The sequence below is a fragment of the Budorcas taxicolor genome, chromosome 5 (assembly GCF_023091745.1).
Source record: "Budorcas taxicolor isolate Tak-1 chromosome 5, Takin1.1, whole genome shotgun sequence".
NCBI lineage: Eukaryota > Metazoa > Chordata > Mammalia > Artiodactyla > Bovidae > Budorcas > Budorcas taxicolor.
This window is the reverse complement of record NC_068914.1, coordinates 19,163,579-19,293,238: the sequence shown is the minus strand read 5'-3', so window position 1 is coordinate 19,293,238 and position 129,660 is coordinate 19,163,579. Positions and strand designations below refer to the sequence as shown.

Genomic DNA, 129,660 nt, shown 5'->3' with positions numbered 1-129,660 from the left:
TGCCCTGGACTTGGGTGGCAAAAGAGATGAGTGATTACAGAGCTGTGTTCAATGTAGATTCAGTGGAATTGATCACTGGCTGGACAGAGTGGAAGATGAGCAAGATGGATCTGAGGATAATTTCTAGGTTTCTGGCTACAATAACTGGTTGAATGGTGTGTCATTTACTGAGATAGTTTGGTTAGGATGGAGGGTAAGAAAAATGATGACTTTAGTTTTGAATATTATAGGAAACACTGCTAGTTGCTGCCCAATAACCATATCACCTTCTCTTTTCTAAAAGAATCCTAAATTTGTTCAGGAATCTAATCCTCTATGCATACCTTTGCTTCAGGGCAGCCAACACTTCCACTGTCTTCAGGAATGCATTTTATTTTTATTTTTTTTAAATAAAGTATAGTAGATTTACAACATAGTATTAGTTTCAGGTGTACAGCAAAGTGATTCAGCCACACACATATATCTATCCATATTTTTTCAGATTGTTTCCTCTTACGCGTGCCTGTGTGGTCAATTACTTCAGTCATGTCTGAGTCTTTGGACTGTCGCCCGCCAGGCTCCTCTGTCCATGGAATTCTCCAGGCAAGAATACTGAAGCGGGTTGCCATGCCCTCCTCCAGGGGATCTTCCTGACCCAAGGATCAAATCTGAGTCTTCTGCATTGCAGGCAGATTTTTTACGGCTGAGCCACCAGGAAAGGCCTTTATCCTTATAGATTATTGCAAAATATTGAGTATAATTCCCTGGCTATACAGTAAATCTTGTTGCTTATCTGTTTTATATATATAGTAGTGTGTATATATTAATCCCAAACTCCTAATTTATCCTTCTTTCCCTACGCCCACAAAGAAATGCATTTTAAGTAAGCTAAAACAATCAAGGTTGTCAGTATTTGTTTCAGGCACGCGCATGTGATACAATTCTTCCCAATGGGATAAACGGAAGGCTTCCCAGGGTGTTTTCTGGAAAGGTTTTATCTTAAAAGGAGAGTATACTTCTGAATACTTGTTGTTTGAAGCCACAGAAATTTTAAAAGTTGTTGTAACATCATAATCTGGGCTTCCCAGTGGCTCAGTGGTAAAGAATCAACCTGCCAATGCAGGAGACACAGGTCTGATCCCTGGATTGGGCCAATCCCCTGGAGGAAGAAATGGCAATCCACTCCAGTATTCTTGCCTGGAAAATTCCATGGACAGATGAGCCTGATGGGCTATAGTCCATGGGGCAGCAAAGAGTTGAACATGACTGAGCAACTGAGCATGCATGCATGCATGCATGCATAGCATCATAATCTAGCCAAAAGTGACCAATACAAATAACTAAAACTGTGTAGCCCTCTTATGAGGCATCAAACATCAAGAGAGTTTGCCTGAGAACCAAGCTGACATGCAGAGATCAGCAAATCAAATGATGGAAAGAACTTGAGTTCTTAAGATGTCTTTGAGTTACTGACTTAACTAAGCCTGGAATTAGTTTGCCTCTGAATCTCTTACTGCATTAGATAATAAACTTCTTAGAGTTTAAACCTGCTAAATTGGGGATTTCTGTTACTTGAAGTCAAAACATCTTGGCTTAAATAGACAAATAGCCTGAAAAAGGAATGAAATCCTAACTCAAGCTACAACATGTTCTACCCTCCCTGAATAAAGCAAGACAGAGGGCAACGGGGAGTAATTACTGCTCAGACAGAGAATGATTTAACACCACCATTGGCTATGTGACAGATAAACTAATTCGCTCAAATCACCAAGCTTGGCTTTTTCCACCCACACTTATTTGGTTGCTTACACATGACAATAGCTGCATTTGTTGGTGTTGGGATTCAAAGGCCTGGGCATTGCAGTTAGCAAGAGAACACAAATAACTCAAGGTGGGACTGACAGCCAGTTCAGCAGCTTTCATCTCATCAATGACCCCAGAGCAAAGGAGTCGAGAGGATAATTTCTTTCAGCCCATGGCTGCCATGAAGGCTTGACATGGTACTGAATCAGACTAAATGAACATCATTTACTTAAACTGCTGGTATTTCTTCCATCTCAAATCTGTGGAAGCCACTGAACGTGATGAAAATATGGTCTTCTGGCCAAAACAGCAGTCTGGAACCTGGCTGGTTTTATTTTTTAGGATTAAAGGGGACTTCCATCAAGCCTCTTTCTTTCATTTTGAACCTGTTTCCCAAATACAGGAAGGAGAATTCACAGCAGCTTGAGAGAGTAGCAAAAATCTGGGCTTCCTGGTCAGATGCATCAAGATTTGAGTCTCAGCTTCAGTACCATCTAGTTATGTGACCTTCAGTAAGTTACGTAACTTCTTTGAGACTTACTTTTTCCATCTATAATATGGGAACAATTTTAAAATACCTGTTTATGTAATTATTTCATTAATTCAACATATTTATTGAGTGCCTCCTATGTCCCAGGCAGTATCCTAGATCTGAGTCCACAAAAGTGAGTGAAATAGACAATAGCTCCTGTCCTTATGGAGCTTATGCACTGTTGTGAGAGATAAATAACAGTCATAAAGCATTCCGGACAAGGCAATGGCACCCCACTCCAGTACTCTTGCCGGGAAAATCCCATGGACGGAGGAGCCTGGTAGGCTGCAATCCATGGGGTCGCTCAGAGTCAGACTGAGCGACTTCACTTTCACTTTTCACTTTCATGCATTGGAGAAGGAAATGGCAACCCACTCCAGTGTTCTTGCCTGGAGAATCCCAGGGACGCGGGAGCCTGGTGGGCTGCCGTCCATGGGGTCGCACAGAGTCGGACACGGCTGAAGCGACTTAGCACCAGCAGCAGCAGCAGCAGCAGCATAAAGCATTCAGTACAGTGCCTGGTTTTTAACAGTTCTCAGTAAACGGTTTGAGTTGACCAGAAATGTAATTGTTGACATTCAGTACCGTTTTGATATGCATTAATTCCTTCCGTGTTGATTCCTCTCCTATCTCAGGGCCTTTGCACATGATATTCTCTGGTTGGGTTGTTCTTTCCTCAGCTATTCCAATGGCTCTATCTCTCACTTGATTCATATCTATATTCAAATCTCAATCCTTAGAGAAGCCATTTCTAATAACCTATTAAATTAGCCCTCCAACCCTAAACACCTTCTGTCCAGAGGATCCTTTCAAAGGATCTGTCTTGTTTTAGAGGATGAGATGGTTAGATAGCATCACTGACTCAATGGACATGAATTTGAGCAAACGCCAGGAGACAGTGAAGGACAGGGGAGCCTGGTGTGCTGCTATCCATGGGGTCACGAAGAGTTGGACGTGACTTAGCGACTGGACAACAGCAAATCTTGCTTTAGACCCATTCTTGATAGATTTTAAAACCTTCTATTTAGTAATAAATTCCTCTTAGATTCAGGGCAAGATTTTGTACTAAAGTCTCTATGATATAATCATATTGTATAATTACATTTCAACATAATCATATTTTTAAAGATATATTTGAAGACACTGTAAATAAAAGATATAGGAATGACCAATAAGCATATGGAAAGATCCCTAGTCATCAGGAAAATTTTCTTTTCTTTTTTTTTTTTTTAGGAAAATTTTCTAAACACTGATCCTACTCAGTGTTGGCAAGAACAACTAGAGTGCTTGTCTACTGCTGATGGGAATGCAAAATGGCACAGCAACTTTGGAAACTACTTTGGCAGTTTCTTGCATAGTAAAACTAGACACTTACTCTCAACCCAACCCACTCCTAGGTTACTCAATAGAACTGAAAACATGTATACATATAAGGACTTATGTGTGTTCATAGCAGCATTATTCATAATTCATAAATTCATAAAAAGTGTTAACAACTCAAATATCTATCCACTGATGAATAGACAAGTAAAATATCATAGAGCCATACAATGGAATCCTACTCAGGTACAGACAGGAACAAACTGCTGATTCATGCTTCAACATGAATGAATCTCAAAAGCATTATTCTAAGTGAAATAAGCCAGATCAAAAAGCTACACAAGTAGGTGACCTTCCAAAATCAAAGAGTGGTTATCTGGGGCCAGGAGGAGCCGAGAGGGTTGACTACAAATTGGCACAAGGGAATTTGGGGGAGATTCTGGAAATATCTTGAGTGTAGTGGTGGTTACACAACTGTATACAATTAGCTAGAACTCATCAAAATGTACAGTTAAGATGGCTGCATTTTACTGCATGTAAAGTATGCCTCAATAAAGCTGTTATAAATTTTTAAAACATATATACACATAGAAAATAATTCCACAATTATCTCTTGTGGCTAGATTTGGGTGCTTTTTATTTTCTTCTCTTTGTTGATCTAAACCTTGTAAAATTTCCACAATGGAGTGTTTGTGTAGAGAGAGAAAAAGAGAAACAATAAAATGTCATAAACATTAATAATTGGGTTATTCAACAAGGAATCCATTGTTGATTCAACATTGTTTGCTCGCAGTGAAGCCCATTCGGGTCACCTCCTTCCCATTTGTCTTTCCTCAGTGGCACTTCAGAGGGGTGAGCTGAGGAAATATGCAAAAAGGCACAGAGCTTAATAGCAATGCTTTGTCTATCCAGCTCTCGGCTTGGCTCTCACCTGGATTTCTGGATGAATACACAGTAGACTAATGATAGGGGGGCTCTCATCCGACTTTGCCAACTCTGCCCTCCATTCCAACCCAAATCATGCATCCCCTGCGCCCCAAGAGAAAGTCCTCGGCCTACGGCCGGCAGACTGTGGTGTGCGGGGCCCAGGCTGGGCATCCGCCTCCAGCTCCCGTTGGCCTGTTGAGTGCTGCGTGGTGAAGTCAAGAGGCCATTCATCAGTGAAGACCCATGATTAGAATGACTGCTCGTGCTGCAAATGGCAGGACAGGACATGGAGTCCCTCCAAGAGTTCCTCTGGGGTGGGGATGCTCAGTGTCCACAGGCCCTTGGCCCTTTCCCCCATCACACATCCAATTCATTTCCAAACTTGCTGCCTGTGAAAGGGCAGTCACCTTAGGAGACCCAGCCAACCTGTAGGCAAATGGAAGCACATGGGCAGAAGTCCACGTTGCTTACCCTTGTGTACCCTGGGGTAACTGGACAAGGCCCCTGAGAGGGCCCAGGTGTTGGGTCATAGGATACCAGCCAGAATAATAAAGCTATATTTAGAAAAATATCCTCATAAAATAGCATTTCATGGAGGGAACATACAATTTTCTGGCCACTCTGGTCAAGAAGTAAAACCCAGCTCAGAGTAGCGGGGGTGGGCTAGGAGCATAAGACAGATCACAGCGTTCCTTGAACCACTGCTACATCACCCATACATGCCAAGTCAGAAGAGATCCTGGGTCCCAACCTGGGGCCTCTGTTCTCAGGGCTCACACAGACACTATTTTCAGGGACTTTGTCTAGCATCTGAAACCTCCACACGTTATTCACAATAGTTAAAATGAGGAAGCAACCCAAATGTCCATCGGTGGATGAATGGGTAATGACTGGTATATCCATACAATGGACTATTACTCAGCCTTTGAAAGGAAGAAAAGGACACCTTCTACAAAAGGGACGAACCTTGAAAACATTATACTCAGTGAAATAAGCCAATCACAAAAGGACAAATCCTGTGTGATTTCACCCATACGAGGTACCTAGAGTGATTGAATTCATTGAGACAGAAAGTAGAATGGCAGTTACCAGAGGCAGGAAGAAACAGAGAGTTATTGTTTAATGGGTACAGAGTTGCAGTTTGGGATGTTAAAAAAAAGTTCTGCAAATGGATAGTGATGGTTATACAGCAGTGTGAAGACCCTCAATGCCACTGAACTGTACACAAAAATAGTTACAGGATAAATTTGATGTGGTATATGTGTTTTGCCACGTACACAAGAAACTAAACACTCCACAGATACCCACAAGGCCTCACCTCTCATGAAAGCATCAGGTCATGCCTGAATCAAATCAAATTTGAACAAGCAGACACAGCCTTTGATGGATTTTTTTAGAAAAGAAATTAAAAAACCAACAAACATATGAATTATGGCCTAGTGCAATTTTTTTTTTCTTTTGGCCAACCCAGTCTTTCAAAGCATGGCATCTTTGGGGAAAAGTGAAACAAAGGGGCCTTGATAGAAGGCTGGCTTGGGTGAGTGCCCTGGTCTCCCCCTAGGCTGTGATTCTGTGGTTGGGGAGGCCATGCTAAGGGAAAAACACACACCAGAGAAAAGACCAGACAGTGTCTCCCAACAGATCCCCCCAGCCACAGGGACAAGCCTTTGGATTTAAGATGGCCCTTTCTCTGGTCTGGTTTTAGAGGCTGGCGTCAGAGTTCTTTAAGGCAAGCAGCCGGGACTTCTCCAGCCTATACTCTAGTGACACAGAACACTGATGGAGGACCAGAAGTGGGTCCCAGACACGTACTAGCGAATGAGGGACAGGATGGCACTCCCTTTCCTGAGACCCTCGTCCATCATTCCTAGACACCTTGACCGGGGTGGGGTCATGATGGATCTTGGCAGCCTGCTCCATTCACAGGTTATAGATAGCATACACAGAACAGCTCAAGCCGGATATTTCAAGAGTAAACACAATAGACTCTCATTTCCCAGACCAAGAGCTTGGGGTGGGAGGATGCGATTGCTGGTTCTGTGAGCATTCTGCCTCATCATCAGGTAAACAGCATTTGCGGGAATTTCCACCTCTCCTCCCCAATCCACCTTCCTTGAGAGGCAGGAAGGGCATGGGAAGAAACCATCAGAAGACAAATTCTAACTCAAACCCTGCCCCACCCCACCCCACACCGTGGCCCTTCCCCTCTTGGTCCTTTTGAGCCTCACTTTGAGGATAGCAACATCTCTTTCAGCCCATTTGCATGGATCAAACATGTCTGGGGACATGCTTGCAGAAAACACTGTACAATGGCTTAGGAGTTTTCTTCTGCCCCTACATCTAGTACTTAAAGTGGAGTCAACAGGGTTAAGTCATCATGTGTCAATTAAGAAAACTGGTGGGGCCTCAGAGACACATTCTCTGCCCTGGAAATGTTTCTTTTTTATTCACTAAAATTCTGGCAACAGTGTGTGTTCTATAGAGATAAGGAGGAAGTATCCAGTTAACTACAGATGACTGGGGCCATGCAAGGATCACAGGGTAATCCCAATTCCTCCCACCTCCTGGAGAGAAGCCTCTCTCTTTAAGGTGATGCAGGCATGCTGGGTGAGAACCAGAGCAAACAAGGAGTGGATCCCATCCTTTTTTAGGGCACATGAGTTATCCATGCTGGGAGAGCTTTAGTGTTTGTCATCCCAGAAGCCTCAGGGGACACCGTAGCTTTGGTTGGCCAACTTCTCCCCCACAATCCCCTGGAGGGAGCAGGGAAAGGGCCTTGGGAATGCTGTGTACTTGCAGCTCTCGTGAGCAGATGTATTTTGGAAGGCTGAAAGTGGGTGTTCTGCCCTCCTTTCCTCCTGTCTGTGAATAAATAAACTGATGCTTCTTGTGACCCTGAAGCTGACTGTCACATTGTGAGCTTTGACCTGGGTCTGGGTGATGTTGGTGGATCCTATGAGAGAGGAGGGAGGGCAGACACCCCCTTCTCTGGGCTCAGACCCAGAGTATCTGTGACTGACACAGGCTTCCCAGGGATTGTTCTGCAACTGCTCAGGCATCAGTTCAGCTCAGTTCAGTCGCTCAGTCGTGTCCAACTCTTTGTGACCCCATGGACTGCAGCACGAGGCCTCTCTGTCCATCACCAACTCCTGGAGCTTGCTCACTCATGTCCATTGAGTCAGTGATGCCATCCAACCAACTCATCCTCTGTTATCCCCTTCTCCTCCTGCCCTCAATCTTTCCCAGCATTAGGGTCTTTTCCAATGAGTCAGTTCTTTGCATCAGGTGGCCAAAATATTGGAGTTTCAGCTTCAGCATCAGTCCTTTCAATGAATATTCAGGACTGATTTCGTTTAGGATGGACGGGTTTGATCTCCTTGCAGTCCAAGGGACTCTCAAGAGTTTTCTCCAACACCACAGTTCAAAAGCATCAATACTTCGGTGCTCAGCTTTCTTTATAGAGCTCATGCTCAGGCATGACGTCCTGTTAATGGTACTTTGGGGAGAAGAGAATGGCCCTGGACACTTCTTGAAACAAACAAGACAAACCTACACAGAACACACTGTGTTCTCTTGGGGAGGGATCAGGGGAGTGGCTTCAATCATACACAGGAGACTCCAGGACATGGACACCAAGCATCAGATGGACAGGCCAGCCTTGCTTTTCACTTCTTCCCAGATGTTTAATTAGGATTCACATTTTTCACTGTGCTTCGCCCTAAGGGGCCCTTCTGGAGGCAGCTGGAGATGGTCAAAACCAGACAGGCAGGCACTGGAGTCATGCAGGCTCTAGTTGAGAGACAGACTAGTCTCATCTCCTCTTCCAGCCTCAGTTTTGCACCCGTAGAGGGGGTATGTTATTGTTTAGTTGCTAAGTTGTGTCCGACTCTTTTGTGACCCCATGGACTGTAGCCCGCCAGGCCCCTCTGTCCGTGGGATTTCTCAGGCAAGAATACTGGAGTGGGTTGCCATTTCCTTCTCCAGGGATATTCCCAACCCAGGGATTCAACAGGCATCTCCTACTTGGCAAGCAGATTCTTTACCAGTGAGCCACCAGGGAAGTCCCAGAAGGGGGATAAGAAACCCTGTTCCCAAAGTGTGAGAACTCAGTGAGATGATGCCTAATGATGCCTGTGGCTTCTGCTGCAGAGGGTTTCAGGGAAACAGCTCCGCTCTCTTTCCCCTCCTCTGCCTCTATCTGAGGGGGAAAGTGACAGAGAAGACTCCACTAACAACTGCTCACTGCCTTGTGTTTGAGAGGGAGACATATGGCAGCCTCTCCTAACACCACACCAGACGCTGCCATGCCTGGGTGTCACATGTGCGGTCGTGGCCCTCGGGTTCAGAGGCCTGTGCTCCGCGTCCCCCTCAAATGTCCCAGGCTGGGATGGTGAGGGGCAGATGGGAGCAGCCGGGACCCTCGGCGGCCAAGCCATGGTGGGCCACGCGACCATTGCGCAGCGGGAGACGCCCGGGTCTGGGGGCCCCGCTGCTCGGGCCCGACTCGGAGGGCAGGCCTGAGTCGCTGGGCTGCACCTCCACGAACGCCCTCGTGCGCAGGAGCCGGCTGGCCCGCTGGGAGTAGGCCTCCCTGTGGCTCCCCCACGGTGGCGCGCAGAGCTGGGTGCGGAAGGCGGCCTGGAAGCCTCGGCGGAAGTTCTCGTTGAAGTAGCCGTAGATGATGGGGTTGGCGCTGCTGTTGAAGAAGGCCAGCCAGTGGGCGAAGGGGAAGGCGTAGGCGGTGACCAGGTGTAGCTGCGGCTCGCTCAGCTGCCCGTAGTCTATGAGGAGCAGCAGCGCCCAGAGCGGCAGCCAGGACAGCGTGAAGAACAGCGCCACCATGACTAGCATGTGCACCACTCGCGCCCTGCGCCGCGCGCCTCGCCCGCCCTCCCCCGCCGCCTCCTCGCCGCCGGTGCACGCGGGCCCCGGGGCCTGGCACAGCTTGCGGGCGATGCGCGCGTACATGACCACGATCAGCGCCAGCGGCGCCAGGTAGATATGCGAGAAGAGCACGGCCGTGTAGACCTTGCGCATGCCCTTCTCGGGCCAGGCCTCCCAGCACGAGTAGAGCGGGTAGGAGCGGTTGCGGGCGTCCACCATGAAGTGATGCTCCTCGCGCGTGACGGTCAGCGTGACGGCCGAGGGGCACATGATGAGCAGGGCCAGCGCCCAGATAACCGCGATGGTGACCAGCGCCTTCCGCAGGGTCAGCTTCTCGCGGAAGGGGTGCACGATGCAGCGGAACCTGCGGTGATGGAGGAAAGAAAAGCAGGGGGTCTGGGAGGGTCCCAGGGATGAGCACCAACCCCTGGAGGGCAGAGGGCTGGGGGCTGGCGGGGTTGGGGCACTTCACCCCCACCATTGCACCTTAGGTGGTGTCAAAGAAGGCTCGGGTGTTAATTATGTTCGTTGACAAGCAAATTGGTTTCTCACCTGTAGGGCAATCAGCTCCAAGGCTGGGCGGCCGTGGAACAAGACAAAAGGGCAGGTCTCTCAAGAACTGAATCCTGTTCGCGCATTTTGGAGGATAAACTGAGTAGCTGGCAGCTAGCAGTGACTTAGCTGGCAGATTCTGTCCCTGAGTAGGCCGATTGGGTACGTGTATGAAAGAAAACAAATTTTAGCTGTTTATGGCTTCTCCAGAAAACCTTGGGAGTTCAGGCGTGGAGTCTATGTGGCAGGTTCTCCCTATATCATCTTAGCCAGCATCCTTCCAACAGTGCCTCCATAGTATCAAGACAGTTCTGCACCATTTCCTCCTTAGGATGTCTCAGCTGTGATTATTATTACACCCTTACTTTACATATGGGATTCAGAGGTGTTAAGTAACTGGCTCAGGGTCACACAGCTAGCTAGTACCAAGGACCAAGCTTGAATACAGATTTGTCTTGCACCACTGTGCCATATAAACTGGCAGCTGTAAACTTTCACTGTGCATTAGAATCTCCTGAAGCGTTTTTAAAAATACCTATGCCCAGTTCTCCTGCTCAAAGATGCCCATCTAGCTTAGGAAAGTCATGGGGCAATTTAAGGGCTAAACCTGAGCTAGAACACAGGCCTAGAGCTGACTCCCAGGCAACGGCTCTTTCCTCTTCACCAAACTGTCCTGCTCTCCTCCCTTCTATCCTTTTCCCCATCTGACAGCACTTTACCCTTCTCCCACAGCTTGTCTCAAGCCTTATTTTCTCAACCTACCTGACTTTGACCTCCTGGTTTCATAACATCAAATAAGGAGCTGCCAGAAAACAAATAATTCTTAAAGCACATAGTACTGGCTCTAAGTGCAATAGCCCTTAATGAATGGAGAACGATCCTAGGACAGACCAGGAAGAGTTCTCAAGGAGACAGGAACTTGAAGAATACCCAGACACCACTGGGAGATGTCATCGTTAACAATGACAACAAAAGGAAGACCAGTGAAGGAGGACTTCCCCCAATTACCCAGCTAATTAGCGGCCTTGCAGATGGGGACCCAGTTCTATCTCACCAGCTGCCTTCTTCACTGGGTCACAAAAAGACGATTTGATGAGGGCAGAAGTGGAGGGACGCTGAGGACACTAGATTCTAGGAAGGGTGGAGTTTGTAGTGCCTGAGTTTGGAACAAGACAAGGAGGAGGGTGTGGGTGTAAAGATGAAATAGAATGCTATTAACTGCTGACATATGGTCTCCATACCAGATAGTATGTATCAGCTTTACAAACAGAAGTTCACTGAAGCCCCCCAGCCAGCCAGTAGGGTATGGACTATTTGACAGGTGATAAAACGGAGGCTCAATGTAGTTAAATGACCTACCCAAGGTCATCCAGCTAGGCAGCCCTCCAACTTACCTGCCTGCATCCCTTGCTCTGGGATAAGCACCCTTATTGAAAGGGCTTTCGGAGAGGGAGGAGGACCCCCTTGCAACTGAGTCAGTTGTGTTGCAAGCTGCTTGGTCCCTGGCTCCATTCTATTTAGCAGACCCATGCTTATCAGAGATTCAGATGGAATCTGAGGCTGAAAGACCAGAAGCAGCAGAAGATGGTGGAGTTGGGGAGTCAGGGACCAGCAAGGAGGTCTACCACTCAGGAGACAAGGACTATCCCCAAGCTCCTCTTAGGGCCCAGGAATACCTTTTAAACCTCCTCAGGAGCTGCATCCAGGTCTTCCAGAAAGAGGTAGCAGTATCCTCTACAGTCCCCCAATTCTAGAGGGCAAGCAGCCCCACCACCCTTCCCTCTGTGGCTCAGGACCACAGACCACAGAGCGGTCTAGCTAGTCTTCCTTCTAGCAGGCGCAGCAGTGGAAACAGCAGCTAGTCCTCATGCTGTGCCCCAGTCAGCCCAGGATAACCCAGCCAGGAACCCTCTCACCTTTCCACAGCAATGGCCACCAGCGTGAAAACGGAAGCAGACACAGACATGCCCTGCACCAAGCCGCTCATCTTGCACGTGGCGTTGTCGAAGGGCCACCCTGCAATGACAGAGGCCACCACAAAGTGAGAGATGCCTCATCCACAAAGAGCCAGAGGCCTGCAGCCATCTGGGCCAGTCCCCTCTGTGGCTTGTATCTTCCCTCCAGTCGAGCTAGGCTGTCATTCTACCTCTGCTTACGCACTTCCAGGAGTGAGGAGCTGACCAGCCGGTACCTCCGTGGACAGTCCTACTAGAGACAGCCTTTATACTGACCAGCAATTTTTCTCCATGAGCTTTAGATCCATCCAGCCCTGCCTGGATTACTGCTCCCATAGCCCAGCTCCAAGTTTTAGGCCAGCAGTTCTCACCTGGCTGCTCACTAGAATCAACTGAGAGTTTGGAAAAGGATCAGTGCCCAGGACCATGCCAGACTAATTACAAACAGAATCTCTAAGGGTGGGACTCAGAACACCCTATTTTCCAAATTGACCCAGGAGATTTAAGTGGCAGCCGAAGTGGAGACCCACTAGGACAGATCCATCCCGACTCACAAGTTGGGGGAGGTTATGAGCCCCTCTAGCCCATCCTACCTGATGTCCTCACTCTGACCCCTGAGCTTCTGCTTTCTCATGAGACCTGGGTCCCACCTGCTTTCAGGACTGGTAGCCAGGTTCACCTCTTGGCTGCCTGAGGCCCTGTGTTGGTAACTACCTGGTGTTTCCAGCCCTCTAGGCCTGGGATGGTGGGGGGGAGGGCAGCTTGTTCTTGTCTGTTGTGCCTGTGGACAGGAGTCATCTCCCAAGACTGGGGTCTTCTTTCACCAACAGCCTCTGCCATGTTGATTTTCTGTCTGCACCCGTACGAGGTACCAGGCACTGGCCTGCTCAGTCCTCACCCCAGCCCCATTACTGTCTCCTTTTTACAGATGTGAAAATGAAGGGGGAGATTAATTTACAATCTCTTTGTCTCTAAATCACTATGGATCAGTGCTGAGAGTCTGATCTGGGTGCCAGGGAGTTTAAATGTCATGGAAAGTCAATATTGCTGTAGAGAGCAGATGGAAAAACACGAAAAAATGTTCAAACCTCATTCATAATTAGAAAAACGCAAATGATACTTGCTGTGGAGAAATAGGAGCTCTCAGACATCACTGGTGGGAATGCAAGTCATTACGGTCCTTCTGGAGGGGAACTAGGCAATGCCTAATTTATGCACTTGTCTTTTGATCTAACAATCTCACTGTATTCTGAATATACACCTCTGATGACACAAAATACATATGCACAGGGCTATTCATTGTAGCACTGTTGTAACTGCAAAATATCAGAGAAACTTTAGATGCCCACATTAAGAAGTTGTTGAATAAATAACGGTTTGTACAGATAAAAAAAGGACTGGCAGACACTACTGTAACCAACTAGTGACCTCATCACACTATTGTTAACTGGTGAGTGAGCATGCGTGTGTGCACACCTTTATGTGTATTCACATGTGCAGGTGTGTGTGTCTGCATATGTTTGTGTGTGTTTTGGGAAGAAGGATGCTCGGCCTCTGTTTAGCATCCCTGAAAGAACCTGTGATTCAGCTGTGATTAAAGATCCCACCAGGCTTAGCCAGAGGACAGCCAAGGGGAAGGTGACAGCCCTGGCTTCACTTTCTGGCTTTGTGAGTCCCCCAGCCTCACATCGGCTGTGGCGTGTGGTAGTCCGTGCTCAGCCATGTCCGACTCTTTGTGATCCCATGGACTGTAGCCTGCCAGGCTCCACTGTCCATGGGATTCTCCAGGCAATAATACTGGAGTGGGGTGTCATTTCCTCCTCCAGGGGAGCTTCCCAACCCCAGGGATAGAATCTGCCTCCCCTGTATCTCCTGCATTCCACGCAGATGCTTTATTCCTGAGCCACCTGGGAATCCCAAATGGCATAAGGGGGAGCATCCTTGTGTGGGCTCGAACCACTAGCCTTTCAGTTAACAGTCCAACGTGCTAACCAGCTATACTACAGAGACACCAAAGTCACTCCAAATGGGGCTGTCCAGGCTCTGAATCCTGTTTCTTGGAGCTCTGAGCTCAGAAGCTGCAGGCACAGACCTCTAGGGGTCTCCCCAGCTCTGGAAACTAGTCCTTCCCACCTAGACTCTGTGGCGCCTTACTCTGAAACAAGAAAAGTGAATCTTGGGAGAAGGTAGATGATAGTGGGATCCTTCTTAACGTTTTTAGATACTGGGCGGGAATTTAGAAGTCAAGTGGCCTAGTTCTGCTTGAATCCCTCTACCAGATCCCTGCTAAACAGTCAGCCAGTCCCCACTTAGACACTCCCAGTGACAGGGAGCACAATACCTGTAGGCAGGAACCCTTTTTTGGTGGAGAACATCTCAAATTAGTTTTCAGGGCCCTATTCAGAGGAAACCTGCCTCCTTACCACTTCTTCCTGCTGGTTCTAGTTCTGCCCAGAACTAGATGGGAGCTACCCGGGAGAGTAGGACTGAACGGTGCAGTGGTTAGAAATACAGATGTAAGAATGTGGGACTTGACACTTAGTTGTCTAAACTACAGAACCACCCCTTAATCACTCCGAGCCTCAGTTTCCTCATCCATCAATTGGGGGTAACAATAATGCATACTTCATTGGATTGTTGTGAGGATTAGTTAAAATAATTCAGGAAGAATAAGTCACACAAAGCCTGGAACAAAGCAAATGATTAATTCATTGTATCTATTATTTCTAGTCTAATCCTCTCAGCCATAAGACTGGGGAGTTTGAGACAATGGCACCTTGGCCAGGAGACCAGGCCAGCCATGATTTCAGGGGGGAGCTGCCTACTCACCAGTGATGAGGTTGTCCACAAGGGTGGTGGGCATGCAGAAGATGCCCACCAGCAGGTCGCTGATGGCCAGGTTGAGGATGAACATGTTGGTGACGGTGCGCATGTGCCGGTTCTTGAGCACGATGAAGCAGACCAGGGTATTGCCCACCATGCAGAGGAGGAAGATGAGTACGTAGGCCACAATGAACATGGCAGCCACCGGGGAGGAGTGCTGGTAGTAGGAGGAGAAGGTGAGGTTTGCAGCCGGGGTGGCCTCAGCATCACTCCCATTCTCACTTGGGGGCCAGCTGCTGTTGGAAGGCTGGGAGGGCTCCCCTAGGTGCAAAGGAGCACATGGGTCAGGATCTTAGGTGAAGAAGAGATAACTGACTTCTCACCACTGGGAGATCCTTCTGTGCTCCAGACCCTGACCATGCCCAGCACCTGGGCATGAGCTCAACCCCAATTGCAACTGGATTCACCGATCCAAGACTTTCAACCTCACAGCCACTCAAACCCTGATCTCACACCTCCCAACCCGCTTGTCCACCTCTCCTTTCATTTCCCAATGTTGGTCCCTCCCCATCTGCACACAGTTCCAACTGTGCTGGATCCAGGCTCCATACTTCTCAGCCCTGCTCTCTGCCCCAGAGGCTGACCTCTCAGGAACCTATGTCAGCCAGGTTCCCTTGCTCTCTGGGTCTTTTTTTTTTTTTTTTTGGAGTACAGTTCATTTACAGTGTTGAGTTTCTGCTGTACAGCAAAAGTGAGTCAGTTATACATATATAAATATATGGGCTTCCCTGGTGGCTCAGAGGTTAAAGCGTCTGCCTACAATGCAGGAGACCCAGGTTCGATCCCTGGGTCGGGAAGATCCCCTGGAGAAGGAAATGGCAACCCACTCCAGTATTCTTGCCTGGAGAACCTCATGGAGAGAGGAGCCTGGTAGGCTACAGTCAAAGGGGTTGCAAAGAGTCGGACACGACTGAGCTACTTCACTTTCATATATATATATCCACTCTTTCTTAGATTCTATTCCCTGCCTTCTGGTTTTTTAACTGGGTTTCAGCCAATGGGAGGCACTGAAGGAGACTGAAGGAGTGGAGGAGAGAGAGGTCAGGGCATTCATCTCCTGAGTCCCTCCCTGCCTGGACAGGTCTGCCCGTGGGGCTGTCTTTACGGGTGCAGCTCCGGCTGGGTAGCTCCTCTCCCACAGCTCCAGTTCCTGCAGGGCTGCAATGACAAGGTTCCCCCTCTGCAGCAACACCTTCCTGTGGTTGCCGGTCCCTGTGCGCGTCACTGACCCATGCTGGTTCTCTTGCCCTCCTCTCCCCGCTGTCAAGTCCCTCTACCAAACTCTCTTCAGTTAAACCCTTCCTGAGTGCACCATCTGTTTTCCCCTGCCATCCCGTTACACCCTCAGTATCTTTGACGTCCCTGCTCATCATCGCCACAGACTTTAGTTGTGGAAGAAAAGAAGGCGGTAGAGGGAGGAAGTCTAAAAGGGGACTCTGAACCAGGGCTGAGGATCAAAGGCACACGTTCAATTCTTCAGACCATCCAAAGCCAAGGCCACCACCCATCCTTCACCTTCTCCCATCGTGGTATCAGCTACTTCATTTGCACAGCTTTTAGCCAAGAGTTTCCTTATCTACTGGGCTTCCCTGGTGGCTCAGATGGTAAAGAATCTGCCTGCAATGTAGGAGACTCAGGTGCAATCCCTGGGTTGGGAAGCTCCCCTGAAGGCAACCCACTCCAATATTCTTGCTGGGAGAATCCCATGGACAGAGGAGCCTGGCAGGATATAGGGGTTGCCAAGAGTCGGACATGACTGAGCAACTAACATTTTCACTTTTCCATGTCTGTTATCTGATCCAATCCTTCCTGCTATCTCGTGAGGTAAATAGGTTAGGTATTAACCCCATTTGAAATGGCAGGACTATGATCAGAGAGGTTCCCAGACTCGCTCAAGAGAACACTAGTCTCTGCAGCTGAGTTGGCGTGCTTCTGTGTCTCTAACGTGTCTCAAGCTTCAGTGTGTGTTTCTCCAGGCACCTTTGGAAGGAGTGGCTGAGTGTCCAACCACAGCTCTTCTGGGAAGTCATTAGTTGTGGTGACTCATGATATTGTCTTGTAAACTCTCCTCCTGCTTTCCTCTGGGACTGAATGGGGCCTGTTCTGGAGATGAGGCATCACTGGGGAGTCTTCTGTTGCATACAGAGCTCAGCCACTGGCCTGGAGGCCCACAGGAGGCCTGGGACCAGAGATTAGAAAGACCCTGGGGTCTTTCTAGACTAGACCTCCCCTGGCATGGTGGGGCCACAGGGACCAGCAGGTGCAAGGGTGAACTCGGGTCACAGGCGAAGGGTCTGCCAGTGAAGGAGGAGACGCTGGAAGTGTTGGGTGCACAGTGAGAGAAGGAAATGATACTACTCTGTTTAGGCCCTTCAGGGGCATCCAATTGTACCGAAACATCTTTATTTTAATATGACAAACCTGTACGAGAGAGAATGTAAGAACATATATGAGTATATAGTTTAATGAACCATGACAAGAGGGAAGCATATGAAGAAGCTCCAGCGGACATTATTCACCTTCAACAATTACCATCTCAAGGCCAATCTTGCTTCATCCATACCCACACCTCTCCTTGGATGACTTTGAAGCACAATCTTCTCTTTTGTTCATAAATATTTCAGATTGTGTTTCTAAAATATAGGACTCAAAAAATCCATAACCCAGTGTCAAAATTAACCATTGTGTCACAATATTATCAATTATCCAGCATTCAAAATTCCCTCATTGTTAGATATCTTAACTAATTTATTTTTTTACCGAAGGATTTACAGAATTTTTAAAATAACTGGTTTGTCTGAGTGAGGATCCAAATGAGATTTCCATTTCTATTATGTATCATTATGTGCCAAACCACCCCAAAATCTAGTGACATGACACTGTGGTTTAGCCATCTGAGTGGCCCTTGGAATCATATAAATGTCTGGGTCATTTGTCTGTAGAATTTATCGCAGACTGGATTTTGCTGATTGCCCCCTCTTGATGTCATTTTACACATTCTGCTGTCTGTCTGCTGTATTTCCTGTAAATTACAATTAGATCTAGAGGCTTGATCTGATTATGTCTGGTGGACTCTCTCTCTCTTTTTTTTTTTTTTGGCAGCAGCTTGCAGAATCCTGGGCTGCAGTAGTGAAAACCTGGAATCTTAACCACTAGGCTACCAGGGAACTCCCTGGTGGTCTCTTTCTTAATGCTAAGGTTGAACAGTGGGCTTAAGTGATGTCAGCTTGATCCCTCCTCTATCAAGTTTCCCACTAGCTTTTCACCAATGTTTTCAGCAGGAGCCACTAACTGTTGCCTAGACTCCTTGCTGCTGCTGCTGCTGCTAAGTCGCTTCAGTCGTGTCCGACTCTGTGCAACCCCATAAACGGCAGCCCACCAGGCTCCCCCATCCATGGGATTCTCCAGGCAAGAACACTGGAGTGGGTTGCCATTTCCTTGCATCTCATACACAACCCAAACTCCTTACTGCATGGTCTAATTCCTGTTGCCATCGATCTGGCCTCATCCCCCTGCTACCCTCCACTTTGTCCTTTGTGCTCTGGTCCCCTCGTGATGCCTCCAACGCACTCTTGCTCTTTCCAATCTCGACGCCTTTATCTCTTCCTAATCCCTCTGCCTTTCCCCCTCCTTTAGCGTTCAGCTTAAATACTGTCTTCTTGGAGAAGCATGACCTGATTATTTTATTTAGGTGCCCACTATTATCTCTCATGGCATCTTGCTTATTTTCTTCCATCTGCCAATATTTTCTTTGCTCCCAGGTTTATTGGATTTTTTTTCTCCAACTTTGAAAATCAGCTCCTGGAGAGGAAGGATCTTTTCTTTCTCATTGATGGGAAGATATCCTCAGCATCTCATCAGGGCCTGATCATTGTGTTAATAAATGGTTTACTAAATGGTTGTTAGGAGGATAAATACGTGTATGAAGAGAAAAAAGAAGGAAAGGCGGATCCTGATGTCGGGTGACAGGGTCCTGCTGAAGGCTGGCATTGCTAGTGTTGAGACGCCTTTTCCAGGGTCCTCTGGAAAGAACCCCCACCACAGTCTGTTGGAAGCCTCCTTAGCTAGCTCATTCTTGCTGAGTCTCAAAATCAACCTGAATAACTTGGGGAAATCTGTGGGTGTGGATGAGTAGAGGAAATTGTCAAAACCTGCCCAACTAAATTCTAGCCTGTGTGTTTGCCCCACTGCCTTTCACTTGGATTCAAGGGACTGCTTAGTGAGCTCATATTCCAAAGGCTGGCCCTGAGAAGTGTCTGGGAGCAACCTTGCCCATCCCTGGATCCTTGACTGAGCCTGAGCATCAGTCTCTACACTTAGGACAGTTTCCAGCACTGTAGACTGATTTATTCTCAATTTAGTTAAACTCCTTTCTATTCCTGGCAATTCCCCTGGCTGGTGGTGAGATGGGTTGGAGGCAGGCAGGCTTCCCACCCCATCTGGACCCGATACCTGAAGCTGGAGACCTCATTAACACCTGGACTTGTCCTTCTGGGGATCTGCCTGGTGCCCTTGTGGATACATTACAGCCTGTGAAAATTTCATCCACTGGACCCAATTATGCCATTCCCCTTTCCTCCAGGGCATTCTGATGATCTCAGAGATTAAGCTCTGAGCCACTGAAAAAGTCTGGGGCCAGAGAAGATGAAGAAGCCCTGGTTCTCAGTGTGTAGTCCCTGACCAGCAGCATCAGCATCACTTGGGACTTGCTAGACACGCAGATTCTCAGGAATCACCCCTGATCTAAGGAACCAGAAACCCAGGTATGTCTGTTTTAATGTATCTTCCCCATGATTCCAATGGACACTCCAGTCTGGGAACCACAGAGCTGAAGGTCTTAGCCCAAAGACCTTGGAGGTAGGGGATGCATATGGACTGGTAAGTCCCAGCTCTCTTTTCTCCTGACTTCAGGCAATAGACAGAATATTTGTGTCTCCTCAAAATTCATACTCAGTGTGATGGTATTTGGAAGTAGGGGCTTCAGGAGGCATAGCTGACCCTTGAAAAATGCATGGGGTGGTTCGGGGCTCTGACTCCTGTGCAATCAAAAATCCAAATATGACTTTAAATTCAGCTCTGAATATAAATTTACAGTCAGCCCTGCGAATCCATGGATCCGGATTCAACAAGCCTCAGATCGTGTAGTACAGTTCAGTTCAGTCGCTCAGTCGTGTCCGACTCTTTGCGACCCCATCAATTGCAGCACACCAGGCCTCCCTGTCCATCACCATCTCCCGGAGTTCACTCAGACTCACGTCCATTGAGTCCATGATGCCATCCAGCCATCTCATCCTCAGTCGTCCCCTTCTCCTCCTGCCCCCAATCCCTCCCAGCATCAGAGTCTTTTCCAATGAGTCAACTCTTCGCATGAGGTGGCCAAAGTACTGGAGTTTCAGCTTCAGCATCATTCCTTCCAAAGAAATCCCAGGGCTGATCTCCTTCAGAATGGACTAGTTGGATCTCCTTGCAGTCCAAGGGACTCTCACATCCATACATGACCACAGGAAAAACCATAGCCTTGACTAGACGGACCTTAGTCAGCAAAGTAATGTCTCTGCTTTTCAATATGCTATCTAGGTTGGTCATAACTTTTCTTCCAAGGAGTAAGCGTCTTTTAATTTCATGGCTGCAGTCACCATCTGCAGTGATTTTGGAGCCCCCCAAAATAAAGTCTGACACTGTTTCTACTGTTTCCCCATCTATTTCCCATGAAGTGATGGGACCAGATGACATGATCTTCGTCTTCTGAATGTTGAGCTTTAAGCCAACTTTTTCACTCTCCTCTTTCACTTTCATCAAGAGGCTTTCGGCTCCTCTTCACTTTCTGCCATAAGGGTGGTGTCATCTGCATATCTGAGGTTATTGATATTTCTCCTGGCAATCTTGATTCCAGCTTGTGTTTCTTCCAGTCCAGCATTTCTCATGATGTACTCTGCATATAAGTTAAACAAGCAGGGTGACAATATACAGCGTTGGCGTACTCCTTTTCCTATTTGGAACCAGTCTGTTGTTCCATGTCCAGTGTAGTACAGTAGTACAGTAGTATGCATCTATTGGAAAAAAACTGTATAAATGAAGCAGTGCAGTTTAGACCCATGTTGTTCAAGGATCAATTCTAATTAGGTCACAAGAACAAGCTCTCTTGAATGGGATTAGTGCCTTTATTTTAAAAAGACCTCAGAGAGCTCCCTTGTCCCTTCCACCACATAAGGACACAGGAAGCTGTGTATAAACCAACAAGAGGATCCTCATCAGACACTGGATCTGTACCTTGATCTTGGACTTTGCAGTCTCCAGATCTGTAACAAGTCAATTTCTGCTGTTTAAAAGCCACAAGGTGGCGCAGTGGTAAAGAATCTGCCTGCCAAGGCAGGAGACAGCAAGAGATGGCGGTTTGATCCGAGTCTGGGAGATCCCCTGGAGTAGGAAATGGTAACCTGCTCCAGTATTCTTGCCGGAAAATTTCATGGACAAGAGGGGCCTGGCGGGCTACAGTCCATGAGATCGCAAAGAGTTGGACACAACAGAGCGACAGAGCACGCGCACGGGCATAAAAGCCACCCTGCTGCTTGCTGCTGCTGCTAAGTCGCTTCAGTCGCGTCCGACTCTGTGCGACCCCATGGACGGCAGCCCACCAGGCTCCCCCGTCCATGGGATTCTCCAGGCAAGAACACTGGAGTGGGGTGCCGTCGCCTTCTCCAAAGCATGAAAGTGAAAAGTGAAAGTGAAGTCGCTCAGTCGTGTCCGACTCTTCGCGACCCCATGGACTATACAGTCCGTGAAATTCTCTACGCCAGAATACTGGAGTGGGTAGCCTTTCTTCTCCCCAGGGAATCTTCCCAACCTAGGGATCAAACCCAGGTCTCCTGCATTGCAGGCGGATTCTTTACCAGCTGAGCCACAAGGGAAGCCCCAAATGGAGATAAGCTCACACTTACTGAATGAGATAATACGTGAAGAAAACTTGACACAATGCGGGACACACCACACTCAGTATGTGTTAACTCAGCAGCAGCTGGGCTGGTGGTATTAAACTGCACAATGGGCCCGAGGGTAATATTTTATAGTACTCTTGTTGTGGGCCTCCCTGAAAAGCCTGGAAGATGTGTGAGAGAGAAAGCAACACCAAAATGAAGGTCCAGAGCACGGAATCCAGCTGGGTACTCCACCAAGTTCTAATGACTGCATCGTTAGCGCCACCTACTGGTCTGCCCTGGTACCACACAGAACTCAGCTCTAGATTGAGTTCGTTCAGTTCAGTCGCTCAGTCGTGTCTGACTTCGTGACTCCATGAATCACAGCACGTCAGGCCTCCCTGTCCATCACCATCTCGTGGAGTTCACTCAAACTCCCGTCCATCGAGTCGGTGATGCCATCCGGCCATCTCATCCTCTGTCTTCCCCTTCTCCTCCTGCCTCCAATCCCTCCCAGCATCAGTCTTTTCCAACGAGTCAACTCTTCACATGAGGTGGCCAAAGTATTGGAGTTTCAGCTTTAGCATCATTCCTTCCAAAGAACACCCAGGGCTGATCTCCTTTAGAATGGACTCGTTGCATCTCCTTGCAGTCCAAGGGACTCTCAAAAGTCTTCTCCAACACCACAGTTGAGAAGCATCAATTCTTTGGCGCTCAGCCTCCTTCACAGTCCAACTCTCACATCCATACATGACTACTGGAAAAACCATAGCCTTGACTAGATGGACCTTTGTTGGCAAAGTAATGTCTCTGCTTTTGAATATGCCCTAGATTAGAGACCCAGTTATACCATTATGACCAACCTAGAGCCTCGTAGGCTGCAGTCCATGGGGTCGCTAAGAGTCAGACATGACTTCGCTTTCACTTTTCACTTACATGCATTGGAGAAGGAAATGGCAACCCACTACAGTGGTCTTGCCTGGAGAATCCCAGGGATGGTGGAGCCTGGTGGGCTGCTGTCTGTGGGGTCGCACAGAGTCAGACTGAAGTGACTTAGCAGCAGCAGCAGCAGACAGCATATTAAAAAGCAGAGACATTACTTTGCCAACAAAGGTCCATCTAGTCAAAGCTACGGTTTTTCCAGTGGTCATGTATGGATGTGAGAGTTGGACTATAAAGAAAGCTGAGCGCCAAAGAACTGATGCTTTTGAACTGTGGTGTTGGAGAAGAGTCTTGAGGGTCCCTTGGGCTGCAAGGAAATCCAACCAGTCCATCCTAAAGATCAGTCTGAATGTTCATTGGAAGGACTGATGCTGAAGTTGAAACTCCAATATTTTGGCCACATGATGCGAAGAACTGACTCATTAGAAAAGACCCTGATGCTGGGAAAGATTGAAGGCAGGAGGAGAAAGGGATGATAGAGAATGAGATGGTTGGATGGCACCACCGACTCGATGGACATGAGTTTGAGTAAGCTCTGGGAGTTGGTGATGGACAGGGAAGCCTGGCATGCTGCAGTCCATGGGGCCGCAAAGAGTTGGACACAACTGAGTGACTGAACTGAACTATACCATTCAGTGCCCACTTCCTGAGAGCCTCAGGGTGAACACAGCCTGACCTGCTGAAGAACACAACAGAACACAGTACAAATGGCTAATAAACACATGAGACGAAAAGTTCATTTGTAATCAAAGAAATGCAATTTTAAAAGAACACTGGGTAAGCATGCCATCAATCAGACTGGCAGAGAGGAAAAGCGCTTGGTGACACCAGAGGGTGGCTGTGCACTGTGGGGTTGGAAGGACACACATCAGCTCAGCCTTTGCAAATGGGTCGCATCCATCCAGCACCCCAATCCAAGACCCACTCCCAGAGCCAGCCAGTCCACTTTTAGGGATTTACTTAATAGAACAAGTTCTAGTGGTGGGAGGAAATGCTGACCAAGGTGGCAATAGTTATAAAATAGTAGGTAGAAGCATTATAAACTGTGTTCCATACAAAAGTGTGTGTGTGTGTGTGTGTGTGCGTGTGTGTGTGAATAAATGACCAAAAAACCCAGAACAAACAAAAGACATTAACAGTGTGTAACAGAGTGTGTTTTAAGTAATTTCTTTTTCCTTTGCACTAACTTGAGATCTAACCTTTCTAATCAGAAGGAAGCTCTGATACATATGATTAAAATATTCATGACAGCAGTGGTTCTCAACTCTGACAGCGCCACTGGCAGCATTTTTGGGGGCATGGAAAGCAGAGCCCACCTGGATTGCCAAGAAATTTCTGTGTCCTGCACTGGAAGGAAACCAGCTAGCTTGCTCCTCTCTCTGGCAACCTTCGCCTGCATGGGCCACTTGCCCACAGGTCTCCCACCACCAGGCAGTGTGAGCAGACATCCTCCCCGCATCTGGCCTCCCTCAGCCACGGAGCTCCCAGGCTGGGCAGGCAGCTCTGGAGGCTGCCAGAGGCTCTGAGGGAGCGGCTAGACTGGGGCTGGGCTGGGAGCGGGGTGGGAATCGTGCCCTCTGATGCCTCACTGCACAGCATACCATGCAGCCAAGGCCCAGTGGGGAAGGCCTGAGAGGGACTACTGCCCGGCTGATCCAGCAACTCTGCAGGAGGACGGACAGACTGCAGTGTCTGTCTGCAGGCCCTCAGAGATCCTCCAGGCCCTATTTTTGGTCCAGCCACCCAAGAATACCTCCTTCTGCCCTCCAGTCAGTATCCAACCAGTCAGTGACCCTTGCTTAGTTCGACCTGGCAAGGACACAGCTTCTAGGCCAACTCTGAGTGCCAGAAATTTCTTCCTATTGTTGAGTTGTCTTCCTGCAACTTGTCCCTACCTGTTCCAGTTCTGCTCCTTGAACAAGAATGGGCCCCTGTCCCCAAGGTCATCCCCCTCTCCCCGCCTTTTTTCCCCCACTCTGAACATCTCAGGGTCTTTTCAGTAAGTGGGAGTTTTGGACCCATATCCGTCAGTCAGTTTGTTTTTATCTCCCCAGAAAATTTCCTCAAGATTACAAGCAAGATCTTCTCTCTTTGAAATGCACACAATTGATTTTTTTTGGACCTAAATTCAGGTCTTTGCAATTCACTTTACATTTCATTTTCTTGGGTTTGATCCAGTGTTCCAGAATGTTAAGATATCCTCATTTAAATTTTGAACCTGTTGCTATGTGGGTGTTATGGCTCTTATCCACAGATTAGAGGAGCATGCCTTTTATTTTTCCCTCTCAATTATTTAACATCAATGTCAAGGTCAAAGTCTGAGGGAACGCTAAGCTGTATTAGAGTTAATACAAAGTCTTGTCACCAGTCCTCCAGCCCCGTTGCCACTGCTCAGTTCCCAGGGCTCTCATAAGAGGTCTTAGCCGGGTCCTGCTGAAATCTCGTAATTCATCTTTCTACCTCTTAGAAACCCAGTGTGAAAGAGGAAACGTGGGAGGTTTAGCCTGAGTTGTTTTTAGCACTAATATTGGCCCCTAATGACTACTACATCACTACATTTTTTTCTTTCTTTTTGAAAAAAAAATCTTGTTTTTATAAAAAAAAGCAATATGTTTACTATAAAGCAGTCTGAGCACTACAAAAGAAAAGAGTGAAATAAACACCCCTGCAATTTCACACCAAGAGATGCCCCCATGGCCATTGCCTTTGTCATGCTCCCAGCCACACCCCAAAGGTTCTGGCCAAGTCGACTGACTGTACCCTGCATTTCCAGCATCTCATCAAGCTGACACCAGGGCTCTCTGTTTTGCTTTCTTTGAAGCCACTTCTAGGATCAGCCTAGACGTGTGGGAGTGGAGCAACCTTCAACTGGTGAAGAGGAACAGACAGCTGTCAGCCACCCATCGCTGTGGGAAAATCTCGGGTGCCTTCTGCACTTTTCTCAGAAGGCGTCCAGAGAGATAGAACCCTAGTGACCCACCACTAAGCCCAGTTCATCCACTCAGTTCTGTTCTTGCCTTTTCTCCTTTTCCCATCTCAGGCTCTTGACCTCTGCTTTCAGGCATCAGCTCCTTCTCTTAGGGTATACTTTCAGAAGCAGGAGGACCCAAAGATGTTAGTGACCATCTCTTTGGATGTACTTTACATAGACATTTAATAATGCTGCTGCTGCTGCTAAGTCGCTTCAGTCATGTCCGACTCTGTGCGACCCCAGAGACGACAGCCCACCAGCATAAAGGGGATCATACTACATGTGTGTTCTAAAGACTGCTTTTTAAAAAGTTACTCACAGTAGGTAGTAAATATATTTTCATACCAGTAAATAAAATCCTAAACACAACCCATGTAGCATGCTGTGGCAAGTGCTCTCATCATTTAATTTACTTAATTTAGTGACATTAGATGATTTCTAATTTTGCACTGTGATGAAAATGCTTGTGCACATATCTTTGCAAGTGTACAGGATGCCTCCTTTGAAAAAATTCTGTGATGTCTGATCAGTTTATTGTCTTCTAAATCAGCAAAAACAAGACCTGGAGCTGACTGTGGCTCAGATCATCAGCTCCCTATTGCAGAATTCAGACTTAAATTGAAGAAGGTAGGGAAAACCACTAGGCCATTCAGGTATGACCTAAATCAAATCCTTTATGATTATACAGCAGAAGTGACAAATAGATTGAAGGATTAGATCTTGTAGACAGAGTGCCTGAAGAAAGATGGACAGAGGTTTATAACAATGTACAGGAGACAGTGACCAAAACCATCCCCAAGAAAAAGAAATGCAACAAGTCAAAATGGTTGTCTGAGGAGGCCTTACAAACAGCTGAGGAAAGAAGAGAAGCAAAAGGCAAAGGAGAAAGGGAAAGATATACCCAACTGAATGCAGAGTGCAAAGACTATCAAGGAGAGATTAGAAAGCCTTCTTAAGTGAACAATGCAAAGAAATAGAGGAAAACAATAGAATGGGAAAGGCTAGCAATCTCAAGAGAATTAGAGATACAAAGGGAATGTCTTATGCAAAGATGGACACAATAAAGGACAGAAACAGTGAGGACCGAACAGAAACAAGAGATTAAGAGGTGGCAAGAATACACAGAAAAACTGTACAAAAAAGATCTTAATGAACCGGATAACCACGATGGTGTGATCACTCCCCTAAAGCCAGACATCCTGGAGTGTGAAATCAAGTGGGCCTTAGGAAGCATTACTACAAACAAAGCTAGTAGAGGTGATGGAATTCCAGCTGAGCTATTTCAAATCCTAAAAGATGATGCTATGAAAATGCTATACTCAATACACCAGCAAATTTGGAAAACTCAGCAATGGCCATAGGACTACAAAAAGTCAGTTTTCATTCCAATCCCAAAGAAGGCCAATGCCAAAGAATGTTCAGACTACCAGATAAATTGTGCTCATTTCACATGCTAGCAAGGTAATCTTTCAAATCCTTCAACAATACGTGAGCTGAGAACTTCCAGGTTTACAAGATGAATTATAGAAAAGGCAGAGGAACCAGAGATCAAATTGCCAACATCTGTTGTATCATAGAAAAAAGCAAGAGAATTCCAGATAAACATCTCCTTCTGCTTCAGTGACTATGCTAAAGCCTTTGACTATGTGGGTCACAACAAACTGTGGAGAATTCTGAAAGAGATGGGAATACCAGACCACCTTATCTGCCTCCTGAGAAATCTGTATGCAGATTGAGAAGCAACAGTTAGTATGGAACGTGGAACAATGGGACTGGTTCCAAATGGGGAAAGGAGTATGTCAAGGCTGTATATTGTCACCCTGCTTATTTAACTTATGCAGAGTACATCAAGCAAAATGCTGGGCTGGATGAATCACAAGCTGAAATCAAGACTGCTGGGAGAAATATCAACAACCTCAGATATACAGATGACCCCACCCTTATGGCAGAAAGCAAAGAGGAACTAAAGAGCCTCTTGATCGAGGTGAAAGAGGAGAGTGAAAAAGCTGGCTTAAAACTCAACATTCAAAAAACAAAGATCATGGCATCCAGTCCCATCACATCATGGCAAATAGATGGGGAAACAACGGACACAGTTACAGACTTCATTTTCTTGGGTTCCAAAATCATTGCAGATGGTGACTGCAGCCATGAAATTAAAGACACATGCTCCTTGGAAGAAACGCTATGACAAAACCAGACAGCATATTAAAAAGCAGAGACATTACTTTGCCAACTTAGGTCTGTATAGTGAAAGCTATGGTTTTTCCAGTAGTCATGTACAGATATGAGAGTTGGACCATAAAGAAGGCTGAGGGCCAAAGAACTGATGCTTTAGAACTGTGGTGCTAGAGAACTCTTGAGAGTCCCTTGGACAACGAGGAGATCAAACAAGTCAATCCTAAAGGGAATCAACCCTGGATATTCATTGGAAGGGCTGATGCTGAAGCTGAAGTTCCAATACTTTGGCCACCTGATGCAAAGAACTGACTCATTGGAAAAGACTCTGATGCTGGGAGTGATTGAGGGCAGGAAGAGAAGGAGATGACAGAGGATGAGATGGTTTGATGTCATCATTGACTCGATGGACATGAGTTTGAGCAAACTCCGGGAGAGAGTGAAGGACAGGGAAGCCTGGCATGCTGCAGTCCACGGGGTCACAGAGAGTCAGACATGACTTAGTGACTGAACAACAAGTGTTCACTAAGTGTTTGATATTTATTCTGAAATTTTAAATACAGGTCAATATTTTCTTGGCAGTTTAGGGCTTGTTTTTGAGCTACCTTTTCTTCCTTTCTGAAAATCAGGACACTTGCCCATCTTCAGTCTTCTGGCACTTCATTCTCTGTCATTTCCTCTGAGGCAAAGATTACATCGGAGAATGCCTCCAGGTCCCTGGGATGTTATTTGTCTGAGCTTAGATTATATGTGGCTTGACGACTTATCCAATCACTTACCTTGGGCTTCAATCTCCCCCTTATGTCCCTCATTTCACCATTTGAAGTAAAATTGCCTGTGCGGCCTGCTAGGCTGCCCTCCCTTGTGTGTTAAGGTTACACGCACCACAAGCCCAAGCCCTCTGCTATCCTTACACAAACTTTGAAAGCACTTTGCATCTGTCTCGACCAGTTTTCCTTGGCTTCTGTTCACTGAGGCTTCGGTGCTCTGCTGACACTATCCTTCCAGATCCCACCAATTTCTAGCTGCATCTTGAGTTCTGCATTTCTCATTGCATCTTGTGTGCTTGCACTTTTCAACCCTAGCTCACTGGAAAGCAACAAGTGCAGCTGCACACAACATTCTGTAAAACTCCCTTTTCTTTCTTGCCAGCCATGTTTGCAATTGTACTGGCTTGGAATTTCCGGGTTTTATTACCTCCTGGAGCAGCCTTCTTTTACGGTATGATTTTATTCAACACATCTTGTCTTAGTTTACCATCACAGCCACACTGTGAATCCAGCTGAATGTAAGTTTCTCCATTCAAGAGACAGGTAACCAGTCGCACAAAGTGTGTGCGTGATAAGTCACTTCAGTCGTGTCTGACTCTTTGCGACCCCATGGACTGTAGCCCACAAGGCCCCTCTGTCCATGGGATTTTCCAGGCAAGAATACTGGAGTGGGTTGCCATGCCCTCCACCAGGGGCTCGTCCCAACCCAGGGACCGAACTCACGTCTCTTATGTCTCCTGCACTGGTAGGCAGGTTCTTTACCACTAGCACCACCTCGCACAGAGAGATTTAGGCAAAACCCCAAAGACACCCAGCAAGCCAGTGGACCAGCCCTGGATGCTCCAGTTTCTTAGCTGAAAGATGGTTTCCTTTGCCCACACCAGCTGAGACAGGGGTCTGGCCCCCCACCTGGTAGGGTTGGAGCAAACAGCTTTATGGAAGACAATTTTTCCACAGACCAGGATGGGGGTGGGGGGGTAGGGGGGTAAGGGGGTAAGGAGGGGTGGGAGGGCGGGATGCTTTGGGGATGATTCAAATGCATTACATTTATTGTGCACTTTTATTTCTATTATTATTGCATCAGCTCCACTTCAGGTCACCAGGCATTAGATCCCAGAGGTTGGGACCCCTGCCTTAAAGTTCTGGAGGTCAGGTCCATAGTTCCCTCTCATTTCTCCCAGGGAGGGAAATTTTGCATGGAGGAGACCTTGTCTAGAATTCCATCTCTCCAACTTTGCTGCCTGAAAGGAATGACAATTCCTTTAACGCCAATAGGCAAGCTGTCCTCACCTGGTTTCAAAGGAGCCCCCTCTCAGGCAGGAGGGAGGGTGCTAGGCACTCGGGGCATAGAGGCTTCCGGGTCTTTCCTCTACCTCTCTCTCAGTCTCACACACACATATTCAGGCACACACTCTACGAAGCACTCTAGGTCTTTCTCCCTCTCTCAGTGTGTGTCTGACTGTCTCACACACACACACACACGCACGCACACTCAGAGTCACAGTGTTGGGCTCTGGACAGCCCTCTGCGATCAGAACACCCCTCTCCCCTCCCCTCTCTCTTGGCTAACAGCTCCTCAGTACGCATCCACTCGCCCCTAGCCTCAGCCCCGGGGTCACTCACCATCCATCCTGTCCACCTTGCCCTGCTCCAGGACGGTCCCCGACGGAGGGAGGCAGCGGGACCCTGCGAACCGGCAAAGAACAGGGGGTCTCCGGTGCTGGGTTGCTGGCGCGCCCTTGCCTCACAGTCCGGCGCTCGCAGGCCCTAGCCCAGAGCGGGGTCTTCCCCTCGCCGCGCGGGCAGCGGCCGGGATGGAAGGCTCCCAAGCCGCGCAGCTGCCCGCCCGGCTCTGGGCTCTACCGCCCGCTGCCGGCTGTCCGCTGCTCGCGCTCCCAGGCCAGGGGGAGGGGGCTCGCGCCGCGCCGTGCGGTCGCCATGGCACCCGGCACACCTGTGTCGCCGCAGCGCCCCTCGCCCGCGCGCCCGGCCCCCGGCCTCTTCCCAGATGTGGCTCCCTCCGCAGGGACGTAGCACCCCTGAAAAGTAGAGGACAACCCACTGACCACTGCAGCCTCGGCTGCGACATAACTCTTTGTGTCCCTCTCCCTGTGACTCCCATCCCAGCGCCGGTCCCCTACTCCTTGTCCGCGCCGTAGAGGAGCCTGACCCCCAGCCAACCACCCTGGTGGACAGGCCCCTGAGGCCCTCCTGAGAAGGGGATGGGAGGCAGCTGTCACACACCATAAGGCGAGGAGAGCAAGGGACAGTGTGTCCGCAGACAGTTAATTCCACAACTTGAATTAACTGGCCAGGCGCTCACCAGATGTCTACTCCTGGGAAAGTGTCTTACCTGCAGCTGAGCCTCAGTTTCTGCGTTTGTGAAATTGTTTTGAGGGAAGTAAATGAGATGATGTCAAAGTTTCTGCCCAGCACGTAGTAGATGCCCAATAAGTGGTCCCTTGGGCTGGATGGGAGGACACCTCCCTCCCACCATTCCAGCCCTGGTCAGGCACCACCATAGACTTTTGTCATTTGAATGAAGATCCCAGGTTCCAGGCCGGAGAAGGCAATGGCATTCCATTCCAGTACTCTTGCCTGGAAAATCCCATGGGCAGAGGAGCCTGGTAGGCTGCAATCCACGGGGTTGCTAAGAGTCAGACACGACTGAGCGACTTCACTTTCACTTTTCACTTTCCTGCATTGGAGAAAGAAATGGCAACCCACTCCAGTGTTCTTGCCTGGAGAATCCCAGGGACGGGGGAGCCTGGTGGGCTGCTGTCTATGGGGTCGCACAGAGTCGGGCAGGACTGAAGTGACTTAGCAGTAGCAGTAGCAGGTTTCAGGCAGATGGAAGAGAGTGAATGGCCCTTTCTTCCCTTCCCTGGGGTTTATCCTGGAGGGACTCTGGGGAAACGATTCCCACCAGGCCACTTCCTAGCCTCCCTTATTCCTCTAGTCCATTCTCTGACCCAGTGGCTGGTGGAGTCTCGGGACTGGAGGGGCCTTAGAGGACACTGAGTATAACCCTGACCTGGGCAAGCATCTTGATCCTAATGGCCAGCAGTGGGTATTTCTGTCTTCCATTCGCTCTGTCTTCCCCAGGACAGCCCTTCAGAGAGCCTGTAGGAGGGAGGGCGCCCCCTCAGGTCTGCCCTTCTGCAGGTGAAACATCTGAGTTTCTTTGGACTTTTGGCTTCCTGTGACTTGCCTCAGTTTCGTCTGTAAATGGGGATGATAGCCTATCTCCTAGAGTTGTGAAGATGAAAGAAGTTCCTCTATGTAAAGCTCTTGGACTAGCACTTGACAAAAGAGATCAATATAAGTTGGTTATATCATTACTATCTTGAGTCTACCTTCCTGAGGAAGTGCTCAAAGTTTCCTTGGCAGTCAGGACCCGGGACTGGGACAGGTCTTATCGGGCTCTTTTGAGCAATGCAGAGTTCAGGAAACGGCTATAAAATCTGCACACTCCAGCCCTGCCGTTTATTTTATGTGTGACTTTGGAAAAGTTATATAACCTCATTGTGCCTCAGTTTCTCTTCATTTACAAAATAGGGATGATAATAGTACCTGGTGATGCTAAGTCATGTCCAACTCTTGCAACCCCACCAGACCCCTCTGTCCATGGGATTTCCCAGGCAAGTATACTGGAGTGGGTTGCATTTCCTTCTCCACAGGATCTTCCTGACCCAGGGATGGAACCCACATCTCCGGCACTGCAGGCAGTTTTCTGTATTGCAGGCAGATTCTTAACCGCTGAGCCTAATATATAGTAAGGCACTTAAAACAGTGCCTGGCATAGTAGGTGCTAAATAAACGTGAGCTATATTTATTATGTGGGCTTTTAATAGTTCAGGAGGAGACCAGGGACCAAAGCGTCCCAGTTGCGGCCGCTGGGTCTGGTCCATTGGCAGGCAAGCTGGCCCCTGAGTACCCCAAGTGGTCAGGATGTCAATCTCAGCGAAGAAGAGTCCCCACCAGAGTCGCCATTTGTTGCAGGAAGGCGGACCCCTTCCAGGGCCCGAAACTGGACTCTTGTCTAACACTCGGAAATGAATTGTCTGAGGAGACACACGTGCTGACAAAGCAAGAGATTTTATTGGGAAAGGGCACCCGGGTGGAGAGCTGGCCAGAGTGCCCAGACCGGTAAGGAACAAGAGACTTTATTGACCTTTCTCCCCTTCCCTCTCTCTTTCCTCTCCTTAACCCTTCCTATCTTTCCCTGTTTTTCTAGTCCCCCGGTCCTGGACCCAGGAATCTGTTCGAAGGGCCCTCAGCCTGAGCTGAGGTTTGGAGACTGATCACCTCCTCTTGGCAGAGAACTCGAATTCTGGTTCTGGTCTGGTATGATTTCGAGTAGGGCCGAGTTCCAGTCCTCCCTTCTCTGGAGGTCCAGAGAAAAGTCCCATAACACCTGGGCATCTGTAGGTGGCAGCAGACGTCTGTAAGGCCACCCCTTTCGCCCCCTCTCTCCCGCCTCCTCCCGCTTCTTCTTTCAACCTGGCTTCCTTTCCTCCCTTGAAATCTTTGATGTTAGTACTTGGATTCTTATATTTAAGGGTTTCCCTGGTGGTGCAGAGGTTAAAACGTCTGCCTGCAATGTGGGAGACCTGGGTTCAATCCCTGGGTCAGCAAGATCCCCTGGAGAAGGAAATGGCAACCCACTCCAGTACTCTTTCTTGGAGAATCCCCATGGACGGAGGAGCTTGGTGGGCTACAGTCCACGGGCCGCAAGGAGTCGGACACGACTGAGCGACTTCACTTTCACTTTAATAGTTCAGTTTCACCTTTTTTGGTTCCCCCTTTTCCTGAGCGACTTCACTTTCACTTTAATAGTTCAGTTTCACCTTTTTTGGTTCCCCCTTTTCCCCCTCCCTTTCTTCTTTCTTTAGCAGCCACATCATTTTAGTGCATTAACGTAAGCTCGTGATCAGTTCCTCCAACTCACCCTCTTTTTTATTTGAATGGTTCTGAATCAGAGCCACTTTCCCGACCTTCTCTCTCCTCTTTTACAGACTTCTTTCCTTCACCATCAGAATCTTTGTGCCATGCCCAAGGACAAGTGGTACCATTCAAAACAAACCCAGCAGTTCAGCCCTTGAGGACCAGGCAGGGCAGTGCCATGGACAGAAAGACATGGGTGTGAAATCAGTTTTCACCATTTATTACCCATGCAGCCCTGCGTAAGTCGTTTAGGCCCTTTAACCTCCTTTTCCACATCTTTAAAGAGGAATTTATCATCTTCTTCTCAAGACTGCTGTGAGGATTAAAAGTCAAGGACCACAGACCCAGTGTCCTTCCTTCTCCCCAAAGTTATGGGTGGAGGCGGAACAGATAGCTTGAGTAAAAGCCTTTCCAGGCAAATTTTAAAAGTGTCGCCTTTCACTCCCCTCCCTACTCCAAAGAACCTCCCAGGAGACCTGCCCGCCACTGCTCTGTTTGAGATCATGCCTCCTCCTAGGGTCACCTGACTGTCAGTCTAGGGTACTGCCAGCCTTGAACCTTCAGCCAAGCAAAGCATCATTGCTCTTATTTAATAAGTGAAACCACTGAGGTTAATGCCTTGCCCAATGTGACACAGCTGGGCAGTAGAGGCAAGAGCACTCCTGGGGACTTCTAGGGAATTGGCTCTGTTGCCCTTCACCCTAGCCTCCCTTCAACGTTCTTGGCCGTTTGAGAGCATCTGAGAAATTATGAGTGTGGTCAGCCAAGGCTAAGAAGCAACCCAGGGCTTCCCATTCTACCCATTCTGGTCAAGCCCTTCATTTCAGAGGCGCTGCTCCCCACCCCACCCCACCCCCAATAGCTGTAGCTGGACCCCTGTGTTGTGTCCCCGGGAGTGTTCTAACCATCAGTTCCACCTTCCTGGAAACTGATTTTCATCTGAGGAGCTGGATGCAGGAGGTGGCAGGGGGCCATGGGATTAAGAAGGCCCTTGAAGGGAGAAGAGCTTCCTGTGTTGACTGGAACCTGTGTGTAAAAGCGTCTGAAGGGAAGGGGGAGGAGATAGAAAGAGACCTGAAATCAAGCTTTCCCTTTGACTTCTGAGGGAAGTCAAAGAGGCAAAAGCCTGAGCAAAGCAGTAGCCGTCAGCCACGGGAGGGAGGGTTTAGTGGGCGGTGGTGAATGTGGGGGAGCTGAGGCCCAGCCAGCAACCTGGCTGAGGTTCAGGCTGACAGTGCGCCACGTGTTAGCTTGCGTGATGCTGTGTCTGGGCATCAGGAGCCTCCGGTTCTAGAGCAAGCTCTACTTGCTGTGTGACCTCAAGCAAGTGGTTCCACCTCTCTGGGCATCAGTGTGAAGAGGGAGACGGATTGGAAGCAAATCATTTGGTGATCGCTAATCTCGTCTCCCAGTCCTCGAATTCCTAGCTCCCAGTGAACACAAGACAGGAGAGTTCTGCCTTTTTCCAGATTGGCTCATCATCCCTCCCGTCCCCTGCTGCCTGTTCCTCCTGCTCTGCTGTCCTCCCAGGGAAAGACCCCCCCCCCCCCCATGTGCACAGCCTGCACACTCGCCAGGTGACAGACTCAGGGCCCACGGGGGCTGGACAGGGGAGGCCAGCGCATAAATGAATGCGGCCGGGCACGGCCACAGGGGCAGTCCTGCCTGGCTTCTGCCACCCAGCTCCTGGAGATCGCTGCCATCAGAATGTAGGCTCAGGGTTGCCAGCTTTTCTGATTTTTTCAGAAGCTAGAAGCCCAGATATTTTTCATGAATTTCAGCTCTCAATTTTAAATGGTTGGGCAGCGAACTCAAAATTACTTTTAAACCTTGTGCAGGCCAAACAAAACACATCTGTGGACTGAATTCAGCTCAAGGCCCTTTTGCAAGTTCTTGAAGCTCTACAGGCCACTGGTTCTCAACCTTGGCTGCACATTAGAATCCTATACAGAAACTTAAAAAAAAAAAAAAGTCACCAGTCCTGGGACCATAGTGCAGACCAATTAAATCAAGTTTCTGGCAGGCAGGGCCCTAGGAATCAGTACTTTTTCAAAACTTTCTGAGTGATTCTAATACGTGGGCAAGGCAGAGACCCACTGCAAGCCCCTTCTTGGCTTTTCCCCTTCCACAAAGGTCCTGGTCTCATGGAGCTCACCATCAGCTATGGGGAGAAATGAATGAGTGAGTGAGTGAGTGATCCCCTTGTCTGTGGTTCACCCCCATACAATTCCCAAATCATGAATCTAATTGTGTCCCTTCTGTGGACGTACAGGTACCTCCCAGAGTAAACTTAAATTCCTCCAGGGACTTCCCTAGGGGCCCAGGGGTTAGGACTCTCTGCTTCCACTGCAGGGTTCAATCCCTAGTTAGAGAATACTGATTTCTGCATACTGCGAGGTCAAGAGACAAAACAAAACCTCCTCCATATGCCATACAACCCCCTCACAACCTGCAGCCTCGAGTCCTACTGTTTCTCCCTTGATCACCCAGACTTCCCTCGGTGAGCATCCCTGCTCTTCCTGTTGAAGAGCTCCATGCCTTTGCTGTCCTGTTCCCACTGCCTGGCTGCCTCCTGATATACCACTCCTTATCTCTCCTTACCTGCCCATCAGCCAGTCCCTTGTCCCATCCTCTCTGCTCCCACATCTCTAGAGCAGCTACTAGACCAACATTTCCCTGTTAGTCTCTCCTTGGAGATTTTAAGCCCCACCCACTCCATGCTGAGGCCAATTACATCACCAGATAATAGTTTTTAAAGATCCCCAGGTGATTCTACTGTACAGCAAAGTTTGAGAATCACTGTCTTGATATTGAAGTACTATTTCCCTTCCCACATCTGTCTCTCTAACTAGCCTATAACCACTCCTTCTCTGTCCCAACCGGGAGCAGAGATCCTTGGTTGTTTGCCACCATACCCTAGCATCCTTCCTTGGTGGATGGGGTGCACGAGGCCTGTGCTGGCCTCTCCCGGGCACCCCCTGTCCTCTAAGCATATAGAGGTGTGCTCTGAGATGCCCAAGGGAATTGGGAGGTGCCCACGTGGAGGGCTGACATGAAGCTGCAGAGTTCCTGTAGGATGTCTCTCCAGTGGCAGGAAAGTCAGCATCTCCAGTGGGAGACTTGATCTCTCTCCCTGGCTGGAAATGCATCCAGGCCTTTGGGGTGAGGAAGGCCACTGGTGTTACCACCATTTCATAAAGGATCAGAATCCACAGGGGAGCGGAAAGGGGTCTCAGCCTGGTGGCAACATGGCTCTCAGCAAGCAGTGACACTGCCAGCATGTTCAGCATCTGTTTGGTGGCGGGGGCAGGAATAACCCTGTGAAGAGTGAGGCCAGGGGAGCTTCAGAGAGACTGAGGTTTGGGCCAGAGTGGGCTCCCTTCCTGGGAGTCAGGAAGTGCCCCTCTTTCTCCTTCACCAGCCAACATTGCCTTCAAACTGGTTTAAAATGCCAATCAATGAGCTCTCCCCAAGGAAGAGTTATTTGCATTTATAAATGACAAGCCGAGGTGCTAATGGCTGACTCACTTCCCACAGCACAGCCAGGGCGGAAGGAGAGGCCAGAAGTGCCAAGCAGAAGAGCTCAGGATTCAGCAAGGACCCCGGAAAGAACCCAAGGCCAGAGCCGGAAGCCTGAGCATTCTGGGCTCTGCGCTGCATGTCGTTGGGTAAGGGCTCCACTTGCCCTCTGGAACACTCTCTCTGGAGCTCAGTATTCCCATCTGTAAAGTGGGAGAGCTATGGACCAGAAGAACTTCCAACTCTGGGGTCTACCTTCTCTGAGAACCCAGGCTAAAGAGTCCCCTCAGGAGGAGGGGCTGGGGCCACACCAAGAAACTCCAGCTCTCTGGCTGGGGTCCTACGCCCTGGGGTGGGTTTAAGGCTTCTAGGTCAAGGTGGGGTCAGGTCAGCATCACAGGACCAGAGAAGTAATGGCAAAGTGTTGAGGCCTTTTGGGCAAGGTGCACAGCTCTCTGGGGCAGCAGGGCCTCCTTCAGACAAGATAGAGCCTTTTGTAAACCATTTCCCAGGCCCTGGTCACCAATCCCTGGAAATACGGACTTGCTTTGGTTGCCCCACCGATTAATGTCTGACCTTGACCAGGTTCTCTGTCGTCTCCAGTTCTCGGTGTTTCACCTGGAAAATTGAAATAAAAACAATAGCTCCCTCCCACACTGTGGGGAAGTACTCTGCACAGTCACAGATGTGCGGTGAGCTGCTCTTATGGATTTTATTTTAGCTACTTTTCACCTCCTCTGTGAACCTCTGGTTCTTTCCTCTCCCCTCCATCTGTGGATGGTTCCCATCCTTTACCAGAAACACAGAGCAGGCGGTTCATCTTGGTTCAGCTTGGTCCTAGGAATATTAACATCCTGGCAAGAGAATTGGTCATTAGAAAAGAGTACCCAAAACCTAGAGATGAGGCCAAGATGGTAACTGCATGTATGCATGAAGCTCTGTTTAAAGGGCTTGCCTACAAAATGTTCCCCTGTGGCTATCAGTTACCATTACTTAAGGGCACAGATTCTCAGAAGTTACATGGTAATTCGTGGATTTGGGTCCAGTAGAAAAGAATGTCAACCCCACTGTTGGCTGTTTATTGCCTTGTAGGACACTGACCAGTGTTGCATGTAACAGTGATCATATTTCAACATTATGTTTTCTTCGAGGATTATACAAACGCCCTGGGAATCAGCTTTACTGTCTTGGTTCCCTCATTAACTAATGAGCTGAATAAAATCTTTGACACATGATCATCCTATATTTATAAAATCAGGTTTTTAGCTTCTGAAAATTACACTTTGGCACTGCCTATCACAGGGACTTGGAGAATATGAGAGGGGATCTCAGAGTCATCGAAAGTCAAGCTTCTCAACCTTGAATATGCCCATGGATCACATGAAAGTGGCTCAGTCGTGTCCGACACTTCGCGACCCCATGGAATTCTCCAGGCCAGATTACTGGAGTGGGTAGCCGTTCCCCTCTCCAGGGGATCTTCTCAACCCAGGAATCGAATCCAGGTCTCCCACACGGCAGGCATTTCAGGTGGATTCTTTACCAGCTGAGTCGCAAAGGAAGCCGTTGTGACTCATGCTGGGGGAGACGGGTGGTGGTGGTTAAAACAGACTCTGGGCTGCAATAAGGAGAGAAGACTGGGGAAGCGGTGTCCTCCCTCCCACTGAGCTCGCTGAGTTTCTGGGCTTGGCCTGCTTAGGACACCCTTCTTTAGTGCTTAGTTCAGCTGTCACTCAATCGTGTCCAACTCTTTGTGACCCTATAAACCGCAGCACGCCAGGCCTCCCTGTCCATCACCAACTCCCAGAGCTCATCCAAACCCATGTCCATCGAGTCTGTGATGCCATCCAGCCATCTCATCCTCTGTCTTCCCCTTCTCCTCCTGCCCTCAATCTTTCCCAGCATCAGAGTCTTTTCAAATGAGTCAACTCTTCGCATGAGGTGGCCAAAGTATTGGAGTTTCAGCTTCAACATCAGTCCTTCCAATGAACACCCAGGACTGATTTTCTTTAGGACGGACTGGTTGGATCTCCTTGCAGTCCAAGGGACTCTCAAGAGCCTTCTCCAGCACCACAGTTCAAAAGCATCAATTCTTCGGCACTCAGCTTTCCTTATAGTCCAACTCTCACATCCATACATGACTACTGGAAAAACCATAGCCTCGACTAGATGGACCTTTGTTGACAAAGTAATGTCTCTGCTTTTGAATATGCCGTCTAGGTTGGTCATAACTTTCCTTCCAAGGAGTAAGCGTCTTTTAATTTCATGGCTGCAGTCACCATCTGCAGTGATTTTGGAGCCCAGAAAAATAAATTCAGCCACTGTTTCCACTGCTTCCCCATCTATTTGCCATGAAGTGATGAGACCGGATGCCATGATCTTCGTTTTCTGAATGTTGAGCTTTAAGCCAACTTTTTCACTCTCCACTTTCACTTTCATCAAGAGGCTCTTTAGTTCTTCTTTGCTTTCTGCCATAAGGGTGGTGTCATCTGCATATCTGAGGTTATTGATATTTCTCCCGGCAATCTTGATTCCAGCTTTTGCTTCCTCCAGCCCAGCGTTTCTCATGATGTACTCTGCATATAAGTTAAATAAGCAGGGTGACAATATACAGCCTTGACGTACTCCTTTTCCTATTTGGAACCAGTCTGTTGTTCCATGTCCAGTTCTAACTGTTGCTTCCTGCCCTGCATACAGATTTCTCAAGAGGCAGGTCAGGTGGTCTGGTAATCCCATCTCTTGAAGAATTTTCCACAGTTTATTGTGATCCACACAGTCAAAGGCTTTGGCATAGTCAATAAAACAAAAATAGATGTTTTTCTGGAACTCTCTTGGTTTTTTGATAATCCAGTGAATGTTGGCAATTTGATCTCTGGTTCCTCTGCCTTTTCTAAAACCAGCTTGAACATCTGGAAGTTCATAGTATACATATTGCTGAAGCCTGGCTTGGAGAATTTTAAGCATCACTTTACTAGCGTGTGAGATGAGTGCAAATGTGCGGTAGTTTGAACATTCTTTGGCATTGCCTTTCTTTGGGATTGGAATGAAAACTGACCTTTTCCAGTCCTGTGGCCACTGCTAAGTTTTCCAAATTTGCTGGCATATTGAGTGCAGTACTTTCACAGCATCATCTTTTAGGATTTGAAATTGCTCGACTGGAATTCCATCACCTCCACTAGCTTTGTTCGTAGTGATGCTTCCTAAGGCCCACTTGACTTCACATTCCAGGATGTCTGGCTCTAAGTGAGTGATCACACCATTATGATTATCTGGGTCGTGAAGATCTTTTTTGTATAGTTCTTCTGTTTATTCTTGCCACCTCTTCTTAATAACTTTTGCTTCTGTTAGGTCCATACCATTTCTGTCCTTTATTGAGCCCATCTTTGCATGAAATGTTCCCTTGGTATCTCTAATTTTCTTGAAGAGATCTCTAGTCTTTCCCATTCTATTGTTTTCCTTTATTTCTTTGCAGTGATCGCTGAGGAAGGCTTTCTTCTCTCTCCTTGCTATTCTTTGGAACTCTGCATTCAAATGGGTGTATCTTTCCTTTTCTCCTTTGCTTTTCACTTCCCGTCTTTTCACAGCTATTTGTAAGGCCTCCTCAGACAACCATTTTGCTTTTTTACATTTCTTTTTCTTGGGGATGGTCTTGATTCCTGTCTCCTGTACAATGTCACAAACCTCCATCCATAGTTCATCAGGCACTCTATCAGATCTAGTCCCTTAAATCTATTTCTCACTTCCACTGTATAGTCATAAGGGATTTCATTTAGGTCATACCTGAATGGTCTAGTGGTTTTCTGCACTTTCTTCAATTTCAGTCTGAATTTGGCAATAAGGAGCTCATGATCTGAGTCACAGTCAGCTCCCAGTCTTGTGTTTGCTATGTAGAGCCTCTCCATCTTTGGCTGCAAAGAATATAATCAATCTTATTTCAGTGTCAGATTGTGATGTCCACGTGTAGAGTCTTCTCTTGTGTTGTTGGAAGAGGGTGTTTGCTATGACCAGTGCATTCTCTTGGCAGAATGCTATTAGCCTTTGCCCTGCTTCATTCTGTACTCCAAGGCCAAATTTGCCTGTCACTCCAGGTGTTTCTTGACTTCCTACTTTTGCATTCCAGTTCCCTATAATGAAAAGGACATCTTTTTGGGGTGTTAGTTCTAGAAGGTCTTGTAGGTCTTCATAGAACTGTTCTTAGAGTCTGAGAAAAATGGCAAATATGGATAGTGATTCTAGGCATCTTCTCATCATTGAAGTAGATCATGAAAGAAATCCTGGACCTATGAATATCCAATTTGATTCAGCAGATATAAGGTCCAAACTGATCCTTATTTTGCATGTAAAAGGGAATATATATGAATATGTTTTCTCATTTATATTTGACTTTTTAGACTAAACTCCGTATCTCTGTCAGGGTTGGCTGAGGACTGAATAAATGATGGTACATTGATACAATGGAATATTTTCACCCATTAAAAAGAAGCAAGTGACTTTATTATGTATCAAAATGGAACAAGTCTTCAATTTATTTTGTTAAATGAAAAAAGTGAAGTGCAGAGCAGTCAGTGTGTATAATATACTGCCATTTGGGTAAAGCCATTAACAAGTTATATATAATGTGAATATGTATAAATGAGTCTAGGGGTGTGAATAGGAAACTGTCAAGAGTGTTGCCTCCTCAGAAAGAAACTGAGTGCTTGAGGTAGGGCGTGTGCCAGTTATTGTTGGATAAACACCCAACTATCCAACAACCTCACCTAGTCCTTGAACTTCCCTTTCTCAGGTTTCTCAAACTGTTTCCTCTTCCATTTCTCCCAGGACCTAGGGCTTTCTTACTCATCTCTGTGTGCCGAGTTTTTCTCAGAGAATTCACTCAAAAATTCACACTAGACAGTGCTTAGTAAATTATACTCTTTCTTCCTCCCCTTATTCACTAATGCCTGTCTACCCTATTCGTGCACAGCCCTGTTGTCTGTTCAGTGTTACGGATGACAGAAAGATGCTGATTTTGTTCAGTGTTGAAGTAGTTTCCAATCCAGGAGATGAAAGAAGATTGATTTAAACTATCCTATTTCCATTTTCCAGATACTTAATTTTTTAGTCTTTTTTAGCAGCTTGAGCAGTATCAAATTTATCACGTGAGAAATGTATCATTGTCCTTTACAGTGGCCATCAGATAATGAAATGAATCTTGTCATTTTGCCTTGCAAGTTTCAATATCAGTGAATAGAAGGACTAATGAATGCTGATTAAATGCTAATTAAAACTTCAGAATTTTCTTGAAAAAAAAATGCAGATTCTGATTCAGAAGGTCTGGGGAGGGAGCCATCCTCTGGGTCTAACATCCCCCCAGGTGCTGTTGATGCAGCTCATCTGAAGATCACACCAAGAGCAAGAGCCCCATCCAACCTCTCAACTTTGGGTATAGGAATCCTTCTCGAAATCCTATCAAGGGTTGGAGTAGGATCACAGGAAGAGGGTGATGCTAAGCCGAAAGCGATGGTCACAGTGGGGGGCTAGTGCATACTGGCCACCCGGGACTCCATTAGGAAAAGCCCAGCCACAACACCATGGCGTGTGAGGGCATGTGTGTGCGCGCTCAGTGGCTTCACTTGTGTCTGACTCTTTGCAACCCTATGGACTGTAGCCCAGCAGGCTTCTCTGTCCAGGGATTTTCCTAGCAAGAACACTGGAGTGGGTTGCCCTTCTCCAAGGGATCTTCCCAACCCAGGGATCAAGCTCATGTCTCCTGCATTGGCAGGTGGATTCTTTACTGCTGAGCCAGCAGGGAAGCCCCGCTTGTGAGGGATGGAAGACCAAAGCAAAGACTTCCTACTGCTTGTCAGTCCTTGGGGTGACAAAGGCCCTGAGGCTCGTGCACACCTGGGGTGTTGGAGGAACAGTGGGAGGCCAGTGTGCCTCCCAGTGCAGTGAAGTGCAGTGAAGTGCAGTGAAGAAGGGGGAGAAAAGGACCAGAGAAGTAATGGAGGGAAGCTCACACCTGGTCCTAGAGACCACTGTAAGGACTCGGCTTTTACACTGAAGTGCCATGGAGACCCTGGAGGATGTGGGGAGATAGGGACTTAGGATTTAAAAGGATCCTCTGGGGAATTCCCTGGAGGTCCAGTGGTTAGGATTCCACACTTTCCCCACCAGGGCCCAGGTTCAGTTCCTGGTCAGGGAACTAATCAGTCCCTGTTTACAAGTCACACAGTACAGCTAAAGACAATTTTTTTTTTTTAATAATAAAAGGATCCTCTGGGTGCTGCGTGGGGGAGAAACAGAGACTCTTTAAGGTGCAGAGGTGGGGGCCCTGCTTTGAGTCCGGTTTACTGGTTTACTCAGATGGGTGTGGAATCTGCATCTTAAAACATCCCGATGGCTTAGTCTTATACAGTCCGGAGATCCAGGACCATCCTTGTCCAACCAACCCCCAGGGCCCATGCATGTTATTTTCTAGGTTCACTGAAGGGTTCATTCCCAGGTGTGGCCTGCATGCGATGTCGTGTCTGACTTTGCGACCCCATAGACTGTAGCCCACCAAGCTCCTCTGTCCGTTGGATTTCCCAGGCGAGAATACCGCCATTTCCTACTCCAGGGGCTCTTCCCTACCCAAGGATCGCACCCGCATATCCTGTTTTGGTAGGTGGATTCTTTACCACTGAACCACCTGGGAACCCATTTTCTGGGTAACTGGTGCCAATGAGCTAGACTGCATCACGACTGGCACCCATCGGAGTTGCGTCGTGTGGCAGTTCTGCAGGGCCCACCCCTGAAGACACCCTAATTTAAGTGTTTTCCATCTAGAGGAGAGGGGGTGTCCAGGTACCCTTGGCTGGTCAGAACCTGGATGTACACAGTGGAGCATGAGCCTCAGCTGACTCCTGGCCAAGGCTCTGAGTTATACGAGTTATTAGTATAACTGAGCTGTGAAGATGGGGCACCAGTGAGCTGTTAGTCTTCTCATTTCCTGTGGGACAAAGTCTCCCATCTGCATCCAGATGTCCTCCAGGGATGCGTGAGAAACAGCTCTGTGCTTCCCTGAGAGGCAGGTTCTTGTCAGGGCACTCGAGTTGAGCCCACACAAGGGCTGGTGCGAGCAGAAGGATGAGGAAGCTCTAAGGTGTATGAAATGGGCATAATGCTGACCGCCAAGGGCTACTTACCTCTACCACCTGAGGCATGACAGGAGGCAGTCTTAGCACCCATTTTATGGATGAGAAAAGCAAGGGTCAGGGGCTCTTCATAAGAATGTGATGGGAGAAAGAACATGTGAGTTGCAAAAAGCAATGGCATCTCCCATCCCAGCCAGCCTCCCAGCTCAAACCCCAGCTCCACTTCTTCTGAGGCATACATTAACCCCTAGGCCCTAAGGCCGTCCTCGTCTGCAAAGTGAGGACCAAGGACGTGTTGCTGATAGTAAACAAGAAGACATAGAAGCGCTGTCCAGGCTGATAAACAGTAGGGGCCCAATGAGTGCTCCTGTTCGGACACAGAGCAGCTGGACTTGTGTCCCTTTTCTGAGGGACAGGTTCAGCCCACTCAGCCCTGAGACTCATGTCCACAGAGTGATATGACTGCTCTTGGACCCAGCCCAGCTCATGTCCTGTCCAGTGGCCCAGTGATGCAGACTCCCAGGCCAGCCCTTCTTGGCCTTGGCATCTCTCCCAGCACTCTGGCCAGAACTTCTGGGCCCCTGCCAATGCTCACCCTTCCAGGAACTGCTTTCCACCCCAGGGCCAGCTTTCTGAGAAGGGACAGGCATGTTTCAGTAAAGTAAAGGGTAAAGGGTAAGTAAAGGGTAGCTCCAAAGTCAGGCCTAGGGTCCAACACTGAATCTGGGGGAGACTAAGAACCAAAACCCCTATGTGTGGTGATGGATGTTAACTAGACTCACTGGAATGGTCATTTCACAGTTTATACACATAGGGAATCGCTGTTATACACCTGAAATTAATATAATGTTATATGTCAGCTGGATTGCTAAGAGTCGGACACGACTGAGCAACTTCACTTTCACTTTTCACTTTCATTCATTGGAGAAGGAAATGGCAACCCACTCCAGTGTTCTTGCCTGGAGAATCCCAGGGATGGGGGAGCCTCATGGGCTGCCGTCTATGGGGTCGCACAGAATCGGACACGACTGAAGCGACTTAGCAGCAGCAGCAGCAGCAGCATTCTCAAGCAAAGCAGCCCTCCAGCCTCACACATCTTACTGTCAACATTAATAAGTCTTTGTATCTTATCATATTCAACACAACAGTACTAATCCAGGAAATTCTTGCCCAGCTGTAAATCACTGTATTGTTCATTCTAGGAAATTCCTGAAACCATCATTTAAAGGAACATCAAACTGCCTAACTCTTTAGTTGCTGCAGCTGCTGCTGCTAAGTTGCTTCAGTCATATCCGACTCTGTGCGACCCCATGGACGGCAGCCCACCAGGCTCCCCCATCCCTGGGATTCTCCAGGCAAGAACACTGGAGTAGGTTGCCATTTCCTTCTCCAAAGCATGAAAGTGAAAAGTGAAAGTGAAGTCGCTCAGTCATGCCCGACTCTTAGCGACCCCATGGACTGCAGCCCACCAGGCCCCTCTGTCCATGAGACTTTCCAGGCAAGAGCACTGGAGTGGGTTGCCACTGCCTTCTCCAATATGCTGTCTGCTGCTGCTGCTGCTGCTAAGTCGCTTCAGTTGTGTCCGACTCTGTGCGATCCCATAGGCGGCAGCCCACCAGGCTCCCCCGTCCCTGGGATTCTCCAGGCAAGAACACTGGAGTGGGTTGCCATTTCCTTCTCCAATGCGTGAAAGTGAAAAGTGAAAGTGAAGTCACTCAGTCATGTCCAACTCTTCACAACCCCATGGACTGAAGTGCACCAGGCTCCTCCATCCATGGGATTTTCCAGGCAAGAGTACGAGAGTGGGGTGCCATTGCCTTCTCCTAACTCTTTAGTAAACAGCATCAAAAGAGAGCTTACAGGGGCTTCACCTGCCATCCAGTGTTCAGAAACTGTATTCCCAATGCAGGGGGCACAGGTTCAATCCTTGGTCAAAGAACTAAGATCCCACAGGTCACTCAACACAGCCCCCCCCCCAAAAAAAAAGAAAAAAAGAAAAAAAAACCATACATCTTTTGTTCCTTTTAATAAATATTTCTTTTTCACTTTAATTGGAGGATAATTGCTTTATAGAATTTGTGGTTTTCTGTCATTCATCAACAAGAATCAGCCATAGGTACACCCATGTCCTGTCCCTCCCAAACCTCCCATCTCCCTCCCCATCCATCTCCCTCCCCACTCCACCCTTCTAGACTGTCACAGAGCCCCTGTTTGAATTCCCTGAGTCATACAGAAAACTCCTGCTGGCTATCTACTTTGCATATGGTATTGTAAATTTCCATGTTTCTCTCTCCGTACATCTCACCCTCTTCCTCCTCCCCTCCCCGTGTCCTTAGGTCTGCTTCCTATGTCTGTTTCTCCATTGCTGTCCTGAAAATGACTTCATCATTGCTGCCCTGAAAATGAAGTGACCAGTACCAACTTTCTAGATTCCATATATATGCGAGAACATATGGTAGTTACTGACTTGCTTTACTCTGTGTAATAGGCTCTAGGTTTGTCCACCTCATTAGAACAGACTCAAATGCGTTCCCTTTTATGGCTGAGTAATATTCCATTGTGTATATGTACCACAGCTTCTTTATCCATTCATCTGTTGATGGACATCTATGTCGCTTTCATGTCCTAGCTATTGTAAATAGCACTGCAATGAATGTTGGGGTACATGTGTCTTTTTCAATTATGGTTTTCTCAGAGTATATGTCTAGGAGTGGGATTGCTGGGTCATATGGTGATTTTATTCCTAGTTTTTTAAGGAATCTCCATACTGTCTTCCATAGTGGCTGTATCAATTTATATTGACTTGCATCAATTTACATTCCCACCAGCAAGGCAAGAGGGTTTCCTTTTCTCCACACCCTCTCCAGCATTTATTGTTTGTAGACTTTTTGATGATGGCCATTCTGACTGGTGCAGGGTGACATCTCATTGTAGTTTTGATTTGCATTTCTCTAATGAGTGACATTGAGGATCTTTTCATGTGTTTGTTAGCCATCTGTATGTCTTCTTTGGAGAAATGTGTTTAGGTCTCTTTCCCACTTTTTGATTAGGTTGTTTGTTTTTCTGGCATTGAGTTGTATGAGCTGCTTGTATATTTTGGAAATTAATTCTTTGTCAGTCTCTCCCATTCTGAGGGTTGTCTTTTCACCTTGTTTGTAGTTTCCTTTACTGTGCAAAAGCTTTTAAGTTTAATTAGGTACCACTTGTTTTTGTTTTTATTTCTATTACTCTAGGAGGTGGGTCAGAGAAGATATTGCTTTGTCATCGAGTGTTCTGCCTATGTTTTCCTCTAAGAGTTTTATAGTTTCTGACCTTACATTTACGTCTTTAAGAGCTTACATTTAAGACTCTTTGAACCCCTCACCTCAAAACGTCTCCTTGTTGTGTCCACTGATCCTAAACTCTGTCACGATCTTTATGCTGTCCTAGTCAAGGCATCCTTCCCTGCACAGAAAGCCCCACCTGAAACCAGACTCGGAAATCTCCTTCTCGTGACTGTGCCCTCCCTACGCTGGCACGCTGGGAAGGCATGGTAAAGATCTCCCTGACCCGGAGAAGAGCTGTCTCGGCTCTGTCTGACCAACAGCTCTCAGCCTGTGATATTTTTGGTGAGCCAGCATTCAGCAAGAAGCAACAGAGTCGGGGGAGTCTTCTGTTTGACCTTTGGGGTGGGGTGAGTGGCAGCCTGAGTCCAGGCTGGTCCAAAAGACACAGCTATAGTGAAGCCCCCAGAACCACAGACAGAGTTCTAGAAAGTCCCTTGGGGATCTCCTTACAGCCCCTTCTCTTTACAGACAGCAGACAGGGTCCAGAGAGAGGAAAGGAATTTGTCCAATGCACAGAACGCGCTGCGGTTGTTAGGTAGATTAAATGAGTTAATATCCATAACATGCTTAGACACTGCCTGGTGTGCACTAAGCTCTATATGTGTTTGTTAAACAAAAGTGATGGCAAGGCTGGCCCAAAACTCAAGGCAAACTCAGGCTGATCTCCCAGATTTAGAAAACAAAAACTGTCTTAAACCTTGAACCCAGGGGCAGTTTCTCACGTGCATCAGAACACCTGGAGTTAAAGATTATTAAAGTGGAATGCTGGGCTCCACCTCCAGAGCATCTGATTCTGTAGCTGTGGAGCTGGGCTGAGATCTCTAACCAGCTTCCTGGCTGGTCCTGAGACCCCTCCTTCAGAACTCTGGACCCTAAGAAATGAACCACTAAGGGTATAATTTCTGGCACCAGTCAGGGAGAAATGGCAAGAGGGGCACAGTGGGCCCCTTCATCCTTCTGCAGGTACCAGGTCCCCCAGACTGATGTTTAGACCTCTGCAGCCACACAGTGTCAGGGCAGGCATCAACTCTGCCTGCCTGTGCCTCCGCCCACTGTGAATATTCCAAGCCGCAAGCTGCTTTACCCCATAATTTCAATCAAAGGGGCAGCCCCTCCTCTTTGCCGGTGAATGGGGTCACCACCCAGGCCACGTGAGATCTGTGCCATGAGAATGAATCAAACACCAACAGGCAGATGAAACCAACGCATTCTTTATTGCAGACTGAAGCAAAGGGCTCACTCACACAGTGGGCTTTGATTTGGGGCCTTCTCTGACTGCCCAAGCTTTCCCAGCAGGCATGGGCAAACTCTCCAAGCAGAGTAGAAAACAGCTTCCAGAAGCCACCCTGTCTAAGGGCCTTAGGTGACGACCTGGGGAAGCAGCAGAGGTTACCCAGGAAGGCCAAGCAAAGCCAGCTCTCCTCTCCTGGCGGCTTTGGGTCAGTCCCTTTACTGGGAGCACCACGCAGCCTCTGGAAAGATCAAAGGGGCCCAGGGTCTCTGGGGGCGGGTTTAGGGGGGCATAAGCAGACTCAGACTCCACCAGTGGAGCAGAGGGAGAGCCCAGAACCTTCACCCTCTACTCTGAGAATGTCCCCAGGATCGCCCCAGGCCCCTGCTTGTGGGAATCAGCCGGCGATCTTCTGAAATGCAGTTTCTGGTTCCAGAAGTCTAGAATGGGGCCTGGGATTCTGCATTTCTATTGAGCTCCCATGGATGCCAACTCTGCAGGCATCCCCACAGACCACACTAGAGCTGCAAGGCTCTGGCCGTACAGTGTCTTCCTCCATATCGGAAAAGTGCACCCCTTCTTTGACAAGGAAAACCCCACTCCAGGACACAGTCTAGGGTATCCCAACCAGCCTGGGCTGGACTGCAGGCTTGCTCACTTGTCCCCACCATCCACGGCTGAACTCCAAAGCCCTAGAAGATCCCATTTCAGCCTCCTCAACCTGAAAACACTTTCCCCCAGAGCTTCACCAACCAGGCCTTGGAAGATGAGCAGAGCAAACACTGATCACTCAGCAATGGGCCAACAGTGGCCCAACCAGTCAGCCTCTTGCCGAGACCGAAGGTCTGGGCAGGGGCAGGCCGTGGAGCCGGGGAAGGGGAGTGGGCCTGGGAGCATTCTGAGAAAGAGTTAGTGCTCTGAGCAGTGGTCTGAGCTCTGAACAGCCTAACCTCAGGACAGGAAGAGGGCCACTAGTCCACAGATGTAGGATCTGGGTAGTCTGGCTTGCTGCAAGTCCTGAGGCTTCCGCTGTCTCCTGTAGACCAGGCCAGGTGGGTTCTGGGCTCTGAGTCTGCTAGCTCCACAGATGAGAAGGTGGGAGGTAGATATATCTGGGGATCACGGGGTCAGCAGTTGTCCAAACCACAGGTGTGGTCAGGAAGCCAGAGCCCCAGGCCCCATGGAGGGACCAGTTGCCCATTTGCCAGGTGCTGTCCCAGCGTTAGCACTGAAAGTCCCACGTCCCAGGAAACCCCTCAGTCCTGGGCAAACAGAGATGGGTGGTCACACAATTACCTGGCCACACCCTAGACTCCAGATCAAGGGCCTAGAGATGACTAGGTCATCAGGGCTCTGGGTGGTGGCAGCCTGGGAACTGGCTGGTCACAAATCCAGTGGTCCATGGTGCCTTCTGCTCCAACGTGGACCAAAGACAAGGCAGTCAGCCAACTGTCTGAGGGCGGCTGTGTTGGTGGCACAGGTGCAAAGGGCTGTGTTGCTCTCTGGGTCGCTGTTCCTGCAGCAGGACTGATGTCAGGCAAACCTGGTCACCACGGAGGAGGGATGGAGCAGTCTGGACTTCCAGCCCCACTGATTTCTTAGTCATGAGGAAGCACAGAGCCTACTTGATATGCCCCTGCAGGTCCTTGGGCCCCTACACAAACATTCTCAGCCGTGCCACAGCGCTGGGCCACACTCTCTCTGCAGCTTTCCCGTGACTCCTAGTTCTGGTTTGCGCCAATCCAGGGGCCCAGAGGGCTGAGGACGGGGCACAGTGGAGGGCCTCATCCAGGTCGGTCCTCAGGAAACAATAAACAGATGGAGGTTGTCTTCCGTCACTCTCAGGGCAGCTGCTGGCTCTCAGCACTAGAAACAAGGCCTCAAACCCACAAGGGCCCGGAAAGTGCGCAGCAATGCTCATCCATGGGCCCAGAAGGTACTGATGACTTGAAGGTAACTTGGAGGTATGTGTTCTGCCAGAAGCCTTCAAGGAGCCAAAAGGAGGCAAAAGCCCCTGCCATTGCCCCTTTTCTCATATTGTAAGGCTCAGAGGACCTGCCCAGGTTTGCACAGAAGCTGTGAGTGCGGGGAGTCTGGGCTCCAAGCCCCTCCTTGCCGCCTCCATCCAGGTACTCCAGGGCCCACTACTGCTCTGCGCTATCTATCCGGGACCGCCGCACCCTCCCACCACGCGCTACTCAGCCCGCCCGCCCCCAGCCCCCCAAGCTTGGCCTCACACAGGCCCATGGGACTCCCTCCCCTAGGGCGCCAGGCCAGGTGGCCTCTGTCCCTTGCTGGGTGGGCATGAGGAGGCAGGCCTAGGGTGGGGGGGCCCGGGCGCCCTCTGGAGACATGAGCATGTCGAACTTGATGAGCGGTGGGGCGATGACGCGCACCTCGGTGTTCAGCGGGTTGAAGCGCAGGTTGATGAGGTGCAAGGCAGGCATGGCAGCCAGCTTCTCCACGGGCACATCTGTCAGGGAGAAAGAGACAGGTTAGGGGGTTGGGGACACGTGGGCAGAGAAGAAGGATGATGGATTCACTCACTGTATGTGGGCTCAGTGCCTGGCCAGCCCCTTGTGAGGGGCCACTGGGATCCACCAGGGAGATACAACCACAGGCAGGAAAAGCATCCTATTAAACAGGATTACCACTTATCCCAGCCATGCCACTCCTGAGTGGAACTCACCGAATTGCTAATAGGTACTCAAAATACTTGTGTACATGTGTTCACAGCAGCACTATTCACAATAGCCAGTGTCCACCAATGATGAATGGATAAACAAAATGGATAGACAAACCACAGAATATTAGCTTGACACAGGCTACAACATAGATGAGCCTGAAAAATGTTTGCTGAATGAAAGAAGCCAGACGTAAGAGATCACAGAGTACATGACTCTACTCTTATGAAATGTCCAGAAGAGGCAAAACCACAGGGACGGAAAGTACATTAGTGGTTGCCAGGGACTGGGGGAGGAAGGATTGGAGAGGGGCTGCTTAATGGGTGCAGGGCCTCCTTTGGGGCGAGAAAGTATTTTGGAACTAGATAGAGCTGACAGTTGCAGAGCAGTGTCAATGGATCAAATGCCACTGAACTGTACATTTTAAAATTGTTAATTTTATCACATTTTCTTTACAGCTATACTAAAACTTGGTACATTTACAGTTCCTCACACCTAAACTTTAGGATCCCTCAGTCTCTGGTTCAAGTCCCAGGTCAGCCACATAACAGCTGTGTGCCTAAAGCAAATTACTACATTTCATGTCATATATATGGAAAAGACAGAAACTCTACTTTGAAAAGATGCATGTACCGTAATGTTCAGAGTAGCACTATTTACAATAGCCAGGACATGGACGCGACCTAAGTGTCCATCAACAGAAGAACAGATAAAGAGGTCGTGTGTGACATGATGGAATACTACTCAGCCATGAAAAAACAATGAAATAATGTCATTTGTAGCAACACAGAGGGACCTAAAGAATAATCTACTGAGTGAAGTAAGTCAGAGAGAAACAGACAAATACCATGTATCATTTATGTGTGGAATCTAAAATCTAATACAAATTAAGTTATTTACAAAACAGAAACAGCCTCACAGACGTATAAAGCACATTCATGGTTATCCCAGGGGAAAGGCAGGGTGTGTGTGTGCGCGCTCAGTCGTGTTCGACTTTGCAACCCCATGAACTGTAGCCCACCAGGGTCCTCTGTCCATGGGATTTTCCAGTCAAGAATACCAGAGTGGGTAGCCATTTCCTTCTCCAGGGGAATCTTCCTGACCCAGGGATTGAACCCTAGTCTCCTGTGTCTCCTGCACTGGCACTGGATTCTTTACCACCAAGCCACCTGGGAATCCCAAGGCAGAGTAGAGGAGCAATAAGTTAGGAGTATGGGATTAACAGATCCACACCACTATATATAAAAAAAATAACAAGGATTTACTATATAGCATAGGGAGCTAAGCTCAATATCTTGTAATAATCTATGTGGGTCCCATCGCTTCATGGGAAATAGATGGGGAAACAGTGGAAACAGTGTCAGACTTTATTTTTGGGGGCTCCAAAATCACTGCAGATGGTGATTGCAGCCATGAAATTAAAAGACGCTTACTCCTTGGAAGAAAAGTTATGACCAACCTAGATAGTATATTCAAAAGCAGAGACCTTACTTTGCTGACTAAGGTCCATCTAGTTAAGGCTATGGTTTTTCCAGTAGTCATGTATGGATGTGAGAGTTGGACTGTGAAGAAGGCAGAGCACCGAAGAGTTGATGCTTTTGAACTGTGGTGTTGGAGAAGACTCTTGAGAGTCCCTTGGACTGCAAGGAAATCCAACCAGTCCATCCTAAAGGAGATCAGCCCTGGGATTTCTTTAGAGGGAATGATGCTGAAGCTGAAACTCCAGTACTTTGGCCACCTCATGCGAAGAGTTGACTCATTGGAAAAGACTCTGATGCTGGGAGGGATTGGGGGCAGGAGGAGAAGGGGACGACGGAGGATGAGATGGCTGGATGGGATCACTGACTCGACGGACATGAGTCCGAGTGAACTCCGGGAGATGGTGATAGACAGGGAGGCCTGGCGTGCTGCGATTCATGGGGTTGCAAAGAGTCGGACACGACTGAGCGACTGAAGTGAAATGAACTGAAGTGAACTGAAGAAACCTGAAAAAAGTACACATGTATAGCTGAGTCACTTCACTATATACCTAAAACTATACTTTAATTAAAAAATAATAAAATGAACTTGATATCAGGACAATAACAGTATATACCTCACACAGTTGTTTAAGGATTAAAGAGAATATCTGTGCGGTCATTCCTCAGAGACACTGCGGGTTTGGTTCTAGCCCACTGCAACAAAGTGAATATCTCAACAAAGGGAGTCATCTGAATATTCTGGTTTCCCAGTGCATATAAAAGTTGTTACCTTACCCTGTAGTCTATTAAATATGCAATTGCATTATGTCTAAAAATATATACACGTACCTTAATTTTAAAATATTTATTGCTAAAAAAAATGTTCCCCATCATCTGAGCCTTCAGCAAGTCACAATCTTTTTGTGACAGTAACGTCAAACATCACTGATCACAGGTCACAGGAGTTTGCTCTCCCTCCAGTACCTTGGGGTGACTGGCTCTGAGCTCCCTGGGGACTGGCTCTATCAATTAGACCAAGGGTCTAGTGCTGGAGGCAGGAGAAATTCTTAACCTCCTAAGAGTAGAGTCTTTTCTTTGTCCTTGAATCCCTGGGGCCAAACACCATTGGTGGCATGTAGACATGGTGGGCACAAAAACATGTTCTGGGCAGCTGGCAGGGAGTTACTAGGGTGGGTCATGGCTGGGAGCTGGGTCCTAAGCAAGACTGGCTAGAGGGCTGCCAGGGGGGCTCCATTTGACCGACAGGAACCTACATGACAAATGAGAGGACAGGAGCCATGAAGGAGGTGATGGGGAGGGACCCAGAGCCCAAGGCAAACATGGAGGCTCAGTTAGGGAAAGAAGCAGAGATAAGGCGTTTCCAGATCACTAGGTTGTAAGCAGATGCTGTTCCTGGGAGTGGAGAAAAAGCAAGATCAACTGCTATCAATGCCCACTCAGCTTCTGCTTTCTCTGGAGCACATCCGCATGCTAATGTCACATTACCCAGCTGCTAGCAGCCTGATCCTCTATGCTCCTTACTGGGTGGGGGAGGGGGGTGCAGGAGTGGGAGCCAAAGGAAGGGGCTGCCTGTGGAATTCCTTGTCTCTCTTCATGTACAGTGAGCTCCCAAGTGCCCTACCAACAATGGCTGGGAAGAGAGGGACTAATGACTTAGAAGCTTCCCCTTCTCTGTATTAGCACACCAGCTTTGTAACAGTCATGGCCGACAGCACACCCAGCAGCTGGGTATGCGGGACAGATATCACCTCCTCTGCCCCTGATGGCCCAGATGAGAAAATCCTCTTGCCTTGGGCTCTTAAGAAGTCAGTTCATGGACCGCCCTGGTGGCACGGCACAGTGGATAAGAATCTGCCTGTCAAGGCAGGGGACACAGGTTCCATCTCTGGTCCAGGAAGATTCCATATGCCTTGGAGCAACTAAGCCCCATGCGCCAAAACTACTGAGCTTGTGCTCTAGAGCCCCCCAGCCACAACTACTGAGCCCTCCACCCTAGAGCCTGCGCTCTGCAACAAGAGACACCACTGCAATGAGAAGCTTGTGCCCCCGAGCTGCAACTACTGAGCCCCCCCCACCCTAGAGCCTGCGCTCTGCAACAAGAGAAGCCACTGTAATGAGAAGCTCACGCACTGCAAGGAAGAGCTGCCCCCGCTCACCACAATTAGCGAAAGCCCGCACACAGCAACGAAAGATCTGGAGCAGCCAATAACAAAGAAATAAATAATTTTTCTTTTAAGAGTCAGGTCATCAGTACAAGTTCGAGGCATGAAGCAGGGCACTCAAAGCTGGCGCTCTAGGACAATACAGAAGGATGGGGTGGGGAGGGAGGTGGGGGGGACATTCAGGATGGGGAGACACGTACACTCATGGATGATTCACGTCGATGTATAGCAATAATCACCACAATACTGTAAAGAAGTTATCCTCCAATTAAAATTAATTAATTTTTTAAAAAACTCAGGTCATTTCAAAGAGTATTTACCATTATATCCCAGGTGACACAGGAGATAATCAAGGCCCAGGGAGGTTAACACATTGTTATTAATAAAATGGGCCCCAGAAAAGAGGCTGATTCTGGGAACTGATATTTGAGGCCCTGCACTAGATGGTCCTTCATAGTGACCCATTTGGCAGGTAAGGAAACTGAACCATAGATTCTCTATGCTGGCAATGATTCTCTGACTCCGCTCTAGCTCCCTTGGATTTTTCAACTAGGCCTGACTTTTGGATTTCAGTGTTCATCGGTCATGTTCAGTGTTAGCAAGAATTCTGCTAAGTTGGTTGAGCCAGAAAGTTTCACTCTCAGTATCTAATCAGGTTCCCCATTGTCTACCATGCCCTAAGTGATGTCTGTTCACTGTGGCCTGCCTTCAAGCAAGAACTAGGGGTTGCTAAGGACTTTTCTCTCTCTGAACTATATGACTCCTCCATCCTATAGCTAGGGAGGCCTGCGGATTGCAAAGTGGCCAGTGCGCCTGAGATGGGGAGGAGGGTCTCCCTGTGATGCCCCTGCCAAGGTTTGCTGGGCATGGCATGAAGACCTGCTGCAGCCCAGTGTTACAGCAAATCTCCGTGACTCCAGGCCTAGAGAGAGCAGCGCTCCCTGAGTTTTCAGCGCTCCCTGAGTTCTCAGCCTGTCATTTCCAAGTACTACCCACGGAGTTGGCCTCTTCAGAGTCTTCGGTGTTCTCCAAATGGCTCTGCTGGAGGAGAGTGATGCCATGGGATTAACTGTATCTCTTTCCCCTGATTTAACCATGAAGGTCATTTCAGCAGCTTAGAGGAATAAGTAATGGGGCCAACAGACTGTGTTAAAGCTGGCAGAATCAACAACTGGCCTAGCCAAGCTAGCAAACAATAAGCCCAAGAGGCAAATGGAGAGTTTCTGGATAAAGCACAAAGGAGAACATTCAGTCTTCAAGCATCCTAAGAAGAAAGGGACGCGGCTAGAGGGTGAAGGGGAGGATATGAAATGATCTGCATTTTGTGGGTGGTAAAACTGAGGCTTAGAGAGGTTACATAAGCTCCCTAGGGCTACATGGTACATTGGTATCATGCTGCTAACAGAAGCCAGATCTTCGGACTTTGGCACACCTGGAGAGGAAGAAGAGCCCCAGCCTACCCCTCCCATGGGGCATACCCTCATCCCCATTCACTGAGTCTTGTGGATCCTCATATTCCAGCTCAAAGGCCCCCTCCTCTGTCACTCTCTCTGGTCCCCATCCAAACTCCTGTACCACTTTATAGGAGAACACACCTTACATCACACTCTGGGACTATGTTCATGCTCTAAGTACAGTACCTGGCTGGCACAGTGCCCACAGGTGCTCAATAGCTATTTGTTGGATGCATGAATGAACAAATAAATGACTGAACGTTTTACCTCCTAAACTAGATCATAAGTTCCTAGTTAAAACCAACTTGCCTGGGCACACGGTAGACCCACCATCAACACCATAGGATTAAACAACTCTAACTTCAGTACTTTCCAGAGTTGGGACCCTTCCTCTGACCTGACCCACTCTGGGCACTTTTGCTAGTCAGGGCCAGGCCTGTGTGGGCCAAGGTTGTGATAGGTTACTAGTTCTTTAGCACAATAATCCAATTTGGAAAATGAGAAGATATTGATGAGCAGAAATAAAATCATCCATGTTTCACCATGTAGAACCAATTACTTAATGTGAGGTATATGGCCTTACCAACTTTTTTACACGTTTGTGTGTGTACGTATGCTTGTTCACAACTATGTTTCAAAAATGGCCTCCTAGATACTATGCCGTAACATAGCTTTTCTTGATGACATACTGTAAACATCCTTTCAGGTTACAAGTCAGTGACAGTACTATGGCCACTTGGTGGTCCAAAGAACGGAGCGATCACACTTTGGCTCAGGTTTCTACTGTTAAAGACATTCAGGTTGTCTCCAGCGTTTATTATTCCAGAAAATGAGAGATGACTCCAACCCTCTTTCCACTGCAGACAGCCCTCCCAGACTCCTGCTTATGTCTGTGGAAGCTTAAAATAATCAATAATAGCAGCATCAGAATGGACAGTATTTAGAGAAAATTACTTCTCCAAGGTTAGCTTGAATTCTCTTCACTAATCATTGGCACTATTGACTGGCAAACTTGTTTCATGCCAGGGGCACAAGCTAGACACAAGATGATAAAAATGATCCCTCCACAGCATGATTCTTCATATGTGTGGCGCTTCTGGTCTAAAAGGATGCCGAAAGGAGGAGTCTGGGCCCAGGGAAGTGGCGAGTGTTACTGAGTGAGCTCCATAAGTCATAGCGGAGGCCAGTGGGACTTCTGATTCCCACTTTGGGTGCAGCTGAGCCCCTCTGGTCCCTTCTAGAATTGGGATCAGAGGCTCCCCAGCCTGGTGACCTAGGGCCCCAGTCCACCAGTGTTCTTGGCAGCTTAGACACAAATCATGGTGCCCTGTGGGCTGCCCAGGCTGGATCAACACTGTAAGCAACACTTACACATAGCTGGCAGTCTCGCTCCTGATTCAGAAGATAACCCTTCCAGCCAGAATGCCTGAATTTTCAGGATTTTTTCAGCATCTCTGCCTCAATCCCCAAGGAATCCCGAGCAGTGAGTAGGGAGCCTGATGCCTCCTTCAGTGGGACCTGGGATGCTGGGTAAAGATGCAGGGGCAGCGCCCCAGTCCTGGGCTTTAGGCTGGTGGGCAGCACATGGGGGCTATCTTAGTCTCCCCGGGGTGGGGGGGCGCCCGCAGACACATTCATGCTTGAGAATCCAGGCTGGCCTGGCAGCCAGAGCCGTCCCCATACCTCAGCCCTGACACAGCTCCTGGTGCCTGGAGCCTGCAACAACTACGATCAAGGATACCGAGCTTCCGGCCCCATTTGAAATGCCACAGGACACAAGCAGGCAAACTATGGTAAACTGGTGGGATGGAGAATCGTGCCTGTAACAAGGAGGCTCTTGGGGTACACTCACAGCCAGGGCTGTCCTTTCAGAAGACCGGGTGGGGGCCGTGACTGAGTCTCCTCCACCCCACGGAGCACTGGGCTGAGCCCTGGGTGGCGGTGGGGCGGGCGCGGCACAGGGAGAAAGCTGAAGCTGCCCCTGCGCTCAGGCAGCACAGGCGACACTGCATGCACGCGACAGTCCTGCAGGCCGAGTCCCGCAGGGCAGGCCGTGTGCGGGCGGTTCCAGGTCCTCTGGTGAAGAGAGGCCATCTCGGGGAGAGGACGCGGCAGAGATTCGGGCCCTGACCTCAGATCTGCCACTTGGAGTTGCACAACCTCAGGTGGGCCCCTAACCTCTCTGAACCCCAACCTCTCATCTTTAAACGGTCCTCTGCCTCATGAGGCTACAGAGGCCCCCAGAAGGGACCAGACAGTGCTCCCCAAGAAGGTGCAGAGAGCATGGCAGGCACCCCATCAAGAGGATGGGGAGCACAGTGTTCTAAGGAATCCACCAATGAACCTGGAGACACTATGTTTCCCTAAGGGCAAGTTTCCGGGGAAAGAAAACAAAGGAGAAAAGCCCCACTGCGATTCCCTCTCCCTCCTCCTCATCGCAGGCTGGCCAGCAAGGTGGGCCCGTGGGCTTCTAGTGCGGCTGCCTGCCAGAGGCACTCTCCAGCCCAGATGTGATATGCAGTCAAAGCCAGGCCATAACGATTCTCCTCAGAAATGACGCGGCTGGGACTTCCCTGGAGCTGGTGGTCAAGACTGTTCCCAGTGAAGGGGGCGTGGGTTCGACCCCTGGTCAGGGAACTAGGATTCCGCATGCCGGAAACTGTGTCCAAAATAAATAAACAAGAAATTAAAAACAAATAACATAGTCCTATTTCTGGCTGCTCTGGAGACAGCCAAGTAAGTAACTCAGATTGCCTGGCCCAAGCCTGGCAATTTGTCTTCCAGGGCAGATTTCCCCTTTTGCTCTCCTGTATCCCTCCCCCTCCCCACTGGAGTCCCTGCACTGGCCCACCCCAACCCCTCTGCTCCTCCAACTGTTTCAGTTAGAAGTACTGGGAGGGCCTCAGGAAACAATGGCAGTTTTGCTGTGGCCTCCCATTAAGTGTCTGCCAGTCCCTCCCTTGCAGCTGGAGGATGGAGGACAAGAGCCGCCTCATGTACTGTGCATACACCAAGAGTCTGGAAGTGAGGGGTAAAGGACATGTGGGATAGAAAAGGAATGGCCTCCTGAAAGCTCTTCTCCTGGGTTGGGGCGGACGTGTGAATGACTCCTTTGTGGGTCCTTTGTAAATCCTCTCCATGCTCAGAACCTAAACTTACTGCTACCAATTTTACAACTCTTGCTGCTCAGACTTAGGATCATTGTCAGCGAAATCAGACCTTCTTTATAAATTGGAAAAATAAGAAGAAACGCTCTTAAGATAAGCACTAGGTGGGAATGAGTAAGGGAGGGCCTCACCAGGGAAACCAGCTTCTAGAAAACAAAATGAGTTAAAGGTGGTGGTGGAGAGCAAGTGGGAGGGGAGGGAGGGCAATAACAAGTCAGTGATGTGCTGGCTAAGGTTTAACACTCCACTTCCTGGAGGGAAACATCCCTGGTCTGCGGAATTTGCTAAGGTTTTCTTTTTTCTTTTCTTTTTTTTTTGGTTGTACTACACAGTGGGATGGCAACCCACTCCAGTGTTCTTGCCTGGAGAATTCCATGGACAGAGGAGCCTGGCAGGCCACATACAGTCCATGGAGTCTCAAAGAGTCAGACACAACTGAGAGACTAACACACAGTGGGATCTTCGTTCCCTGACCAGGGATTGAACCCAGGCCCCCAGCAGCAAAAGCCCTGAGTGCTAACCACTGGACCACCAGGGAATTCCCAGAATTTGCCCATTTTTTCAAGGTATAAATATTCCTACCATGGTCAATTTCAAGCTATCACGGTGAGGTCATTGAACTTGAGTGAGCATGTCCAGTACTGGGGAGCCAAGTCAAGCAGCCCACCCAGGCAGGACCACAGGCTCCCGAGCACAAGGTGCCAGAGCTCAGGCCCATTCCTGTCTAATTACACTATGATTCTTTGGAATAAACCTGAACTTTGGGAACTGGCCCACAGTTTTGCTATCTACATGTTCTCAGTTGCCTTTGGTTCATTTATAAATGAAAACGCTAGGTGTGTGACAAGGAAATCAGGGGGGGTGGTTTGTGGGCCAGCAGAGCACCATGCCCAGGGTCCCGTAGGGTCAGGGGTAAAACAGGCCAAGAGGCAAGTCCACAGAGCTCACCTCTGTCACCTTCCCAGCCAACTGTCAGCTCTCATGGCTGGGCTGATTGCTCTTCTCATCCTGATGTAGCTAAGCACGCACATGTGTGCACACACACAACTGACATAGGGAGAAGGAAGGCGGTTATAGTTTCTTGAGGGATGGAATGTTTGTTGTTGGAAGGTTCCGGTTTAGCTCAGTGATTCTACCTTGCCTGCACATTGGAATCATTGGGGAGCTTTAAAAAAAAAATCATCAAGCCCCAAACCCTCCATCAGAGATTCTGACTTAACTGGCATCGGGTATGGCTGGGACACAGGTATTTTGAAATCTCCCAGGTGATTTGAATGCAGAGCTAGTTTGAGTACCACTGGTCTTCCCGGTGAGGCTTAATGAGAGAATCTGGTGAAAACATCCGTCTAGCGCTTCCATCTGCTCCACTGTGTGGGGTGGAGCCGCCAAGAGTCAGGCTGATTGCCTGAACTCACGGCTTAGGAAATCCTGCCTCATTACCTTACCCCTGTTCTCTCCACCCCAAGAGAATTTTCCTCCAACCAAAGTTCTGTGCTTCAGCCATAGTTTCCCTGTGGCTTTCAATCTCCCTCCAGCTATAGTCCCTCTTCTTATGCAAAGCACTGTCCTCAACAGCTGGGGTTCTGGAGAGACTGTCTGGGCTGGGATCCTGGTTTTGTCCAGGCAACATGACCTTGGCCAAGTTGCTTAACTTCCCTGAGCTTTGGTTTCCTCACCTGGGGAGAATAATAGTACCTGCCTCGTAAGGGAAAAATTGAAGGCAAAAGGAGAAGGGTGCAGAAGAGGATGAAATGGTTAAATAGCATCGCTGATTCGACGGACATGAAGTTGAGCAAACTCCGGGAGACAATGAAGAACAGAGGAGACTGGCGTGCTGTGGTCCATGGGGTTGCAAAGAGTCAGACATGAACTAGCAACTAAGCAACAACAACATGAGGCTGTTGCCCACATTAAACCAAAGCACACTTGAAATTGCTTAGAGAAGATCCAGATGTGAAGTAAACAGTCACTAAGTATCAGCCAGGGTAGCTGACATGCCACGAGCCCCGCAAGAACAGGGAGTGTGCTTTGTCCATCTCCATCTCCAGCACAGTGCCTAGCACAGAGCATGCTGCTCAATCAAAAAACAGCTGGTGAATGAACATTTCTCCAATACCTAAATCTGTGTCTGTGCCCCTGGGAGCCTCTTACTCCCTGAATAAGATCCTTGCAAGGCTGAGTTCTGAGTCAGAGCATTTGGGCTGCTATCCAGAACTCTGGACAGAGACAGGGACAGCCCGTCTCTTAGACTGGCTTGTCTAAGGCAGCATGGAATTGCTTTGTTTTAACCAGATGACACCACCCTTATGGCAGAAAGTGAAAGGAACTTAAAAGCCTCTTGATGAAAGTGAAAGAGAGTGAAAAAGTTGGCTTAAAGCTCAACATTCAGAAAATGAAGATCATGGCATCTAGTCCCATCACTTCATGGCAAACAGATGGGGAAACAGTGGAAACAGGGTCAGACTTTATTTTTTTTTGGCTCCAAAATCACTGCAGATGGTGATTGCAGCCATGAAATTAAAAGACGCTTACTCCTTGGAGGAAAAGTTATGACCAACCTAGAGAGCATATTCAAAAGCAGAGACATTACTTTGCCAACAAAGGTCCGTCTAGTCAAGGCTATGGTTTTTCCAGTGGTCATGTATAGATGTGAGAGTTGGACTGTGAAGAAAGCTGAGCACCGAAGAATTGATGGTTTTGAAGTGTGGTGTTGGAGAAGAGTCTTGAGGGTCCCTTGGACTGCAAGGAGATCCAACCAGTCCATTCTAAAAGAGATCAGTCCTGGGTATTCTTTGGAATGACTGATGCTAAAGCTGAAACTCCAATACTTTGGCCACCTCATGCAAAGAGTTGACTCATTGGAAAAGACTCTGATGCTGGGAGGGATTGGAGGCAGGAGGAAAAGGGGACGACGGAGGATGAGATGGCTGGATGGCATCACTGACTCGATGGACATGAATTTGAGTGAACTCCGGGAATTGGTGATGGACAGGGAGGCCTGGCATGCTGCGATTCATGGGGTCACAAAGAGTTGGACACGACTGAGCAACTGAACTGAACTGAAGCAAATGTCAGAGAACTTTTCTTGCTCTTCTCTTGTGTGCTACCATCAGAGCATCACGAGCATCCTGGATAATTGGAGGTTCTGGGTAATCAAGGTTTTACCACTCACTGGTTGGCACAGGGAATGCCATTTGGGCAGAGACTTGGCTTGCTAATTCCCTCCAGGCAGACACACGTGGGCAGGAGCTGCAACAAGAGCTTCCCTCCCTTCCACATCTGGGGGCCAAGTCTAATTGATGTTGAAGACTGTTTGTTTACTCCCAGCTTCTCCCTCAAGAGGCTCCACAGCCAGCAAGCACTCCTACACTGTGTCTAATGATGGCTTCACAATTGAAGCGTGCACTGACTGCTCACTGCTCGTGGGGTATGCAGCAGCACTCTGCTGATGCTGGACAAGGGCATACTGGGCAGAGGGCATGAGTCCACTGTGCCACACAGACAGCTGCCACCTTGGAGGGTGAATTCTCTTCTCCTGGGCACTGTAACACTTAGTGCTTGGTGCAAGGGGTAGGGCAAGGCTCAGACTGTTGTAGGCTCGGGGGCGGGGGGATTTCAAACTCAGTGCCCAGGGTTCTTTCCATTTCCCCTCAGACAGGCTTAGAGCCCAAGAACCAGGGGCAGGAGGATAGTGTCAGGGATTTGACATTGTCTTCCCAGACCCTCTCTGCTTTGACATGTCTTAGGGGTTAACAGGGCTTCCCTGGTGGCTCAGAGAGTAAAGAATTCGCCTGCAATGCAGGAGACCCAGGTTCAACGCCTGGGTCAGAAAGAGCCTCTGGAGAAGGGAATGACACCCCACTGCAGTATTCTTGCCTGGAGAATTCCAAGGACAGAGAAGCCTGGCAGGCCATAGTCTATGGGGTCGCGAAGAGTCTAACACGACCAAGCGGCTAACAACACACACACACACACACATGCACACGCAGACATTAACAGCCTTCTCTGGCAGGCAGGAAGCTAGAGGAAGTGTGCTTGCCAATTAGCTCCTTGTAAATACCAGCTAAAAGCCCTTGTAGTGTGTCTCCTTGCAGGGAGAGCTCCTTTCTCTGCCACCACAGGGATCATGCCAGGGCTGAGCAAGGCCAGTGTAAGAAAACTCTCCCCCTGTGACCTGGCCAACAGCGTCCTGGTGCTACCAGATCAGTGAACCTGCACACGCTTCTCTGGGCGCCACCCACACCCTCCACTCCCATCACATGTAGACCTGGCAAGTTCTGGAACACCCAGAGGTGAGCCCAGGAGTGCCAAAGACCTGGGTTCAAATCCTGCCTCCACCACACCCCTGTGCAAGCTGTTTAATCTCTCTGAGCCTGTCTCTTAGCTGTCAAGTGAAGGTAACACCTCCTATCCAGAAGAGAGGCCTGAGCAAATTATAGGAGAATTACAGAAGAGCAGTGTCAAGCAGCCATGGCTGTTAGATTTTGAAATCGGTGCGATTTTATCTTTTTTAGATCAAATAGAACATTAGTTCCACTTCTGCTTTTCTAGGGTTTCCTCTATTTAAAAACCATTTCCTGGACTCTTATGAAAGAAGTCGCCTTCTGTCCCCCAAGAGGCACAGAGAAGCTGGGAACAAAAGGATTGGGTCCCACTCACTCCTGCTCCCCAGGAAGCCCTTCCCTGCTCAGCCACTACGTGGCCCTCTCACTTAGCACGTGGTACTCAGTGCTTGTGGCTCATCTCCCCACCCCCTCGAGAGTTCCCAGAACAAACAGAGCCTGCAGAACCTCCCACTAAGGGGCAGCCTGGTAGAGCCTCAGAGTGAAATAAAGCTATGCCTCTCTGCTCCTGTGATGCTGATCAACTAATTCTGTGAAATGGGGTGAAGCTGGCATACTGACATCAATGCAGGGGGAGGGCGATCCTGAGGCCCTAGTGGGCACCTGTGCCCTAGGCTAAGGGAGGACACTCTGGAGACTCTCTTCTATTGATGGAGACCAGAGTGAAGCTGTGCTTCCCTGCAGGAATCTGCCTCTTCCTGCCACCACCTTCCCAGAGAAGGGAGAAGTTACTGCGACAGAGGGCCTGGGCCCCAAGAGATACATAGGGCCATGGCAGGCGTGTAGGTGTCCCCTTGGGCCAGGAGTGCTCCCCGCAAGTCTCCACGGTGCCCCCCACCCTCATCCTTGTATCCCAGGGGATGAGGGTCCTGTACTTTGTGGAAACCTTATGTTTGAGGGCTGGAACCATGGCCCAGATAAACTATGATGGAAGACTGCGAGTCAGGGGTGGGGGTTGTGAAGTGTGAAAGGAAGAACCAGTTGCAATAGATGATTCAGGAAGCAGAATGGGCTGTACTAGGCACTAGCTGGATAGATGTGAGGAAAGGAGAGAATGATAGAGACATCAGTTGCACAGAGATTCTCAATCAATACACCACTGCCTCGCCCACGGCACGTGTTAGAAAGGCAGATTCCGGGGTCCCATCCGCACAAAATCTGATGTGGTGGGTCTGAGAGGAGACCCAGGAGTCTTCCTTTTTAACAAGCGCTCCAGAGGAATCCAAATGGGGATTTGTGGCGGGTACCCTGAGGAATTCCGTGAGGTTTAAGCAGCATTGTGCTTGGGGGGATGGCAGGGCCAATAAGCACAGTCAGCTGCCCAGAGGTGGCACTGGGGACTTCAGGAATAAGGTCCTGCTGTGCATAGAAAGCATCTGGGTGTCTTTCTCAGGCGCAGATTATGATTCAGGACGTTGGAGGTGAAGCCTGTGTGCGCTCAGTCCCAATAAGTCATGTCCTACTCTTTGCGACCCCACGGACTATAGCCTACCAGGCTCCTCTGTCCATGGAGTTCTCCAGGTAAGACTCCTGGAGTGTGTTGCCATGCCCTCCTCCAGGGGATCTTTCTGATCCAGGGATTGAACTCGATTGAACTCATGTCTCCGACATCTCTTGCACTGCAGGCAGATTCTTTAAACACTGAGCCACGCCCAAGAAAAAGTGTTAGTCACTCCGTCATGTCTGACTCTTTACAACCATGTAGCCCACCAGGCTCCTCTGTCCATGGTCCTGAATTTCTAACAGGGGATACCCACCCTGCCACTGGGTGACACTTGGAGAAGCCAGAGTCTCGATAGGGGTTCTCCAACTTTGGCATGCATCTGCGTCATTTGGAGGCAGGGTCAGTGATTATTCATATAAATTGCTAGGGAGTTCCCTGGTGGTCTGTTGTTGTTGTTCAGGCGCTCAGTCATGTCTGACTCTTTGTGAGTCCTTCAACAACTCCCTGAGCTTGCTCAAACTCATGTCAATTGAATTGGTGATGCCATCTAACCATCTCATCCTCTGTCATCCCCTTCTCCTCCTGCTTTCAGTCTTTCCCAGCACTGGGGTCTTTTCCAATAAGTCAGCTCTTCACATCAGGTGGTGGTCTAGCGGTTAGGATTTAACACTTTCACTGCCATGGCCTGTGTTCAATCCCTGGTCGGGGAAATGAGATCCCACAAGCCACATGGCAATGTCAAAATAAGAAAAGAAAATCATTTGCTGTCCACTTCCCTCCCCCAGTTTCTGATTGAGGAGGTCTGGGGAGGGGCCTAAAAATATGTATTTCTATCAAGTTATAAGGTGATGCTGCTGGTCCTGGGACCACCCCTGCCCCCACTGACTCTGAGAACTGTTGGCCTCAAAAGTAAGTGAAACTGTATTGGACAGAATTAAGCAAATGCAGCCAAAAGCATCTCTATGTAATACAGATACAGATGTGCCCCGCTATCCAAAAGCAGAAAGTTCACATAAAAGCTTTTGTAAGCAGAAATGGTATAAAGTGAAGAAACAATCACCTTAGAACACATCTTGTTTCCCTGAGAGCTCAGTTGGTAAAGAATCTGCCTGCAATGCAGGAGACCCTGGTTTGCTTCCTGGGTCGGGAAGATCCCCCTGGAGAAGGGAGATGCTACCCACTCCAGTAATCTTGGGCTTTCCCTGTGGCTCAGCTGGTAAAGAATCCATCTGCAATGCAGGAGACCTAGGTTCAATTCCTGGGTTGGGAAGATCCCCTGGAGAAGGGAAAGGTTATCCACTCCAGTTTTCTGGCCTGGAGAATTCCATGGACTACATAGTCCATGGGGTTGCAAAGAGTCAGACACAACTGAGCGACTTTCACTTTTACTTACTATAAGACACACAAAATAAATGGAGATAAAGCACAGATGCTCACAGACACAGTTCAAAGCAACGGCGGCTTGATGCTGAGTGGGGATTCTGGGAAGAAGCTTGGCGGGGCCACTCTCCCTGCTCAGGATAGGAGCTTCCTCTATTAACATTTGCTGCAAAATGAATGCTGAATGCTGTTTGCTCTTTTCCTAGTTTTTCATAAAAGTGAAAATCCTTTTCAGATTTCTTTGACTAGTGAAATCAAAGTGAAGTAAACAGGTGTAAAGCAAACCTTCAAAAAGCCAAGGATATCTGTACTTTTAAAAGTACCATTGCTCTATTTGTTAAATTCTTAACAAGATTTTCTTTTCCTATGATCTCTTGCTCTCTCTTGCATCAGGTAAAAAACAAAATAAAACAAAAATTCGGTGAACTGAGGGTGACAAAAAGTGAAATTCTAGCTTAGCCAAAACAGTCTCCTATTTAGCAAAATGAAGGTTCTTCAATACTTGGTTTCCCTTCGCCCCCATATGTTCCAGGAACATGTTGAATTGCTCTGTAGCATCAGGTACTTCCAAGTTCTTAGGCATGAACGCTGATTCAGCACCCACCTTCCAGCCCTCCATGACAGCTGCTGGGATAAAGCACTGACTCCCTGGCTTTCATAGGATAAGTGACCCATCTTCTTCTCATGTCACCATTCACAGTCAGACTAAATGCTTCCACCACCTCCGAAGCTTCCCCAGGCCTCTCTTGTGAACCCCACCTCACAAGGATAGTTGGATGGCCACCCTCAGCCCTTCTGACCACGTCTGGTCTTTTTCTGGCTGTGCTGAAAGACATGCAGGATCTTAGCTCCCAACCAGGGATCGAACTCATGCCCCCTGCCGTCGAAGCGTGGAGTCATAACCACGAGACCACCAGGGAAGTTGCCTGACCACGTCTTATCTAGCAATTTACTCTCCACTTCCATTCAGACCTCCCCTACTGTCTGCAAGCTGCTTGAGGTCAGGATCTGTATCTCCTTCATCTCTGAAGCCCCTACCTCTGCAGAGACTCTCTCCCCACAAGCAGTCTTGTTTATACACACTCAGAAGTTTCCATATACCTCTTTTGGGTTTGGAAAATACAAGGACCAACCCATATCCCAGAAACCTGTGATACACTGCTGTTGGAATAAACACTCTAAGCTACAAACCCTTTCTCTCTCTCAGGAGTGCCTGGAGAAAACAACCAGGTCCTGGCAGGCTTGTCTCCAAGGACCCAGGAAGCCTCCCATCCGGATAGGGGCACTTGCGGTGTGTGTGCTGGGAGCCAGCGAGTGGGGGAGGCAGAGTCCTGTCACTTGCACCACTTCCTGCTCATCTGCACCAGGCCCGGACCTGCACTTGGGGGGTTAGGACAGAGGCAGAGAAAATGAAAAGACCAGAGGCAGGACTTCCGGACTATGAGCTCAGGCCGTGCAGGGTGTGTGAGGTGAGGCGGGGTGGGGATAGAGAGTCAGGTAGCATTGAACCTAGCATCTGCCTGGCTCCATACTCAGGTGAGAGGAGAGCTAAGATCATCCCCTCGGCAGAGGCCCCACTGCCCACCCTCACACCAACCCCAACAACTAGTCGCCAGGAGGATGCCGTGGTGGTGACCAAGATGGACATAGATGCGGGTGGAGATGGGAGGAGGGAAGAATGTAGCGTAGTTGAGGGACGGGAGCCAGGCCAGCTGAGCACAGACCCCAAGTCGCTGTGGGACAACTCAGAGAAGCAGCTTTTGTTATTTTCTCATTGTGACTCACAGCAAGAAATACATTTTAGGACTTCCCTGGGGGTCCAGGGGTTAAGACTCCATGCTTCCACTGTGGGGGGCATGGGTTTAATCCCTGGTCAGGGAACTAAGATCCCAAAAGCCTTGTGGAGTAGCCAAAAAAAAAAAAAAAAAAGAAATATATTTTACATCATGACCCAGTACCTATATTTACGCAGGCATATAGTAAAACTGAAATAAAGTCACAAAGCGGTGTGTACCATGCCACAGGTGAGGAAATCCAGCACACGCTGGTCTCACAGCTTACTAGTGGGTCACAGCTGGCAATTCGGAACAATTGGCCCTATTCAGTGTCAGCCATTTCAGAGAGCCTTCGAGCCTTTGGGATTCCTGCTCTGCACTGTGCTCCCAACCAGCTGCAAGTCGGCTGCATGCAGACACCGCACTCACGCTGGCTCTGGAGATGACAGGACTCGAAGGCCAAGTCACACACAAACCAGAGGACTGTCCGTAGGAGGCAGCAGCAATGAGGCCGTCACATGCCACCCAGATCCTCGACCTGAGGGCCTCCGGCTACCAGTGAGCACCAAGGATGAGCATCCTCCCGCCACCCGCAGCTGGACCGGAAAGCAGAGGGCAGTGTCCCTGCCTCTCCCAGCCTGCATACGCTGATGAGGCCCTGTGTCTTCTCCCCTCCATGGACCTGAGCTGAGCCTCTCCCCGCACCACGGCCCAGAGAGTGCCGGCCAGTGGCACTGTTCAGAAACAAGATGCCACTGCTGGGGACTTTCCTGGTGGTCCAGTGCTAAGCCTCGATGCTCCCAGTGCAGGGGGGCCTGGGTTCGATCCCTGGTCAGGGGACTGGATCCTGCATGCTGCCACTAAGAGTTCACAAGCTGCAACTAAAGTCTCAGCATACCTTGTCTGGAGATCCCACACACTACAATGAAGACTGAAGATGCTGCGTGCTGCGAGTGAGACCTGGCGCAGCCAAATAAATAAACGGAAAAAAATATTAAAATTTTAAAAATATGATGCTACTGCTCTTGGAAGCTTCCAGGCCTTCCTGAGGCTGGGCCAGAGGCACCTTTTGAGGAGGTCCCTTCAGATGCACCTGGAGCTTGTTTCAGAGCTGGTTGTTCTCCACTTAACAAACTAAAGCTTTAAGGAGATTCATGCACCTCCAATTTATTTCTTTAGAAAACATTTTTTTTGAAAATCTTCCAATCCCCTCTGAGAGCTCTGAGGGGAAAAATAAGCCACACTGAAAACATCCTAAGTTCCTACCACAATTATCCCAATGAGCTCCTGCGGGAGATCGGCTACAACCAATGAACAGTACAAAGCTATTTCCATAATGAAGGAGTGTGTAGCCCTCACCTACTTCACTGTGATTACAGCCCTCCTCCCTCCTACCTGGGCTGCAAAGGCTGTGGCCTGGTCTTCCACTGGTCTGGGAATCAGGAAACCAGCCAAGTAACTAGGGTGGGCTGAAGAGAGGTAGAACGTGGAAGTGAGGAGATTCCGGCAAGGAGCCACCACTGCCTCCATGTGCCCCTCTCTCCACCTGGTGCGGGGAGAACGCCCAGGGCATCCCACAGTGGAGCAGTCCTGCGATCCGCCAAGCACCTCTAGGAGCCGCTGGGCACTTGGGGAAAACTTGGAGGCAGGGGCATTCCCCAGTCTCCCCATGTCCCCCAGGCCTGGGCAGCAGGAACTGACTGGGAAACACAGCCCAGTGGCTGAAGTCTGTGTTGCCTGGCCAGGTGTACAGCAGACCCTTGACCATGAAGGCCGGGGGAATCTTAGTGCCTCAGTTTCTACATCTATCAGATGGGATGATCACCCTCTTGTCTTGGGCCTGCACATGAGCATTCTTGGTAAACTGCAAGATGCTTCCATGTGCAGAGTTATTACTGTCGCTCTGTAGAAAGGAAGAGATATGTACACAAAAGAATAAGTCAAAACAGCTGATCTAGGTTCTGGGAGCTGTTGCTGCTAAGGAATGTTGTCAGCCTTGCTGGAGGGGGGAAGATTAGGGGATCTGTCACCCTGTACTTCTCATTTTGGGGAGAGTCATTTCTTATACTACGGCCAGCAGAGATGCCCACTCACCCTGCTCTCCTGCTTGAGGAAAAGCCACCTTCTGGGGCAGGGGTTTGGGGAGAGTCGGAGAACCACCACGTGAAAGCGGAGAAGAAAGCAGAAGCTTAGAGAAGGGATGCAAGTCTTTCAAAGATACAGTCAGGAAGTGAGGAAGCCAATGGCCAATACTTATCCTGACCTGCCTGCCTGCAGCTACCCACCCAGCTCTGGTCTTGACATTAGCCCAAACAAGTAGCCCTTTCTTGGTTACTGCCCCGTTTGGAAAAGCAGCAGACATCAGGAATGCCTCGAAGAACAAAAGGCAGCAGAGGAAGGGCCCAGCAAGGAGGGCCTGGCTGAGAATGAAGAGCTCAGGGCAAGACCCTGGTGATCTGGAAAGTCAAAGTTGCTCAGTTGCGTCTGACTCTCTGCAACTCCCTGGACTATACAGTTCAGTTCAGTCGCTTAGTTGTGTCCGACTCTTTGCAACCCCATGGACTGCAGCACACCAGGCTTCCCTGTCTATCACCAACTCCTGGAGCTTGCTCAGACTCATGTCTGTTGAGTAGGTGACGCTATCCAACCATCTCATCCTCTGTCATCCCCTTCTCCTCCTACCTTCAGTCTTTCCCAGCATCAGGGTCCTTTCAAATGAGTCAGTTCTTTGCATCAAATGGCCAAAGTACTGGAGTTTTTCAGCTTAAACATCAGTCCTTCCAATGAATATTCAGGACTGATTTCCTTTAGAATGGACTGGTTTGATCTTGCAGTCCAAGGGACTCTCAAGAGTCTTCTCCAACACCACAGTTCAAAAGCATCAATTCTTTGGTGCTCAGCTTTCTGTAAAGTCCAACTCTCACATCCATACATGACTACTGGAAAAACCATAGCTTTGACTAGACGGACCTTGGTCAGCAAAGTAATGTCTATACAGTCCATGGGATTCTCCAAGTCAGAATATTGGAGTGGGTAGCCTTTCCCTTCTCCAGGGGATCTTCCCAAACCAGGGATCGAGCCCAGGTCTCCCATACTGCAGGCATTTCAGGTCGATTCTTTACCAGCTGAGCCACCAGGGAAGCCCAAGAATACTGGAGTGGGTAGCCTATCCCTTCTCCAGAGGATCTTCCTGACCCAGGAATTGAACCGGGGTCTCCTGCATTGCAGGCGGATTCTTTACCAACTGAGCTATGAGGAAGCCCTAGGTGGTCAGGAGCTTTACAGTAAACAGGCACTTCTGCTTCAAGACAGCACAAGGCCCCGTGTGGCCAGGGGGGTGCCAACCCAGGGGCCAGCCACTCAGTGATCCTGGTCTTGGGACGGCAAGTCTGAACCAGAGCCCACTCCCAGGGCCTTCCCAGAGGCCAGACAAGGGAAGCCCTCTCCAGGCATAGGGCTGAGTTTTAGAATCATGTACTCTTAGCCTGGCATTTCTGGGGTCTCACTGTGCAACCCCATGCTCTCTCATAACCTCTCTGAGCCTCAGTTTACACACCTGTAAAAGGATGGACCCCAAAATTCAGAGCTTAGCTGGTTCCCCCTCCCACTCAGCCAGAGCCTGAGCCCTGCAGGCAGCATCCTTGATAGAAGGGAGGCTCACCAGTGCACTGGGCAGCATCAAACCACCAGAGGCCTCTTGCTTTTAATCTAATAGCATAATGCCTGCAAAAGAGCTTAGCAAAATGAACGCATAACTAAAGGGGGTTATTATTAACCATCAACATTAGAGGCAACGCAAGAGAAGGCGACATGGAGCTGGAGATGGGCTTGCAGAGCCTGCTAAAGCAGCTGCAGGAGGAGCCAGGGTGAGGGGAGGGTGTTGCTGAGGGAGCCTGTGAGTGCCGGGCTCTCCCCTGGCGGGGCTAGACAGCAGTCGGAGAGTATGCTCAGGCCGAATGAGACCAAGAGGTATGCACGAGATACCAAAGGAGGAAAGGAACACCTCTTCCACCTCAGAGGAACCCAGCTTGCTGGGGTCTGCTGTTTGCAGGAGGCACACCTCCAACTCGGAGGGAGAGACCTTCTGCTTCCCTGAGGGGGAGCATATTTGTACTGGAAGGTTCAGAGAGGCTGTTCTGAACTTGTTTGCCTGGGGGCTCCTGCTTAATCATGGCGAAGAGCTCCTGTGAAGCCAAGGAGGGAGAGCCGGAGTTCAGGCAGGAGTTAACACATAGAAGGTCTGAGCTGAAGGGTCGTAAAGGCAGCCAAGGCTGGAAGATGGAGACAAGAGGAGAGCTTGAGGTCCAAGGTGGCCCAACTAGTTCAGGGCTCACGGTATGAAAAGCCAAGACCTTCTACTTGCCAGGTGAAAAAGCAAGTGTCCAGCCTGGCCCCTGGCAGGCAGCAGGACCTCATAATAGTTACCTTTCTAGGCTCAATGCCCTGTACTCAGGAATCTCAGACCAGAAAGCCCAACTTTGCACTCTTGTCTATGAAACTCTGCCTCCAGAGCCCCATCCCTTGTGCCCAAGAAGGCCCTGTGAGCCTCAACTCAGGCAAGGGAGCTCAGGGCAGGCTCTGCAGACAGAGGAGGGGCAGGGCCATGGGCTGGGTCCACTTACCCACAATCTCATTCTCTTCCAGATTGATATTCTCCAGCGCAGGCAGGGTGGTGAGCTGCTCGGGGAAGTCGTGGAACTGGTTCCGGGACAGGTCGATGGCCTTGAGGTGCTGCAGGGTGCTGACCTCATTGGGGAGGCGGTGCAGGAAGTTCCCTTCCAGGCGGAGTTCTGCCAGGTGGGAAGGAAGAGTAAGGAGGGGGGAAGTGGAAACAACCCAGAGACCACAGTGACTGCTGGCTGCCTGGGCCAGGAAAGCAGCGAGGAAACCCAGATCCAAAGGAAGTCTTCCCAAAGGGCGAATTCCACAGTCATGCAAAAGGAGGGGTAACCCCGACCACTGCCACCCATCATTCCAGCTGGGTGCCCTGCTTTTGGCTTTGGGAAGCAAGGCTCTCACCCCTGCTCAGGATGGGACATCTGGGGTCCTTCCTGAGGCTGGTTTAGGGGCCACAGAATCCTTGCATTGAGGTATCCAGAATGACCAGACAGGCCTTCCTTACTGCAGCTCAAACAGGCTCTTGATTTTGTTCCTCCCAGTCCCTCTCACCTGGACCACTCTGGCAGCCTCCTCCCTGGAGTCTTGCCTCCAGCCCCTTTCCAATCAACGCTGCACAGTGGGACCTATTTCACTTCATGAGCACAGCTCTGAGCTTGTAATTCTTCAGTGGATCCCCAAGGCCTCCTCCCTCAGGTAATCCAGACCCTTTATGTTAGGCCAAGGATCTGCAGGTCCAGCACTCACACTCAGGTCCAGGCCCGGCTGCCCTGGGATGATCTTCACACAACACAGGAGAATTCATACAACATCATCTTGCTGGACTCCACTGCAGTACTACAGAAGTGGTAACAGGAGCTCCTTTTCCCTTTGTTACTTACTACGAGTCCCAGACGCCACCAGGAGCAGATACTTATTGTCTCATTTGATCCTCAGAACAGCTCTGCAAGATTTGTCTTACTCTGTTCCATTTGATGGAAGCAGAAATGGTGACTTAGAGAGGTTAAGCAATTTGCCAAGATCACACCTCCAGGTGGCAGAGGAGCCAGGATTAGGAAGGCCTGGATGTCCTGGTACTGGTCACCAAACATGGGATAAACATGACCAAGGGGACAGGAGACAGGTGTGAACATTTAATGAGTGATGCTGTGTCCCAGGCAATGTATTAGTTATGCATGAAATCTCACAAATATCTCCCAATTTACGGATGAGAGGACTGAGGATCACAGAGGTCAAATAACCTGCCCAAAGGCACACACACCTGGCAGATCCCAACTGGTGGTCAGATGTTCCCCATGTTCCCTGAGATTCACGGATAAAAGAAGGAAGGGAGGAATTGAATGACAGTCCCATTTCCTCAGGGGAGTGGGGTCGGGGAGGGGTCCATCCAGGCACTGATATCAGGTCAGGGATGAGTGGAGCCTTCAGGGAGCAGAGGCTCTGGGGGAGGCTGGAGACACCTCCATGCAGAGGACAGTCTGCGAGGCCTGCTGGGGAGATGCGCCTGGGATCAGCCGGGGGCATCTCCGCAGTTGAGAAGCTGAAAAGCTTTTCATCTGACAGACAGTGTTTTAATGAAAACACGGCGTGCCCTGCCAGCTCTGTTTCTTTGCTGTTCAATAGCTTTTCTCCACATCTCTGTCTTGCTGCATTCATGACTCAAAGGCTCTTTAAATTCCCTGCCATCATGTGTGGCTATAATGAACATCATCCCCAGGCTTTTGCATCATCACGTCCTCTCCTCTCAGGGTTGGGGAGAAGCGGGAGGGCAGGGATCTTTTCTGTTCAGGCTCAGAGCCTGACAGACCCGTGGAAGGCTTGCTCTTGCAAGCTTTACAAACAAACGTCAACAACCCAGGTGTCAGAAGGTCAAGACTGTTCCCTCATCAGTGAGGTTAATTAAAAAGCCCAAGTTAGGACTTCCCTGGTAGTCCATTGACTAGGTATACACCTGCCAAGGCAGGTTCAATTCCTTCTCTGGGGAGATTCCACATGCCTCGGGGCAACTAAGCCCATGTACCACAACTACTGAGCCTGTGCTCTGGAGCCCGTGAGCCACAACTACTGAAGCTCAAGCGCCCCAGAGCCCGTGCTCTGCAACAAGAGAAGCCACCGCAATGAGAAGCCGGTGCTCCACACCTAGAGAGTAGCCCCCGCTCGCCACAACTAGAGAAAGCCCATACACGGAAAGGAGACCCAGCACAGCTAAAAATAAACAATAACATAAGTAAATAAAAAGTTTAGACAAAACTCCAAGTCAAACAAGGCATTCCTGTTTCAGGAACTGTTTGTTCAAGAACCACTCTGAACAGCAGGTTCTTCTTCCTAAGCTTTTTTTCGCCTCATGACTTTCTGGCTTGCTTCCATCTGGGTGAACCCCATTCTAGAAAAGGGCAACTTTTACTTCTATCAAATTACAGATTATTTGCTCATTAGGTGGTCCATCCCAAAAGTACAACAGATCCTCCTGACATGCGCTATCTGGATACCTCAGGTCCTCTTGGGAGGAGCAGACAGGATCTGACGGCACAGGGGACTGATTACATCATGATCAGCAGAGCAAACTGTCTTGAATACTCACCACATGCCGGTACCCTCTTTTCAATGTTACCATGTTTTACCTCAACTTAATCCTTACGATGACCCACTGAAGTGCTGTAAAATGGATCGCACCATATGGATCAGGACATTAGAAACAGCAGAACCAGGTTCTGACCTGAGGCCAGTGTGGCTCTAGGTTCTGCAATTATAGTCATGCCACTTACTGATTCTCCACACCCTCCCGACACACACACAGGGTTGCTTGGCTGGGTACCACGGACAATGTTTGCAGCTGGTTTATCCGGGAGAAGCTTCAGAAAGATGCGCTACTTAAAATTAGATCTTCTTGCTGAAATTTACTGTCATCAAGGGAGATTATTGTTGTCACTGTTTTAATATTTTCCCCACTCTGTGCACAGCCCTCCTGGGCCATATTTGTGCTGAGTTATCTTGTCAAGAAAATTCAGGTCTGGCCCTCCATTACCACTGAAGGCAGCAAGTCGTCTAGCACTCAGGCATGTGAACAGTGCCAATAACCATCATGGACACTCAATGCTATACCAACTGTAAATACAAGATTTTGTTGTTTGAAGCCACTGAGATTTAAAATTATTTGTTCCTAATGCAAAACTCAGAAAACTCAGCAGTGGCCACAGGACTGGTAAAGGTCAGTTTTCATTCCAATCCCAAAGAAAGGCAATGCCAAAGAATGCTCAGACTACCACACAATTGCACTCATCTCCCACGCTAGTAAAGTAATGCTCAAAATTCTCCAAGCCAGGCTTCAGCAATACGTTAACTGTGAACTTCCAGATGTTCAAGCTGGTTTTAGAAAAGGCAAAGAAACCAGAGATCAAATTGCCAACAACCGCTGGATCATCAAAAAAGCAAGAGAGTTCCAGAAAAACATTTATTTCTGCTTTATTGACTATGCCAAAGCCTTTGACTGTGTGGATCACAATAAACTGTGGAAAATTCTGAAAGAAATGGAAATACCAGACCACCTGACCTGCCTCTTGAGAAATCTATATGCAGGTCAGGAAGCAACAGTTAGAACTGGACATGAAACAACAGACTGGTTTCAAATAGGAAAAGGAGTACGTCAAGGCTGTATATTGTCACCCTGCTTATTTAACTTATATGCGGAGTACATCATGAAAAATGCTGGACTGGATGAAGCATAAGCTGGAATCAAGATTGCCGGGAGAAATATCAATAACCTCAGATATGTAGATGACACCACCCTTATGGCAGAAAGTGAAGAGGAACTAAAAAGCCTCTTGATGAAAGTGAAAGAGGAGAGTGAAAAAGTTGGCCTAAAGCTCAACATTCAAAAAACGAAGATCATGGCATCTGGTCCCATCACTTCATGGCAAATAGATGGGGAAACAGTGGAAACAGTGGCTGAATTTATTTTTCTGGGCTCCAAAATCACTGCAGATGGTGACTGCAGTCATGAAATTAAAAGACACTTACTCCTTGGAAGGAAAGTTATGACCAACCTAGATAGCATATTCAAAAGCAGAGACATTACTCTGCCAACAAAGGTCCGTCTAGTCAAGGCTATGGTTTTTCCTGTGGTCATGTATGGATGTGAGAGTTGGACTGTGAAGAAGGCAGAGCGCCGAAGAATTGATGCTTTTGAACTGTGGTGTTGGAGAAGACTCTTGAGAGTCCCTTGGACTGCAAGGAAATCCAACCAGTCCATTCTAAAGGAGATCAGTCCTGGGATTTCTTTGGAAGGAATGATGCTGACGCTGAAACTCCAGTACTTTGGCCACCTCATGCGAAGAGTTGACTCATTGGAAAAGACTCTGATTCTGGGAGGGATTGGGGGCAGGAGGAGAAGGGGAAAACAGAGGATAAGATGGCTGGATGGCATCACTGACTCGATGGACGTGAGTCTGAGTGAACTCCGGGAGTTGGTGATGGACAGGGAGGCCTGGTGTGCTGCAATTGATGGGGTCGCAAAGAGTCGGACACAACTGAGTGACTGAACTGAACTGAACTGAACTGAACTGAATGCAAAACTAAGGTTTCCCTGGTGGCTCAGATGATAAAGAATCCACCTGCAATGCAGGAGACCCCAGTTTGATCCCTGTGTTGGGAAGATGCCCTGGAGAAAGGAATGGCAACCCACTCCAGTATACTTGCCTGGAGAATTCCACAGACAGAGGAGCCTGGCAGGCTACAGTCCATGGGGTCGCAAAGAGTCAGACAAAACTGAGCGACTTTTACTTTCACTTTAATCCAAAGCTGGCCTATCATAACCGATACAGTTTGTTTCACTTTAAACACATCTTCTACTGATAAAAAGCAATGCATGCTCATTGTAAAAATAGAGACAAAAATATGGAACACGGAAAATGAAAATCCTGTTTCCACCCCTAGACTAGTATTCACTAGTCTATATTTTTCTATGTACATACTAATAGATAGATGGATGGATAGATATTATTTTTAAAAAACAAATGGAGGAGGACTTCCCTGGTGGTTCCAGTGGCTAAGACCCCATGCTCCCAATGCAGGTGGCCCAGGTCCAATCCTTGGTCAGGGAACTAGATCCCACATACTGTAACTAAGAGTTCCCATGCCACAGCTAAAGATCCCACATGCCTCAACGAAGACCCGGTGCACCCAAATAAATAAATATTGTTAAAAATGGAACCATAGCCTGTGTACTCTTTTGATTCCTGCTTTTGTACTCAATAAAGGCAAGGCAGGTTTCCAAATCATCGCTTGGTATATCCTCCTCTAGAGATCACTGCTGTCAAGATTGAGACTTGGGGCTACAAAATCACACCCTTGCCCAGCTTCTTGTTCCCCAGGGAAGGTTGCTCTCTGAAGTCCAGCCTGTTTTTTTAGCTCCAGGCTCTAAGGCGATGCTCAGCTGCAAGGAGGAGCTGAGTCTGCCTGAGAGGCAGCCTCCTCACCAGCTCAGAAGCATCACTGAAAAGCAAAAGGCACAGAGGGAATTGTGGCTGGAAAGCAGGGTTTGCACCCCTGGCATTCAGCTCCTTGGTTGCATTAGGGTAATCAGAGGGGCTGTGCTGAAACTGGGAAGGAAGGGAAAGCTTTCCATTACTGATCTTCAAAGGGGGCCCGGATCTGTACTAGAAAGGCAGTGTGAACCCACGCCAGTGAGTCAGGCTCCTGCTGGGTTAACAAAGTATTGAAGTGCTGGGATTGGATGGGGGAGGGGGTTCCAGGCAAAAGCTCTTATGACAGATACCCAGTCTTTCAGGATATGGGGCTTGAAACAAAAAGGAATAATGATGGCTAACATCTAAGGAGCAGCACTCTGCTCCAGGCACTTGTTTCCTGGGGTTTACACACAATCATCATTTTCATTTTACTATCATCTGCTACCTTCAATTTACAAAGAGATGAAATAACTTGTCCAAGGTCACACAGAACCCCAAACTCTCCCCTAGCTAATCTGACTCTCCTCTCCCAACCCCTGAACTAGGATGCAAACCCCAGCCAGCTTCCCCAAGAGAAGTGGGCCTTCTTTTTTCCAGTTTTGCGTGCCTAATTCCTGCTGCACCTGTCCTCAGAGTAGATCCTCAGCAAGTCTCTGCTTATTTAGTGGTGAATGAATGACAGGCTGAAAACCAAGAGGGCCTGGTACTGACCTAACTCGTCACATGTCCTTAGGCCCATCCTCTCCCTGAAGAGCCTCTGTGGGAAGGTCCTCCCTGCCCATTCACAGCACGGCTGTGAGAATGAGTTGTGAGTCTTGTGAAAAGCAGGATGTGTGGCAAAATATAGACATTTATTAGGCACCTACTGTGTGCTCAGTCCCATATTTGAAAATGAAAAGGATAATCTCTGAAAAGTAGAAGCACTCAATAAATGGAACTGTCTCTGTTAGAGGGGTATGAGATCCACAAGACTTAATTACTGGATTATGGAGCTTTTTGTGGGGAAAAGATATTAAAAGCTAACATGAAAGGCAAGAATCAAAAGATAAAAGAAGAGAAGGTGGTTGCTCCTGGGACACATGGCTTCCAGGAAAATCAAACAGACTTTCACAATTATGCCCAGGGTCTCAATGCCCTCTTGGCCCAGGGAGCTATATTCAAGGAGCTCCTTCTTCCTGCTGTCTTGTGCCAGGGTTCAAACAACCTAGGCTCTCAGGACAGACAGGGGCTCTGGGAGAAGTTCCTCTATCCCACTCCCCAGACTGTCCCCCGCCTGAGAGCAGACAGGCCTGACATTCCCGTATCTACTATCTCTTCTGAACTGTGGTTTCTGGTGTTGGCTAGATGGATCTCTCCTTCCCCCAAGCTCCTTGTATTATTTCTGCATCATCCTTATCTTGGACAATTGTCAGGGCTGATTCAGGGGCCTCAGACTGTCTCCCAGGGGAGAGACAGGCCCTGCCGATTCCATTAAGGGACCGATGTGGCCGGCCGGTAGTAATTACTCAGCCTGGTAGTAAAGGAATGCACCAGCTCCAAAAATACCCACCGACTGAGGATCGATCAGCACCTTGGCTGCTGGGACCCTGTATCACTGAGCAATTACTGTTCTGCCTGCAAGGGTCCTCCTGCAGGGCAGAGTCAGCGGGATGGGTTGGACAATGATTGTCCTTCAAATGGCCCATATTCAGCACTGAGGATGCTTCGCACAGACAGTTGCTGCCTATGGGGGACAGAGGGGAAAGGAGTGAAGTTTCTGAAAGCCACATCCACTTCTTGGGTAGACAGAAAGAAAGGGGAGAAAACTCTTCTGACTGAGGAGTCTGGGACAGACTAAACTGAGGTGCTAATCGTCCCACCCCCATGAAAAGGATAATGTGGGTCTCACTGTACCGACAGGAACCAGTTCCTAAAATCTATCGCCAAGTAAAAGCAGCAAGTTGCAAAACTGTACAGACACTCACTCCCATCAGTCGTTTATTAAGGAGCTCTGGATCTGGACCCACAGTCCTGACCCCGTCCTCTCACTGTGTGACCTCGGACAAGTTCCTTAAGCTCTCTGTGCCTTAGTTTCCTCATGGAAAACAAAGATAATAAGCGTACTGACTTCCCAGAGGCTCCAGACTTGAAGTAAACATCCCCTCACATTATGAAGTGGCTCTGTGCTTACACACCTGCCTCCTCGGAAGACTGTGAGCCTCTCAAGGTCTAGCTCTTGGTTTTCTTATCCTTCCCAAGTGTTGCTGCTACTGTTAGGGGGCACACACTGACTGAAGCCGCCCACCCTGGCCAGGCACCATAGTAACCATTTGCATGAGTTATTTTATGACAGGAGGTCCTGGTAAGGAACACGGAACTAATAAGCCACCACCAACCGAAGAGTTCGGGAAAGGTCAAAAGGAGACACCACGTGTCCAACCACCTCCCAGAATCCTCTCTGGCATCCATCTGGGCTGAACAAGGCATGCACCACCAGGAAGGACTCTCAGTCAGAATGAGTGGCTAAGGACAACCCAGAAACTAATCCCATCACCCTAAAACCTGAGACTGAGCCATGTAGCAGAGCTGTTTTCCTGGGTTCCCTTACCCTACTGCTCTCCACCCGGGTGCCCTTTCCCAGTAAAATCTCTTGCTTTGTCAGCACATGTGTCTCCTCGGACAATTCATTTCTGAGGGTTAGACAAGAGCCTAGTCTTGGGCCCTGGAAGGGGTCCCCCTTCCTGCAACACTATGACAGTGAAATGAGATGACACACGTAAAACCCTCAGTGTGGAGCTGGGGGTGCTAAGTGCCCCGTGAATTTAGGTCCAGTGTTATCAGTCACTTGTTCATGCCCTTGCCAGGTCCAGAACAGGTGCTCAGGAGAACCCAGTGAATTGAGCTCAAAAGCAAGCTGTGAGACTGAATATACACACAGACAATGGCCAGATCAAGTATAAAAATAGATCTGTGACCAACAACCTGCAGCATCCTGTCCAGGAAATCATCCCGTTAGTAAAGCAACCACCCAGGATGCTAGCCTTCTGTTAAGTCAGACTTGTAGGCAGTCAGACTACCATCTCCATCAACTATCCAGGAAACCAAATAACATCCTCTGTTAACAGTTGGCCTCAAATGGCCAGAACTTGATTACTAACTGAGTTTCCCTAATGTTTATCCCAATATCCCATTTAGGACCAATCAGAGACAGCCAGAAGTACATCCTAAGCAACCACATAGGACTCCCTGCAGCCAGCTGGCCCGCCTGCCTCCAGCTTCCCTGGGCTCCCAGCCTGCCTTCAGGTACACCTGAAGCCTTCTCCCTTTCATCCACTATATAAGCCTTTCAACCCCTCTGTCTGCCTTTGACTCCCTGCTAAATGCAAGTGACAGTGGCTGAATTCTTGGCTAGAGCAAGCTCTGAATGAAATGCCTCTGCTGGTTCTCATTTGGATGGTCTTTGTCTATTTCTGCAGGTGTGTCTTGGACACCTCTGGCCTGGCAGACTCAGGATACACTCAATAAAAAGATCTGAATGACCTGCATCGGGAGGAAGTGGAGAGATGGGAACATGGGAGGAGGAGATGGGCCAGAGGAGCCACAACCAGACATAGGGACCTACTCTCGGCAGAGCCTACTTGCCCTTTGGACAATCTGTGCCATTGTCCATCTCAGATCTTGCTTTTTCCCACTATAAGTTGAGTGAAAGATGTCAAGGGGATGTAACCATTAAAGATGACCCTGGTGGTCCAGTGGTTAGGACCTAGCACTTCCACTGCAGAGGGCGGGGTGCAGGGCACAAGTTGGATCCCTGATTGGGAAACTAAGATCTTGCATGCTGCATGATGTAGCTAAAAAATAAAAAAATAACGCGAAAAAAAAAAAAAGACCATCCAACTTCAAATGGGCCATGACTCCAGCTAAAGAGTGTCCAGGATACGCATAGGAGACCACTTGACAGGCACAGGCAGGGAGTAAGCAGGCCGCTTTCTCCCCAACACTGAGGTAGCCAATCTTGTCTGTCAAGAACCCACAAGAGGATGCTAGCAGGTGTTGAGGAGCCCAGCAAAGCCTATTCAAGCCTCCTCGTCACACTTGAAAGGAAAAGCTTTTACTATTTGAAAGAGAAGCCAGAATAAAGGCTGGGACTCAGAGCCATCACTGTGGAAGCCAGGTGAGTCTCTCCGTGCCAGCCCCTCTATTCCTGGTCACCCTTCCTGGGTCCACTGCTGCCTCTGTGAAATCCAATCACTGGGCACACCAGGGCCTTCTCTTTATAACCCAAGGTGGTATGGGGGAGACAGGAGTACCACAGCACAGGAGGGAGGGCAAACAGCATCCTTCTACAGACCTCTGATGGAAGGGTATCATGATAAGTATATTTTCACAACTGACTGATGGAAGGGTATCATGATAAGTATATTTTCACGACTGAGGCACAAATATAGGGACCCTAAGTGTATTTCTCTGGCACTTGCTGCTGTGTCCCCTGGAAAGGGCCTGCTCACTCATTCCACAAGGTGCTGCCAAATGTCAAGTCCTCTCCAGGAGGCCCTTGAGCTAACTAATGCAGGTGGTCTGGAAAGGCAATCCCGGCTGCAGAGTGGGTGATGTGAGTGTCCTGCTAGAAGACCCTGGACACATCGCTTCTTTCCCTGACCTTCTTTTTCCACTGTGAGATGAGATGGCAGAAACAGCTCTAATATTTTATGGGAGATTCTCTCAACTAGTTAAGTCTAACTTACAAAATGTGTTTTATTGGCTTCCACGTTACAGTAAAAATGGATAAATTTCACATAAAGATCCATCTTTCTAGCTTCAATTGACTAAAACAATCAGAACAATCCCAGGGACTTTCCTGATGGTCCAGAGGTTAAGATTCCATACTTTCACTGCAGGAGGCACAGGTTTGATCCCCACTTGGGGAGCTAAGTTCCCACATGCTGCACGATGTGGCCAAAAAATAGAAGAAGGAAAAAAAGAACAATCCCATGGCACGTCTGGCAGAAGCTGAGCAGGGCAGGTACCAGCTGGCCACAGTACCACCACTCCTTCTTATCATTACCAATCTGAGTCACTCATAACTTACATGCTAGTCTCTTTGGCATTTTAGTTCAGTTCAGTTCAGTTTGGCATTTGCGTTGGTCTAAACTATGGTCTCAATTTTGGCTGCCAGCACTTTAGAATGATTGATTTAGGTTTTAACAGATGCCTACACCCAGACCCACACCCAGACATTCTGATTCAATGGGTCTTGGAGTAAAGCCGAGGCAAATCGATTCTAATTTCAGCCAGGCTGAGAGCTGCCTGTGGTCCAAGGGCCCCACTGGCTAGAAGGACCCATCTCACCTGTGTAAAGAAGCAGCCACCAGAAAAGGAAGGATGGTAAAATGGTCCTGGTGAAAACCACCCACAGATGCTCCTGGGAAACATGTCTTGCCCTGGGATTCCTTGACTCACCCTCTATCATAAGCACTTTAACATTTTAGGCACAAATGCAAAGAGCTTTGTGAGCTTCAGTCAGAAACGACCACACAGATCAATCCCTCCTCCCCGCCCTGTGTCTGCACCCAGTCCAGGTCCCGCCTGTAGCTTTCTCCGGAACCACTGTCTAAGCTACTTCCTGTCCCTGGCCCAGGTTTGCCAATTCATGCCTCCCTCTCCTCTCTGGGCTCCGCCAGAGTCCACATCTCCTCTGGGAGGCTGCAGGAAATAGGCTGTTCAGGTCCCTCAGATTCCATCAGCAGCATTTTACATACTGGTTTCTCTAAACAGACTCTAAGACCCCATTCATGCCCCTAACAGAGAATTCCAGAAGGCAGGAATCACCTCTCCTGTGCCCTCCCCAATTCTCCCCCCAACCCCACCATTTCATAAACACACACCAAGCGCCCAGGCTGCAGCTGCACCCCACAGGTCATTGGGCTGAGCAGCAGTGAACTCCCGCAGAAGGATGAGGGATTCGCAGAAAGGATGAAGAAGTGGGGAGTAGACATGCAGTGGCCACGGCATCCTGCTTCTCCAGCTGGAGGAGAAATTTCATATGTACCTATAACGCCCACCCGTCAGCCTCCTGCTCACCTCTCTGCCAAGCACCCAAGTCCACTTGCTCTGCGTGTGCACAGCAGAGAAAACAACATCCCTGACATGTCACTCCTGAACTGAAAAAGCAACATGGGAAAGCAGCGCTAGATTGGTGGGGGGCAGAAGGGGGCTCATTAACAAGTCTACTGAGAAAAAACTATTCCAGAGCTGCAAGACCCCAAATACCCTGCTGGTCTATTCAAAACGAAAGAATCACCCGGCCTTAACCATGAGTCAATCTGATTCACAGCCAGCTAGAGGTAGGGGAGATATCCAGGCCGCAGGGAGGACACGGGTCCACCCTTAAAGGCCCTCCTTGGGAACTGTTTCCTGAGACTAGCTGACCAGGGGACCAGCCCTGATGACAGTTCCCAGAGAGGGTCAGAGCCTTCAGGGTAAGAGCCAGAATGCCCTCCCGGCCTACCTCGGAGCTGACAGAACGTGGTCATGAACTTGCTGGTGAGGGACTTGAGCTCGTTGTTGGCCAGCGTGATGAGGTGAATCTGGTCAGTGACATTTCGCAGGACCTTGTAGATGCCGATAGGGAAGGAAACCAGCTTGCACTCGGCCAGGTCTGCAGTCAAAGGACAAAGACCAGAGTTAGCAGCCACAGTTGACCGCGGACTTGCCCCCAACCCCAAAGACCCTGACCCTGTCTCTCCTACTGCCTCCCTTCTCCCCCACCCATCTTCCCTGTGCCAGGCTCGAGACCTTCTCCTCTCTCCTCCAAGAGCCTTCGTTACCATTCACCACACTTGTCCCCATCTAGCTCCCTGAACTTAGGGCTGATTCTAGCATGTTCTCTAATAGCACAGCCTGCTAGCCAGAATGCAGAAGGCAGAGCTCTGCCAGCACACCGATGACCAGGCCACATGGCCATGCGCCTGAGGCCCTGCAGCTGCAGGACCCACACGTCCCTCCGGGATCATCAGACTCGACAGTGAAGTCACAGTCTTAAGAGTGCTTTATAACACCCTACTTCTGTGAAAAGAGGCAATTCACAGAGACTTTGTGGTTTGACCTTCTTCCCTGTCCTGTCACTCTGAAAACAGGTCTGCCTAAGAGGCAGCAGGGAAGCCTCTCTGAAGAATAGTCTGGTAGTTCTTTGAATGGTTAAACCTAGTTAGCACATGACCCAGCAATTCCACTCCTGGGTGTATATCTGGGAAAGATGAAACCACGTGTCCACCCAAAACAGTTCCCATGTTCACAGCAGCATTACTCGTGTTGTTGTCCAGTTGCTAAATGTCTGACTCTTTGCGACCCCAGGGACTGCATCACACCAGGCTCGCCTGTCCTTCACTAACAGTGTGCTCAAACTCATGTCCATTGAGTCAGTGATACTATCTAACCATCTCATCCTCTGCATTATTCATAATAGCCAAAAAATGGAAATAACTCATGTGTCCATCCACAGATGGATAGATAAAATGTGGTATATTCATTTTGTTTGGCGGGCTTCCCTGGTGGCTCAGGGTAAAGCGTCTGCTTGCAAAGTGGTACTCTTGCCTGGAAAATCCCATGGATATATATATCCAGCAGAATATATTGGTATTTTATTCCTTTCTGTTGCCAAACAAAATGAAAGTGAAAGTGAAGTCGCTCAGTCGTGTCTGACTCTTTGCGACCCCATGGACTGCAGCTCACCAGGCTCCTCTGTCCATGGGATTTTCCAGGCAAGAATACTGGAGTGGGTTGCCATTTCCTTCTCCAGGGATATTCCTGATCCAGGGGTCGAACCCACATCTCCTGGTTGGCAGGAGGATTCTTTACCATTAAGCCATAGACGGGCTTTAAAAACACTATGGTAAGTGAAAGAAGCCAGTCACCAAGGACAATATGCTGTATGAGGCCATTTACAGGAAAGGTCCAGAACAGGCAAATGTAAAGACAGGATGTAGATTCTTGGTTACCCAGGGCTGGCGGTACTGAGGGGTCAGGGGTTTCTTTGCAGGGGTAATGCAAATGTTCTACAATTGAATGTGGTGATAGTTGCACACTGAATATACTCAAACCACTAAACTGGACAACTTAAATGGATGGACTATATGGTATGTGAATTATATCTCAATAAAGCTGTTTCATACATACAGCAGCAGAGAGACACTGAAAGCATGGAGGCTCAGAAATCAGCTGTCCAAGCTCATCTAAGTCACTTACCTTTGCTGAGCCTCAGTTTTCTCATCTTTAAAATGGGGGCATCATTGTCTACCTAGTAAGGCTGTCAGGAAAAGTAAATATAATAAAAAGTACTCAGTGGGGCTTTCCTGGTGGCTCAGTGGTAAAGAATTCACCTGCCAAAGCATGAGACACAAGTTCTATCCCTGACCTGAGAAGATCCCACCTGCCACAGAGCAGCGAAGCCCGTGCACAACTCAAGACTGGACTCTAGAGCCTGGGAGCTGTAACTACTGAGCCCACATGCCCCAGCTGCTGAAGCTGGTGCACCCTGGAGCCTGTGCTCAGCAACAGGAGAAGCACCACAAAGCAGCCTGTGCACTGCAGCTGGAGAGTAGACCCCACTCACCACAACTAGAGGAAAGCCTCTGAAGCAATGAAGACCCAGCACAGCCAAAAATAAATAAAATTATATTTTAATACCATACTCAATATACTAACCAAGTGCCTAGCAGGTAAATAGTGGGACTACTACAAATGTTGTTTCCCTACTCACCTTCCACTTTGCCCTCCCCTTCGCATCCTACCCACACCTCTCCAGGCTTGAAGGCCAGGTCCCATCCCACCTCTTCTAGAAGTCTTTCTGGAGGCCTGCGTTACTGGTGATTGTTCCCCCCAGGAGCACTCACTGACTCAGACAGCACTGATCCATCTCTCAGCAAACTGTGGTCTTTCCCCTCAAGGCCAGGCTTCCCCAGGACTCTAAGCCTTTGAAGTTTATTGCAAAATTAATACACAAAATTCAATAACATTCCTATATGCCAACAATAAAATACAGCTTTTAAAGATCTTATTCTGTGAAGCAAGTCAGACAGAGAACAAATCTTTCTCAGTTATATAAGAGTATGATATCACTTATATGTGGAATTTTAAAAAATGGTACAAATAAACGTATTTACAAAACAGAAATAGAGTCACAGATGTAGAAAACAATCTTATGGTTATGGGGTGAGGGGCATGGAGAAGAGGGATAAATTGAGATTGGGACTGACATATACACGCTACTATATGTAAAACAGATAATTAATAAGGACCTACTGAATAGCATAGGGAATTCTACTCAGTACTCTGTAAGGGCTTATGTGGGGAAAGAACCTAAAAAAGAGTGGATATATGTTCATGCATAACTGACTCTCTTTGCAGTACAGCAGAAACTAACACAACATTATAAATCAACTATACTTTCACTTTTCACTTTCATTCATTGGAGAAGGAAATGGCAACCCACTCCGGTATTCTTGCCTGGAGAGTCCCAGGGACTGGGGAGCCTGGTGGGCTGCCGTCTATGGGGTCGCACAGAGTTGGACACGACTGAAGTGACTTAGCATATTAGCATATACTCCAATAAAAAATTTTTTTAATTCGTATATTAAATATTTTAAAGTATTCTAAAGAGGAGAAGACAGGAAGGGAGAAAGGGAGGGAGGGAAGGAGGAAAGAAGAAAGAAAAAGATCCTATTCTGAACAGCAGCAATAATGCAAAGTCTATGGAAATAATCAAAACTGAAGCCCTTCACCCTTATCTGCTTCACAGAATGTCTACTCTGACTCTAATAGCAGCTCAAATGTCACCTCCTCCACTAAGCCTTCCTTGACCACCCTAAGCTCCAGTCCCTGAGTCTTATATATAGTGTGAAAGAGACCTCTTCACCTGGTACTGTATTAACCTCCTTTTGCATCTACTTTCCCAGTAGAGTAGGAAGACCCCCAGAGAACATTACCAGCAGCGGTGGACCAGGCTCAGCGGGCAGGACAGAGTTACTGGTGACCTCACTGAGCTGGTCTGAGGAAAGAAAGGGGACAAATAGGGGCAAGGGCAAAAATCCGAAAGACTGAGGAACCAGAGAGGTAGAACATCCCACTGTCCTTAGGGACTCCCCTGGTGGTCTAGTGGTTAGGACTCTGAACTTCCACTGCAGGGGGCCCAGGTTTGATTCCTGGTCAAGGAACTAAGATCCCACAAGCCCCGAGGCTCAGTGAAGAAAAAAAGTGTCTTTACTGTTTCTTCCGGTCCAGGGCTATGCTAGGTGACCCCAGCCCGGCTGCTGTCCAATGTCAGGAACTTGCTCTTAGATCAGCAAGATGGGGTTTGCAGAAGAGAGTGCAAAGTCTTACGGGGAGGAATGAATGCCCGGAGGTCAGACTTTCAGTAAAAAGAGATTGAGGACTGGATCAGCCCTGCAGGCTCAAAATTTGGGGCAAGTTGAGGATTCTAGAAAAAGCAAACCTTTCCAAACAATGAGCCCCCTAGTGCTTTGTGCCAGACGCTCAAAGGTCTAGAAAGGTTTCTTGTTGTGGTTATCAATCATAACAGCCCCTGTGGATAAAAGCAATGGATCTCAGACCTGCTGGGAACAACAAGGAAAGTGTCAGAAGCTTTCCCTTTAAAACAAAGAGAAAAATAAAGATGCCTTCCATCATCAGTATCCTTAAATATGGTCATAGACATTCTAGCCAAAGAAACAGAAAGCATAAACATCAGAAACAGATAAAATGATGATTATGTGTATATGAAATGACTGCATAACCTCAACAAAGCAGTCATCTGACAAGGTACACAAATTAAAAGGATCTCAGCAAAGTGGCGAATCAAACTAAACATGCAAAGTTCAATAATATCGCTATATGCCTACAATAAATATAGTTTTAAGGATCCTATTCCAAAAAGCAATATAATATAAAATATAAAGCTCAAAAATACAGAAAAATAAAAAAGTTTAAATAATAAAACAAAATATAGAGCTAATCATAATGGAAAATGCATTTGACCAATATTAATAAAAGTAGGAAAGTTCACAAATATATTTTAAAAAATAGATTTGTACATTGAAGATATATAACATTCATTGACAACAAGTCAAAATACTGTAACTGGTGATTTTTTTAAGAAGTTAAATTATAGATTGTTTAATACAATTCTGACTCAAATCCCAAAAAGTTTTTTTTTAATTTGATAAAATGGTTTTAAATCTCAACCAGGGAATAAGCAAGCAAGACTCTCTAAAAAAAAAGAAAGTAGGGAGATAACCAATTTCATGAGGCTGCAAGGATTAAAACAGAGGGTAATAGGAAAAGAGATCATATAAAGAAAATCTACAGTCCAGAAAATACAGCCCCTAATTTCAGTTCAGTTTACTTCAGTTGCTCAGTTATGTCCGACTCTTGCGACCCCATGGACTGCAGCACACCAGGCCTCCTTGTCCATCACCAACTCCCAGACTTTACCCAAACTCATGTCCATCAAGTTGGTGATGCCATCCAACCATCTCATCCTCTGTTGTCCCCTTCTCCTCCTGTCCTCAATCTTTCCCAGCATCAGGGTCTTTTCCAATGAGTCAGCTCTTTGCATGAGGTGGCCAAAGTATTGGAGTTTCAGCTTCAACATCAGTCCTTACAATGAACACTCAGGACTGATCTCCTTGAGGATGGACTGGTTGGACCTCCTTGCAGTCCAAGGGACTCTCAAGAGTTCTCCAACACCACAGTTCAAAAGCATTAATTCTTCGGTGCTCAGCTTTCTTCACAGTCCAACTCTCACATCCATATATGACTACTGGAAAAACCATAGCCTTGACTAGACGGACCTCTGTTGACAAAGTAATGTCTCTGCTTTTGAACATGCTATCTAGGTTGGTCATAACTTTCCTTCCAAGGAGTAAGCGTCTTTTAATTTCATGACTGCAGTCACCATCTGCAATGACTTTGGAGCCCCCCAAAATAAAGTCTGCCACTGTTTCCCCATCTATTTGCTATGAAGTGATGGGACCAGATGCCATGACCTTATTTTTCTGAATGTTGAGCTTTAAGCCAACTTTTTCACTCTCCTCTTTCACTTTCATCAAGAGGCTCTTCAGTTCTTTGCTTTCTGCCGTAAGGGTGGTGTCATCTGCATATCTGAGGTTATTGATATTTCTCCCGGCAATCTTGATTCCAGCTTTTGCTTCCTCCAGCCCAGCGTTTCTCATGATGTACTCTGCATATAAGTTAAATAAGCAGGGTGACAATATACAGCCTTGACGTACTCCTTTCCCGATTTGGAATCAGTCTGTTGTTCCATGTCCAGTTCTAACTGTTGCTTCCTGACCTGCATATAGGTTTCTCAAGAGGCAGGTCAGGTGGTCTGGTATTCCCATCTCTTTCAGAATTTTCCACAGTTGATTGTGATCTACACAAAGGCTTTGGCATAATCAATAAAGCAGAAATAGATGTTTTTCTGGAACTCTCTTGCTTTTCCAATGATCCAGCGGATGTTGGCAATTTGATCTCTGTCATAATTTAATAAGTGCTAAATGAGGCGTCACAAATAAATTAGGGAAGAAAAGGGTTAATAGCCGATGTCAGCATAGCCAATGAACAATTCTGGGAAAATAAGAGGGAAAAAGACTCTTAACCTAAGAAAATAAAACTCTAGATAGAATTACATTTTTAATATTTTTTGAAATCAAACCAAAATATCAGAAGTTCAGTTCAGTCGCTCAGTTGTGTCTGACTCTTTGTGAACCCATGAACCGCAGCATGCCAGGCCTCCCTGTCCATCACCAACTTCCAGAGTCCACCCAAACCCATGTCCATTGAGTTGGTGATGCCATCCAACAATCTCATCCTCTGTCGTCCCCTTCTCCTGCTCTCAATCTTTCCCAGCATCAGGGTCTTTTCCAATGAATCAGCTCTTTGCATCAGGTGGCCAAAGTACTGGAGTTTCAGCTTCAACATCAGTCTCTGCAATGAACACCCAGGACTGATCTCCTTTAGGATGGACTGGTTGGATCTGCTTGCAGTCCAAGGAACTCTCAAGAGTCTTCTCCAACACCACAGTTCAAAAGCATCAATTCTTCAGCATTCAGCCTTCTTGATAATCAGAAGTAAACAGACTTTGACATTTATACAGCCCCTTAATTGAGGATGACTTTTTCAATGTAGGAGCAATGCTGCTGCTGCTGCTAAGTCGCTTCAGTCGTGTCCGACTCTGTGCGACCCCATAAACGGCAGCCCGCCAGGCTCCCCCGTCCCTGGGATTCTCCAGGCAAGAATACTGGAGTGGGTTGCCATTTCCTTCCCCAATGCATGAAAGTGAAAAGTGAAAGTGAAAGTGAAGTCGTGTCCGACTCTTCGCAACCCCATGGACTGTAGTCTACCAGGCTCCTCCGTCCATGGGATTTTCCAGGCAAGAGTACTGGAGTGGGGTGCCATTGCCTTCTCCGGTAGGAGCAATAAAGAACTACAAAGAAACAGATCAACAAACCTAACTATAAAAAAATATAACACACCTGGATGCTTAAAGGAAGATAAGGCAAGCAACAGACTGTGAAAAAGGATCTGTAAATAGAATAAGTTGTTATCTTGATTATTTTAAATACTCAATATAACTCAATTTTAAAAATTAATCCACCAGATGATAGACACTCACCAGCGAGAAAATATAATTAGTAAACAAATATATAGCCCCTGATATGTGCTGTCAAACTTCTTTGCAGAATATTTACATCAATTTACATCTATCCTGGCCAACAAATAAGAGGACCATCAAAACATCTTTGCTAATATGATCAGTGGAAATTATAGCCTTTGCTGTCATAACGAGACTGGTTACCTTTTATGATTAATTAGCCATTTTTATTCCCTTGATGGAATATCTTGCTTGCATCTCTGGCTGTTTTTCTACTTGGAGTTCTGGCATTCCACATGCCTCACACCCTCTCCAGGTGTGAGTAGAGCTCCCTAAATAATATTATCAACCTACATCTGTGCATTGTTTTTCTTGTCTAATAGTTCAAGTTACAGCATTTAGGCGTTTTTTTAAAAAACAGAATATAAAAATTATATGCACACAGTAATTTCAATTATGTACAAAAATATGCATGCCTGGGAAAGAAGACTGAAAGAAAAAATAAGCAGAATGTTAAATAGTTATTATAAAGGATTAGAGCAATTTATTACTATTTATAGTCCTGCTGTCTATTTTGTATAAAATAAGTACCACTATTTATTTGCATAAAAATATTTTCAGTATATACAGTGATACTCTACCTTTAAAATTGAGAAATAAATGCATCATAAAAATAACTTTTTTTGGAAAAAATAATCTGGCATATTCAAGGATAAACTGAAGCCAGCCAGCTCTTTAACAATCTGAGAAACAGAGAAGGCAGACCCATAAACAAAAGACAGCAGCTCTCTGTCCTGGACTGAAGTAGAAGTTATGAGACGGAGCCTTCAGGACTTGAGTACTCCTCAAAGAAACATACACGGCACCCTGCTCTAAGTGGGGACAGAAAGTGTTCTCAATGAAGGCAGAAAAGCCACAAAGCCACTCAACTTATTCCCAAGAATGCTCAAAGCAGCTGTCTTCCCAAGAAGATGAAACGCCCAACCCATAGCCTCGTTCCTCCCACCTGGGCTGTCCACATGACGTCCCACCGCACACCACCCTACTCTCCCACTCGCCAGCGCAAGCAGCAGTTGGCCTCCGCAGCTTCACTTGTCCACGAATAGTCACAGAAGCATATGGCCTGGCACCTGAGGGGTGCTGAGGGCCGGATGCATCCACCCCGGCTGCTTTCATTTATCCTCTGCAAATAGCTACCCAGGCCCTACTGTGTGCCAGGCGCCATTCCGCAGTGTGCCCTGTGGCTTCCCTAATTATTTTGTTCTTGGGGACTCTGTCTGCTTCCCTCCATCCTTTGGTACACAGGTAGGAGGGTGCACCACCATGCTCCTGCTCAGAACAGTCTAGTTGCCTTTGATGGTAAAGGCCCCCAAGGATACCTGCAAAGAGCCCTGCTGGGATATGATGCAAACACCCTCTCCAGGCCACGTTACCAGCCACTAACACGGCCCACAGAGTCCCCTCCCCTGTGGGGAGGAGAGGCCTATGATCTGGGGCACAGCTCTCCATGGTCACTGGGACCAGAGTATGGAGATCCAGGTACCCAGCCATGTGGGAGCAAGTCGCAGCCTTGCCCGGTCACCTTGCCATCTGTACAGAAGGTGCAAAACACCTCATGTCCATTCCCTGGGGGTGGGGATATTAACCACAAATAGCAGCACTCACTATTTCATATAAGCTAGGCTGGCAGACCTATCCTCTCTGTGCACATGAGGAAACTACAAGTTACTTGCTCAAGGTCATTCAGCTAAAATTAGTGTAAGATTTGGATGCAGCTTGATCAGGCAGCCAGGGGTCCGAACCATTTTTGCTATCCTGCCCTGCTGAGTCAAGAGTGTGCCCAGGTGTCTGCTTCTAGGCCAGAGAAAGGAGAGTCCCTGCTGAGCAGCTCAGTGAGAAACCAGGGCCTTGGCTGCAAACTCCTGTAGGCCTTTCCAGTTTAGCACCCACAATCCAGGGATAGGGGCCTTGCAGCCTTCTTCATGAGCCTTCTGTCCTCAGGAACTTCTTCTCCAGGTCTAATTCAGAGGATGGGCACCTTTTATACCTACTATGCCTGTGTGAGGTAGAGACAAGCCCCTGAGTTGAGTCAAGTTCAATATTCACAGGGGCACACAGCATGACTTCCAGAAAACACAGCCAGGATATAGCTGGGGGCCAAGTCCCACTAAGGGAGGAGGACCAGGGAAAAGAAGTCCCAGGCTGGAGACAGGCGAGTCGTCCTCCAGGAGGCACAGGAGGTCACCAAGAGTCCCATTCTCTATGAGTGCTCAGAGCTGGCAGGATGGGGGCTAGCTCAGCAGCCATAAGGAAAAGGCTCCAGGTGAGGAAGTGAGCACAACATCATGGGGAGATCAGGCAGGGTTGCCACCGAGAGGACTCCTGAACCAGATGGAGGCCAGGTGATCTCCAAGGTCTCATTCAACCAAAAGAAAACGAGTGGAGCTACTTGTACTAACTATATGCCAGGCACAGTAGTAGGCCCTTTTTACGTACTAACGCCTTACATTCCCATAACAACCCTAAGTTACCCTCACAGGTGGAAAATGAGGTCTGTGATGATAGGTGAATCGTCCAAGGTCATTTCAGGGAGATGATGTGGAGTACAAAGAACTGGAATGCAAAGATTCCTGTAAGGTGATCAACTTGTCTTAGTTTGCCCAGGATGTTGCCAATTTTAGTACCGAAAGCCTGACAGCCTGGTGGACCCCTCCTTAATCCCAGATGACGACTGGTCACCCTAAATTCAGCTGCATGCTGACGGATGAGAGATTACCAGAATTAGAGAGGAGCGGGGAAGGCCAACCCAGCGTGAGCCACGACATGAGCAAAGACCGTCATTCCTCTGGAGCTCGACCTTTGACCCAGCCTCCTCCAGTAACTTCCTAGAGCTCATGAGATAGGAAGGTTCCAGTCTCAAAAACATTTCAGGCTCCTTGGTGGTGTATACCATCCCACAGACACCATCAGGGGCTTGGGAATACTAACAATGGGGTCCTCCATCAACATCTGAATGGCAGCTGGATTCAAGAGGGCCTTTTCTCAGTACCCTTGTCACTGACATGTGAACTATAGTAGAGAACAGAGACCTTTAGGCAGGAGGCACTGTAATAAACACAAGGCATAATTATCCTCATAATTATAACTATCGTTGCGAGAAAGTCAAACTGCATGTCTCCAAATCTCTAATTAGGATAGCGTTTTGTGTTAATAAAGAACCTTTTTAAATTCAAAATGCGTGGGTCCTTCATTAAAGGTTATCCTATAAATTCTAATGAATGTCTGGTGAAAAGTAACTACTGGTGGGCAAAACAAGCAAAATCCTAGCAGTACACAGAACATTGTGTGGGAAATCAGGAGGGCTGAGTCAAGCTGGTATTGTTCCTTAGAAACTCAGAACTGACCCAGCTCAGTCCCTGCTGAGAGGTGGGCCTGGTGACAGGACCCCGTGGTGGGAGCAGAGAGGGTAACCAAGTCACAGGGCCTGAGGAGGAAGTGTCAGGGACTCAGGCCGGCAGGTGCATGGACTCCTCAGCCCGATCAAGAAACAAGACCTCCCAGGCTGTAGAAGGAAAACTGCCACCAGTGTGACCAGTCCCACCCAGGATATCTTTTTTCACAAAATACCTCTTTTCACAAAGTCTTTTTTCATAGAATCCTTTTTTCAGGATTAGAAGGTTGAAGGTCATTTTAACCCATGTTTTCCAAACTTCCCATTTGGAGAGGTGAGTCCTAGAAACCTACCCTTGAGATTCTGTCTCAGGGGTCTAGAATGGCAGCAAGGAATTTGTTTTTTAACAAGTATTCCTAGGTGACTGTTACCAATAAGCAAACTTGGGAAATACTGAGTAACGCAGCCTTCCAACTCAGAACTGAAATTCTCTTACTGTCTCCTCAGAGTTCTTCTTGAATGCCTCTGATGATGGGGCACTCACCTCCCTTTCACAGAATGGTTTTAACTGTTAGAGACTTCTTTCATGAACCGTATGGTAACTGTTACCCTGCCACTACCTAGCGGTCCTTCTGCCTTCTTGGATTACATATAGCTATCTGCCCCCAAGTGACAATGCTTTATATACATGAGGATGAAGGGCATGATAAGCTTTTCTCCAGGCAAAACAGCCAGAAACCTCAACCCCATGGTTTTCAGTGCTCCCTTCAGAGTCAGGACTGGCCCAGCTCAGACCCTGCCGAAGCCAGAACTGACTCCTGTGCAGGCTTTCAGTCCGTAACACGTGACCACAGCCACCACTCACTGGCACCAGCTGTATGTCCAAAACTTCTCAGGGCCTCAGACCTACAATCTCATCTACTCCTCACACGTACTCTGTAAGGTCAGTTCTATACTTACCCCCATTTAACAGAGGAAGAAACTGAGTCACGGAGAAGTTAAAGACTGGATTGCTCAAGGCTGCATGATTTATTCAAGGTCACCCAATAATTAACATTCATAAAGGGCTTCCTACATGCAAGCCACTTTGCATTGTCATACTACCTTTAAATTTTTTTTATTTTTTATTGTTTTAGTTGATGTACAATATTTTATATTTCAAGTGTACAACATAGTGATTCACAATTTTAAAAGGTTATATTCTATCTGCATTTACAAAGTATTGGCTATATTTCCTGTGCTATACAATATATCCTTGTAGCTTACTTATTTCATCCATAGTAGTTTGTACCTCTTAACTCACTACCCCTATCTTTTCCTTCCCAGCGTCCCATTCTCCACTGGTAACCATTAGTTTGTTCTCTGTATCTGTCAGTCTGGTTTATTTGGTGGTGTTATATTCATTGAAAAAAAGAAAGTGAAAGTCACTCAGTCGTGTCTGACTCTGCGACCCCGGACTATACAGTCCATGGAATTTTCCACACCAGAATACTGGAGGGGGTAGCCTTTCCCTTCTCCAGGGGATCTTCCCAACCCAGGAATCAAACCCAGGTCTTGCGCATTGCAGGTGGATTCTTTACCCTCTGAGCCACAAGGGAAGCCCAAGAATACTGGAGTGGGTAGCCTATCCCTTCTCCAGCGGATCTTCCCCATCCAGGAATTGAACTGGGGTCTCCTGCATTGCAGGAGGATTCTCTACCAACTGAGCTATCAGGGAAGTCCATATATTCATTAGTTTATGTTATTGATTTTTTTCGGATTCCACATATAAGCAGTATCATTTTAAAGCATGTCTTTCTCTGACTTAATTTCACAGAGCATAATACTCTCTAAGACCATCCATGTTGCAAATGGCAAAATTTCATCCTCTTTTATGGTTAAGTGGTATTATATTAACTATTTGGGGGAGGGGGTTGTTGTTTCTAGCTACTGCTTTTTTTTCAGTATTTCATCTCATTTTACTTTTTATTATTTTTTTTTGGAGTATAATTGCTTTATAAAGTTGTTAGTCTCTGCTGTACAATGATTTGAGTCAGCTATATGTCTACATGTACCCCCTGCCTCTTGGACCTCCCTCCCCAGCCCCATCCTACCCATCTAGGTCATCACAGAGCACTGATGATGAGCCCCTGTGCTACACAGCAGCTTCCCACTAGCTATTTTACACATGGTAGGGGATACATGTCAGTCCCAATCTCCCAGTTTGTCCCACTCTCCCCTTCCCCTGCCCCATGTCCCATATTAACTCAGTCCTCACAACAGCTCCATGAGATGGGAACTATTATCACCATCTCTGTTTTCAGAAGAAGAATCTGAGACACACGCCTGCAGCCTTGGTTAGTAAGCGGCATAGCCGGCCCTGAGCTAGTGCGCCGCTATGTACACAGCCTCCCTAGGATATGTAACTGTCACTTAGGATGGTCAGCTGCTCTGAAACAAGAGATTTTGAGCTCCAATGAGCAGACAGATCTTACAAGATTTACCATGGATTGCTATGGACATTGGTATATTACAGTTACCATGGAGCTATATTAAGGAGGCTTAGAGTTGAAAGAGCTGGTGAAAGAATTATCCAGTGCCTGGATGTGTCACTAAATTGGCTCTGGGACCTCAGGCAAGACCCTTTGGTTCTTATGCCCTTGGTGTGCGTCTCAGGTAAATGCCGAGGTTGGAGCTGATCCACTCTGAGACCCCTCATGGCTGCCATTGTGAAATCTAGCTGGTGGTTGTCAGACTTGGTGACACACTGAGCCAGTCACCTGGGGAGCTTTACAGACTCTTGATATCTTAGTCTCATTCACAGAGATTTTAACTTAAAAAGTGTGAGCTGGGGCTTGGGGATCAGGGGTTCTCAAGCTCCCCTGGTGATCCTAACACACAGCCAGAGTAGAGAACTCTGCACTACACAATTACCTCTCAAACTTTACTGTGCTGACAGATTACGCAGGGTTTCTATTAGGATAAGGCTTCTGATGGTGAGGTCTGTGTCGGGACCCGAGATGCTGTATTTCTACCAGGCAGGTCCAAGGACCACTCTCAGTAGCAAGGACTAGTCCAATGCAGTGGTTCTCAAAGTGGGACCCCTAGACCACAGCACCTCCCCAGAATCCATTGTGAATACACATTCTCAGTCCCCATTCCAGATCTACAGAATCAGAAGCTCTCGGGGCAGGGCCCAGCCATCTGTGTGTGTGTGTTGTAAGATGTTTATTTACTATTATTATTGTTATCACTGATCACCTACTGGCGGTTTTTAAATTTTATTTATTTTTGGTTGTGCTGGGTCTTCACTATAGTTGCGGCAAGCGGGGGCTACTCTCCCCTTGCAGTGCGCCAGCTTCTCATGGAGGTGCCTTCTCTTGTGGCAGAGCACAGCCTTCAGTAGCTGTAGCGCACAGGCTCAGTAGTTATGGTTCCCAGGCTCTAGAGCATGGGCTCAACAGGTGCGGCACACGAGCTTAGCTGCTCAGCGGCATGTGGGATCTTCCCAGATATGGGATCAAACCTATGTCTCCTGCATTGGTAGGCAGATTCTTTACCACTGAGCCACACAGGGAAGCCCCATCTGTGTTTTAACCAGCTCTCCAACTTGAGTTTGAGAATCACCCTGGCTTAGAGAGACCGGGCTGCCCCCAGCTATTGTTTCCTGGCCCTGATGGACGGTGATGGAGGTGACCAAGTCACATTCACTAAGTGCTGCCTGGTCTGTGCCTGCACAGGGGCTTTAAGTTGCTCACAGGGGTGCCTCCCGCTTCTCATCAGATTGGAGGATTTCAAGACAGAGCCACTGTCTCTTCATCCTTCTCTCTTGCCCGTTCAGATTTCTGACTCTGACAGAGACACAGGTGACCTCTGGTGTAAAAGCAGCTGGGCGGGGCTCAGGAGGCCCACATTCTCACCCCAGGCCCCCTGCTATTAGCCGTGGGGTCTCAGGGAAAGACTTCTCCAGGGGCCTTGTTTTATCTTCTGTAAATGAGAGTTTAGACCATGGGATCTGGGGAGTCTCAACCAGGCTGGACATTCTGTGACTCTATAAGTCTACTGAACAAAGACCTTTGGCCAGTGCTCCTGTCAAAGAGGAGAGGCTGCAAGCTGCAGCTAAGTGTTCCAGAATTGTCCGTGCCTTAGAACATGCTGGAACATGTACTATAACAGGGGGATCTGAGGTTCAAGTCACCCAGGCCCATGAGTAGAGAGCTGGGATTTGAACCAAGAAACCCAACTCCAAAAGCTCATGGTCTTTCCACAACACTGCATCGCATCAGAGTATACCACACCACCCTCTCTCCTACCACGGTCAAAAGATAGTCCTAAAAAAGGTAACATAGGGATTTCCCTGGTGATCCAGTGGTTAAGACTCCGCACTTCATTGCAGGAGGCATGGGTGCAAACCCTGGTCAGGGAACTAAGATCCCACATGCCTCGTGGTATGGCCAAAAACAACCCAAAGGTAATGTAATAATAGCTTACCCTTATGCAGCACACCTATATGCTTGAGACTTTAAATAGTTGACACAATTTGTCCACTTTAATCTTCACAGCAACCCCATGAAGAAGGTAGTATTAAGCTCATTCTCATTCCATCATTGTAGTGTGTGGGTTAGTCGCCCAGTCGTGTCCGACTCTTTGTAACCCCATGGACTGTAAGCTGCCAGGATGCTCTGCCCGTGGGATTCTCCAGGCAAGAATACTGGAGTGGGTTGTCATTTCCTCCTCCAGGCATCATTGTAGAAACAGGGGCGAAACGGAAGAGCTGCAATGTGGCCCCAGGCAGTCTACCCTGAGAGAGCTCAGTTTAGCAGAACAACACATGGGATGATGTGAAGAACTCAAACCAGAGGCCCTCGGTGGCAGGAGACTCTCATTCAGGAGGCTGGTATAGAGAAACCCATATTAAAAAGTAGAGACGTTACTTTGCTGACAAAGGTCTGTCTAGTCAAAGTTATGGCTTTTCCAGTAGTCATGTATGGATGTGAGAGTTGGACTATAAAGACAGCTGAGTGCCAAAGAATTGATGCTTTTGAACTGTGGTGTTGGAGAATACTCTTGAGAGTCCCTTGGACTGCAAGGAGATTCAACCAGTCCATCCTAAAGGAGATCAGTCCTGGGTGTTCATTGGAAGGACTGATGAAACTCCAGTACTCCAATGGCCACCTGATGCAAAGAACTGACTCACTGGAAAAGACCCTGATGCTGGGAAAGATTGAAGGCAGGAGGAGAAGGGGATGACAGAGGATGAGATGGTTGGATGGCATCACTGACTCAATGGATGAGTTTGAGTAGGCTCCAGGAGTTGGTGATGGACAGGCAGGCCCGGCGTGCTGCAGTCCAAGGAGTTGCAAAGAGTCAGACATGACTGAGCGACTGAACTGAACTGATAAAGAAAACAGATTTTTCTGAAACATGAAAATGAAAACTTAGACATGGGCCTGCTGGGAAGAGTCAGCACTCCTTCCAGAAGATCAAATTCCAGCACCTCCGCATGTATTCAGGGGCTGGGGCTAGAACCTGGCATCCTGGTGTAAGAAGCAAAGGGCTGCCAGCCTCTGAAACACCATTTGGTCTCTAAAGCTGGGAGGTGCGGGATGCAGAGAGCAGGCAAAACAAGTCATCAAGGACTGGCATCAATGCACCACGGCACACAATTAGGCTGCATCCTGTTATCTGCACACAGCATTGACAGCTAACTAGCTGTAGAAGGTTTAAGACAAAAAGGAGCCCTGGACAGCTGCCTCCTGGCAAAGCCCCTTCTCCAGAGACAACCACTCCAGGCATTTTCGGGGATTTTGCTGGTGTTTAATTGCCAGTCCCTAGAGCAGCCTTTTCCTGGCCTTTCCCCATCTGTCTCATGCCACCTGGAAAGGAAAGGTCACAGGAGAGCTCACAGTAATTGCAGAAGTCCAGAAAATCCCACTTCAATAGTGGTTATAATGGGCCCTGGCAGGGAGTTAGACAGAGAAGGGCAGAAAGGTACTCAGGAAAGGGGTAAGGTGCAAAGCATCTTCTGGGCACAGGGGGAGATCACTGTACCTGAACATGACCATGGGCTTGTTGTTTCCTCTATGTACTTTACAGATCTCTGTATTAGGTGACAGTTTTACATTACTTCTTACAACTATCCTCAGTTTAAAGAAAGCAACATCCCTAACATCCAGCTACCCATGGGGAACAGGCTAAGGAGGCTGGGTTGGTGGAGATCTCTCTTGATGGGAATGGGGGAATGGGGTAAAATCCTGAAGGGCCAAGCCCAGAAAGGCTACCGCAGAGCTAGTCGACAGCCCAACCACAAACACGGCGCACGTGAGACTCTGAAGCTCAGAGGTGCTTTCTCCTTGACCTCCTGCAGGAGTCCCAGCCTGTCTGGGACATGATGGGACTGCAGAGTGTCTGCCTCCCAAAACAAAGCTGAGCTTTTGGCCCCCAGCCAGTAGCCATCATAGCCAACAGTCGAGAGATGCTCCAACCACACAAGAACAGCTAGAGAGGTAAAGAAGGAAGAGGTGCCTGAGAGCTCCCTCTTCCTCCTCATCCAAACTGAGGCTTTTTGGGGGGGCTGAGGCTTCCGTGCTATGGGGTCTTAGGGAAGTTACTTAGCCCCAGCTTCAGTTTCCCCTTCCATAAAGTGAGAACAAAAATTCACACAAAACCCTCTACATGCATGTTCACAGCAGCATCACTTGCAATAGTAGGAGGAGCTCAAAAAAGTAGAAGTAGCTCAAGTGTATATCAACTGAGGAATGGATAAGCAAAAGGTGGTAGGTCCACACACTGGAATATCACTTGGCCTTAAAAAGGAATGAAGTACCGATACAACAAGATGAATCCCGGGACTTTCCTGGTGGCTCAGTGGGTAAGAATCTGCCTGCCAATGCAGGGAACAGGGTTCAATCCCTGGTCCGGGAAGATTCCACATGCCGCGGAGCAACTAGGCCTGTGTGCCACCACTCCTGAGACGCTCTAGAGGCCACAAGCCACAGCTACTAAGCCCACGTGCTACAACTACTGAAGCCTGGAACCTAGGGCCTGTGCTCCGCAACCGGAGAAGCGACTTCAGTGAGAAGCCCAACACCTCAACCAAGAGCAGTCCCCACTTGTCCCAACTAGAGAAAGCCTGCCCACGGCAACGAAGACCCAGCACAGCCAGAAAAAAAAAAGGATGAACCTCAAAAAAATTATGTTAATGAAGGAAACCAATCACAAGAGGCCATATACTGGATGACTCTCTTTACATAAAATGTCTAGGATAAGCAAATCTACAGAGACAAAAGGAGACTGGGGGTTGCCAGGGGCTGAGGGAGATTTGAGAAATCTGGAGTAATTGCTTAGTGATACAGGGTTCCTTTCTGGGTGATGAATATATTCCAAAATTGATCGAGGCGATGGTTATACAACCTGTGAATATATTAAAAGTCACAGAATGTTACACTTTAAAACGGTGAATTTTGTGATATGTGAATTATCCTTCAATTTAAAAAAAAAGTGAGGACAAGATGATCTATCTAACCAACAGGGTTGTTCTGAGCATGAAAGAAAATGTCCACAAGGGGCCAAGCACAGCATGACAGGCAGTGTGTACTCAGTAAACAAGAGATGCTGTTACAAGGCTGCAAAGACATTGTTTTGATGTGAGAATTCATTACCAGGAAATGCTTCAGCTCTGTTGCTCCTTGAAGTAGGAAGAAGGCCCCTGGCAGTCCCTTATTCCAAAAACCTCACAGCAAAGAGACAACTGTGTGTGTTATTGTGGAATCTGGGACTTGCCAAAACAATTCCTGTTTCTTCCTGGCAAACCAGCTAATCGCTTAAAAAAAAAAATCCTGTATTTAATTAAACCCAAAAGTTAATACCACACAGAATACAACCAAGTGATGCACAGTCACTGACTCGAGATATTAAATTACTTTGTTCAATCAATGACTCATCACTAACATGCAGAACAAAAGGGGAGAGAAACAGGAGCCACACTGATGCCAACAGCGTGGCCACCAACAGCCCTGAGGCGATCACAGCCAGGCTGAGCGGAGGTCAGGTGCTGAGTCCAACTTTGGAGAGGCAGGCCCTGAGGTCTTCTACAAAAACAACAGCAGGCAACACTGACTAAGCATCACCTCATTTGATCCTGCCAACAACCTCTGAGGAAGGGCAGTACTGTCAGTCCCCTTTTGCAGGTAAGGAAACTAAGGCCCAGAGAGGTTAAGAATGCACTCAAGGTCACACAGTAAGTAAGTAATGATGGGGTGGAGCTTGGCTTCCTCTCAAGGACATCGCCCTGCAGAGTGAGTCTGGAGAACTGGATTCTGATCTTCTGTTGCTCTTAACTCATCAAATGACCTTGGGCAGGCCACTCTTGGAGTTTAATCTCCTTTTGTGTAAAATACAGAGAATGAACTCAGCCCATCTCTCTCCAAGGGTGGGAATGTTCAAATCTGGCAACAAAAGAACAGACTGCTCAAGTTGTAATGTGCCCATGGGTCACCTGGAGATCTTGCCAGGATGTTGGTTCTGAGTCAGGAGGTCTGGGATGAGGCCTAAGGATATGCATCTCTAACAAGCCCCCCCAGGGATGCTGATGCTGCTGGTCCTCAGACCACACTTTGAGAAGGATGTGGATGGTGATCACTGTGCAAATAACAATCAGACACATAGCGAGAAAGTCTGATTTCAATTTCTCAGTCCTCCAGGCCTTGCTTTTGTTGTTCAGTCGCTAAATTGTGTCTGACTCTTTGCAACCCCATGGACTGCAGCACACCAGGGCTCTCTGTCCTTCACCATCTCCCAGAGTTTGCTCAAACTCATGTCCACTGAGTCGGTGATGCCACCCAACCATCTAATCCTCTGTCGTCCCCTTCTCCTCCTGCCCTCAATCTTTTCTAGCATCACGGTCTTTTCAAATGAGTCAGCTCTTCACATCAGGTGGCCAAAGTACTGGAGCTTCAGCTTCAGCATCAGTCCTTCCAATGAATATTCAGGGTTGATTTCCTTTAGGATTGACTGGTTTGATCTCCTTGCAATTCAAGGGACTCTCAAGAGTCTTCTCCAGCACCACAATTTGAAAGCATTAATTCTTGGCATTCAGCCTTCTTTATGGTCCAGCTCTCACATCCATACATGATTACTGGAAGTCCCTGCTTTACCTCCTGTTTAGTGAGGGGGCAGATTCAAGCCTAACCTAAGATTTCACAACAGAGCTGCATTTTAATATTTGTTTTTATGGTTATCAACATTAATGAAAAATTATGTTGACTTTTCATTTATACTGACTCAAGTTCTTTTTAAATTAATATATAAGCTAAATTTATTTAAAGAAAACTGTTAATCCTGGCAAAGCAATAAAGCTATATCCTTTTCTACTTCGCCCTCCCCCAAAAAGAAAGATGTTAAGTAATAATAATCATAGTTTATACTCTTACAGCACTGAGCATACGCCAACCACCATTCTAAACATTCATGGGCATCACACAATTTTCATCTTCACAACTCTAGAAAGCAAGGACCTTTCAGAGATAAGAAAACTGAGACTTAGATCAGACTTAACTTGATCAGAGAGATCAAGTAACTTGTCCGAGGTCACACAGCTAATGAGTGGGCTGAGCCAGTCTTCAAACCAAGGCAGCCTGACTTGAGAGTCAATCGCGTTGCTCCACCTATGACTAAGAGTACAGCTGGCCCTCTGACACGGTCGAAACCATGACCATCACATGTACATGTTTAAAGGGACGTAGACACTTGTTCCTTGCAGGCAGGGGCAGTGTTCTTTGCCCTCCCAGCCTCCTCAACACCCCCAGTGTCCAGCACATTGCCTAGCCCACAGGAAGAGTCAGTGCACATTCCAGAATATATTCCCCTGGTCTGCATTACTGGCAGAGGAGATCTGACAGTACTCTTACTATAGCTGAAGCTGCTGGCTACAGGGCAAGAGCTCACGTGTGCGTTTGGGCCTCTCCACGGGTGATGAGATGCCGGACAACTCAGCTTGGAGCTGGCTTCTGAGCAGAGCAGAGGACAAGAGGGCCGCAGCTGACAGTGAGGGAGACTGCACTTACCCAACAAAAGCAGTGCCCTGGGCACGGCACAGCAGCAGTTATTGACTGACTAGCCTTTAATAATGCCTTTTCTCCTCCTCAAACAATCTCTCAGGCTTGAAATAATAAGGAATCCTACCCTGCAAGGAATGCTTTCTCGGAGCAGTAAGTAGGCTTCCTGAGGTCACAGCTAGACAACGAATAGACCCAGGAAGTGGCAGCAATTGTCTCCATGTGCATGGCACCTGACTCTGCCAAACACCAGTGCCGGCTGCCAGTTCCAACCCCACCATGACCACCCACCTGCCAGTCCTTGACTTCACTCATCGCCCAGACATGGCTCATGCCATTCCACAGTCTAGAATGCCCTTCCCTCTCCTCTCTGCCTCCAAAGATTCTCCTCCCAACCCAGCCCCACCTCCTCCAGGAAGGGTGCCCCAGCCTCCTCACCTCCAGCCTCAGGACATTGCCTGAGTGCTTAAGCCAGACCATCTTCTCCCAACTGGTAAACATCAGCAGACTTGCCTTCAGGATCCGTGAGCAGTGAACTTGACTGGAGGAGCATGTGTCCGCCTGCTGACGACCCCTCGGGCCCAGCACAGAGCTGGGCAAACACTTCTGGACCTAACCATACCCTTCACCACCAGGAAGCTTTGTCGTGGGATCCCCCCTTTATAAAATGGGGGTTCAAATACCCTTTCAGGGAATGAAGAAGAGAATGAGCTAATATCTGTTGAGGCTTTGAACTCATGGTAAGAACCATCCTGTCAGAGGCAAAGATGTGATTATTCTATTATGGTTTTACAGTTAGCTGAAAGAAACCAGCTCATTTAACCCTGAAATCCATCTTGACCATGACCATGGCTGCTTTCTCACGGAGGAATCTATCTCCCTGCCCTCCACACCCTGCCCCTGGCCCTCCAGCCCTATCACCTGAATACCTCTCTCCATTCAAGAACCTGCAGGCCTCCCCAGCCACACAGGATGAACCCAATCTCTGCAGCCTGGCATTCCCACCAAGGGATCCAGGTCCAACCTCCCCTCTCAGGTACTCTGCTTGGGACTCTACTGCCACCCTCCACCTGACCCAGACTGTTTTTGGCAAACTCCCTTTATTTTCCCACCTCTGCATTTCCGCTGCTTTTGTTCCCATTAAATAGAATGTGCTCCCCTACCCTCAAAATCCTTCTTTCCCATCAACACCATGTTACAAGGTCTTGTCTAAATGTCACCTCTCCAAGAAGCCTCTGCCCACGTCCTCACATGACGGAACCGCTCCTGCCCGTAAGTTCCCGTTGTGTGTCTGCGCCTCTCTCAGGGAACCTCGTCTATCTTTTGTGGGAATGACTAACATGCATGTCTCACTCTTCCTGGCTGGGTGGAGGGCTCCTTGAGAGCAAGGATTAATGAGATCCCACTGAGGCAGGCGAGGCCACCAGACCCAAGTTCAAACTCCAGCGTAAGATTTGCTGGCTGTGAGAATCCAGGTAAAACCACTGCAGCTCTCAGAGCCTCAGTTTCCCCTTTCTATGAGTGATGTGAAAACACCACCCGTCCAGAGTTGTTGAGAATATCAGATGCAATCATTTATGTGACAAAGATCTCCTGCGTTATCTAGTACATGCTAGGGGAAATACAGCGGTGAGCAAGACAGAGTCCCTGGCCTCAAGGAGCTTACACACCAGTCTGGGGAGAAGAGGGGTAAATACAGTGGCAAATACTGAAAGAATGTCAGGCAGTGACACTGCTCTCAAAAAAAAATAAACTGGTGTAGTGGGAGAGCAGGTAACTGAGACAGAGGCAAGGGCAGCAACCTCATTGGGGTGGTCAAGGAGGGCTTCTTGGAGGAAGCGGCATTTAGCTGAGATAAGAATTAAAAAGAAGGAGCAGGGCATGCAAAGATCTAGGCAAAGGATGATCCAAGTAGCAAGACCAGCAAGTGCATAGAATAATGCTACATCTGCTATAGCTCAGTAATCAGCCCCCTCCTCCTCCTCTCACCTTTCCATCCTCTGCAGAGCATTACACAGACAGATACACAGTGAACACATGTGGCCAAAATGAACTTGACAGAATTATAAAATTCTGGGGACAAACTGGAGCATGACAAAAATATGCATCCTAACAAAACACAGTCAACCATGATGAGGCAAACGCCAATTAGGCAGCTCATAATTAAACAGCTTTGAATAAACTACAATTTCCTAACATCTAAAGGCAAACACGGACCACTCATTTCAGCCTGGGTCACCACACTTACAGCTCGGGATGTGTCAGGGCTCCATTCCAACAGGACTGGCTTGGCCAGGCCCCTGCCTCGCCTCCCCCAATTCCCAGCTGTCTTGTCAGCCAGAGCCATGCTTGCATTTCTGAAAGCATTTCATTTTAATAATGTCCTCAACCTTGCTAAATCACCTCCCCAAGTCTAAAAATTGAGTAACGCAAGCTTTTGATGCCACAGAATTATCTATTTGATTATCCTTCTGAGCAGAACATTTTCGTTTTTTTACCAACATACATTTTTTTAAAGCTGCATAATTATCCATGTGGTTTCAAAGGATATTCCTCTTTGTCTTCAAAAAAATGCATTTCCCAGTGCCAAGGACACAGGGCAGCTAGGCAGCCTGTTTAAGCACCTGCTTCTTAGGACGCCTGCTGGTCTGTCCTGGTAGGAGGGATGGCAGATACACTGGGGCTGTCAGGGACACCAGAAGTAGGGCCTCTCTGGGACAGCAGCATTTCTGCCCTTACTTCCCTGCTATATGCTTCTCCAGCAGTGTCTCTTGGGGACCTCGACTCATCAGAGTCCCCTTATCCACCCAAATGGCCCGAGTGTCCCTGTTTCAGTTACATCATGACCATCTATGCCCTCCACAACCAGTCGGCTGCCAGCCTCGTTCACAGCCTCTCCTTCCTTACACCCTCCTGCCAGTTCCCTCTCTCAGGTCAAGACCACACCAGGACAGGCCCAGCCATGGTAAATGCCTCTTCCTTGCTATCCCTTCCACAATCTCACATCCATCCTATGCCCTGCAGTGCTCCACTGGAACCCAGCCCGGATCACCTCATGCCACTCCCTGCTCAGAACCTGCCAGGGGCCCCCAACTGCTGCTCAGACCAGCAGATGGAGCCCCCATCTAACTTACTGAGCTCAGATGCTGAGTGTAACACTAGTGTTTTTGAAGGGACATGTTTCCTACAATCAGGGTGTGTTCTCCACAAGCCAGCAACATTACCTGGTCCCCAACCATCAAAATAGTCCGCCCCAGGCTGCAAGTGAACACAAGGGTAAGAACGTGGGCTCTGCAGTCTCAGCGCCTGGTGCAAGTCCCCAGACTTGCAGAAGTTGCTTAGCTTTTCTGTGCCTCAGTTTCCTCCTGTGGAAAATGGGGACAATAACAGCAGTTACCTCCTAAGGCTGAGTGACAATTAAATCACAGGGCGGCTGTGAGGACTGAATGAGCCGTGGGTATTAAATTCTTGTAAGTAAGTTCAGGGGTTCTCCTGGTGGTTCGTTAAGACTCCACGCTTCCGCTGCAGGGAGCATGGGTTCAATCCCTGGTTAGAGAACTAAAATCTGGCATGTACCACCACGCAACCAGAAAAGAAACCCAAAATACACAGAAGCTTGCTGTTAATTTGTCATGAGTCATTATGACTCTGAAGATCACTTTTCAGGCTCTCTTTAGAACTTAACCCCTGGGTAAGATAGAAACGTCACTGGAGGAATAGTCGAGGTGGCATTCGATGCCTTCTGAGATCGGAGGCACCCTCTACCTCCCTTCCCGCTCAGCTCCCTTGGCTTTCCCGTGTCTCAGTCTTGCTATTCTCATCGCCAGCACCCACCTGCATGCCGCCCCACCTGTGCTCAGACACACTCACTGAGACTGCCCCTCTCCTCACTCCCGTCCCGCACCTACAGCCCTAAACCTGCTCCATCCGTTAGGTGCAGCTGAAATGCTGCTTTTTCTGTGCAACCCCCTCAGCACGCATGCTAAACCATCGCCCAGTGTGTACACGTCTCAAGACAGTAGAAGGGGAACTCGTCCTTATTTAGTTCACTTTAGGTTCTGCAAGTGTTTGACACCCCTTGCAATTGTCTGGCTGCCCAGCGGCCATCTCCAGGACTTGCGGCATCTCCACAGGTCACCACACCACCTAGGTCTCAGTGTCCCCACTGCGATGAGACCCCCACCTCCCACCAGGCTTCCCTGGAGGCCCCTCATGGCTGGACTGGCTCTCATAGCTGGGGTGGTTTCTGTAGACTGAGCAATGAATGGAAAACTGAGGCGAGAAGACTGAGCGATTTGCACCCTCGGGATGAAGGAATTCCTCCATCCATTCAGTGCATGTCTTTTGCGCACCAACACTGCGTCAGGGCAGCATCACAGCAAACAGGACTCAAGGAACAGGTGGGCTGTGCTCGAGAATGTCCACCACAGACCCCCACCCCCCGCAATCCTTATTCTCCCTCCTTCTAGAAGTCTGAGGTCTGCAGCACGGCTGGGAGGGAAGGGGTGGGGCTCTGGCCATAAGAGCTGCTTCCCCTGAGATGGGGACTCCGGGACCCGCCCCCCCCCCCACCGAATACAGAGCCTTGAGCCACAACTAAAGGGCTTTGGGATCCTGTCCCACCACTGCTATACACTGAAACAACCTCAGGACCCAGCCTCATCTCTCGCACTCTAGAGCCAGCCAGGGTAACATCATAATTGTCCCTCTAGTTCCACAAGACGCTGTGCTGGGGGCCCAGCGGACCAGAGCACAGGATGGGAAGAAGCCTAGTCTCTCTGTTTACTCTTTGGGCCTTGTGCTTTGAGCACTAGATACATGTCATATTGTTGTTTTAGGTTAAACATATATAGATTTTTAAAATTGGAGTATAATTGCTTTACAATGTTGCGTTAGTTTCTGCTGTACAGTGTGAATCAGCTATGTGTATAAATATATATCCCTCCTTCTTGAGCCTTCCTCCCACCCCTCTTAAGTGAAGTGAAAGTGTTAGTCACTCTGTGTCCAACTCTTTTGCAACCCCATGAACTATCACCTGTCAGGCTCCTCTGTCCATGGGATTCTCCAGGCAAGAATACTGGTGTGGGCTGCCAAGCCCTCCTCCAGGGGATTTTCCTGACCCGGGGATTGAACTCATGTCTCCTGAATTGCAGGCAGATTCTTTACCGTCTGAGCCACCAGGGAAGCCCACCCCTTCCCCAAGTTAAACATATACAATTTTTTAAGTATTTCTCAGAGTGCAAACACCCAGGGAGCCACAGAATACATTTCTCTCTCCATCTTAAGAGCTGCCTTCCAAGACTAAGCTGTTCCCTTTCCCTCCACAGCCCCTTTTATATGCAAGGTTGGAGCTCCAGAAAGGCCCCCAATGAGTCCATGCCAATTTGAGCACAGAGGCAATGCCAGACTGTGGCTTGGTGCAAAAGGATAGCCAGAAACCCCTACCCGAGCCCCTCCTCACCTGCTTGAACAGTGGGCTCAGTCCCACCCACCTGGACATGGCCCTCAGTGTCCATCTCTCTGGGTCAGTTCAGAAGCAGCCAAAATGCCACAGGCATGCTGGGCTGGGCTGACATCACTCAATCATCTCTGAAATGAGAAGGGCAGCCCAGGCCCAGGCCCTGCATTTCTGCACCACAGGCTAGGCTACTGCCTTGTGCCAACTCAGTGCCAATGAAACCCATAAGCGCTCTGAAAGGTCTATTGGCTTTCCTTTCCATACTGATTATTTACCCCTGAATGATACCCTCACACAACAACCCCCCAGCAGGGTCTCACCTCCACCCCTTTCTCCACACTAGCACATCCTGTTGACACCAGACCTCCTGATCCCCCACCACCAGCACCCACATCCTGCTCTCTCCAGAACCCAAGGGCCAAAAACTGAAGAAGAGAGAGATCAAACTAAAGAAAGGAAGGAAAAGCTCATCACGACAGTTGGGAGAGTGGTTACCTCTCAGGCAGGAGGGCCTTCTGGAGACTCTGGCAATATTCCATGTCTAGACTTGAGTGGTGGTTACATGAGTCTTCATTTATAAATGTCTGCTAAACTAAGCATATATGATCTTATGAACTTTGCTACTTGTGTATACCTTTTCCTAGCTTTTTTTTTTTTTTTAAGAAAAAATGATTGGGTGAAGGCCACTTAGAAAAGAAAGTCAGGGTGACCTCTCTAAACAAGAAACATTTAGTTTGAACCTTAAGGTAGGAGAAGGGCCCAGCCATGAAGAACAAGGAACAGCATCCCAACAAAGAAAGCAGCATGTGCAAAGACCCTAAGCTGGAAGGAGTTCAGCAGTTCAAGGAACTAAAGGGTGGCCAATCTGGCTGGATATAATGAGAGGAGTCCTGAGGGGCCCAAAGTGCAGTGGGAGAAACTGGCATGTGTCAGTCACCCCCAGGTTTGTAGTATCAGCCTGGGTTTTACTCTCTGTGCAGGTGGAAGCCAATGAGAGTTTAAAAGAGAGAGAATTACAAAAGCTCAGGGCTGGAGCCTCACCTTTACAGGGAGCCTCACCTTTACAACTATGGGAGACTGGCCCATAGTTGGGGTTAGGGTGAGATCCAGAACCCCAGCTTCCTGATTTCTGGATCAGAGCCCTTCCTACAAAACAGAGCTCCCATCTTCTTCTCAGCTCACCAACCACACTCCACTTGGCGCCAATCCTGCCACAGCAGAGCTGACTGTACGGGCCATCAGGCTCAACAACTTACAGGCATGAGCTCCTAGAGCAGTGGTTCTCAGTGGAGTAGAGTTCTGCTGCCTGGGGACACTTGGTAGGGCCTGGGGACACAGTTGTCACAACTTGGGGGGGTGGGCAGCAGAGGAGACTACTAGCATACAGCGGGTAGAGACCAGGAAAGCTGCGAACACCCTGCAAGGCACGAGTCAGCCCCCCACCAGGAATCACCAGCCCCCAGAGTCCACAGGGCCAAGGCTGAGAAACACTCAGCGAGGGATATAAAGCCTTCATTTCAAATAAGTGCTGCGCCCTGAAGGGAGAAAAGCCCTCTGCTCAGGGGTGTAAAGGGGAGGGGAGGATCAGGGCCAGTTCTCAGCCTCCCAGGACCCCCTATCCAGAGAGATCAAGTCTAGAGGTGGAGTTTTAGGCAGAAGGCTTCGGGTCACCCCCTCACATCACAGTCTAGGAAACAGAGAGGGTAGCAGGGGCTACCCCCTCCTCCCCTCGCAAACACCCCCCCAGCCCAGCCTGCTTCCCCAGCTGAGAGGCAAGAAGTAGAGGATGGCAGGTTTGAAGCTTCCAGCCTTCATGATAAACAGACAGGGGGCTGCCCTGTGAAAGCCGGCTCGCCACTCCACGCCTTCAGAGCTGACCTGTACCCAGCTGACCCTCAGGACTCTCCAGGCCAGATGACACGGCCCCAAAACACAAGACACACCCCCCTCCCGCACGAACAGCACCAGCCGCCTGGGCTCTAGGCTGGGAGCTATAGACCCACAAGCCCTCCTGGGGCAAGAAAGACTGCTTCCACCACAAACCCTGGCTGCCCCCTCCCTCGGGGGGGCTGTGTGTGTGTGTGTGTGTGTGTGTGTGTGTGTGTGTCTGCCTCCTCCTCTTGACTGGGCACTTCTGGGGCACTTGAGTCCTCCGGGGAAGGCACATATACTACGCGCTCATTGTGTGTTGACAAAGGAGCCGGTGGCAGTGTCTGGCCCAAGGGAAGATGTTATTCCGATCTAGTGAGTGTGTACGCAGTGCTTCCTGACACTTCCCCAGCACCCTTGCTCAAGAAAGGAGCTGCCAAACCAGCTGGCTGCAGAGTCAGCTAGGACTGGAGACACAGAGTGTGAGCTGGCCTGGGCGCGGAAGCCCTTGTTGGGACCAGGTGCTCACACCCAGCAACAGCCTGGCCAAGTCCCGGGCTCAGCTGCCTGTCCCCAGATCGGCTGGTAACAGGGTGCCATCTGCTGGTGAGACAGCAGAAAAGTGGCCCAAGTGTGAGTGAGCCTGGGAGGAGAGAGGGAGGGCTGGAGGGGAGGGGGAGAAGGGTCTTGGTCTCCTCACTTGGTTATCCCACAGCACCCAGCCTAGCCCCTCAGTTCCCTGGGGATGGATCAAGTCCATGTTCATATTCATTCTGTCTCTCTCTCTCTCTCTCTCTCTCTCTCTCTCTCACACACACACACACACACACACACACACACAGGTATCTAGAGACCTCCCCAGATAATATCTCCAACCCCCAGCCAGTCCCCTATAACACACCAGGAAAGAAAGTTCCAGATGGTAAATAGTAAGCCAGTGGTTCCCAAAATTCAAGGCAGGGAAGAATCATACAGAGTTCATGTTAACATGTAGGTCACCACGCCCACCTTCTGAGATTCCACTGTGAAAGCTCTAGAGTGGGGTCCACGGTTTGCACGTAAGCAGATATAGCCCTTGGGGGCAGCCCCTTTCTCCTTACCACCTAAGACATCTTAAACAGCCATGCAGATATTAGACTCTCATTATTTTCCTCCTTTCAAAGGACAAGGTCGGCTGACTGTGGTTCCAAAACAGTGTGAGAGGAGAGGCAGCCTAAGGAGGGAGGAGGGTTACTTGTGTCTTCAAGCTCTCCTCTTCCTAGCCACCTCCTCCCCACAATGGGGGCAGCAGGGGCCACGGGAAAGGCAGGGCTAAGCTACTCAGAACTGTGGCTGAACCTGGCTCCAGCTCTAAACAGCTGTCACTAGTAGGCCACTCACACCCTCAGCCTCAGCTCCAGCATCTGTTAGACAGAGGAAGCTCCTACTTCATTTATTTTTTCCACCTTTTTGGCATGTGGGATCTCAGTTCCCCAACAAGGAATTGAACCCACACCCCCTTTATTGGAAGGCAGAGTCTTAAACGCTGGACCACCAGGGAAGTCCCAAAGCTCCTACTTCAAAAGAAAGACAGCAGAGGAGACAAGGGAAATACCCTAATGCTAGGGGACATTTAGAAACATTGCATAAAAAAGTTCCACGCTCCAGTTTCTTCATCTGTAAAATGGGGATATTAATATCACCTCTGGCTTACAGTTGTGAGAATTAAATGAGTCAAAACCAGTAAAGTGCTGACAGCGATGCCTGGCATTTAATAACTGCTCCTACCACTTTGATGAGGGAGGCACAATTACCACCCCCATTTCATAGATGAGGAAACCAAGGCTCCAAGAGGTAAAGCAATCTGCTAAGCGAGCAAGCTAGTGGGTGGCAGAGTGGGGGTTCAAACCCAGGCCACATCAGTGGAGGAGAGCCTTGAGCACTCAGGTAAGTGCAACCACAAGAGTGACGAGCACAGGATTCCAGAGTTCCTCTCCTGAGGGCCCACAGCCCTCAGCTCCCCACGCAAAAGCTCTCCCCTTCCCCACCCTACGCGGCCCTCTGCCAGGCCTCCCTCCCAAACCAAAGGCGGTCCAGGGGCTAAGACTCCATGCTCCCTATGCAGGGGGCCTGGGTTTGATCCCTGGTCAGGGAACTATATGCCATTTGAAGACCGAAGATCCCAACTAAAAGCTGACACAGCCAAATAAATGAATAAATAAATAAACTTTAATAATAAATGAATATATTTTTTTAAAAAGCCAGTGGCTATCTTCAAGTCTGTTTACTGGCAGAGATGTTTCGCTCACTATTGTTCAGTTCAGCCAACACCACTATGTGCTTATAAAGTGCCGGACACCACTCTGGCTCTTGGCAGGTGGGGGACAAAAGACACAGGATCTCTGCCCTCCAGGGACACTGAATGAGTGCTCCAGAGGAGGAAGGGAGCAAGGGGTGGATCAGGTAGGGCTGAGGGCTTCCTGGAAGAGGTGGTGACCAAGCACATCTTGAAGGCTGAGTATCCCTCTACTTTCTGGGCTACCACCCCCTGCCCTAAGACCCTCAGAGACACCTGACCAAAGGGTGCTAGCAGAAACACTCCACCTTCCCAATCTCTCAGACAGTAACTCTCTTGGAAATGCTCCTCCATGAGACGGAGAGACAGACAGACACAAGTACACACATGCCTACCTGCTGGTGAAATTCCTCTCTGTGCGCCAAAGGCCCAACTTAAATCCCAATCCAGCTACTTGTACAATCATCCCCTGGGCAGGTCTGCACTCACCTCCTCTGTGTTCCTGCCACACACCTGTGACTCTAAGGGGGCACTTACATCCCAGCGGGTCACACACACAGATCACACACACGCATGCTTATATATGGTGGAAAGTAAATAAATATCTGAAAGTGAATGTGTTAGTCACTCAGTCGTGTCCGACTCTTTGCAACACCATGGACTGTAGCCCGCTAGGCTCCTCTGTCCATGGGATTCTCCAGCCAAGAGTACTGGAGTAGATTGCCATTCCCTTCTCCAGGGGGTTCTTCCTGACCCAGGGATCAAACCTAAGTCTCCTGCATTACAGGCAGATTCTTTACCATCTGGGCCACCAGAGAATCCCCAATAAATGTCTACTGAATTCAACTAAATGGGATGGTCTGCCTATGTGCTTACAGCCTCAGGGCAACTACATGGGCTAAAACGCTATGACCAGTTCAACAATATATGACATGATTCAATTAAAACAGTGGAGTGAAAAGGTGCCTCTTGGCTAAGTGACCTGGAAAAAGCCCACTTGGCCTTGCCCCCTTCATCTCCTCATCTGAAATCTGTGGCTAGTCATGCCTGGTGGGTAACATCCATCACGGGGAGGCTGTGAAGATTCAGCAAGGTCACACTCATGAGGCACCTGTGCATATCCTGGGGCTACCTGGAGTGTCATCTACCATCACCTGGTACAAGGGCACATACATATTTGCAGCTGTCAACAGTCTGAGGGCAAGCAGACGGGCTCCCAGCAGATGACACCCCTACTCAGGGCGTTCCAAACCTCTTTGATTATGACCCATAGCAAGAAACATGTCTTATCTGGGACCCATATATACAACTGAGCACAACGACAGTAAAATCCATGGAACACTGCCCTTTATGGCGAAGGGTGCATACTGATACTGTGTCTTTCACCTTCCCCTTCTATCTCATTTCCAGCCTGATTCAATAAACCATGGAGAGGGGGCCCTGCAGCTGGAAAAGCCATGCCCTCACTCACCCAGGGTGTCGGAGCCGCTCTCCACGGTCTCGTTGACCTTCCTCGCAACTCTGGCCACGGCCTCACCCATCTTCCTCAGCATGCAGACGTGGGTATCCTATCGCCAGCCACCAGGCTGGTCTGCTGCTCACGAAGGAACCTGCACCTGGGAAGACACAGGGCCATGAAGTGCCCACCCACAATCAGCCAAGGACCCACCACTGACCTGCCTTTCCCGGGGACCCAGGCTGCAGGAAGTCTGCAGGGAGGGCCCCGGGCCACTCACCTCCTCCTGAGGGGCCCAGAGCCCAGGTGACATCTAGCTCAGCCTTCAGAGCGGCTGATCCGCCCATCAGCCCGGCCCTACCAGCTTCCTGGGAGGGTTAACATGTGTGACCTCGCCAAGACCTCAACCCGTGTATGGGCAGGTGTGAGGACTCTGGTGTGTGCTGGCCTGTGACTCACTGAACTGGCAGGGCAGCGGGCAGGGTGCAGCCAGGTGCAAGGAGAGACACCTGTCCCTCCATCCCACAGCCTCAAAGCCCTGTCCACTGCTCCAGCTCCCAGTTCTCCTCACCCACCTTCGCCAGGCTCCTTCTGCGAGCGGGAAACGGGGACACAAAATCTCTGCTGGGTCGGACCTCACCATTTGGAGAGTCGGTGGTCTCTAAGAATTCCCTCCCCATGAGGCAGTAAGGAGGGACGGTTACAGTTTTAGTCGCAGACCTAATTGTCACCCTGATGCTGAGTTTATCGGCAAGACCCCACGGGAAAAGAAAGTAGCGGCAGGAAAATGAAAGAAGGGAGACGGGATCACTGGAGAGAAGAGGCTTAAAGAAGGGTGAGGATGGGATTTCCCTGGTGGTCCGCTAGTTAATACACCGTGCTTCCACTGCTGTGGGTGTGGGTTTGATCCCTGGTCTGGGAATTAAGATCCCACATGCTGTGTGACAAAGCAAACAAGGATGAGGACATAATCAAAATGATCAAGTGTTGAAGACATAAGGGACTCAGGAAATGCCTCCAACTCCTTTTTATTACAGAGAAGGAAACTGAGGCAGAGAGAGGGACTCAAGAAACCTGGCCAAAGTCAAACAAAGTAAGTAAATGGCAATAATCTAACTGAACTCCATATCCAGTGCTCTCTTCTTTACAAAAGTCACCTACACTGCCAGAGGCAGCACCTCATGGAGAAAATGAATTTGAGGCCAAGGTCATTGCCCTTTTTTGCTCCTGGCTCCCAATCCCAGATCCACAGACAGCTCAAGGAGCTCTGAGAGTCAAAGACAGGACAATGTGAAGGGCAGAGAGAAGGGGGTGAGGGTACTGCTCAGAGCTGCCAACAGATACCAAGGAAAGTCCACATGAGCTTCCTGGACAGGGAGGCCCAGTCAAGCCCACTCAGCTGCTCAGGGAGTCAGTGATGAGTTCAGTGTGTGCTCGCATCTCGCCAAGGATATACACAGGCCTAATGCCCAGCTCCAGCGTTTCTTTGTTGAGAAGCCTTGGGAAAGATTCTTAACTACTCCAAGCCCCAGTTTCTTCATCTGAATAAGAGCTCTAGTAATACCTACCACCCTGGGTTCAAATGAGGATTGAACAAAAAATACATACCTTTCTAGATCAGGGCTCAGGACACGTGAGTTACTTCCTAAACGCTAGCTGAAAGGATGAAGCAGGACACGTGCAGACATGACACCAGCACCTAATCCCAGTTAAATATCCAGATGACTCTGAACAAACAAGTCAGTGGAACTCATCCTTAAGGAATGAGTAGAACTTCTCATCGCTTCACCTCCAGGAAATCTTCCCAGATTGCCCCCACCCTCAGCACTCTCTCCTCCCTGAGTTTCAGGAGCACTTAAAGACTTAGCACAAACCTGGGTTATTTATGAGCTTTTAAAAATATACATACTTGTCCCCCCAGTTGGCCTGCAGGCAACTTAAGACAGGGAGCAGATATATACTGTGCTTTCCCCCTGCACTTTATACCACATACTGAAGAAATGCTCAGTTGGTATCCCCCAATGGTGACATCAATCAACAGCCATCATTTGGGTTTCAAATCTAAATACAAGTCAAACAACTCTTACAACAAACAAACTGTCCAAATAGAAGGGTCATGAGTCATAACAAGGCCAGGTAGGCAATTTGCATAAGATGTGCCAGGGTAGGTCAGTAGGGAATAGTTCAGATTAGGGCAAACTGGACTCAACACCTTCCACCTGCTACCTTTAAGACCATCCTCTTAAGCCTGAGTCACAGCAATGCTGCTGGGAACTTGCAGACTCAGTTGAATGCCTTTATGAATGAGAATCCTGAGGACCCAAGAAGAGAGGTAAATCAGCTCGATAGAAACAAAGAAACCTCCTAACTCCCAGACTAGGTTTCTTCCTACATACCATCCCTTCTTTACTCATCTCCAGTATTCCTCATCAATAATCACAAACATGTATTGAGCAAAGGTTAGGGCTTCCCTGGTAGCTCAGATGGTAGAGTCTGCCTGCAATGTGGGAGACCTGGGTTCGATCCCTGGGTCAGGAAGGTCTCCTGGAGAAAGAAATGGCAACTCACTCCAGTATTCTTGCCTGGAAAATCCCATGGACGGAGTAGCCTGGCGGGCTACAGTCTATGGGGTCACAACAAACAACTCCACCACTGAGCGACTAACATACACAAGGTACAGGGCGAAAGCATGTAGAGGAAGGAAATATAAGAAATAGCTCTGACTTCTGATTCTGATGAGGAAGGCATTTCTAAGGAACATCACCAAGGCAATCCCGGCCTCACAAAAGAAGGTAAAGGGAAGGTAAATCTCCAAGCTTACCCAGGGTCTGTGATATTCCTGGTGGGACTGGCTAGGCTGACTACTTTCAATCAGGCACTATACCTGCAATTTCTACCAGATGCCACCAGGTGGGAGCAGTAGTGCCTTAGGTCAGAACCCATTGATAAAAACTAGTTAAATTAAAAACCTCACCAGGTGATGGCAAGCTCAGACATCCTATCATGTGGGTCAGAGATTGGACCTCAAAGCAGGAACAGGAATAGCCTGTAAAATCTGGCTGTCAAAGCAAATGACTAGAAGAGGCCCCTTATATTCCAGAGGATGCTTTGCATACAGCACAGATATGCCCTAGACTCCCAAGAGGTTCCAACTGCCTAAAATCACTACTCCACTATCTGAGGAGGAAACCATGCTTCCTTCACCTAAAACCACCCCTCTACCAAGGGAGAATTCCTTATAAAGTCCAGCTGACAGTCCCTCTTGCAGGTCAGGTGACCAAGGCCTGTTACTCTTTGGCATAGGCAGGGCTGAGATGGGAGGGTGACAAGACCACATGCATATAAGGCCCAAGATGGGGTAAGAGGGCCGTAGAATTGAAGGAAGAACGAACTTGAGATGATGAGAGTCTAGAGTGTGTCCCCAAAAGCGATCCTTCAAGGCTGCCCAACTTCGCTGAGAGCTCCTTTCAGCACCAACCCAACACTGGACCTCTTTGACCAAAAAGTAGCAAGAATTTATTGAGCATGTAACAGGAGCCGACAGAAAAAGGGGTTGGCCCGGGGGTTGGGGGGCTGTGGGTGGAATAAAGCAAACTGCACTTCTTTTCTTTTTGGCTTTAAATTGTTTTAAAGAAAAATAGAGAATTGTCTGAGTCACACATGAGTGATGGAGAGAGGTATGGGCCCACTCTTCACGAAGTGTGAAGCCCCCTAGGCAGAGCTGCCCTAGGATGTGAGGGGCCCCTGACTAAACAAACAATTTGAGTCAACCAAAATCTGTATCAGCACCATCACTCTGGCTGCCCGTTCTCATTCAGTTCCATGAAAGGAAGATCATGCTAGCCAGTGGGAGCAATCAGTGTGCAAGGCAGCACTCCTGGAACCAGACCCCAACCACAGTGTCCCAAGACAAGTCAACCCCACAGGCCCAAGTTCTGGGCTCCTTAAGACATCTGGTCAACCCCACAGGCAGGGAAAGGGGTAGCTGAAAATCAAAGTGTCCCAAAGGAGATAAATAGGACCCATCAGCCCACATAGGTCTATTCTGGGCTTGGGGTCCCAAGCACCAGAGGGCAGCCTTAGAAAATTTCAAGGAAAGTGCTCTAAAGCCTGGAGACCCTTCAGCACAAGGTCCAAACTCATACTCACACTATTGCTGACCCAGCAAAACATCCCTCTCCAACTCCTCTTTCCTCAGAGTGTGCACTATTCCTAGGAAATGTTTAATCCAACAAACCTGTCTGGGGCCCTTCTATAAGGCCCACACTGGAGGAGTATAGGTGCAGAGACAGAACATGGGCCAGGATGAGCTACCCATCAGATAAGAGAGACTCAGCGACAAAGGGCGGAATGAGCCACATGCTAGAGGTCACGGCGCCAGCCTAAAGAGCACGTGTGCCCTCTGCCATGAGGGCACAGGGCATGGTTGGGAAGAAGGAACAGAGGCAGGGGGTGAGCAGAGGGACCCAAAATGACAAGAGAAAGAGGAAGAGAGGCAGCCAGTCTGTCCCTCAATTCCTGGGGAAGGGGGCTGGAGTCCATTCTACAAGTCTGCAGGCAACCATGGGAGTCTTTTGAGGAGAGGCAACTAATCCAACCAGAGTTGTGGAAAATTATCACTGTTGTGAGCAGTCCCAGTTGTCAGCTGGAAATACCACCCTCCTCACTGGGTTGTTTTGAGAAGTAAATGATACATAATTTTTGAGAAATCTCTGCAAAATGTTAAGCACTTCCCATCTAAGTGCTTCACTAAGACATTACTAATATGTGTTTAAAACCACTTCAGATGGTAAGTTAGGATATAATAAATGTAATGCCAGAAAGGAAGTTGTCCTGCTTTGAGAGTGCTGGCAATAGAGCCCTCTTGTATCTATAACTTGGTATCACCTGGATACAGGTTTGGGGAGAGATGATTTTTGCTTTAACACTGACTACAGCCCTCCGACAGGGCTCCCGCCCTCATCAATGAGAATTCTACCTTATCTGAAGCCCCAAGATCTGTGCAAAGGAGCTGCTGCAACACCCCGTGCGCACCAGCTGCTCCTATATTTAGTTACTGGTGTGGTCACTTGGGAACTTTAGAGCCTGGCAGCCGCCCCGAAGGGCAACTGGAGCCTCTTGCGCCATGTGTGCAAGCTCCCCCCACCGCTGGCTGCAGCGGGTCCTCTGGACCTCGCCAAGTTAAGGAGCCACTGGAGAAGTGAGAAGCACTCGGCTGGATCGGACCCAAGGAGCCCCGAAGGCCCACTCGAGGCCAGACAGAGTTGACCCACTTCTCCACCCAAGGGAAGAAGCCCGCAGGGGCGAGAACGCGACAGGCTGCCCGCCCTGGTTTTGAGCCACGGAGTTCGCAGAGCCCGGTGCACCCTTCTGTATGGGAATCTAAGCATCCTCGGGCCGCCGCCACCTCCCAGGACTGAGGGCGGTGGCCAGGGCAGGGTCCCCAAGCCTCGCTCTAGGGGCCCGCCTCACCGTCTTCCCCACCCCCCGGCGCCCGCAGCCAATGGCTCCTCGTCGCCGGCCCTCCGCTCACTCGGCAGGCGGGGACTGGGAGGAATAAAGCCAGCAGAGGGGTAGAACGCTGGTGATCGCCGAGGGCCGGGGACTCCCGCGGTACCCCGAGGCCGAGAAGCCAGCTCTAGGACAGGCAGTTCCCCAGAGCGGAAGCAAATCCTGAAAGTGTGGCTTCAGGGACGAAATTCACAATAGGCTCTTCGAACAGGGGCGCCTCCCACGGAGAACGGAGGCCCTCTTGGAACGGCTTCCCCAGGCTCCCTATTTCCTGGTACCGCGGCGCCCGCTCCCCCGAGCCAGCTGCGGTCTAGCCGCAGTCTGCAAGCCAGAACCGGCCTGGCGCCGGGCCCCTTGGCACTGCAGAAGTCGCAACTGGTGCACCAATGCTCCTTCCACCGGGTGACTTGGGGGAGGGGAGGGTACTCTCCAGAAACAGGGACATTTCTCTCCCTCTCTCCCCCAGACCCTCCAGCGCTTAGCCTCAGACTACGTTTACTTTACGGGGCACGAAAGTGGTGCCCGATTCTGGGCCGATCTCTGCTCCACTTACGGCGACAATGCCTCCTAGCGCCCTGCGCAGCGCAGTCACGCTCCCTCGGCCGCCGCCGGCGCCCCATGCAACAGCGGCTAGCTGAAGCCCGCCGGGAGGGGCTCGAGGGGCTGCGGGCTCTGAGCGCGCGGCCGCTTGGCCAATAGCTGTGGCAGGAGGGGCCGCGAGGCGGGAGTGGCTGCCTTGTGCAACCAATCAGCGTGCCGTTCCCCACGCCGCGCCCGGCAGCGGTGCGCCGGGAAAGGCGGCCCGCGCGCTCGCGTCCGCAGGGTGGATCCGCTTTGTGTTCGACTTCTGGAGCAAAAACGCTCTGGATGGCCGGAGTGTAGAACCGAATGCGCAGCAGTTTCCAGGACCAATATGACTGAGTGTCCGGATTTGTTTTTCTCAAGGGAGCAGAGTTGAACTAGCCAGATCAAGGAGATGGGGACGAGGAAGCTTTTCTCGTAATGCCTTAAGGCGCCCATTCAGGTTTTTAGAGGCAATTAATTCTGGCTACTGCTAAGTTACTTCTTCCCTCTAGATCCCAATGTTCATCTCTATAAAATAGAAATTAAAATGTATAAATATCTACTTCACAGGTCATTGTGAGGATTAACACATGAAAAGTTTAGTGGGGTGCCAGGCATGATGGCTCAGGGAAGGGTGGCTGCTTCATAGACCTAAGTTTACAGAGGATTTCCCATAGATTCTTTCTTTTTTTTTTTTTAAGGCAAACCAAGACCTGGCTGCATCAGGTCTTATTGGGGCTGGAGGGATCTTCCTTGCCTCATGCAGGATCTTTCATCGTGGGGCACAGACTCAGTAGTTGCCCCACCACACGTGGGATCTTAGTTACCAGACCAGGCATCAAACCCACCTCCCCTGCATTGCAAAACAGATTCTTAACCACTGGCCCACCAGGGAAGTCCCTTCCCATATATTTTTTTCTAGGCACTGTGGGGAGGACCAAAGAGATGAGGGCCTGAACTCAACCAGCAATGGTGGTCAATGAGTCAAACACTCCAATAAACAGAAGCGTGTGTGTAAATATGTGGGAGCCCTGAAGACATAATGTTTAATTCTGCCCCCCGGGGATTGGGGCAGTTAGACGAGGAATACACATTCACCTGGGTCTCAGTGGGTGTTACCAGTTAAATTGCATCTCCCCCCAACCTATATATATATATATATATATATATATATATATATATATGTGTGTGTGTGTGTGTGTTGAATTCTTAACTCCCAGTACCTGAGAATGTGGCCTGATTTGGAAATAAGGTCATTGCAGGTATAACAGGTTAAGATGAGATCATACTGGCATAGGGCGTGACTGATGTCCTTATAAGAAGAGAAGGAACACAAAGACACATAGACACATAAGGCCTTGTGAAGATGGAGGCAGGGTAGAGTGATGTGTCTACAAGCCAAGAAATTCCAAGGATTGTGGACAAGGATCGGAAACTAAGAAGAAGCAAGGAACGGGTGTTCCCTCAGTGCCTCCATAAAGGAACCAACTCTGCTGACACCTTGATTTCAGACTTCTAGCTTCCAGAACTGTGAGAGTAAGTTTCTCTCGTATTAAACTACCTGCTGCTGCTGCTGCTGCTGCTAAGTTGCTTCAGTCGTGTCCAACTCTGTGTGACCCCATAGACAGCAGCCCACCAGGCTCCCCCGTCCCTGGGATTCTCCAGGCAAGAACACTGGAGTGGGTTGCCGTTTCCTTCTCCAATGCATGAAATAGAAAAGTGAAAGTGAAGTCGCTCAGTCGTGTCCAACTTTTAGCAACCCCATGGACTGCAGCCTACCAGGCTCCTCCATCCATGGGATTTTCCAGGCAAGAGTACTGGAGTGGGGTGCCATTGCCTTCTCCATTATTAAACTACCTACCTTGTGTCAATTTCTTATAACAGCCATGGGAAACTAATTCAGTGGGTAAGTAGGAATAAAGTGAAGGGAATGAGAAACACCTGTGAAAAAGTCTTACAAAACTGAGTGCCTAGTGTTTGCAAGGCCCTGTGTCATACGGTGGACCAATGTGAATCAAATACAGACTCTGCCCTCAAGAGATTGCCACTCATGGGGTGGGGTTGGAGGGAGGGTGGGCAGCAGCCAGGTTTTCTGACTCCTTGTGCCTTCCTGGGAAGATGACAAAGGCCTCTCCCCACCCTCATCATCACCCCATCCCTGCCACACACATGCCAGGAACCAGATATAAATAACAAACAGATCAAGTCCCATCTGCCCAAGCCAAGATTCTCACTACCCTGGACAAAGCAGACTCTGCTGCTCCTGTTTCAGTTAAAACCAGCCTGACATTTCTGGCCAATTTCTACATACAGTTGCCAAAAACTTGGCCACTGTTTACTGGTGCCGAATAGAAACATGGAGACTGAACTTTGGAGGAGCAGAAAAGAGTAGCTTTATTATTTTGTCAGGCAGAGGAGGCCACGGCAGGCTAAGGCCCTCAAGATTGTGCCTCACTTCCTGGGAAACAGGAAATGGTCTTGTAGCTTCAGAGCGAAAAATAGGCTGTCGATAAGGATCAGGACTGATGTAGTCTTGTGTTCTTCTTTCCTCCTAGAGACACTGAGATCATTAGGGCTGGCAGCAGGTGGTTCCAGAACAGGTTCTGGTGGTCCTTGAGGTCATCATTCTGTGACCTTCCTTCTGGCATGAAGAATACTCACAAAGAAAAGGAGTGTTAGGGAGTGTTGTCTTCAAGAAGTAAACATCAGGTACATAGGACAACTTTGGCTAGAAAGCAATCATTTTCAGAGTACAATTAAGCAAGAGAGGGGGAAACAAAACATCTGTAGGAGACTAATTGTATGGGCAGAAAGAATAAGAGCTGAAAACGGGCTAACGTAATGGGGGTGCCTCAACTAATTTCTGCTGCAGCAATATGGCTGTCTTCTCTCTCCTGCTAGGCCACATACAGACCAGGGATGGCCTGTGTAATGCTTCCATGCACAAGGTAAGTGCTCGGTAAATACCACCGACAGCCCCAGCCTGGAATTTTCCACATTCTTCCCATGTTCACTCATCCTCCTCTCTCAGGAATTTCATCCTGGACCAGCCTACTCCACAGGGACATGATTCCTCCCCATCTCACATGCCATCTCTTCTATTCCTGGTGAGTTTGCTCTCCACAGCACTTTCTGCTTCACACCCAATATGGCACATTTGCACAGGCCTTTGCTCCCAAGACTCTGCCTGCTTTCAAACAGACCAGAGCCAGAGCTTGGTGTGTGGTAAGTGCTTGTATCAGTCAGTACATTTTTAGTTTGTTTTTTTTTTTTTTTTTTTTTTCCTGCATGATGGAATACCCCAGAACTTAGAGGTGGCTTTAAAACATATTAGTTTATTTCATGATTTTTGTGGGTCAGGATTTTAGGTTGGGCTCATCTGGGTAGTTCTTCTGGTCTCAGCTCGACCTCCTCATGCTTCTGAGGTAGTTTCTAGGCAGCCAGAGGCTCTGCTTCTTGCAGGTGGCTATCAGCTGAGGTAACATGAGGCCACATGTTCCTCATACATCAGCAGGCTAGTCCAGGCTGGTTCACATGGAGCTGCAGGGTTCCATGAGCAAGACTGGAATCATGCAGGTCTCTCAAGGCCAAAGTCAGAACCTGGACTGTGTCACTTCCATAGATGTATTGACTAAACCAAATCACAGCAACACCCTGATTCAATCTCCTGATGGGAGGAGCAGCAAAGTCACATTGCAAGGAACACAGATACAGGGATAGATAGAGAGCTGGGGCTAGTTTTGCAGCCTACTGCAGTACTCAAAAATATTCCCATGATATCTACCACGTAGTGGGTAGTCAGTCAGTACTTATCACAATGTTTACAAACTTCACTCAATGCAATTAATTGGCAGAATTTTAGTCGTCACTCATAAGCTATCCATTACCACCTTTGGTTTCAGAATAGCAAAAGAGGGCATCAGGAAGACAAGCCTGTGTGAGGGGAAGTCCCACGGAAGCTTCTCAGGGAAGAAGTTCAGTTGGCCCCAGACAGCCTCCTCTGAAGCGATCCAGAGCATCTTTAGAGAACTGGGTCCCCAAGGGACGTGGTCCAAGCCTGGTCACCTGATTGAAAGCCATCCATCTTTACCTGTGAATGGAGAGAGAGTTAGATGTTAGCCAGGGCGCAAACACAGTCCCTATTAAGCCTGATAGCTTAGCAAGCTGCCTGCCAGATAGGAAACAATTTTGTGTGATGACAAAATTGTTATCTGACTGTTTCCTGGAGGGTCTACCCCTCCACTGAGCAGGATAAATTCTCAGGGCACTTGTGGAAGGGACATAACCTGTGAACAGAGCCAACAGCTCAACTCCTATGACTGAGAGCCCTGATGGGGAACACTTCCCATCAGAGAATCACTAGAATCAATCTCCAGGCCTCCTGCAGTTTGAACTGCATCCTCCCCAAAAGATACATTGGAATCTTAACCCCCAATGCCTCAGATGACATTGTTTCAAAATAGAATCTTTATAGTAATAAATTAAAATGAGGTGAGCAGCGGTAGACCCTGATCCGGTGAGACTGATATCCTTGTAAAAGGGAGAAATTTGGTCACAGACAGACAAGCATAAAGGGAAGACAATGTGAAGGGGCACGGGGAGAAGAGGGCCCTCTACAAATCAAGCCAAGGGTTGAGACCTGGGACGGATCCTTTCCTTATGAGTCTCGTCTTGATTTGTCAACCCAGCTAACATCTGGTTTCAGACTTGCAGTCTCCAGAACTGTGAGATAATAAACTACTGTTGCTAAGCCATCCAGTTTGTGGTCGTCTCTTATAAAAGTGATACAAGGCCTTCAATCTCTCCTTTTCCATTCTGTTCTCCTCATATTTGTTCTTATCATACACCCCTTGAGGGAAAAGTACATTTGGGTAGAAACAAAACATGAAGTCTCAGTGACATGGACGAGGCAGACCCATGCATCATCCTTTGCCTCCCTAAGTCTTCCATCTGGGGCTATACCTCTGCCTAGAGCCAAGTTACCATAGCCAGAAACTCAAGGTCACTCCAAGTCACTGCCATCCTAAACAGAAGAGTGGTTCACCCCAGTCCCGCTTCCAGAAAGCTTAGCCTAGTGAAAGGTACCCACCATGAGCCCCCCTGTTGATAGTGCAGGCTTTGCAAAGATGATTAAGAAGCAGTCAGTTAACTAAAGATGCTTGCTGTTTGCTATGGAGAATAAGATTAATACAAAAAGTGACTATAACGAAGTGTTTCTCAAGCTTCAGACATTGCCATAGCACTTTCTGGATATTTGCAATATCTGAGCCACTCAACAATGAGCTTGAGTCACTTGTATGGACCCAGAGGGTGCATCCTACACTTCTTTTTCCAACCCTGCATTTAGTGGCATCATGTAGGTTATTGGAAATAAGCATGGTGACAAAACTTACATTGTGGAAACCAGCACACACTACAAATCAGGACTTTTGGGAAGGAGGCTGTAATACAGTTTACTTGCTGCTGCTGCTGCTGCTAAGTCGCTTCAGTCGTGTCCGACTCTGTGCGACCCCATAGACAGCAGCCCACCAGGCTCCCCCGTCCCTGGGATTCTCCAGGCAAGAACACTGGAGTGGGTTGCCATTTCCTTCTCCAATGCAGGAAAGTGAAAGTGAAGTCACTCACTCGTGTCCAACTCTTCTTGATCCCATGGACTGTAGCCTACCAGGCTCCTCTGTCCATGGGATTTTCCAGGCAAGAGTACTCCTTTAAATTCATTTTTCCTTTAACTAAAAAAAAATGTTTATTTTATAGCCAAGACATGGAAGCAACCTAAATATCTGTTTACAGACAGATGGATAAAGAAGATGTGATATATATATGTATATGGAATACTACTCAGACATAAAAAGAATGAAATCATTCCAGTTGCAGCAACATGGATGGACCTAGAGATTATCACACTAAGTGAAGTCAGACAAAGACAAATTTCATATGATATCATTTATATGTGGAATCTTTAAAAAAGAATACAAATTAACTTATGTACAAAACAGAAATAGACTTACAGACTTAGAAAACAAGTTATGATTACCAAAAGGGAAGGGGGGGATAAATTAGGAGTTTGGGGTTAACAGATACACCCTATTATATACAGAATAGGTAGAGTTACCCAACAATCCCACTCCTGGGCATATATCTGGAGAAAATGGTAATTTGAAAGGATGCATGCACCCCGATGTTCACTGCAGCACTATCCACAATAGCCAGGACATGGAAGCAACCTAAATATCCATCACCAGAGGCATGGATAAAGAAGATGTGGTGCATATATGCAACAGAATGTTACTCAGCTATAAAAGAAACAAAATAAGGCCATCTGCAGCGACATGGATGGACCCAGAGATTGTCACACAGAGTGAAATAAATCAGAAAGAGAACAACAAATATGTAATATCACTTACATGTAGAATCTAGAAAAATGAACTTATTTGCAGAGCAGAAACAGAGTCACAGATTAGAAAACAAACTTATGGTTACCAAGCGGGTAAAGAGGGAGTGGGATGAATTAGGAGATGAGATTGACATATATACACTAGTATATATAAAATAGATAACTAATAAGAACCTACTGTATACCACAGAGAACTATATTCAATGTCCAGTAATAACCTACAATGGAAAAGAATCTGAAAAATACATATATATATGTATGTACGTATATATGAGAATCACTTTGCTATACACTTGTGACTAACACAACATTGCAGTAATAAGTCAACTATACTCCAAATTTTAAAAACGTTTAAAGGAAACTT

At 48.5% G+C, this 129,660-nt stretch overlaps 2 protein-coding genes and 1 non-coding gene across 3 annotated transcripts; 1 reads left to right on the top strand and 2 right to left on the bottom strand.

The window, feature by feature from the left end:
* Window positions 1-8,929: 8,929 nt before the first annotated feature.
* Window positions 8,930-30,550, bottom strand: NPFFR1 (neuropeptide FF receptor 1). Its single transcript, XM_052639730.1, has 5 exons — window positions 30,481-30,550; window positions 30,234-30,296; window positions 14,782-15,096; window positions 11,914-12,013; window positions 8,930-9,809 (listed from the first exon to the last, which is right to left on the bottom strand). Exons 1-5 carry the CDS (start codon window positions 30,548-30,550, stop codon window positions 8,930-8,932), a joined length of 1,428 nt encoding a protein of 475 aa, XP_052495690.1.
* TRNAC-ACA (transfer RNA cysteine (anticodon ACA)) lies at window positions 15,561-15,632 on the top strand. The gene has a single exon. It is a non-coding gene; the product is annotated as a tRNA-Cys (tRNA).
* An 18,159-nt stretch (window positions 30,551-48,709) lies between the features above and the next one.
* LRRC20 (leucine rich repeat containing 20) lies at window positions 48,710-122,980 on the bottom strand. Its single transcript, XM_052640231.1, has 5 exons — window positions 122,892-122,980; window positions 116,843-116,987; window positions 85,205-85,354; window positions 73,258-73,425; window positions 48,710-51,218 (listed from the first exon to the last, which is right to left on the bottom strand). Exons 2-5 carry the CDS (start codon window positions 116,922-116,924, stop codon window positions 51,064-51,066), a joined length of 555 nt encoding a protein of 184 aa, XP_052496191.1. The 5' UTR covers window positions 116,925-116,987; window positions 122,892-122,980; the 3' UTR covers window positions 48,710-51,063.
* Window positions 122,981-129,660: the final 6,680 nt, after the last annotated feature.

Excerpts from the sequence above, each read along its gene's own strand:
- NPFFR1 (XM_052639730.1), bottom strand. The coding sequence starts at position 30,550 with ATGGCGACCGCACGGCGCGGCGCGAGCCCCCTCCCCCTGGCCTGGGAG. Across the intron at positions 15,097-30,233 it reads CAAGGTGGACAGGATGGATG|GGGAGCCCTCCCAGCCTTCC; the intron begins GTGAGTGACCCC and ends CTTTGCACCTAG. Across the intron at positions 12,014-14,781 it reads TGTGGACAACCTCATCACTG|GGTGGCCCTTCGACAACGCC; the intron begins GTGAGTAGGCAG and ends CTGTCATTGCAG.
- LRRC20 (XM_052640231.1), bottom strand. The coding sequence starts at position 116,924 with ATGCTGAGGAAGATGGGTGAGGCCGTGGCCAGAGTTGCGAGGAAGGTC. Across the intron at positions 85,355-116,842 it reads GAGCGGCTCCGACACCCTGG|ACCTGGCCGAGTGCAAGCTG; the intron begins GTGAGTGAGGGC and ends CTTTGACTGCAG. Across the intron at positions 51,219-73,257 it reads GGAAGAGAATGAGATTGTGG|ATGTGCCCGTGGAGAAGCTG; the intron begins GTAAGTGGACCC and ends TCTCCCTGACAG.